The sequence below is a fragment of the Lagenorhynchus albirostris genome, chromosome 1, assembly GCF_949774975.1.
Source record: "Lagenorhynchus albirostris chromosome 1, mLagAlb1.1, whole genome shotgun sequence".
NCBI classification, from domain to species: domain Eukaryota; kingdom Metazoa; phylum Chordata; class Mammalia; order Artiodactyla; family Delphinidae; genus Lagenorhynchus; species Lagenorhynchus albirostris.
The window spans coordinates 39,653,807-39,797,985 of record NC_083095.1 but is presented as its reverse complement, the minus strand read 5'-3'; the positions used below and the strand labels follow the sequence as shown (position 1 = coordinate 39,797,985).

Below are 144,179 nucleotides of genomic sequence, written 5' to 3'. Positions count from 1 at the left end.
AAGATGGACTTAATTGATATTTATAGGACATTCCATCCAAAAACAACAGAATACACATTTTTCTCAAGTGCTCATGGAACATTCTCCAGGATAGATAATATCTTGGGTCACAAATCAAGCCTTGGTAAATTTAATAAAATTAAAATTGTATCAAGTATCTTTTCCAACCACAATGTTATGAGACTAGATATCAATTACAGGAAAAGACCTGTAAAAAATACAAACACGTGGAGGCTAAACAATACACTACTTAATAACGAAGTGATCACTGAAGAAATCAAAAAGGAAGTAAAAAAATACCTAGAAACAAAGGACAATGGAGACACGATGACCCAAAATTTATGGGATGCAGCAAAAGCAGTTCTAAGAGGGAAGTTTATAGCAATACAATCCTACATTAAGAAACAGGAAACATCTCGAATAAACACCCTAACCTTGCACCTAAAGCAATTAGAGAAAGAAGAAAAAAAAACCCAAAGTTAGCAGAAGAAAAGAAATCATAAAAATCAGATCAGAAAGAAATGAAAAAGAAATGAAGGAAAGGATAGCAAAGATCAATAAAACTAAAAGCTGGTTCTTTGAGAAGATAAACAAAATTGATAAACCATTAGCCAGACTCATCAAGAAAAAAAGGGAGAAGACTCAAATCAATAGAATTAGAAATGAAAAAGGAGAAGTAGCAACTGACACTGCAGAAATACAAAAGATCATGAGACATTACTACAAGCAACTATATGCCAATAAAATGGACAACCTGGAAGAAATGGACAAATTCTTAGAAATGCACAACCTGCCAAGACTGAATCAGGAAGAAATAGAAAATATGAACAGACCAATCACAAGCACTGACATTGAAACTGATTAAAAATCTTCCAACAAACAAAAGCCCAGATGGCTTCACAGGTGAATTCTATCAAACATTTAGAGAATAGCTAACACCTATCCTTCTCAAACTCTTCCAAAATATAGCAGAGGGAGGAACACTCCCAAACTCATTCTAGGAGGCTACCATCACCCTGATACCAAAACCAGACAAGGATGTCACAAAGAAAGAAAACTACATACAGACCAATATCACTGATGAACATAGATGCAAAACTCCTCAACAAAATACTAGTAAACAGAATCCAACAGCACATTAAATGGATCATACATCATGACCAAGTGGGGTTTATTCCAGGAATGCAAGGATTCTTCAGTATATGCAAATCAATCAACGTGATACACCATATTAACAAATTGAAGGAGAAAAACCATATGATCATCTCAATAGATGCAGAGAAAGCTTTCGACAAAATTCAACACCCATTTATGATAAAAACCCTGCAGAAAGTAGGCATAGAGGGAACTTTCCTCAACATAATAAAGGCCATATATGACAGACCCACAGCCAACATCGTCCTCAATGGTGAAAAACTGAAAGCATTTCCACTAAGATCAGGAACAAGACAAGGTTGCCCACTCTCACCACTCTTATTAAACATAGTTTTGGAAGTTTTAGCCACAGCAATCAGAGAAGAAAAGGAAATAAAAGGAATCCAAATCGGAAAAGAAGAAGTAAAGCTGTCACTGTTCACAGATGACATGATACTATACATAGAGAATCCTAAAGATGCTACCAGAAAACAACTAGAGCTAATCAATGAATTTGTTAAAGTAGCAGGATAAAAAATTAATGCACAGAAATCTCTGCCATTCCTATATACTAATGATGAAAAATCTGAAAGTGAAATCAAGAAAACACTCCCATTTACCATTGCAACAAAAAGAATAAAATATCTAGGAATAAACCTACCTAAGGAGACAAAAGACCTGTATGCAGAAAATTATAAGACACTGATGAAAGACATTAAAGATGATACAAATAGTTGGAGAGATATACCATGTTATTGGATTGGAAGAATCAACATTGTGAAAATGACTCTACTACCCAAAGCAATCTACAGATTCAATGCAATCCCTATCAAACTACCACTGGCATTTTTCACAGAACTAGAACAAAAAATTTCACAATTTGTATGGAAACACAAAAGAGCCCGAATAGCCAAAGCAGTCTTGAGAATGAAAAATGGAGCTGGAGGAATCAGGCTCCCTGACTTCAGACTGTACTACAAAGCTACAGTAATCAAGACAGTATGGTACTGGCACAAAAACAGAAAGATCAATGGAACAGGATAGAAAGCCCAGAGATACACCCACGCACATATGGTCACCTTATCTTTGATAAAGGAAGCAGGAATGTACAATGGAGAAAGGACAGCCTCTTCAATAAGTGGTGCTGGGAAAACTGGACAGGTACATTTAAAAGTGTGAGATTAGATCACTCCCTAACACCATACACAAAAATAAGCTCAAAATGGATTAAAGACCTAAATGTAAGGCCAGAAACTATCAAACTCTTAGAGGAAAACATAGGCAGAACACTCTATGACATAAATCACAGCAAGATCCTTTGTGACCCACCTCCTAGAGAAATGGAAATAAAAACAAAAATAAACAAATGGGACCTAATGAAACTTCAAAGCTTTTGCACAGCAAAGGAAACCATAAACAAGACCAAAAGACAACCCTCAGAATGGGAGAAAATATTTGCAAATGAAGCAACTGACAAAGAATTAATCTCCAAAATTTACAAGCAACTCATGCAGCTCAATAACAAAAAAACAAAAACCCCAATCCAAAAATGGACAGAAGACCTAAATAGACATTTCTCCAAAGAAGATATGTAGACTGCCAACAAACACATGAAAGAATGCTCAACATCATTAATCATTAGAGAAATGCAAATCAAAACTACAATGAGATATCATCTCACACCAGTCAGAATGACCATCATCAAAAAATCTAGAAACAATAAATGCTGGAGAGGGTGTGGAGAAAAGGGAACCCTCTTGCACTGTTGGTGGGAATGTAAATTGATACAGCCGCTGTGGAGAACAGTATGGAGGTTCCTTAAAAAACTACAAGTAGAACTGCCATATGACCCAGCAATCCCACTAGTGGGCATATACCCTGAGAAATCCATAATTCAAAAAGAGTCATGTACCAAAATGTTCATTCCAGCTCTAGTTACAATAGCCCGGAGATGGAAGCAACCTAAGTGTCCATCAACAGATGAATGCATAAAGAAGATGTGGCACATATATACAATGGAATATTACTCAGTCATAAAAAGAAACGAAATTGAGCTATTTGTAATGAGGTGGATAGACCTAGAGTCTGTCATACAGAGTGAAGTAAGTCAGAAAGAGAAAGACAAATACCATATGCTAACACATATATATGGAATTTAAGAAAAAAAATGTTATTAAGAACCTAGGGGTAAGACAGGAATAAAGACACAGACCTACTAGAGAATGGACTTGAGGATATGGGGAGGAAGAAGGGTGAGCTGTGACAAAGCGAGAGAGCGGCATGGACATATATACACTACCAAACGTAAAATAGATAGCTAGTGGGAAGCAGCTGCATAGCACAGGGAGATCAGCTCCGTGCTTTTTGACCGCCTGGAGGGGTGGGATAGGGAGGGTGGGAGGGAGGGAGACGCAAGAGGGAAGAGATATGGGAACATATGTATATGTATAACTGATTCACTTTGTTATAAAGCAGAAACTAACACACCATTGTAAAACAATTATACTCCAATTAAAAAAAAACTGTAGCTCTGTAGACTAGAATTTATCTCACTAAATTTACTCACCTAAACAAGGCTTGATTTGGCACCCTCACTGTTACTGGCTCCCTACTTTAACGTGCTGAGGGTTTATGTTAAACACCACTCATTTTTCCACATGGAACTAGCACTATTGTTTTGTGTGATTACAAAAACAGAGTTTTGTAATCACTGACTGGATTTACTGGAAATAAAATCAGTCAGCAAATTAAAGTATAACAAAGGAATTGAAAATCACCATGACTTCCATAATCTGCATGTTAACTTTTTAATATGTTCTGCAGATTCTGTATTTTTTGCATCTGCACATCTCTTTTTTTACAAAAATCCATCCTACCATGCACACCAAACAATATTATTTAGCAAATAACATGAGAATAAATTACATTTTCGGGGTTGGTTGTATATCAAAGAGAACCCAGCCATTCAGAGAGGAATAGAGTCAGATAAGGAAGGAAGCAAGATAGTTAGACTGCAGTGGACGTTAACCCAGACCAACTGAATGACTGATTGACGGAATGAATGGATGGATGGATGGATGGAAGGGGAGCTACAAGCATGCCTCGGAGATATTGCAGGTTCAGTTCCAGACCACTGCAATAAAGTGAATATCTTAATTAAGAAAGTCACAAGAATTTTTTGGTTTCCCAGTGTATATAAAAGTTATGTTTATACTGTACTGTAGTCTATTAAGTTTGCAATAACATTATAGCTAAAAATAAATGTATATGCCTTAACTAAAAAATACTTTGTTGCTAAAAAAATTACTAACCATCATCTGAGCCTTCTGCAAGTCCTAATCTTTCTGCTGGTGGAGGATCTTACCTCCATGTTGACAGATGCTGACTGATCAGGGTGGTGGTTGCTGAAGGCTGGAGTGGCCGTGACAACTTCTTAAAATAAGACAGACTGCAATGAGTTTGCCCCGTCAATTGACTCTTCCCTTCACAAATGATTGCTCTGTAGCGTGCAGTGCTATTTGAGAGCATTTTACCCACAGTAGAACTTCTATTAAAATTGGAATCAATCCTCTCAAACCCTGCCTCTGCTTTATCAACTAAGTTTATGTAATATTCTAAATCCTTTGTTGTCATTTCAACAATTAAGTTCACCATCTTGTATGGGCACAGTTTATGGTGCCCCAAAACAATTACAATAGTGACATCAAAGATTATTGGTCACAGATCACCATAACAAATATAATAATAATGAAAAAGTTTGGAATATTTTGAGAATTAACAAAATGTGACACAGAGACACTAAGTGAGCAAATGCTGTTAGAAAAATGGTGCCGAGAGACTTCTTGATGCAGGGCTGCCACAAACCTTCAGTTTGTAAGAAAATTAAAAAGGCAAGGGACTTCCCTCATGGCGCAGTGGTTAAGAATCCACCTGCCAGTGCAGGGAACATGGGTTTGAGCCCTGGTCCGGGAAGATCCCACAGGCCATGGAGCAACTAAGCCCATGCACCACAACTACTGAGCCTGCACTCTAGAGCCCACGAGCCACAACTACTGAGCTCACGTGCTGCAACTACTGAAGCCCGCACACCTAGAGCCCGTGCTCCACAGCAAGAGAAGCCACCACAATGGGAAGCCCGCGCACTGCAATGAAGAGTAGCCCCCGCTCACTGCAACCAGAGAAAGCCCGCACACAGCAACGGAAACCCAACTCAGCAAAAAATAAAATTAATTAACTTTTAGAAAAGAAAATTAAAAAGGCAATATCTATGATGCCCAATAAAGCAAAGTGCAATAAAATGAGATATGCCTGTATTTTACTGACTGGAGTCAGTCAAGGGAGACCTCTCTGATAAAGCGGATTTGAGTAGAAACCAGTGAAAGAGAAAGAGAGAGAGAGCTCTGTAAGATTCTGGGGGGAAATCCACCCAGCGGAAGGGACTAGCAAGTGTGAAGGTGCTGAAGCAGATGTGGACTCTGTGCATTGGCAGAACAGCTCAGAGGCCCCCAGAATCACAGCGTGGGTTAATCTTGGGGGAGATGATGTTGCAGAAGCAGGTTTTTCCCTTTCCCAAGTTTCTTTCAATCTTTCTGATTACTGCAAGGAAAAGGTCTCAGTTTGATGCAAGTTCGTACTCAACACTACTCTCATGCAAAATTTGTTACTCTAACTTTTAACAAAAAGATGACAGATTAAGGGATCACAGCCTTCTGCTGTGACAATATTTAACTAAAATAGAATAGTAGTGTTGGTTTGTATTTTATTTACTTTTACATTTATTATCTATTATGGCAAGTGCCCTGGTTCCCCGTTTATAAGAGTGATAAAATTGTCTTTTTAAATAAACATATTTAAGTTTTCAATTAACTCAACTTCAAGAAAATATATGACATAAGATATGGATAAGGGGTATGTAGTCAGAAATGGCAAAAATCGTAAATGTGACTGGCAAATGACTAAAGTTTGGGAATCACGGTTCTAGTCCATCCCACCTGCACCTGAACTCCCTAAAGATGGATCCAAATCCATTGAACTCTGCTTCTGCTAAGACGATTACGATGTAGTGAATGTAGGTATAAATTAATCCAGATGCTCTAGTCAGTGATACTCTCACCCCTGAGTAAAAATAGCGCTTTTTGAGAACTTTAATTCAAATATTCTCTTTGGAAGAAATATCAAGGTATCATGGCTAGTCCAAAAATTGGGCAGAGAGTTCTGAAAGTGATTTCCCATATATATTACCTAGATGATTTTATTGACTGTTCTCCCTAGTTGTTTCTGGATTTATGTGCTAGTTTATTTTTAGATTGATACTAATTTTTAAATATTTATTTATTTATTCATTATTTATTTTTGGCTGTGTTGGGTCTTTGTTGCGGCACACGGGCTTTCTCTAGTTGCGGCGAGCGGGGGGCTACTGTTCGTTGTGGTGGGCGGGCTCTAGGCATGCAGGCTTCAGTAGTTGTGGCATGCAGGCTCAGTAGTTGTGGCTCGCGGGCTCCAGAGTGAAGGCTCAGTAATTTGGCGCAAGGGCTTAGTTGTTCCACGGCATGTGGGATCTTCCCGGACCAGGGCTCAAACCAGTGTCCCCTGCATTGACAGGCGGATTCTTAACCACTGTGTCATCAGGGAAGTCCTGATACTAATTTAGATGGAAGTTTTTCTTAAATGAAGTACTTTCACGAACAAAAAGATACTTTGGGGGAACTATGGTTTAGAAGGCTGTGTTCTACCTACTTAATGATGCAGTTTGAATGCCTCAGTACTGTATATTTGAATGTTTTTTTCTGAATTTCTTTCCAGTGAGATTTAAGCAAGGAGATGGGTGGGGGTCGCTTTGTATTCTTGGCACTCTCTGGAAGGAGAAAATAAAACGTGATCTGACCTGTTCCACGTAGAGGTCCAGGCTGATCACCAGTGAGTTAAATGGTACAACACCATATCCATCTAAGTGTAAATATTTTGCTACATTTTTTAGTGACTCTGGAAGACAAGAGTTGGGAAATGATGTACCCACTTTCACAGAGAAGAAAGCCCCACTTGCACCACATTTTAAATCATTAAAGAACTATTGATATAATCTAAATAATCAGAGGAGAAACTCGTCACTCATTTAAATTATCTGTAGGATTTTTGAAATCCCTGTGACAAAACAAATATAGTGATAAAAAAGACTCCTCCCCTCACCCTGAAAAAAGTCCTGGGCTAGAAAACAGAAGGCTCTACGTGCTAGTCTCAGCTCAGTCAACTATCCCAGTGTCTATTGACCTTGAAGAGCTCACTTGGTTTCTCTGGGCTCAGTTTTTTAACCCTGAAATGAGAGAAATAGATTAGATATATTCCCCTTAGGGTAAAAATGCAGTGCTTTTTATGATAATAACAATAAATATTACCAGAGTGAATAAATTGTATATCCTAAATAAGATAACTGGCTAAAAGAGTTTCTGAATGACCAAGCAATGAAATTACAGAAAATAACAAGTACAAAAGATATGCTTTTTACAAAAGTATAATTGTTGGGAAGTACTAAATTACATTTGGACATTGAAAAGCCATGAAAGAACTCAGGCAGACAAAAAAAAAACTATACAAGATAAGAAGCACACAGAGTTGTGTTGTAGCCATAATACTGCCCAACTCATTGGACCAGAGAAGGAACAAATTTTTGCTATATATTTCCATTTCTAAAACACACACACCAGCTGGGTCATTGTGACATGGATCGAAGGTCAGTTTACTCCTCAACTGGAATCAATGCATAGCTGTCAGAAGGGAGTTGTAAAAGCCCCATTCTGAGCAAGTGGAAAGGGAGCAACAGCCAGGCTGGAGCCATTAGAAAGTATTTTTAGGGCCACACATATCATTTCATAATAATGTGCATGTCATTGTCTACTTGTATACTGTGTGGTCTGAGAACAACTTCCAAATTAAAATATAGTGATTGCTCCCATTAAGTTTTTCCTGGCAAATTTTTCTCTTTTCTACTCCTTTAGATGGGACCAGACATTGACTCAATACTCTGAAGCAGGTATATTCAACTGAGAGAGAAAAAAAACAAGCCACATATAAAGCAAAACTGTTAAGGGCTACAAGGAGCCTTGGCCACATTTGTGAAAGACTAAGATAATGCTAGCTAGTCTGTCCAGATGTCTGGGAATGGATTAGATTACTTTCTGGGGCTCCTTTTAGGATCAAGATGCCATAGAAAATTTCAGTAATTGACACATTTAGAGGGTGAAAAGACTGTGTTTACTTATTTTTAAATACTATATACCTTTGTACTTTGGTAAATATTTGTGAGTATATTTTACATTGGATTCCTTATAACTATTTTCAGAGACACAATTTACTTAGAAATCAACTGGGTAATATAGCAAGCTGCCGTGGGTGGAGATAAAATGTCATACCTTACAGGAAGTCATTTATCTGCCTGGTGGGTTATCAGGATATGGTGATGATTAGACTTGTTACTCAAATTATTTCCTAACAATTTCAAAGGAAATGATGTTGAATTTGAAACCATCTAGCATTTGAAAGCCTGTGTGAGTTTCAACTCAGCTTCTCAAGGACCACATTTTCCAAGGGGTCAGAAATGGAGTTTCAGATATTATCTACCATAGTGGCTATACTCTGAGGCCTAAACATGTCACAGGATGAGCTGCTAGTAGAAAGAAGCAAATCTCTCTGCTACATGGTAGTGTGAATTTTTGCAGAGGACATTCCAAAACATCCATCAAGTTAACTGGAAAAAAAAGGACAGAAATATAAATGTAGAGTCTGATGGGTACCTAAAGCCCAAGGGAGCAGATATTTGTCATTTGTGAGCAGAATTCAAAAATTCCAAGAAGCAAAAGCAAAAAACAAATTTACCAAGTGGCCTCTTCCTAAATCCAAAACTAGACGCTGCGTGAGTTGATATCATGCTGATTTTAAAGCTCTTACACAAAACCAGCAAACAAAATTATACACCAGAATTGCTGGATCAGTTGCAGATATGTTTGTTTGTTTTTAATTGGAGTCCCTAACATCTCTGAAACACACAGCTGAGCCACAAAAAGTACAGTTGACCACATATGTTAGTTTTCTTCACTTTTAGAACTGGCCAATTTTAAAACTCCAGAGTGAAGAAACTGCATCGTTGACATTAAAAATGTCTTTCTAACTTGTACTGTAGCAGTTAAACAATACACCATATTTTAAAAAAAACATATAAAAATAAAACCAAAAAGTAAACAGAATTGTGGAATTCCCTGACATTTTGTTAAAGTATTTCAGCAGCAGCCTCTGTGTTAGACTGGAACACCAGAACTCCTTAAACGTGTATTGTATTTAACTTTTTTTCCAGGAGAATAAAGAAGTAGATTTTTTTGCTGTAACTAAGTTGGCATTGCATTAATCAAACAAAAAAGCAAATAGGATGTCTGAATCACATGCATTAAAGATTTCAGAATGACACGGCAAGCAAATTATACATGCAGTGTTTATGCTTCCAGAAAACGAGGGTGCTCAGAAAGAACTAAATCACATGTGGGTACTATGAAAAAATGATGAGGTGGGATGTAGCTGGTTGAGGGTGAGATTTGGAGCTTTTTTTCACTTAAAATACTTTGGGCTCATTCATGTGTGCAATGCCTCAACCCCTAATGGAACAAAGAAAAGCCACAAATATGAACAGAACAAAAGTTCTCTCCAAATGGAAGCTGCAGATCAGAATCTTTGAGGAGGTTTGCCTCCACCCCCTCTGTAGGGATGGTTGGCACACACTTAGCTAGACACAAAGTAACTTGTTAGAGAAATGTTGTGCTGAGGATTCACAGTGGTCTGTGCTGTCCTTGCTCCGCCCTACTCCGTGGTCGCTCAGTAGCAGGACTGACTTGAGTGAGCAGTTCTGCTAAATCAGTCTGGTTCGGTGCCCCCTGTGCTCCAAGGTCACGTGACTAGACATGTTCCGATACTCCAGGGGTGGGATGGTGTGACTAACCTTGCTGAGTCATGCTATACTTGTGGGGCAAGTAGCATCAATGTTTTAATTAAAGTGCCCTTACGAGCATTGGGAAACAATGACCACCCTTTCCCTTTGCTTAGGGTGTGTCAGTGACACAGGACAGAGTTCCACACACGATATAATTAATATGAGCCAGTCATGAGTAGATTTTTTTTTCCAGTTAAAAGAATATAAACCTGACCACTCCTTACAGATGTGACAAAGGAAAAAGCATTTTCTTAATTTTTCTGTCCATGCAGATGATCATACTGGGGAAAATGAAGAGCAACGCTATTTGTGGATCTATTCCCTCATTCCAACCCCTGTGTGTGGGAAAGGAGCAGAAATTTCTGTCTTTGAGAAGATTCTGCAGATGGCAGAATATAATAAAGCTCCAATAATTTAGAATATTTTGTACTTGCATAGACTTTTAGAGTTTGCAGAACACTTTCACGTAAATAATTTCATTTGTGTCTCACAGCTTCCCATGAGATGTCAGGATTGTTCTCTTTATATAAGTTGATTTTTTAAAACTTTGAATGCACTGTAATATGTATACAAGTGATGTTCATTATACAGGTGCTTTTTCAATTTTCCCTACAAACGTATGTAGAAAGTTTTACAATAGAGGCCATCCTCCAGCCTCCACAAATACACACCCCACCCTACCCTAAAACATACTGTAGAATGATTTTCAAGAGAAAGTGTTCACATCTTATTTTATTTTTTCTAAAACAGGAAGTAGGCACCACAGTAGGAGAAAAGGGAAGCTAACCTTCCTCTTTCACTCTTTCTGGGGCTGTGAGGCAAAGCAGTGATGCAAAATATTTTAACCCCAGTTAATCAACATAAGAGAAAACATAATTAAAAGTATCACAGTTGAAATAAACAAGAGTCAAAGAAAGCTTTTTTTTTTAATGACAATCTTCAACTTGTCATGTGCATGTGGGTTAGTGAATTAAGTGAAATAGAATGAGAATATTTAATTATTATTTATCTTTGTTTCAGAGTTTTAAAATTTTTTTATTGAAGTATAGTTGATTTACAACGTTGTGTTAATTTCTGTTGCACAGCAAAGTGATTCAGTTATACATATATATACATTCTTCTTTGTATTCTTTTCCATTACGGTTTATTACAGGATATTCAAAATAGTTTCTTGTGCTATACAGTAGGACCTTGTTGGTTATCCATTCTATATATAATAGTTTGCATCTCCTACTATTTTTAGTTTTTAAAAGGTTACTGCGTATCTACTCTAATAACCACATAAAGTTCCCCACAATTTTTTAGCAATTTGGCCCCTTTTTCATTCATTCAATAATACATGATTTTAGAGAAATGAAAATCAAAACTACAATGAGGTGTCACCTCACACCGGTCAGAATGGCCATCATCAAAAAATCTACAAACAGTAAATGCTGGAGAGGGTGTGGAGAAAAGGGAACCCTTTTGCACTGTTGGTGGGAACGTAAATTGATACAGCCGCTATGGAGAACAGTATGGAGGTTCCTTAAAAAACTAAAATTAGAACTACCATACGATCCAGCAATCCCACTAGTGGGCATATACCCTGAGAAAACCATAATTCAAAAAGAGTCATGTTGGCTTCCCTGGTGGCGCAGTGGTTGAGAATCTGCCTGCCAATGCAGGGGACACAGGTTCGAGCCCTGGTTCGGGAAGATCCCACATGCCGCGGAGCAACTAGGCCTGTGAGCCACAACTACTGAGCCTGCGCGTCTGGAGCCTGTGCTCCGCAACAAGAGAGGCCGCGATAGTGAGAGGCCTGCGCACCGCGATGAAGAGTGGCCCCTGCTCGCCGCAACTAGAGAAAGCCCTCGCACAGAAGCAAAGACCCAACACAGCCATAAATAAATAAATTTTTAAAAAACCAAAAAGAGTCATGTACCGCAGGGTTCATTGCAGCTCTATTTACAATAGCCAGGACATGGAAGCAACCTAAGTGTCCATCAACAGATGAATGTATAAAGATGTGGCACATATATACAATGGAATATTACTCAGCCATAAAAAGAAACGAAATTGAGTTATTTGTAGTGAGGTGGATGGACCTAGAGTCTGTCATACAGAGTGAATTAAGTCAGAAAGGGAAAAACAAATACTGTATGCTAACACATATGTATGGAATCTAAAAAAATAAATGGTTCTGAAGAACCTAGGGGCAGGACAGAAATAAAGACGCAGACGTAGAGAATGGACTTGAGGACATGGGACGGGGGGGAAGGGTAAGCTGGGACGAAGTGAGAGAGTGGCATGGACATATATACACTACCAAATGTAAAATAGATAGCTAGTGGGAAGAAGTCACATAGCACAGGGAGATCAGCTCAGTGCTTTGTGACCACCTACAGGGGTGGGATAGGGAGGGTGGGAGGGAGACGCAAGAGGGAGGAGATATGGGGATATATGTATATGTATATCTGACTCACTTTGTTATAAAGCAGAAACTAACACACCATTGTAGAGCAATTATACTCCAATAAAGATGTTAAAAAATAATAATACATGATTACGTGAATGGTGTAAATGCCACTGTCCTTTTCTTAATCATCACAAAACTTTTTTAGCAGCCTTGATAATTATTTGATCCTTTCTACTTGTTCTAGTGGCATTCTTTCTTTCCCTTTTTCCATCTATCTATCTCTCAATCTGTTTTCTGACTCTGTGTTTCTCTCTCTCTCTCTCTCTCCATACCTGTCATTTCACTCTCTTTTACTTTCTTGCCCCCACACACTATCCTCCTCTACCCCACGCCTGTTAACTGATGTCTCTTACATATCAAGAACAATATCAATTCATAAACACCTCCCTGCCCCCTCCCATGAGCCCCTTCTTCTTCCTACTCCATCTTTCTCACAATCTACCCAAAAATATCTTATTACAGGTGCTTGAAGATTCACCTTAAAAATCTGTTGCTGATGGCTCATCTTAGGTATGCAATAGTGAAAAACTGGAGGTTAGCCGACTATCTCTCAGGGGGCTATTGGTTAAATAAATTATGGTGAATTTATGAAATGGAATACCATACAACCATCAAAAGTGCAACCAGATACTGGCATGGAACATTGTTCACATATTTTTGCATGGAAAAAGTGGACTGCAGAGCAGTATGTATAATATGAAGACACTTAAATATACATAATCATGTCTTACTCTGTTCAGGCTGCCATAACAGAATACAACAGACTGGGTGGCTTATAAACAACATTTATTTCTCACAAATCTGAAAGCTGGGAAATCCAAGATCAAGGTGCCGGCAGATTCGGTGTCTGGTGAGAGATGGCCTCCTGGTTCATAAATGGCTGTCTTCCTGCTGTGCCCTTACAAGGGAGAAAGAGCAAGGGAGCAATCTGGAGTCTCTTTTATAACAGCATAATTATCCTTAAGGACTCCACCTTCATGACCCAAAGGCCCCACTTCCAAATACCATCACATTGGGGATTAGGTTTCAACAAATGAATTCTGAAGGAAACAAACAGTCTGTAGCAATTTGCCTGGCAATGGATTTAGAAGAATTTATTCTGAATTGTAAGGAGAGATAGCCCCTACGTAGTGAATTATGCATGACTTAATATCTTTTTTTTTCTTATTTTTATTTTTTGTGATAAACCCATGTTGTTGTTTTTCTACAAAATTAAAATGATTCTAAAATACAAGTTTCATACTGAAAGTATGAGATAAGGACTCACTTTCTCTAGCTTCTCACTGCTGCTTCTGGTTTTGCTATAGAAAGCAGGGGGAAATATTTCTGATTGGTTCTCCACCCCAGAAGACAGGGGACAAACTGAAGCTGTCACTGGCCTCATTCCTTTCCTCCCAACCACAGATCGCGCAGCATGCAAAGCCCCTGGAGCCCAGCGTGGTCCCTCCCACTGGTGACAGAAGCAAAGCCCACGAACCATAGCTCTCAAAGACAGACTTGACTCTCCTCTGAATAAGAGAATCCTTGCTCTTAAAAGAAATTATCATATATAGGCATCAATAACTTTAAATGGGAGCGTTCCTACTATGAAAACCATCTGTCTTTTTGAATTATGTACTGCTGCCAAAATTCCCTTTCTTTACTTGAAAATTTTACTAAACTCTGAGCATTAGTGTTCCTTGATTTGACTAGTCTTGCCATTCAAGTGGCTGCTCTGATACCCTTATTCGCATGTTCTAAAATAATGAAATAAAAACTCTCAAAGGCCTCAAACAACTGATTTCCCCTTTGTGTGTGTGTGTGTGTGTGTGTGTGTGTGTGTGTGTGTGTGTGTGTGTGTGTGTGTGTGTATAAGAAGATATAGTCGTAGAACTGGTAAATTGAACAATATGTGATTTAAATCAATGTAGCTGGCTCTTATTTTACTGAATTATGAAATGTCCTATCTTAATAGCATTTCTTTGCTCTTACTGTCAAAACCACTAATGCCATATCAACATTTACACTTTGTAATGCCCTGTTTGTAACTTCCGATATATTCAGCTACAGCTCAGAGTTGGTAATATGAACCCTGGCTGAGGTTACCTCTGCAGATCATTTTCTGGGAAACCAATTGTGTATCCAAGGTTTGAGGATTCAGAGAAATGTTTAATGCATTTAAACAAACCTACTATCTTCAGTTTATTTAGCAATACGCTTTATACACACAGTTGTATGCACAACTGCAGTGATTTCTAACTATTCTTATCTACTCAATAAATGACTTTAACAACTGGGGCAACTTATTGCCGTTCATTCATTTGTATCGTGACAATCCTGAGGGCAATAAAACTGCCTATGCTAACAATATTCAATGATTCAGATTTCTTATTAATTCAGATTGGGACACTCCTCAGGTTGATTGGTTCAGTTTTACTGTAAAAATGGATCCACCAGTTAATATCACTCAACAATAGTGTGTAGGCATTATGCATTCATTTCTTCATTCAATAAACCTACATTACTGAGTGCCTATTCTTTACCAGGCATTTAGCTGGCCCTGGGAATATGGAGAAAAAAAGCTGGGCTTTCTACACTTAAGGGTCTCTCAGGCTGGTGGAGGACACAGGCAGGTAAGGAGACAATTGCCCTCCAGGGAAGTAAGTGCTATGATAAAAACTCCAGTTTTCTGTGTGTTGGTGACTCTGGGCCCATATCTTTCTTCTACGTACTCAGCTGTTTTTTGTATATCTCCACTTGGATCTTCCTCAAAAAAACAGAACAGTGGCATGGACGTATATACACTACCAAACATAAAATAGATAGCTAGTGGGAAGCAGCCGCATAGCACAGGGAGATCAGCTAGGTGCTTTGTGACCACCTAGAGGGGTGGGATAGGGAGGGTGGGAGGCAGGGAGACGCAAGAGGGAAGAGATATGGGAACATGTATTTGTATAACTGATTCACTTTGTTATAAAGCAGAAACTAACACACCATTGTAAAGCAATTATACTCCAATAAAGATGTAAACAAACAAACAAACAGACAAACAGACAAACAGAACCCATTCTGAGTATCTCCAGAGCAGACGCAGCCACAGCTAGAGACACGCCGGAGGTTGGAAGGGAAGAGAAACAATATCTATCTTGGCTTTTCCCCTCCTCTTGTTCTCTAATCCCTTGCCAGTGCCTCCCATGCCCAAACCAAAACAGAAACCAGCTAACATGAGAGCCCAGGGATCATAGCCAGCAAGTCAGCTCCTGGTGACACACCACAGAGCAGGGAAAGAGCAAGGAAAATGATCTGTGGGTAAACAGGCCCAGGATCAACGCATGCCTCCAACTCCCTCAAACCTTCAAAATGAAAGTTTTCATTTCTCTCACAGCCCAACCCTATCCCCAGAACCTCTTCATCCTCCTCTGTTTTCCTGCCTTCATGGCTGCCAATTATTGCCCAAGCCAACAATTTGGATATCATCCTTGATTGATTTCTCATCCTCATTCTGACAATCAATCGCCAAGTCTGTTGATCTCTGTCTGCTTCATCTCTCAAAAGAGTCATTCTTGTCCATCCCAACTGCACATCCTTCTTTCAGGTCACCACCATCTAACATCAATGACCACAACAGCCTCCTAACTGACCTCCTGCTGCTAGACTTGCCTTTTGCTCTCCTTCCATTTCATTTCACCCAAACTAATCTTTACAGTATAAATCTGATTATGTCAACCTCTTGCTTAAACCCTTTCTTCTGTGGAGTCCCAATGGGGTGTCCTCAGAATAAAATCTAAATTCCTTTTCATATGAGGTCCTTCTAATCTGGCCCCTTCTGTTTTCAGCACCATGTGTTCATTCATTCATTCATTCATGCCTGCATGCATTCACTCAAGCAATAAATGTTCATTGAGCTGCCTACTCTCTGTCAGGCACTGGGCCAAGCCCTAGGGACACTCCCTACAGTGAATGATCCAGGCTCTCACTAACCAGCACCCTGAAATCACGTTCCCTCTCTCCTTCCTCTTCCTCAGCCACTCCCTCCTTCACCCATTCCCTTTCCCTCATTCGTATTCTTCCTTCATATCTTAGATGAATCTTCCTCTAAGCAGCCACCCCTCATTCTCCAAGTCCAACTGTGTCCCTTCTAAGTATCCGCAGAGTGCCTTGTGCATACTTCTTTCATTAGCTAATCACACTTTATCATGATTGTCCCTTTACTGATCTAAATTCTCAAATTGTGCTAAATTCTTTGAGCACAGGAGCTCTATTTTATTCACTGTTTTACTCCTATTGCCTAACACAGTGAACACTACATTGTAGGCCTTCGAATCTTTATTGAAAGAATCATCTAATTAACTAATAAATACACAAGGTGCTCTGGGAAGGTGCCCTGTAAGGGGGTGCCCCATAAGGGGGTGATAGAATGGTAGGAAAGGAAGGTTGGGGAAGTTTTCCCAAAGAAGGTATTATCTTAACTGAATTTTGAAGGACAACTTGGAAAACTGTTGGAAGTTGGAAGGAAAACAAGTAGGTGAAAAGGTAAGGGAAAGTGTGAGAAAAGTTAACATGATATGAACACAGGCACACTCCAGAACTTCAGGTAGCTTTATATAGCCCAGTTCATAAAGTTTGAGAGGAAAGATAGTGAAAGATGAGGCTAACGAGGATAATGAAAGACTTGCTAAAGCATTAAAAGCTTAAACTGAAATTTCTGCAAGATGTTAAACAAGAAATGAGATGATCACACTTGCATTTAGAATGCACTGGCAGCTATGTGGAGAGTAAATTGGAGACAGCAAGCCTGGCTGCAGGAAGAGCAGTTGAGACAAGAAATGGCTAGAGCTGGAACTTGGACAGAGTGAAGAGATATTAAAGAAATAGAATTAACAGGACTTGGCTTGATTGATAAGGAAAAAGGAAAAATAAAGGGTGAATCTAGAATGACGAGTTGAATTTCACCATGTTGGGGTTGAGATGCCTCTGGGCCATTGAGGTAGAAATGTCTATTTGGACCAGACAGGTCTGAACTCAGAAATGGTCTAAAGTGGACATATGAGACAGGAATGGCTGTGAGTGTGAGAAGGTAAGTGAGAAAGGGATAGGTATATGGGTGTTCACTGAACAATTCTTCCAACTTTTTCCAATTTGATATTTTTCATTAAAAAGCATTGAGAAAAAATGAGAAGAGGCTGAAGGAAACAAAGAAAAATAGAATAGAACAGAATAAAAATGAAATAAATTAATTAAATAAAGAAGCTGCAACTCAAGAGGCAGATGGCAAACCAGCAAAGGGTGGTATTCTAGAAATCAAGGGAAGTGTTTCAAGGAGGAAGTAACTAACAGTCAAATTCTGCAGATCAGTAAAGTGAGATAAGAATTCTAAATCATTTATTGAACTAAGTAGTTTGAAACCTAGGGAAAGGCAGTTTCTTAGAGTGATGGGAGTAGAAGACAATGGAATAAGCAGTGATCAGGAAGTAAAAAGGGGAGACAATGACTGTAAACTACTTTTTTTAGAAAATTTCGCTGTGAAGGGAAAGCATTGTCAGGTGCCAGGTAGAGGGGGCAATGGCAAGAGTCTTTTTTTGAGATGGGAGGCATTTGACCTTGTTTGTACCATGAGGGGAAAGAGTCAGTACTCTGAGGAGAAAGAATCAGGGTGGAGGGTGAAGATATTGGGTCGCCCAAGAAGTTCATTCGGGTTTTTCTGTAACATTCTATGGAAAAACCTGAACGAAGTTTTTGGCCAACCCAATACAAGTGAGAGAGGAGATAAAGGTGTTCCAGATCCCTGAAGAAAGGACAAGTGATGAAATCCAAACACAAGAGCAGAAATTAGCTGCTCACAGCAGGAGAGGTACCCCTTCCCAAAGACAAAGAGATAAGGATGGGAATAGATGCAGGTAATTTTGTCAAGGGGATGCAGGAAGTTGAGTGAGTTCTTGTTCAACCACCTCTAGTTTCTCTGAACCCAACAATTTTGACCACCTGGTTGCAGTTGGGTATAACTGCTAAGGTTAATATGTTGGGAAACTTTTGGTTGCATGCCCAGATAGTTGTATGAGATTGGGTTTCCTGGAAACAAACTTTGAAACCAAAAGTTGCATGCAGGAGGTTTACTGGGGAGACCTCTTAAGGAAATATACCTACAAAGAAGAGAGGAAAATAGAACTGGGGAGAGGGAGAAGCCAGTCCACAATGCATGTGCAACTGAGACTTTAGTTAATCCAATAGTGAGCCCTGGAGCTGAGATAGCCTTTCAGAGTTGTCTTAAACTAAGGCAGTTGGGATGTGCCTTTGTGCCTATACATCAACCAAGCTTTGGCTACAGACCACTCCATAGGAAAGGATACAGCACATGGCAAGGCTGTTCTCTGTGGCTGAGCGCAACGCCCTGGGAGAGACACAGCTGCAAGCTGTCAGTTGATGTTCGCAGCAGTGTGGGTTGGATGAGCCAGCCCTGAAGAGGCGATCTGGGTGGAGCCATGGAAGCCATTAGAGCCCACCATCACACAGAGCAGTCTGTTTGTTTCTTACAAGTTTGTTCCATCTCGGAGTAGCTTCTTCAGGAGTTTGGTTGGAAAACCTCATGTTTTCTGAGCAACTTAGAGAGGTTAGTGGGATGAAATACAGCTCCCGAAGCTGCATTTGATCTTAGGGCCATAACTGATACTCATGATCCTTCTCCACTATCCACCCTCATTTAGCACCTCTGTGACCCAGGCAGCCTGAGAAATCTGAGCCTGTAGTTACCATTGCTCTCCTCAGGTGGTGGCAGCTGATGGTGTCCATTTACTCTTAGCAAGAGGGCATGAGAAAACCAAGAGAGGCTCCAGTGGATCACCTGCGTGCCAAACATCGTCTTTCCTGCCCCTACTGTGGAGCAGTAACCCTGCCTCCTCCTGATGATTAGGGTCAATTACTCTTGCCAGGTTGGTGATTCCTTTACTTGCCTGGATGGTGATTCCTTTTCTTGCCTGCTAGTCTTTTGGCACATGGAGCCCGAAGTGACCAGCTGAGTTCTGAAGCTTAAAATGCAATGGGACTCATTATGTCCTCTAATAACAGGGCCTCCAGGCCCACGGTGCCCAACGCAGGGATGAGACGTACAGATTTCTCAAATGGGTCTCTGAGATGATGCTATAAAGGGACAGTTCCATTCCATTCCTTGGTTTCCAAACTTGCAGCTTACCTATTAGGAATACAGGAGTACCATATAATCTTTGTTATTTAGGATGTACACAACATCCTGGGAGATGGTGGCAACCTCACAGGGTAACATCTCCAAGATGGAGCCTCAGATGCATCTTTAAGAGGCTGTTTTACCGCTCTATCTGGCTGATGGCCTCTGCGGGATACAGCAAGAAAGGACAAATGGACCCCATGGCCATGTTCCACTGCTACACTCCTTTGCTGTAAAGTGGGTCCCTAGGTAAGTCATACTGGGCAGCACTAGCTTAATGGCTACTTGATGTCTCATGGTCATAAGCTCTGTCTCTTTTGTGACCAAATAGCCCACCAAGTAGTTTTTGAACGGTCTATAGCTCTTTGTAGCAGAAGGCATGGCCTTGAGCCAGAACACCAGAGGTATACATTATGACTTTCCTTTTGAGACTTCCCATGAACTACAAATGATCTCATTTCCCACCACAAATACCTCTATTACATGCAGTTTGAGGGTAAAAACTGATTATTGGATGGCAAAAAACTCTTAGACAATTGCAATGGTTGGTAGTTCTCCAAAGCTCAGCTCTACCTGACCAAAATCATTATTCTTTTTGTTTTTATTATTCTTTAATGTTTCATTTCTCATATTGAATTTTCATGAGCATGACATGATCAGCATTGACATTGACTTCATGGAAATACACAAAAGGAATATAAGGTGAGTGCTACAAAACTATGGTGAGCAATGGCTGTGATTGGCAGGTTTTCTCTTGATGGATTCTCTATCTTAAAGTCATATAGCGAGACTAGACTGCATGTTCCTATGGGTTGCATTGACTACCTTGTGGATGTTGTCTATGTTTGATCCTCAGTGTTTATGTGTGTGACTTGGACTTTGAGAATTAAGTAAAAATAGTTTACATTTTATTATTTAATTCTTTTTTTTTTTTTTTTTTTTTTGTGGTACGCGGGCCTCTCACTGTTGTGGCCTCTCCCGTTGCGGAGGACAGGCTCCAGACGCGCAGGCTCAGCAGCCATGGCTCACGGGCCCAGCCACTCTGCGGCATGTGGGATCTTCCCAGACCGGGGCACGAACCCGTGTCCCCTGCATCGGCAGGCGGACTCTCAACCACTGCGCCACCAGGGAAGCCCAAGTCCTTCAACACATCATTAATTATGTCAAGTGCTAAAAAGAAAAGATGGTCAGCAATGTCTTACTGAATATCGGCCTATGGTTCTATTGAAAGCCAATTCAACTCAAGACAGTCTCTATGTCATATATTGTGATAGTTCTTTTGCAACTGAGGCTATGAAACCAATAAGACTTTTGGATCACTTGAAAAGAAAACATCTTAATAAAGCAGGTAAGAGTTTAGAATATTTCAAAATTTTGAAAGAGAATTTTGAGTTATGTAACAGGTAATTTCTAGTTAAGAAGAACACACATTTGGTAATGATCATTTTGTAATGAGCACAGATGTGGCATCATAATGTTGTATAACTGAAACTTATATAATGCTATATACCAATTCCACCTCAATAAAAAAAAATTAATATGTGAACTTCTGGTTAAACATGATACATTGAAAATATAAGTTTTTCTGTGCTACCCTTCAAAGCTCAATTTTAAAATGTAAAGAAAAAAAGAACACACAAATAACAATGGAATCATTGAGTCTTATAAAGTTGCAGAAATCACTGAAAAATCTGGTAGTTCTCATACACTTGTTGAGAGTATATGGATGTAGAGTCTGCAATTTCAATTGTGATACAGCAAAATACAGTATTTAAAAAGAACTGCCATTGAGTAATGATTCAATTCAAAGATGTATCTACGAATTGTCTGTTAACATTGAAAAACAATTAATTTGTACATTAAAAACAATAAAAATTTTTATTTAGGTTGATGAAACACAGTTACTGAAAATAAGACCCTTCTATTTGTTGTATCTATGATTATGTTAAATTGTAAAAAGTGATGTTTGTAAATTTTTTAGGAACTGACTATACTAGGGTATGTATTTTTGCTGCTCTAAAATTTTGGTTTGATGAAACACCAATACCATAGAAGAATTAGGTGCCCAGTGCTTCTGATGGAGCAAATTGCAGGTTTGGAAGACACAAAGGTTTAGAGCCCAACTAAAGGAAATACATCCTGAAGTTCTTGCAATAAACTGCATTGTGCATTGACATCAACTAGTTGGAACAAATGTTAGTGCAGCTCTTTTTCTCACTATTATAATTCGAACCACCCATAATATCATAGCAAATATGATTACCTTTTCAGAAAATGTAATGTTGATAAGGAACAGTATGTGAGCCTTCTAGATGGCTTTCTGAAATAAACTAACAAGATTTGTACACCTTTTCTTTTTTTTTTTTTTTTTGTGGTACGCGGGCCCCTCACTGTTGTGGCCTCTCCCGCTGCGGAGCACAGGCTCCGGACGCGCAGGCTCAGCGGCCATGGCTCACGGGCCCAGCCGCTCCGCGGCATGTGGGATCTTCCCCGACCGGGACACGAACCCGTGTGCTCTGCATCGGCAGGCGGACTCTCAACCACTGCGCCACCAGGGAAGCCCCCTGTACACCTTTTCTTATATAATTCATTTTTCAGAAAGCAAAGGAGACAAATTTAGCAAAGAAGATCAGCAAACACAAAAAACAGCTTATGTACTATGGTTTGAATTTTCCAGTAACTTTATGAAGCCTCATTTCAACTTCAAGTGAAATTGTGATAAATATGCAAATTTAGCGACCTTTACTGAAAAACTGGAAATAGTTTATTTTATTTCATTTTTATTTTTTAAAATTTTTGGCTGCACCATGTGGCTTCCGTGATCTTAGTTCTCCCACCAGGGATGGAACCTGTGCCCCCTGCAGTGGAAGCACAGAGCCCTAACCACTGGACCTCCAGGGAATTCCCAAAACTGGAAGTACTTTTAGTTGGTTGAATGAGGAAATGGTTCCAAGGTATGCAAGAGTTGATTGAAATAGATGGATTACTCACTGAGAATAAGCTTAGTGTTTTTCAGATAGTTTAAGAAGTCAAACTTCTTACCAGAAAGCAAGCTAAAGCAGCATGACTCAAGGGCCAAAATCCAGGAAAAAAAAAATCCATTGTTTTATAATCCCACATGACATTTTGTTAGTAAAATTCTCCACTTGTTTAGGCAGGAACTCCAATTCTCCAAAGTATTTCTGAGAATCCCAGAGGAATATCTCACATGCATTAACTAATTAGTTCAGGTTGTTCACTTTCCATACTATGGCTATCCTCTGCCATGCTGGAGCTCTGCTGTGGTTAAATGCCAGCTGGAGATCTGCTTAAATGCTGTTGATTAAATCTGCTACGTTGATGTTCTATACCAGATCCTTGCCAACACTCCAGCTACCAGTGCCCTCAACCCTTGCTGAGTGTGATAGTACAGCAGCAGTGAGCTGCAAAGTGAGAAGGAAAACAATTTTCTCTCTGTATTATGCTGTTTGAGGGTCTCAAAGCAACATTCTTAAACTCTAATGTGTTTTCTAAAAATCTAGAAAAGCTCTCTTCAATCTCTTAGCTTATATTGCTAAATCCAACCCACACCAGACCTTTCTCCCTATAGGGTAATTTGTATTTGAGATTCAGGTGTCCCTTGATTGTAATTTGCTCCCGTTGCTTCATAATCTATAGGTGCACATATATGCCTGAAATCCAATATTAACACTCATCCAAATTATTTTTCCAAAAGGTTTATCAGCATCTGTTTAAATCAAATCAAACAAAATAGGCACAAATAAGTGCAGGTAGAAAGGAAGTTGCCTATCTCTGCCCATAGCTATATCCGAATTTCAGTTTTGGCCCAGCTAGGATGCCCTAGTACCTTCTCAAAGGAAATGTAAAAGTTTTTCTGGACAACGTTTTACATATATATGTGGAAAAAACTAAAACTAGGATTCAGGATATCTGGATTATAATCTTATCTCTGTAACTAATTTTCTTTGTGATCTCATGCCATGAACCTATTTCTTAGTGAATTAAGTTAGTTTCGTAAGATGGCTTTGACTATCAAATAGGATGATGGATGTGAAAGTGCTTTGAAAATATTAAATGTACTAGTGAAAGATGAAGGATTCTTATTAATTAAAATTTTGGTCTCTGACTTTAATTGTCCACCTACTAAGTTATGACATTCACCCTGTGTTTCTCAGTTTTATTCCTTTGAAGATGTGAGATAAATTATTTTAGATGAGCTTTGTCATAAAATGTTAGAACTGGAAGGAGGGACTTTGGAGATTCTATAGCTCAAATCCCTCATTTTTCAGATGAGGAAATTGAGTCCAAAGAAGGGCAGATTATCTAGATAACAGATGGGGTAAAATGTCAGGCACCCAAGATACTGATGCATGTAGTACTGATTTCATCACATCAAACAAGAGTGCTCTCGAGACATTATGTCTTCTTTTTCAGAAATTATTCAATGAACAGTTGTCCACCATGCTTATTGCCCAGACCTCCAAGTAAGATATATGATATTTATTCACACCACTCCTTATTCCCAGAGCTTTTACAGACTAGTGCTCACGGAGCCCAGTTTTTAGGAGGCCAACAAATTGGTATTTATTGACTTCCTTTTCTGTTCTGAGCACTAGTCAAGGCACTGAAGATTTAGCATTTAACAAGACAGTAAACCACTTCCAGAGATTATATTCCACTGAAATACTAAGCATAAAAATGATACATGTGTTAAAAGTAACCTGTTCTCTCAAGCTTGTAGGAGACACAGCTAATACTCTTTTTGGCAGTGTATTCCTTTAGTTGGAAGACTCTGTTGAATCACTGCTTCTCCATATTGGATTAATACTCAAGTTTCAATCTTCCTAGAGGTAGTTTCCAAGTCCTTAAGACTGTTAAGAATATGTCTATGCCCATTTATGATAAAAACCCTCCAGAAAGTAGGCATAGAGGGAACTTACCTCAGCATAATAAAGGCCATATATAACAAACCCACAGCCAACATCGTTCTCAATGGTGAAAAACTGAAAGCATTTCCACTAAGATCAGGAAGAAGACAAGGTTTTCCACTCTCACCACTATTATTTGGCATAGTTTTGGAAGTTTTAGTCACAGCAATCAGAGAAGAAAAAGAAATAAAAGGAATCCAAATTGGAAAAGAAGAAGTAAAGCTGTCACTGTTTGCAGATGACATGATACTATGCATAGAGAATCCTAAAAATGCTACCAGAAAACTACTAGAGCTAATCAATGAATTTGTTAAAGTAGCAGGATACAAAATTAATGCACAGAAATCGCTTGCATTCCTATACACTAATGATGAAAAATCTGAAAGAGAAATTAAGGAAACACTTCCATTTACCATTGCAACAAAAAGAATAAAATACCTAGGAATAAACCTACCTAAGGAGACAAAAGACCTGTATGCAGAAAACTATAAGACACTGATGAAAGACATTAAAGATGATACAAATAGATGGAGAGATATACCATGTTCTTGGATTGGAGGAATCAACATTGTGAAAATGACTGTACTACCCAAAGCAATCTACAGATCAATGCAATCCCTATCAAACTACCAATGGCATTTTTCACAGAACTAGAACAAAAAATTTCACAATTTGTATGGAAACACAAAAGACCCCGAATAGGCAAAGCAATCTTTTTTTTTTTTTTTAAAGGAAGGTTGTTGGGTTTTTTTTCCTATAAATTTATTTATTTATTTTTGGCTGTGTTGGGTCTTCGTTTCTGTGTGAGGGCTTTCTCTAGTTGCGGCAAGCAGGGGCCCCTCTTCATCGCGGTGCGCGGGCCTTTCACTGTCGTGGCCTCTCTTGTTGCGGGGCACAGGCTCCAGACACGCAGGCTCAGTAGTTGTGGCTCACGGACCTAGTTGCTCTGTGGCATGTGGGATCTTCCCAGACCAAGGCTCGAATCCGTGTCCCCTGCATTGGCAGGCGGATTCTCAACTACTGCGCCACCAGGGAAGCCCTGACAGTATAAATTTTAATCAACTTTACTGAGATATAATTTACAAGCAGTAATATAAATCCATTTTATGTGAGTTTGATGTGTTTTGACATATGGATCTACTTGTGTATCCACCACGACACCAATATAATAGTTTTCAGTATGGACTCCTGTTTTCCCACCACATAATCTTCTCAGCTACGTCCTCCTGCAGGTCCTAGGATAGCCAAGCTCTGGGATTGTCTTTGCTCCAACAGAAAGTATCAAGGAAGTACCAGGTCAACAAGACCTTGAGATAAACTCTTGTCCCTGAAGCTAGTTGCCACAGATATTGCTAACAGGATTGAGAAAGGGCTTGGAGAACATCCATGAAGCAAGTATCATAGATGTTCTGCTGCTTGGTCACATGGGGAGTGTGGAGGGAACAGTCAGGTCATGGATCCAGATGCTTATCTGTCCAAATACAAACACTTTTAACAACTAATTGGATTGTTTTCCTGTTGTCCCTCACAATCCTGGAAGAGTGGACAGGAAACGAGAATGGAAGTGAGGGTCGGGACTAGAAGGTGTTGGTTGAAATAATGAGAGACAATGTCTGTAATTCTCAAGATCCACCCCAAACCTTGGCACATAGTACATGTTCAGTATCCTGAGCCCTGATAATAAGACAATGCTGTGAAGCTTTGTCTTCCTTGGTCTTGCCCTGTAATTCACGCTCACACAGGAGAGTAGCTAACCTGTCTTTGCAAGTCCATGCATTATATAAAAACCAATTTCTTGCGACTGCCTCTGCTTTTTCACAGGCAAGTTCTGACACACTTAACCAAAGAACCTTTATAAGTTTTCCAATATGAGAGCCAAACAGCTAATGTTTCTGCATTACCCACAAAAAAATCAAAGGGAAAACATCATCCACCCAAAGTTTGGAAAATATGAGTTGCCAGTGTCTTAGCACACATGGAAAGAAAACCAAGCTAGAATAAATAGTCAGTGTAAGATCCTTCTTCTCTTTCTGCTTTAATTTTTCTGTCACAGTTTTTCAATTAAAAATGCCTATTCTATCTTTAAAAAAAAAGGTTCTGAAGAACCTAGGGGCAGGACAGGAATAAAGACGCAGACGTAGAGAATGGACTTGAGGACACGGGGAGGGGGAAAGGTAAGCTGGGACGAAGTGAGAGAGTGGCATGGACATATATACACTACCAAATGTAAAATAGATAGCTAGTGGGGAGCAGCCTCATAGCTCAGGGAGGTCAGCTAGGTGCTTTGTGACCACCTACAAGGGTGGGATAGGGAAGGTGGGAGGGAGATGCAAGAGGGAGGAGATATGGGGATATTTATATATGTATAGCTGATTCACTTTGTTATACAGGAGAAACTAACACACCACTGTAAAGTAATTATACTCCAATAAAGATGTTAAAAAAAAATGCCTATTCTAAAATAAATAAATAAATAAAAATGCCTATTTTTTAAAATCCCTGTATAAAAAAAAGATACAACTTGTAGTGGAAATTATTATCTAGAATAAAAATACCTTTTAAATGGCGTGTTCACTGGCATCTTTAATGTTCTGGTAGTGTTTTCCTCCTGATAGAAAGCACAGTTGTTTTGGAGAGGATGACTATATTGCACAGTTTATAAAAGTAAGCACTTCTGTCATAAGACTTATTTTGGGATTCTCTCACCTACCTTCAGTCATCTGACTGCCTGAATTACTATATTAAAAAAAAAGTTTTCCTTGTAGCATTGAAACAGAGTTGGATGGAGTTGCACAGAAATTCTGGAACGTTACAGTCTAGCAGGAGCTATCATTTAGCAGGGTTTGGGCAGAACTGCAGCAGACTGTATATAGAACTTGAAGATTTTCTCCTCTAGAGATGTGTGAGCAAATCTGAATTTTGGCCCCAAATAAGGAATAATTATATAATATTAATTCATATCACAACTATAAATGCTCAAAATCTAGTAATTGAATTCTTAAAACTCCTACTTTAGAATGCTTAGATTCATAGAGTACTTTTCACCCTTCATTTTCATAAAAATCAGAATGAGCTAAGCTGGTTTGAACCAGATTTTGAAATTGTTAGTTATTTACAACGAAGAGGTTTCATATCCTTGCAGCTGAAAAATAGAATGTATGATATGCAAAATCAGAGTAGTTGCTGTAGAGATAGTAAGGACAAAGGAAAGAAAAAATAATCTTTTAACTGGTTAGAATAGTGAGTATAGGTAGAAAGCGATTTTCTCTATTTGTAATTCATTTAAGGTTGATAGCTTTCACAAACAGAAATTGACATGGTAGCATTTTCCCAAAGCAAACTATAATATAAAAGTTTGTCTTTCTAGCTGTTGAATGTCTCTGCTAACCTAGAGAAACCCAATTTTATTTGTAATCAAATATAAAAGATGTTTTTCATAGATATTAACGTTACATTAGTTTTACTTTAAAATTCTTGTGATTTTGCATTATGCTTCGTTGTACATCTATTTATTATAAATATTGAAATTATTAGATCTATACAAACGGATAAAAAATAACCTACAAACAATTTTGTCACATGGAGTAAATTCAATGGGTGGACAAAATCTATACTATTCCATCATTTGTACAAAAAGGAAAGGACACAAGACAGAATATTTGGTATATTAATTGAATATCTCTGGGTAGAAACAAATAATTGGTAACAGCAGTTCCCTCTACAGAGAAAGAAGAGGGAAGAGAAGTCAGAAGAACTTTTTTATATTTGCTCATTTGCTGTATTTGATTTTTTTCTAGCCAAATGCATAACATATCCACAAACACACACGTAGTTATATTACTCAACTTTTCCTCATTCTAAAATTGATACTATGCTTTTGTCCTCCCCACCCCTGACTTCCACAGCTTTGAGCATTCTTTGCCACACGGGTATCACAGTTTGAATAGCATAAAGGAGTGGCATGGTTCCACTGATTCTTAGCTTTGTGACTTTGTATTTTTAGCTCTTTGACCATAAGCTTACTGAGCCATAATAGGACCACCAGAATATCTATCTCATAGGGCTGTCCTAGTGCTTAAATGAAAATCCTAAGCACAGTGCTTAGAATAGGGCTGCTGTTCAAGAGATGATTGTTCTTGTGTACTGGTTAGCATCCTACATTCTGGGGCTGCCAAGATGAAAGTTCCTGTCCATCAAAACCTCTCTACACTCTATAATGGCACACACACCTGCATATTAAGCAAAAAGTATATGTCTGGCCCATAATAGAATGGCTACAATATATATTGAATCAGTGAATGAAACAATGCTATATTTTAACTATGCTAACATGTTGGTGTGGTCTGGGATGGGGGCTAGGAAGTGGGCAAGACAGATTCTTAATAAACATCTTTCTTCGGTTTATTAAGGTACCAACTTATATACAGATGAAAAAAAGTTGAAATCCTATAAGTTGTTATTTGGATCAGGAGGTAGTAGTACCATTAATTTTCAAAGACAAGACTATTCTTTTTTCTCTTATGTCTTTCCTTTCTAGAAATGAAAAACCTTATGAAGCTATGGCTTTTCAGAATCTTTCAACTAACTTTGATGTTGGAAAAATATCCAAATATCACGTTCCTTTCTATTCAAAGGGATGCTTCATCAAGGTTCATTGCTACAAATTAAAGCCTTTTGCTTTGTTGAGGAATATATGAAAACTTGACTTTGGAAGAGTATTCCCTTTTTCTCTTATAATTAATAGACTATTTCTTATAGTAGTTTTAGGTTTACAGAAAAATTAAACAGAAAGTTCCCATATACTCCCTCTTCCTCCACCTACAAACCCAGTTTCCTCTATTATTGACATCTTGTATGGGTGTGGTACATTTGTTATAATTGATGAACCAATATTGATATATTATTAACTAAAGTCCACAGTTTACATTAGGGTTCACACTTTGCGCTGTAGATTTCTATGGGTTTTGCCTAATGCATAATGTCATGTATCCACCATTAGGGTATCATACAAAATAGTTTCACTGCCCTAAAAATCCTCTGTGCTGCACCTATGCATCCCTCCTCTCCTCCCCCTAATACCTGGAAGCCACTGATATTTTTTCTGTCTCCATAGTTTTGCCTTTTCCAGAATGTCATATATCAATAGCTAGAATCATACAGAATGAAGCTGTCCCAGATTGGCTTCTTTCACTTAGCAATATGCATTTAAGGTCTTCCTTAAACATGCATTTAATGTCTTTCGGTGGCTTGATAGCTCATTTCTTTTTAGCACTGAATACTGTTCCATTGTCTGGATGTGGCCTAGTTTGTTTATCCATTCACTCATTGGGAACTTTTAGTTGCTTCCAATTCTTGGCAATTTTGAATAAAGTTGCTATAAATATTCATGTGCAGGTTTTAGTGTGAACATAAGTTTTCAACTCATTTGGGTAAATATCTAGGAGCATGATTGCTGGATTGTATGGTAAGACTATGTGTGCTTTGTAATAAACAAACAAACTGTATTCCAGCATGGCTCTACCATTGTGCATTCCTAGCTGCAATGAATGAGAGTTCCTAGTTCTCCATGCGCTCAACAGCATTTGGTGTTGTCAGTATTCTGGATTTTGGCCATTTTAAGTGTGTAGTGGTATGTCATTGCTATTTAATGTGAAATTCCCTAATGATATATGATGTTGAGCACCTTTTTATAAGTTTGTTTGCCATTTATATATATTCTTCGGTGAAGTATCTGTTCAGAAATTTTATGCAGTTTTTAATTGAGTCATCTATTTTCTTATTGTTGATTTTTAAGAGTTCTTTGTATATTTTGGATAGAAGTACTCTATGAGATAGGTGTTTTGCAAATATTTTCTCCTGGTATGTGGCTTGACTTTTCATACTCCTAGCAGTGTCTTTTGAAGAGTAGAAGATTTTAACTTAATCGAGTCCAATTTAGTTATTTTTCTTTCATGGATCACACTTTTGGTACTGAAGCAAAGGTCACCTAGATTTTCTCCTATGTTATCATCAAGAAATTTTATAGTTTTGATATTACATCCAGGTCTAGGATCCATCTTTTTAAAAAATATTTATTTGGCTGCGGCAGGTCTTAGTTGCAGCATGTGGGATCTTCATGGAGGCACGCGGGTTCTTTTGTTGAGGCGTGCCAGTTTCTCTCTAGCTGTGGCGTGAGGGTTTTTCTCTCTCTAGTTGTGGCACACGGGCTCCAGAGCATGTGGGCTCTGTAGTTTGCGGCAGTCGGGCTTTCTCATTGAGGCGCGTGAGCTCAGTAGTTGTGGCACGTGGGCGTAGTTGCCCTGCAGCATGTGGGATCTTAGTTCACCGACCAGGGATCAAATCTGCGACCCCTGCATTGTAAGGCGGTTTCTTTACCACTGGACCACCAGAGAAGTCTCTCTAGGATCCATCTTGAGTTAATTTTTATGAAAGGTGTAATAAGGTTGGAGTCTAGATTCATTTTTTTGAAAGTGGATGTCCAGTTATTCCAGCACTATTTATTGAAATGGCTATTCTTTCTCCATTGGATCGCCTTTGCTCCTTTGTGAAAGATCATTTGGTTATTTTTGTGTGGGTTTATTTCTGAGGTCTCTATTCTATTTCATTGTTCTATTTTTCTACTCTTTTGACAATACCACTGTCTTGATTACTGTAGCTCTATAGTAAATCTTGAATTTTGGTAGTGTCAGTCCTCCTACTTTGTTCTTCTTCAATATTGCATTTGCTGTTCTGATCTTTTGCCTTCCCGTATAAACTTTAGAATCAGCCTGTTGATGTTGTAAAGTAACTTGCTGGGTATTTGGATTGCATTGGGTCTATAGATCAATTACGGGAAGAACTGACATCTTAACAGTATTGAGTTTTCCTATCCATGAACGTGAAATCTCTATTTATTTAGACCTTTGATCTCTTTCCTTAGAGTTTTATAGTTTTCCTCACATAGGTCTTGTACATATTAAGTTAGATTTGTACCTAAGTATTTCTTTTTTTTTTTTTTTTGGAGCTAATGTAAACAGTCTTTTGTCCCCACAGCCCCCCTGCCCCATTTTACTGAGATATAATTGACTTACAATATTATGTAAGTTTAAGGTGTGCAATGTAATGATTTGATACATGTATATACTGCAAAATTCTTACAACAGTAAGGTTGGTTAACACATCCTTTACCTCCCATAATTACCATTTTGTTGTTGTTGTTATTCTTATGGTGAGAACATTACAGCTCTACTCTCATAGCAACGTTCAAGTATACAATACAGTATTATTAACTATAGTTCATAATGTTGTGTGTTTTTAATTCAAATTCCAATTGCTCATTTCTTTATTTAGGAAAGCAATTGACTTTTATATATTAAACTTATATCCCACAATCTTGCTATCATTACTTATTCATTCCAGGAGTTTTTCTGTTTGTGTTGTTGTTGTTGATTCTGTGGAATTCTATTTATTGCCCTTGTTCTTTGTTTCTTTTTTGTCTTCCACTCTCTTTCTGCCTTCTTTGGTTTTAAAAAGAGGCTTTCCAGATGATTCATTCTATATGATTACATTTTCTCTCCTCTCTTGGCATATCGATTATACTTTAAAAAAATCTTAGTCGTTGCTCTAGAGTTTGCAGTATACTTTTATGACTAATCCAAGTCCACTTTCAAATAACATTATACTGCTTCACCAGTAGTGCAAATGTCTTTTAATAGGGTTTTCCCAATTCTTCCCCCCATCCCTTTTAATAGTGCTGTCACTCATTTCACTTATCTATAAAGTATAATCATCAACTATACTTTTACTATTATCTTTCTGAACAAACTGTTACTTGTTATCTGTTAAACCAAAAATAAGAAAAATTTTTAAAAATTTATTTTACCTGCATTTATTTGTTCCATAACACTCTTCTGGTTTTTATGCAAATTTGAGTTTCTAACCTATATTACTTTCCTTCTTTCTGTAAAACTTCTTTCAACATTTCTCATAAGGCAGATCTACTGGCAACAAATTTTCTCAATTTTATTTCTCTTTCATTTTTGAAGGATAATTTCACTGGGTACAGAATTCTAGGTTGGTGGTTCTTTTCTTTCAACAGTTTAAATATTTCACCCATCTTTTCTTGCTTGCATGGTCTCTGAAGAGAAATCCAATGTAATTCTTACCCTTCCTCCTCTATAGGTAAGGTATTTCCACTACAGCCCTCTGCCCCATGACTTCTTTCAAGATTTTCTCTTTTATTTTCTGCAGTTTGAATACTTTTTGATATTTTTCCTACTTGGTATTCTCTAAGCTTCCTGGATCTGTGGTTTAGTGTCTGTCATTAATTTTGGGTAACTATCAGCCATTATTTCTTCAAATATTTCTTTGTTCCTCTCTCTCTCTTCCCTCTCCAGTATTCCCATTACAGTTAGATTACATCTTTTGTAATTGTCCCACAGATCTTATTCTTTTCCATCTTTTTCATTAATTTGTTTTCTTTGCATTTCAGTTTTAGAAATTTGTATTGACATATCTTCAAGCTCATTCATTCTTTCCTCAGCTATGTCCAGTCTATTGATGAGCCCATTAAAGCATTCTTTATTTCTGTTACATTGTTTTCAGTTTCTAGTATTTACTTTTGATTCTTCCTTAGAGTTTCCATATCTCTGTTTACTTTACTCATCTGTTCTTTCATGTTGTTCTTTTTCCATTAGCACCCATAGCATATTAATCACAGTTATTTTAAACTCCTGGTCTGATAATTACAAAATCTCTGCTATATCTGAGTCTGGTTCTAATGTTTGGTTTATCTCTTCAGATTATGTTTTTTGTCTCTTAGCATGTCTTCTAATTTTGTTGTTGAAAACCAGACATGGTATATTAGGTAAAAGGAACTTAGGTAGATAGGCTTTTACAATAAAGCTTTATGTTTGGCTGGTGAGGAGATAGGCTATGCTACTTTTTGCTGTAGTTGTGGTGTCTGAAGCTAAAATTTTCTCTAGTGTCCTTGTTTTTGTTTCTCTTATTGTTTTCGGATATCCCTAGTGATTCTTTAAATAGGGTCTGAGTCTTGCAGTTCTTTTAGCTCTAATCCCCTGTTATTACCCAGGAGCCTTACTGATGTGGTGGTATGGTATGGTAAGGTGTGGACGGAGGGAATGCGTTCTATAATCCTATGATTAGGGCTCAGCCTTTTTGTGAGCCTGTGTTGAGTATTTCCCTTCTCTCATGTTGAAAGCTAGAAGGGGCTGGAGTTGAGTGTTCCCTTTCCCTAAGGTAGGTTAGGCTCTGGTAAAATAGCTTCCCTTGAGGACAGATCTTGTTAAGAACAGAATGCTCTGAAAGTATTTCAAAAAGGTAATTTCTTCTCTAGCTGTGCAAAAAGCAAGAGATTTTCCTCAGACCTTCACAGTGATTATCTGTTAGGCTCCTGGAGTTGAAACTCAAGAAAGTTGTGGGGCCCCTCTAAGGCTGAACCCCCTTTGTAGTTTTTAACTCTCAAGCTGGTCCACACAGAGCCTCCAGCAGTTCCTCACTTGCAGTTTAAAGTGTTCCTACTGATATTGGCTCCAACTGTGATGTTGACTTCAGCTTCTGGCTTCCGCTCCTGGTAAACTGTGATCCTCTGGTGAGCTTTGATTCTCTATATCTGTCTATCTGTCCCTCCAGGTTTCAGGGCAGCAGTTTGCCCTGTGACCTCATTTCCCTGGTGGATCTAAGAAGAGTTGTTGGTTTTCAGTTTGTTAAGCTGTTTTTTTCTTATTGCAAGGATGGATTCTTCCAAGCTCTTTTTCAGAAACTGAAAATCCTTTGTAAATTTATGCTTAAAATGTCTATCATAACTGAAAAGTGCTAGTGGCAAAATTTCAGTCTATTCTTATTCTCCAGAAATTCAGACAAATATACATATTTATTTTCTGTTTTGATCCTTGAAAGAAAAAATAAAAGACTTTTAATGTCTATTATCTGCTAAGCACTTCCTTCCAAATGATATGCTTTTTTGTTGCTCTTATAATAGAATAGATCAAGATGGAGGAGAGGAGCACTAAGGATAGTAATGAATCAGGAATTACTTATTGGGCTTCACTGGTGGTGCAGTGGTTGAGAGTCTGCCTGCTGATGCAGGGGACATGGGGTCGTGCCCCGGTCTGGGAAGATGCCACATGCTGTGGAGCGGCTGGGCCCGTGAGCCATGGCCGCTGAGCCTGCACGTCCGGAGCCTGTGCTCCGCAACGGGAGAGGCCGCAGCAGTGAGAGGCCCGCGCACCGCAAAGACAAGAATCACTTATTGACCACTAGGTCTTCTTATATAGTTTGATACATTCTAAATTATCTGAATCTGATGTGTTTCACTCTTTAAAAGGCTCAACGCTCTATGTTATTTAGTACTAATCTAGATTTCAAGTTTTACCCTGCCTCTTCCTGAGTCACTGCCTAACTTACTACTATAAATATGGGTTAAGGGTCAACTGAGTCATTCGCAAGTAATCTTTCAGCCTACTTAGAAAGTTCTGCAAAGTGGCTTGGAATGAAATTTGGACACTTACAAAGATTAGAAAATAATTAAGTAAGGTTGTTCGTTAAGGTTTATTCACATTATAATAACTTAAATGCATTTATTAATGGGTGTTTATAAAGAGGATAATTTAAAATTTTACCCCATAGAAAGTTTTGCTTTTTAGAATTCTGTTATTTAACAGGATTGATTGAATTAGGGAACACTATTTAGCTACTTTGTAATTATGTGAAAACAAGTTGAATATTACCGCTTTCCATGTTCATATGTGTGAGTATACACATATATATGTCTACATACACACATAAAATACCATATTTTATACATTCTTCTGAAAGCAAAATTGAACTTTGAGGCAAATGTAATGACTATTCAAAAATATCTTTTGCTGATCGGATTATCATTCCGCTTTAAACTTTTTTAAATGACTTAGATTTGGTATTACAAAAGGCTCACTTTTTGTTGTTGTTGTAATAAACACTATACACATTAGCTATAATCACTGGCCAGAGAGAATTTCTCACCAGCATAATGAGAGGAAATGATTGAAGATCTCTGCAATCATGCTCATACACAAGGGTGGGAACATTATGGGCAGTTCCACAGTTGAAAACAGAGAATAGATGTGAATTTATATTAACATAATTGGCATTCTTAGGAAGTTAAAACTGGCTGAACTGCGGTAGAAGCCCAAGTAATTATCACTAGCAGAGGCACGAATTTGGGGGTAATAATAATGATAAGAATAATGAAAACAAGACCACCAACAATACTAATGGCTAACATTTATTGATAGCTTACTATGTGCCAGGTATTGTTCTAAGTACTTTACATGTATTATCTCATTTAATCATGCCCAGATTCTATGGCATAGATATAAATTAGTAAACTGAAGCACAGAGAGGTTAAATGACTTGTTAGAAAGTGTCAGAGCCTGTACTCAAGCTCACTCTTGACTCTGGCATCAGTGTTCTTAACACTGAGTTTTCAGAATTTTAAATTAAAATGTTTTTAACTTACAGAATTATTCTTTCCACAATTAAAAAAAGAAAAACATGAATAATTATTTTTGGTCCTTTCCTTTTTTCAGGCATTTCCCATGTTACTTTTCAAGAAGACTTATCATTCAGTGTTGTAGATCTGGAAAAAAAAAAGTAGCATTAAGATCAATCTTTAACCATATCTCTGGATCTGCTGACCAGTTAAGAGGTGCTATGTGAATTGATTTTTGTCTTACCAGAGTTTAATGCTTATGCTACATGGACCATTGTTTTTACATGACAATATAATTGAAATCTACTACAGATATCCACATTAGTTTATAACCCAAAGCTAGATTGTAACAATATAACTAATAAGGCAAAGGTGAGAAGTAAAATAATCTAGTGCCAGCTAGAGATATGTGTGCAGTGCTTCTTTGTTTGGCTCAAAACACGTTTCATTTTCATTTAAAAGACTGACAGGCTTGAAATGTACGCTTCAAAAGCCAAAAAGTGATTAAGTCTTATCCAGGAGCTTGCAAAGTCATGCTAGCAAACAGGCAATAGTGGCTGCCACCATATCGAGTTGAGGTCTCCTGCTCAGGTCTCGGTGCGGGTTTTGGAGTCTCCTTCCTCTTTCCTGTCTACACAGTGAACTCACTTCAAGGTGGTAAGTCTCAATTCAAGGTGGTAAGTCGTCTTCCCCTTTTTCTAAATCCATCTAAGATTATTTTCCACTCTTTGAAAAGTACCAAGAAAATAAATGTCAACCTAAAACCATTTTTCCTACTCTTTTTTTCTTTTTTTCTGAAATTCGGGCTTATACTCTTTTATTAAAGTCACATATCTATTTGTAATGCTTAAAATAATTTCAGATTTTAAGAGTTCCTGCTACCTTAACTACTTCCCTTGAGAGGTTTACAGCAAGAAGAGTTTATTTTATATTTTTATTCGTATTTACGCAGTAATCAAACTTCATCACTGAGAAACTTAGGGGACAAAGAGAGTACCCTAGTGTTCTATGGCAAAGGCTGCGGTCGGTGACATGGCCCATGGTTGGGTAACCTGGCAAGAAAGACCCCACCGTAACACAGCTGAGCAAAGGGACCAAGGGTTTGCTGCCACGAAGCGAAAAGTCTGCTTTTTTAAACTGAGACTTGGCAGAGCGCGCGGCAACCCTGCACAGCACAGCTGCCGGAGAAAAAGACAGCGGGAGACTTGCTGCTCCGAAATCAGGAAGTGTGATGCAGGCTTGGGACCCAAAAACCGAAATCCCTTCTCAGCAGCGCCTCCCAAAGCCAGCCAGTGCTTTCCCTAGGAGAAGGCGCAGAGTCCCCAGACCCAGGCTGGCCGCACCCCCATCTCCTTTCTCTTTCCTCCGCAGCGGCACACAGGCGAGCACGTGAGCTCGGCAGCTCGTCCCAGCTGTGCCTCAGCTGACCGCCTCCTGATTGGCTGAGACAGACGTGGGCTGGGGTGGGGACTGGCCGCCTGCGTCGCTTGCCATTGGCTCTCAGGGAACCCACCTCCCCCTCAGGTGAGGCGGGCTTGCGTGTGCGCGCCCTGTGCTCCGCGGGCGGGCGCGCCCCCGACACTCCCTCCCACCCCCCCGCGCGATCGCGCGCCCCCTCCGCGCGCGCCTCCGCCTTTGCCCGCCCCCTGCCGCTGCCTCAGCTCCTCAGTGCACAGAACCGCCTCGTCTGAGGGGACGCGAGGATCGCCCTCGCTGCTGCTTTCGCCAGTGCGTTGGGCCGGGCCCTGACAAACTGCCCCAGGGGAGGCTCTTCGGAGCCGGACCTGGACCCCTGCGATAGCCGTCTGCTCTCCCGCCTCTGGTCTCACGAAGGGTTTCCCGCCTCGCACCCCCCACCTCTGGACGTGCCTTTCCTCCGCTCCTCGCGTGTGGAGGGAGCCAGCGCTTAGGCCGGAGCGAGCCTGGGGGCCGCGGGCAGTGAAGGCATCGCGGTGACCGATTCGCCATGGAGGGCGCCGGCGGCGCGAACGACAAGAAAAAGTAAGCCCACTCCCCCAGCCGGCCGCGTTCTCCGCCGGCCCTCCCGCCTGCCCGCCCGCCGCCGGGGGCTCGCTGGCCGGCCTCCGCGTTCCGGGGGGCCGCCTTTTTGTTCCTGCCTCTCTCCCCTCCCCTCTCTCTCCCCCAGCCTCGCCGGCCGGCCTCCCCCACTGTCCACGTCGCCATCTTGTCGTGGGGGGTGGGAGACGCGTCGAAAGTGCTTTCAGGGGCCGGGGGCCGGGGGCTGGGCCCTGCTCGCCACCCCTCCCGGCCGCCCGGGCCTCGCACCGCCCTCCTTACCCGCCTCAAACCCTCAGCCTGCCCCGTGCCCCACTCCGGGTGGACTTCCCCGAGCCTGAAAACCCCGGGAAGAGAAATGAGCCGCAGCTCAGTCGCCGCCGCTTGCACCCGAGCTTCCGCTCCTTCCCGCCCCCATCCTCTCAGGTTCCATTGAAAACTCGGCCCCGGGGCGGCCCCTGCACGCAGGTCCTGGCTTCCCTGTGGGCTCGGGGCCCTGGGTTTCCGACCCAGGGACTCGCGTGGTTGGATGAGCTTGCCTCGCGGTTGTCCGGCTAGGCGTGTGTCTTTGCCTTTGTGCATTAGGGATTTGCCGTGATGGCCTGGGATGCTAACTTTTTAGTTTGCACGTGCAGGTTTGGTTTGGTGTGGTTTTAATCGCCTTGAAAAACTTCCCTAAAGCGAGAGTCGGAGTAACGGGAATTTAGGGGAATGGCAACATTTTAATGAGAACATAAGAATTGGATACTTTCTGTCACCTGTCAAGAGAGCCCAGACTTTATAAGTGAATTATATGCTTCATTTATTCTTGGAAATATTTTAGTGAAAACGTAGCGGCTGGCTAAATTCAGGCAGACACTTTTAATGAGATTGAAAGAAAAGTATATGATCAGAGCAATTGAAATGCTGCAGTAAAATGTTGCAAAGTTTTTGGACAGACCTGCCTCATTTTCCTGAAATTGAAGTATATTAAGATATACCCGAAGTAAATAATCATCCTGTTAGAACTTAATGCAAGTTTTAAAAACACCTTGAATTTTGAGTCTTAAGTGGTATATTATAGGATTAAGAATTGTGAGTCCAACCAGTGGAATTAAGTGACCCACCTCCACTCCCACCTTTTGGTCCACTCTGGTATTTTAACCTTTGAGGAAATTATTTTAAGGAATTGAAGATTTATGGTAAGAGTTCTGGTTAGTAGGCTGGCTTTACTGTTAAGTCCTCCCACTCGTCTGGGAGAGATTAACTGCCCTAATCAGCATCAGCAGAAGATAAACTTGTTTATGTTCTTGCTATTTTGTGGATTTCTTTTTGGTCTTTATCTAATGGAATGATAAGTTTGCAGTTTGTATACACCAGAGGAAGCACGTATTAAATTCAAAAAGTGAGAAAACAGGTCTAGATTTCCATTCCAAGGGTCGCCAGGAATTAATTGCAATTAATTTTGTAGAAGTGATTACAAGGTTTTTGATGAAATGATGAGGCTGCTATATTGTAAACCTAAGGCATATCATCTCTATGTATTGCCAATATTCTGTCCTTATATGCTGAATCATATTTAATATTGTGCATGAAGTTATGCACCAGTCACTCCCTTTTTGTATGCAGTGTTCTACTTATTTCTCCTTTGCAGTTCATCAGTTGAGAGGAGCATAAGCAGCTTTAATATAAATGAGTTAATTAGCTACTGTGCTTCACTCCCAAGTCTAAACTAGTTCTTAGATTTTCCTCAGTCACATTTGTTATTTTCAAAATATTCTCATTTGAAAATTTAGCAAACTTGGATCAGATTTAATGTTTCTTAATACAGAGGTTCTTAAAACTGAAAAATTAAGTTAAACAATAAATGGTAGCTACTCAACAACTTTTAGATGTTGTTTGTTAAAGATGTCTGTTTTTTTATCCTTTTCTAACTAATAATTTTAAAACTTTTTGAAAAGATAACTGAAAGATTGAGGGGCAGAGATTTTTCTCCTTAGAATTTTTCCATTTCAAGTGAGCCTGTAGAGTGCAGGTGGGGAGACAAATTTGTCATTTTTAAAGGAGGGTTAGGAAATTCAAAAGCTGAAGGATTGGAAAAAATCAGAACAGAGGTTGGGTATAGTTATAATAGATTTAACATAGGGAATTTCATGTTGATTCCTTAATAGTAGGGATTGGACTTAATTAATAGCACATTAATGTTGATTTTTAGATTTCAGTGGAATGTCAAGAGGTTCATTGTTCGCTTTCAAGTTTCAGGCCAGACTCCTTCAGTGTTTTCCGAAACGTAGTTATTGGATCATTAAAATCTCAGAGAATGGACTTTCCTTAACTTCCTTCTTTAACTTTGGTCATTAAAAATCAAGAAGCTCTCATTTACTAGTAAACTTTTTTCTTGTTACAATTTTACTTTGATTTCCTCTTGAAACTCTTGAAGAGGTTGCCTGGTGGTTAAGAGCATAGGATTTGAACCTGACACCTCTGAGTCTAGCCTTTTCACTTGTTAGCTTTGTGAGCTTGGGCAAGTTACTGAATGCTTGTGAGCCTATTTCCTCCTTTTGAAATGATGATAATAATAGCAACCATCTTAGTGGTTATTATGAAGATTAAATGTGATAATGCCTAGTGCTTGGTTTAGGAGTCTTGGTAACATTATATACTTGAAAATAGGTGTTACCTGTTAAAGTTTTAGTTTAAACTTCCACAACACTTTAAAACTCTTTTTTGCAAGTCCTTCCAAATGTTGCTTTGTGTTAGTTCTCCTTCTCCCCACTTTCTTTTCTATATCTCCTAAAAATGAAAAGACTGTCATTGGATCCATAACTTTAAAGGGGATTCTTTTCAGTTAAAACAGTATATCCCTGGATTATGTTGGCATCTAGCATCAATTATTCTTGAGCATCTGATCTACTGTCTACCTTAGGCCCCCTTTTTTACATTTCCTTACTCCCTTGTTTCCTCCCCAAACAGGCTACTAAAAATTTCCTCTGGACTTTAGAGACTAGAGTCATAAACACATATACTAGTCAGACAGTTCATTTCAGCAGGGTATGTGCAAGGCACTGCAGTCTTAGGAATGGCAATAACTTAAAACATTTTTATTTTGTCTTGATGCCACAGTTTGGAGTAGAAATTTTTATAAATATTAATCTTTGCTAAATATGATGACTTGATAAAATACTTGTGGTAAAACATATGAGCCTACATAGTAGAAAAACTGTACTTTACTTATGAATTTCTCCAGAGGTAAGATCTTAGGCTTTTATCTCAAGGCAAGGCTTCAAGCCTGTACGGTTTGTCTGATTTTTGTAGCTTGATTTGTATAAAATTTATATTAGTGTACTCTTCCATGTGTATGTGTTTACTGAATTATCATGTTGTTTTAGATTATGTGTGGTAGTTTATTCCTGCGGTCCACTGCAAAGCATTTTGTGCAGTTTAGATAACATCCAGTCTTTCTACCTATTGACTTCCATTGTCTTTGCAGCTCTAATGGTGTTTGGGCTCAAGGTAAAGATTTTGTGGTTACATTCTATTGTTTTATGTTAGGAATGGTGTATAGGAGGCTAAGGAGGATTAGTCTCGACTGATTTTTTTTCAGAAGAACTCATAATAGTTTACTGTGTTTGGTGGTGAAATAAAAAACTTACCATGCATGGATGTTAAAGATTTGGGTTAGATTACTGTGCTTATTTATAGACATGTTCTCTTAAAATATAATTTTAAAAAATTTACATATTTAAAATACTATATTCTTTTCTTGTCTGAGATGGTTAACATAGGTCTGTTTTTCAAGTAGGAGAAAATAATCTGACTTAAATGTGTTGTTGGATTAGTTTTCTATTAAGATATTGATTTTAATTCATAAGAAGAATGCTCTTTTTTCTTGTTTCTTTCTCTTTTTTTTTTCAACATTGGGACTAATTATCCAGTTGGTGGATTTTACCCAGCCTTCTGCTATTTGTGATGTATGTATGTATGTATGATATATGTGTTGTGTATGTTTCTGCTTAACTAGAGGGTTCGAAAAAGAATTTGAAACTAAGACGAGCCAATCTTCTTGTTGCTCAGTATTTTCGGTGAAAGTATAGTGATAATTTTTAAATCTACTATAGGCCTTGGAATTTTAAAGATAATTGTATCCGTGTGTCTTGGCGCATCAAAAATTAACTATTTTGTATGTGCATTGAGTTTTATATTAAAACTTGTATTTTCTGCAGTAAAAAGTAATAAACCCATATCTGTTTGCCAGACATGACCCTTTTAGGAAAATATAATGTATAAAATCTAAATCTATAAAAACAAACTTTAATGATTACCTCATGACTTTTTTTTCCTCCATAGCTTTTGAAGTGATTGTAGGGTTTTTTAAGTTGTGGTTTTAAAAAACAACATAATATTTCCCATCTTAACTATTAATAACTGTACAGCTCAGTAGTGTTAATTCACATTGTTGTGTAATCAATCTCCAGAGCTTTTTCACCTTGTAAATTTGAAACTCTGTAACTATTAAACAACTACCTCCAATTTACCCCTCTCCCTACGCCGCCCCCCCCCCCCCCCCGGCAACTGTCATTCTACTTTGTTTCTATGAGTTTGACTACTAAATACCTCATATAATTAGAATCATACAATTTTTGTCTTTCTGTGACTGGTTTATTTCACTTAGTATAATGTCCTCAAGATTCACCCATGTTGTAGCATATGTGAAAATTTTCTTCCTTTTTAAGGCTGAATAATGTGTATTAGATTTTATTTATCCATTCATCTTTCGATGGACACTTAGGTTGTGTTGACAAAAATAATCAATAGACAATCTATAATAGAAATAGGAAAGGGTTTTCTTTGAACCGAACTGAGGACTATAGCCCAGAAGACAGCCTCCCAGATTACTCTGAGAAACTGCTCTGGAGAAGCATGGTTTTAGCATAGTTTTATGACTTGTCAGAACAAAAAACATCAAAAACAAGTCAGAGATACATTCCTTCAAGGTTTCAAAAAAAAGCAGATCAGCAAGTACACAGCGAGTATGGCCTTGGCACCTGGGATGGGAGTCTTATCATCGAAGGAGTACCAGCTTTGGCGTCCCAGAAAGGGAGGCATTTAATCTTTATTTTTAACATGGACATTCTTTACTTCTGGTCAGTGTGCCCTTTTCTGTAATAATTAAAGCAGATGTACAGTGTATATTTGGTAGGCCACAGTCTGTTCTAGTTAGCATAAAATTCAAGTTAACTTATGTATAAGCCAGAATGATTTCCCCACACCTCAACATGTGAACATTTCTTTTGTCAGTTGCTTCCATTTGTTGACTATTGTGAATAGTGATTCTATGAACATGGGTATGCAAATATCTCGTTGAGATCTTGCTTTCACTTATTTTGGATGTATACCCAGAAGTGGATTGCTGAATCATATGGTAACTTAATTTTTTAAGGAACTGCCCATACTGTTTTCCATAGTGGCTGCACCATTTTACATTTCCACCAACGGTGCACACGGGTTCCTATTTCTCCACATCCTTCCCAACACTTGTTATTTTCTGTTTTTATGGTAGTAGGTATCATAATAGATTTGTTGAAGTGGTTGTGTTTTTAAGGGTTAGTTTGTGAATAATTAAACTTAAAACTAACAGCAGAGAACAGTTGCCACTGGAAGCTTTATCAGAAGTGAGATTAAGCAACTCTAAAATGAGAATTAAGTTTTTCTAGTGACTTAGAAAGATTTGATGTGCCAGTACTTCTTCAGAAAAATACTTACTGTTTAAAATGGTCTCTACCTGTTCTATTGTTGGTAAAGTCCCATTTCATTAGTAACTTTGTTTTAAAGAACTTAAAACTATAATTGAAATGACTTATTTTTATAAAATAACTGTTCCCAAGATGTTATCTTTTAGTTGTTCTGGTGATCTCACCTGTTATTTATGCGTGTCCTCATTTAAAAATTTCACTTGGTTATAATATTAAACATAAAGATTATTTCCAAGTACGATTTTCAAAATTTATTGTTTTGTAAATGGGACAAAAATTAGTGATGGAACATAACCTACCGTAGTTCTTGTAGTTCTACCAGTTGTTTTGAAAGTCACAATATATTTAAAGTGTCTCCTAGCTTATATTGCAGTTTTCACTCATTAGTGACAGTTCCCTGTGCTTCTCCACTTTTCCTAATAGTTTGTGAGAATTTCTTTTTCCAACTGAATAATAGTATGGTAAAAATAAACAAGGTTTAAAGGCAGAACATTTAAGTCTTTGAGTTGGAATATATTTCTATTCTTATATATAGATCTTTTCTCATGATTTCAGATGCTAAGCAAATTTATTTAAAGTGACCCCTTCCCCTTTTTTCAGTTATAAAATTGAAACATGTTTCAATGAGCAAGATCACAAATAGACTGAATTTGAAACTTGTGATGGAGAAGAGATTACTGGCATACAGTGACCTCCTAAGTATTTGAATGAATAAATGAACAAAATGAAAGGATAACTGAATGAACAAAGAAAGCAGAGGACGATTTTAAGATTTTTTAAAGGATTTTTTGGAAGTCGTTATTGCTCTTCTATGTTGCACTTTTGATAGGAATTTTTCTTATGCTGGGGCATCTCTTGTGCTACTTTAGAACTTTCTTGAATCTCGAATTGTAATTTTTCATCACTTAAAAACATTTATAGTGTCTATTAAAACCAGGTCAGAAAACACTTTTGTTAATAAATATAGCTAGGTAACATGTACTGGCCTTGAAAAGATCTCAATACCCTATTTTAAGGTATATTAAAGGTTAGTGCCTGCCAATTCTATGTACTTAGAACACTGAGTAAAAAGTTTACTAAGAGGCGTGTATGGCTGGGGAAAATCAGCTAGGCAAATGTGGAAAATATCTTTACCCTTGTTTCATCTTTAGCAAACATTTCTTAAATTTACTCTAAACTTCCAGAAAGTTTAGACCAGTTTACATTCTCTAGCAGTATTTGAGAGTGCCCTTTTCTTATACTTTATCATCATTAAAGTTTGTTTTTAATATGAAACACTGGCAGTTTGTAAGTGTATTAGGATTCTTTTTATTGCAAGTGATGAAACACAGCTCAAACTAGTTTGGGGGGTGTGGGCTGGGAGGCTGTTACTAGCTCACACAATCTAGCTTTGGTTTAAGGGACAGTTAGATCCAGAGTCTTAAGTGATGTCCTTAAAGTGTAATCTCAGGCTTTCTCTTGAATATTACTTGGTTTATATTTTGCTTGATTTGCATGTTGGCCTCATTCTGCCATTGACAAGCTATTAATATGGTATGAATTATGGCCACTAAGCATTCCCATGTCTGCATGCATACAGTTTGTGATGATAAAAAAAAAAAAAGAACCTCCCTCTGTCTTCTAGTATCCACATATCAGTCTCTTGGATGAATGCCCGTTTCCCTGCTTGGACTATTCATTTTTAAATGTCAATGGGGTTCCCTTATTACATGAGTCAAATGTCTTTTTGTAGATTATTTGATTGTCTTGATGTAGATTATTATCTCCTTATACAGGACTCTTGATCAATGCTGGGCTATAGGTTTTTGTTGCAAATCACCAGAATTCATATTCTGCAGAGTTCTCTATCAAATCTAGTTGGTCTACAATTGTTCTTGCTTTGGGAAAGCTTAAAATCTCTTCTCTGGACTAAGGCTTTCATTTCTTTAAGAAAGATGTAGTAATGAATGACTGATGGCTAAGAGGTTTGGCTCTAGAGGCTGGCTGCTTACTTTTCCACTTTAGCTGTGTAATCTTGCACAAGTTGCTTTACCTCTTTAGGTCTCACTTTGTTCATCCGTAAATTAGGGTAAGGGTAATTGCCTTATAGTATTGTTGTGAGGACAAAAGAGATATTAACCCATGTGGAACACTCATAACAATTCTTGGCACAAAGTAAGGGCTTAATAAACTAGAAACCAATTATATCCATATTATTATTATATTTATTAAGTTGTTTTCAGAAGAGTTTCACTCCCTTGAAGTCTCATGGTATTATTTAGAATCCTTCAAACCTTCTTTAGGACAGTCTGACAAAGGCTGATGTCCTTTTGAGCCAAACCATCAGTGAACTTATAATAGTAGTAGAATAGTTGGTGGTGCTTTTCCTCTACATTGCTATTTTTCCATGAATGTCTGGCCTTTGAAAATTAAGTGAAGATACTTGTTTTTTTGTGTAGACAGGTTATTCTAAAATAATCATTTTCTACAGTGATAATAGTAAAGGAAGAAGAATATTCTCAAGGGTATTTGTGTGGCTGTTACAGGATGGGAAATTAAGAAAGCCTACTTTTCCATGCTCTTTTGATGTCAGAACTTCATTAAATGTCTATTTAGTCTGTTTGCAGAGGAGAGTTGGAAATTGCCTACCTTTGCAGGTAACATAGCTAAAATGTTTAAATGAGTTATGTGTCAAATCAATAGAACCTTCATTGTTAGTGGAGGAAGGGATATTTTCTTGGATAATATGAAGAAGTTGATTTATCTCAATGATTCAAAAATTTTTTTCAACCCTAGACCACTACTCTAGCACCTAACCACCATGGCCTGTAACATATTATTGCACATTCATTTATTCAGCAGATATTTGTGCATCTAATTTGTCAGGCAGAGCAGTGAATTGTTGATGGCTCAGGCCATAGTTGAACATTCAGTTTTTGGTGTTAATTGATTCATCCATTATGTGTTCCATGTTTTATTTTTTAGTACAGTGTGATTTAAGTTTGAGGTTATTGCAAAATAATTGACTTTAGGATTGAATTTTTTTTATTTGTTTTATTATTTATTTTAATATCAGCCATCACAGGAGTATCTTCTATAATTGTGTTTACAAATTTGCCAGTCTGCTGTGAGAATTTTCTTAGACACACACAAAAAGCACTCTCACATTTTTGCAGCTTTAAATGTTAGAAAGTTCTTTATCCCAGCATTTCTCAACCCTGACTACTGTTTAGATCTCTTCTGGAGCAAAGTAATCCTTGTGAACCTTTGAGATGTGCCCAGTGACCTCAATCTGTGTGTACCATGTTGAAAAATGTAACCCTGTTCCTTTTAGTGATCATTTGGTACCAATTTGATCATAAACAAATGCAACTTCAAACACAGAACGTTTCTAACAATGATAGAGATCTATATAGAGATCTTCTAGATGATCCATAACATGCTTTTTTCCTTTTCTTTTTCTTACATTGCCACCAAAATGAGAATAAGATTTAAAAATTCTTATAGCTTACCTTCAGCACTGCTTAACTCTATTGAGCAAACCCTGCCATGTTGTAACTCCCACTTATTACTCTCTGGAATTGCATAAATTATGAAATCTGCCTTCTGTGTGACATCCTTTTCAAATATCTGAAGGTAGTTATCATGTCTCTTCCTTCTATTCCTAAGTAAAAACATCCTAAATTTCTTTAATCTTTTAATTTAAATTTAAAAATTATATGTTAAGCATCTGATGTGTGGAAAGGCATCGGCCGTATTAAATACAGAGGCATCATTCCTAGGTGGAATCTGAGAGCTGCCACTTAATAATAGTATTACTTATCCTCTTTTTATAGACAAAGAAACGGGATCAGAGGGTTAGTTGAAATTTTAGTTGGTAACATTGGATAGGATGGATTGGTGTAGGTGGAAAATCAAGACATTTGCTTCAGAAGAGCTTCTCTTTTGTCATCGTTTCCAGAAACTTCATCATGGTCACGGCTTAGAACTAAACAGGAAAAATCTTCAGGGTGTGATTTCTGTGTGTATACCTTCATTCCATGTGATTTTTTTCCTACTATATAAGAAAGAACTTGATTATTATAACTTACGTATCGTTATATTTAAGCAAATAATTAAGGATACATTTTTCTGAATATACACATGCATAAAGTTTAATGTCACTGACCTTGATTTCCAGTCTCAGTTCTACTACTATCGGAAAGCATATGATAAGGGAAACAGAAAGGCATTTACAAGTTGAGAGGGAGGTAAATGCTAAGGGAGAAGGGTAGTAGCGTAGGTGACGTGATTTCGGGAAAGCCATTAACACACAGCTGTTACTCACGGACAGTGAGTCTCAATCCTTTGATGTTTGTGGCATTCATAAAGAGTTTAAAAGGTGATTTATAAAAAATTATTACAGAGAATTGAAAAAACGTCGCACCATTATCACATTTTTCATTTGGTCATCTTTAAAGCCTAATTATGCTCTGATCTTTTTGAGGAAAATTATGGTTTTTACTAAGCACATACTTTATTACTGGCTTGTCATTGAGTGGTACCTCTAGCTTCTTATTCCCAGCAATTGTACTTCGTTCTACATAGTATTGCCCAATCCACTCAGTTCAGTGTTCTGCCTGACAAACACAGTTATCATGGTATGTGTAGGTAGCTGCAGCTACAAATAAATTTTTCTGTTTTCAGATTTGCTGGCTAACCTGTTAAACTTCTGCTATAAGATCTGCTGATGGTTCTCAAATTTCTGTGGCTTAAGAATCACCTGGGTGTTTAATTAATATAAGGGTTCCCAGGTACCCATCCGCAGAGGTTCTGATTCGGTAAATTTAGGATGGGACTCAGGAATGTGTAAACTTTACAAGCACCTATAAATGAAACACAAACCTTGAACAGCTAGGATAGCTCATCAGAATCACCTGGAAGATTCTTTTTTATTTTTACTTTTTAATTGGACTTCGTCTATTTTTTTCTTCCAGTTTTCTTGAGATATAATTCACGTAAAGCACTGTATAAGTTTAAGGTGGACAGCATAATGATTTGACTTATATACATCATGTAATGATTACCACAATAAGTTTATGGAACATCCATCATTTCACATACAAAATTTTTTAAAAAGTTTTTTCTTCTGATGAGAATGCTTAGGATTTACTCTCTTACAAACTTTCATATATAACATACAGCAGTGCCAATTTATTAATCATGTTGTACACAGAAGACTGTATTTTAAACTGGCATGCCAAGCCTACAAGTTGAATTTCCAGGATTGGGATCTAGGTACAAACATCTGGGGGGAAAAGTTCTATTGGTGATTGTGATGCAGACCACAGGTCAACCATTGATTAATTTTGTGTAAGTCCATATTGTATTTTATAGTTACTGAGTTCTAAGTATGTGGCTATGTTAATGTCTTAGAGTCTGGATATGTTTTCCCTGTTTGTAAAGCATTTGGGCAGATTTTTAAAGAGAAGGTATTTAGTAGACAATTTTTGAGTGTTGATGAACAATCTTTTACTTCTCTGGGCATTTTTGAAGGACACATAATGAAGTATTTTCTTAGAGCAGAGGGGCTCAAGGTATTCTCCAGACCAGCATCTTTGGTATTATCTGCTAATTTATTAGCATTGCAGATTCTCAGGCCCCATCCAGCCCTTCAAATTGGAAACTCTGATTGTGAGGGAAGCTAAAGTTTGAGAACCTCCATCTTAGAGTAATAGCTTCACATTTTTAAAATTTATCTAGTACTTTATATATTGTAGGGGATCAAAGATTTTTTGAGAGGCTCAATACCAATTCTGAACTGAGAGAGTTGATTTTTAAATCACTAGTTAAGAATAATCTAAAAACAAAAGCATATTCTTTTTCCAAACAGAACTTCAATACACAATCATTAAACAGATGTAAATGTATTAGCTAATTAATTTAATTAGTGCATAGATAAAACATTTACATATTAATGCTATCTCAGATGTGATACAGATTTCATTTTCAGAATGTACCCTCTAATTTAAAAGTGATTCTTTTTCCCCCTATTTATTTTACTGCAACATTAGAAAATCGAGTGTTAAAACTAAGCATTTTTGTGAGGTTATTGGAAAGTGAATAATCCATCTTTCTCTAATTGTGGACATTTAAGAGATCTTAAGTTAGTAAGTTAGTAAGATAATTATCATCTAAACCAAGAAATTTTAAAGCTGCTTTCAAAAATAATACAAGTATATGTATTCTTAATATTTTTTGTTATAAACCATTTCACCTGCCTTTTGGAATTTCAAATTAATTACAAAATGATGAATTTTCAAAATCTGAAAATTAGATTAGAATGAGAAACTGAAAATACTGAATTATATTGCTTACTCAGTTTTACTTTCCATTCCCTGGAAAAAATATGATTGTTCTTGCGTTATTCCAAAATGAAGAAAAAATTTAACTTGTTTTCAGTTAGTCTTTTTAGAAGACAAGTTTAAAAGATGACTACTTTCAGATTTTTCTGACAAGTGCAGGTGTCAGTGTTAGTGTTAGTTCAGTGGTGGATATTCTTAAAGAACAAAATAATCTGTGATCCTGCCATCTTGAAACTGCTATTGTTAACATGTGTAAACTTTGCTAACACTTTATATATTGTATCTTTCTGGTTTTATCTGTGCATTTATAAGTTATACATTTATTTATATACATAAATATGCATTATATAGACACAGAGAGAAATGGATTCATACTCAAATTTTGTTGTAGAGCCTGCTGTTTTTGCATACTACTGTATTGTAACATCTTATATAACTACAGATTTATTTTTGTAGACTTTGCCTTGTCTCCTAAAATTTTATATTACTTGGTTTTGTGGGAAGATTATTTCTGTGGCTAATGTTCTGTCAGTTAGGGATTGACCCTGGTAACGACTATTGAATAAAGACAAGAAACGAAGACATATTTGTCCTAGAATATAAGCTCCATGGGAGTAGGAACTTGGTCTGTTTTGTTTATTGTACTATGTCCCATGCTGAGAACAGCATCGGTCTCATAGGAGATGACCAAGAAACATTTGTGGAATAAATGAATATATTCTCTAACATGAGTATCCTAAAGGTTCATTTTTAAATTTATTGATTAGAATTCAGAGACATTTTTCTGGAGAAATTAATTATAAATAATAGCTAGCTAACCGTCCTGAAAATTTAATTTGAAATGTCAAATTTTTGTTGATTTGTCCATTAAGAGGGATTTAAAAAAATTAAACATTATCTGAAGTATTCTGGTTTTACAGCAATTACTAGATGGAAAATATAACAACAAATCCTATTTATGATGAGAATACTCCTAATAATAAATCTAAAATACTTGTCTAAGGCTAACCCCCCGTTGGAAAAAAAGCCAATAAGATTAGAAATCAACTTACTGAAAACTTTTGTGTCTTATGATAATAATTACAACAGTTTCTAGGAAAAGATTATAGAAAATAAAAGGAATCAACTCTCATGTTTCCAGCTGGACTAGGAAGACATAAATGTGATAAAGGTATTGATTTAATTGGTTAACAACATTAACTATAACTCATGCATTTTCCTGACATAGATTGCAGTGAAAAGGGAAGTAATCTTAAACTTCAAGCTTCTTTTTAGCAGATAGGTATTCTAGTTTCTCAGCTCTCTTCCTATGCTGTAAATCTCTTCTCTGTCAAGATCACTTACTCTCCTTGGTGATGGTATCCGTGCTATTCACTGTTATACCGCTTGGTGAATTTTTTTTATTTTTAGCTTTTTTTTTTTTCCATTCTAACATCTAGTATGGTTACTTATATTTGAAAGTGCATATCCAGATAATTGCAGTAAATCCAAATAGTATGCCTTGTTCCCAGTACTGACATCATTATGCTGTTTAACTATGATTGTAATCTATAGGATCACAGGAATGCTGGTGAATCACAAATTCAGTGATACCAAAAAAGAATGTTGAAGGGGCAGTTAACCTTCCATGGACTGAAGTTAAAGTCAAATAGCAGATTTGGGCCAAATACTTAAAGCCACTTACACACATGCCTACTAAGAACACAAAACTGAACGAGGCAGTCTCCTGCCTCCAGGAAGATTTAAGGACTGTAGAGGAACATAAATATAGCAAAATAACCAGAGTGGTCAGATCTAGGGGAGAGGAGCAGTTTTTGGAAGACAAAACAGAGACAAAGTGATGATGGAATTGAATCTTGAAAGTTTCTCACATAAATTTACCAAGTTACATATTGAGAAGGATACCCCAGCAGAGAGAGTGGAGTGAGTGAGCCATAAATGAATAACATACTATGCTTTTGAGTAACTACAATGTGGCCGAAGAAATGTGGGAAATGATGAGGATGAAGAGATGGGCAGGAAACTAGCTAAAGGAGGGTTTCATCTGAAAATAATTAGACTTTGTCCTGTGTACCTTTGATGGGATTTTAGGCAGGACATAATATCAGAGTTCTTCGTTTGGAAGTATCATTGTGGTAGTGATTTGAGGGCGAAATTGAATGAAAATGACAGTGCAGATTAGTTCAGTCAGTGGTTCCTAAATCTCACTGTGTATCATATACATGTTGGGAGTTTTAAAAAACCCAGATTTGGGGGCCCTACTTCAGATCTACTGAATCAGATTTACAAAGGTAAGGCCCAGAAGTCTGAAATATTGACTGTCCCCAAGTAATTACAATGCAGCTAGATCAGCATTTGGGAATATCGCATTAGGTAACTATTTCAGTAGACTAAGTGGGAGGCTGGCTATGCTCCATGAGGGCTGTTCTGCTTATCACTATATTCCTAGTACTTACACAGTGCATGGTACTTGATAAATGCTCAATAAATACTTATTGAATGAATAGTTCTTGAATGAAGATGGTTATTCTGAGGTTCAGGAAGGCCACTTCCCATCTAGTGTTTTGGTTCTCTAAAGAGTTATGATAATTAAATGAGCTAATATATGAAAGCATTATATTTAAGTGAAAGCAATACACAGCGCCTAGCACATAGTAAGTGCTCGATAAATGTTAGAAGGGGGGAAAATTCTCTTCATCTTTTCTCTCATGGTACTTTGTGTAAATAGGTATCTTGGCAATTGGTTTATGCCTGACCAGAGCTCCTGAAGTAAGTATGCAGATTGGTTTTACTTTGGGGATCTGGATGCTAAGCAAATAAAAAAACACCAACAATAGTGAGCTTAAGATGTTCAAATTAAGTACAGAGATGCTCCTCTGCACAAATTAAAAATAAAGTCTAGTGGGAATGTATGAGTTGATTGGATTATTGATTCTCTCCCCTTAGTGGCTGGCAGTACCCATTAAAGGGTGCTTTGCCTTGAACAGGTAGTCGGTGGGGCAGAAAGGATTGTCATTGTTAGATGCCTTTCAGTTAGAATTTTGGATTTATAAGCAGACTCCAGGAAAGAGCCTGGCCATGAGTTCCTCTGAATAGCTTAGGGTCAGGTCCTAAGTTCCAAAGCCAACCCCTATACCTCTCTTTTATGTCTTTGGAGATGTAAAGTAGACCAATTTTGAACTTTATAATAATGCCCTGGACTTATAAATACTTATCTTGGTTATTAAAATGAGTTTCTGAGAGGCAGCATAGTCTAGTGTTAATAGCATGGTTTCTAGAGCCAGACTGCTTAAGTTTGAATATAGGCTTACCATTTATTAACTGTGTAAACTTGGGTAAACTATTTATCCAGGTTCCATTATCTGTAACATGGTGATGATATAATGGTTTAAATAAGTTAATAGGTGAAAAAAGTTTAGAATACCACTGTGTACATAGTACGCACCATGTATAGATGTTTAGATTTAAAGCTGCAGGCCAAAATGCCAAATAAAGAATGAAAATTTCCTTGGAATTTCCTCTGACCTGAGACATTAATAAATACAGGGCAGCTAAAACAATGAGATATACAAATTTCATATCCCTGCTTGGGAAAAATTAAAACAATAAAAAAGACCCATAATATATATTACCACAGAACACATGGGCAAATAAATACACATTCATGGGTTGGCAGAGACAAAAATGGAAACAGATCTTTTTGGTAAAGGATAACTTAAATGCCATATCCTTTAGATCATGGAATTTCACTTCAGAATGTCTATCTTATAGAAATACACAAGAAGTGCAAAACAACAACAACTTGTACCTTCAAGGCCAGAAAGAATTTTTAAAGCCGCAAATAATAGAGCTGAGAGATTTTTTTTTAATTTATACCTTAACTTTATTAGAAATGTCTGTTCATCTGTTAACATTTCGAATGATTATGATCTAACTTCAGTTCTTAAAGTCACCAATATTTACAATTAGGAGTGCCAACAGGCTTTTCTTGTGCAATTAGTAGACAACACAGATGAATTAACATATATGCAATTATTCTGTGTTCTTATTAATCTGAAGAATAATAGGCTTTCTCTGTAAAATGGCTATTGCTTATTCATGAACTCTGTACACAAGAAGCTTAATAAGACAGCAGCTCTAAATGTATTTCCTATACAAAATCATATGAGGATATAACTACTAGCTTCTTGTCCAGTACTGTATGCTAAATAATAATGAAATAGTAAGTATGTGAAAACTATAGTACCACAAAGATTAAGCTGTACTGCTAGTTTACTCAAACATTGATTCTAAAATGGTCATGGAAATGGGTAAGCAAACTATTCAAAAGACAGAATTTTTACTGTACTCTTGACTGATTTCTAGTGTGACTATCTTTACTTGATCTGTACTTAATAAAAACAACATAGATGGAATTGATAATTTAGAGAATAACGGTGCCCTTATTTGCATGCTAAAAATCTGCCTGTTCTGGTCTACAAAACTTTTATTGTGCCATCTAAATAGTAAGTAAATAAATAGTACAGGATTCATCTTTGTGGGACCTAGATTCCATGCTCTACCAGAAATAATTTGTGGTCAATAGTACTGTAATTCTGTGGGGTATGAACTGATAAAAAGAGCCTTCCTGTGAGTAGACAAGAAGCTGGGCAGTTCAGATGCTAAAACTATTAAGAATTTTGGAAGTTTTAGCTTTAAGCTGAGAAATGTTTTAAGAGCTCCTGTAGTCACATGTGAAGAACATCAGATAAATTTCTTCATTAAATCTTTATTACAGGTCTCCTGATTGCTTTATGTCTAGATTGATTATGAATAGAAGACATACTGATTTTCATCACCTTCTTCATCTAATTTAGGTTTGTCAACTCTTGAGATATCATATTACTTGTTTTATTGAGGCTTACTTTTTTTCCAAAATCCTGGCTCATGCTCAAATTCTTATTCTCACAGTCTTCACTAGCTTAAATATATTATCCTTTAAATGTTCTATCCAAGCTCACATTTCTAATGGATTTGTCTTATAAAACTTGGTTGCCATATCTTGGACATTCATTATCTTCAAAGTTCTGAACAATACAACTATTTCTAAAGATATAGAGATAATCCATCAGCATGGTTAGCTTGATCAGATGCCCTTTAAAAGCATATAGCATGTAATATAAGGATTTAAGTTTTTCACCAGGTGTTTCAGTTGGGTAGTAATTTGTTGGTAGCTTAGATTTGGTTGAGTAATTTAAAAGAAAGGGCTTAGTAAATCTGATGAAAGTTGCTGATTAAATTCTGATCACCTGGACTAATTGTGGCATTTGAACCAATATTCAGGTTTATCATGAGATCATTGATCATCACTGTTTTTTTGGTGATTTTACTTGAACCAGATAGAAATCTGTTTCCCGCTCCGCTGCTGCCTCTTACCTGCCAATTCAAAAGGGAAAAGAAGTGAGAGAAACAGTATCTGAGATGCTAGGGCCAATGGGGACACACTAGATGTCTCTCCCACCCCCAGGAACTTCAGTACATGTATAAGATAGGTTTTTTAAACTTTTATTATTGTACATTTTAAAGTTCAAATTTAATACATTTACTTAAAATCAATGAGAACAATGAAGTTCTAATGCAAATAAAAAATGAAGTTGTAGACTGAGGACACTTGGATTTTCATGTTAGACTTATAGCATCGAATATATTTTTGTGTTTTTAAAAAATTCTACAGCATTGAGAAAATCCTGATTCATATAGGTCAGTAGTTATAAGTAGTAATAATTTTTAATAGCTCACCTTCAATCTCAAGATACTCAAGTTAAATTGATCTAGTTGCTTGAATTGAAATTTTTGTATCAAAGTTAACTAATAATAGCAAATGTTCACATTCCTTATTAAAGTATAAAAGTCAGATGAGCACACAAACGTGAGCAAGTGCTAAAATTATATCATCACTATTGTCACAACACCGCTGCTGGAATTTCACTTTGTAATTATACAGCATAACAGGAGCATACTCTTGAGAATGAAGAGCCTTGCTTGTTTTTGAGAATGTTACTTCTATGATTGAACCTCATAACTTTGTAGATCAGTGGAGGGAGGAGAGATTTAAGGTGGAGACAATCATGTACTTAATTCACAGAATATAAGGAAGATTAAGTGAAATAATGCTGGCAGGGTTCTTAGCACAGTGCTAAGTGCTCAATAAATGGTAATGGCTATTTTCAACATTTAATAAATAATTGATTTAATTGGATTAGGTTGAGGGTCATAGGAGAGCAGCTGAGTATTTGAGGTAGAAGCAGCATTCTCCATTAAGAAGATAAAGCCTTGTGGAAGAGCAGAGACTTAAGTAAAAATTTAAAAAAACCACCTGTGTTGAAATCCTGTCTCCTACAGCATGGCTATTTTTAACCTACTGAATCCCAGTTTCCTCATCCATAAAATAGGGATAATATTTAACCTGTGTACAGGTTGTTATGAGAGAACTAGTACAGGATAGTGTTTGACACATAGTAGGTTTTAATAAACAATAGCTATTAAAGAAGAAGCTAAGGATAGAACCAGGTTAGCCTTGTTTACCTTCAGCTGGGTCAGGAGGAATAGGTAGTGCTACACAGTGAAGCAAAGGAAGATGGCTCTGCTTGGATGACTTATGAAAATCTTTCTGACTGATTTTATTCTTGGAAGAGTTCCCTAAAGATGTATGATTATATTGACACCCTTATTAGTTTTTCTTAAACTGTTCTCTTAAATTCTTAGTATTATGCCACATCATTTTTTTCTTCCATACGCCTGCATTTATTTGGTACCTTTTGTGCCAGTAATACTGAATAGATAAGGGGTTGCTAAAGGAGTAAGCAAGCTGAAAACAGTAGCTGATTATAGATGCTGATATAAATTCCTGTAGCTCACAGTCAGTATTGCTCATGTGGTAGCATAGAGGGAAAAAAGTCTCTAAGTTGAGACTACTTTTGAATGGCTATGAAAGTGCAGCCTTAGATATACAGGCTACTTTTAAGATTTTGGCCAAATCAAAAACATCCTCTCCAATTTGATGTGCCAGGGAGGAAACACTTGCTTTGGACAGGTGTGAAGCTTCACCTTGGACTTCTTGTGAGAGTTCCTTTTGTCTGCAGTAATCCAACAATTTGTGTAGCTGTCTTTAAAAAAATACATTTATGTAGTAGGATAAATCTCTATATATAAATTTAACTACATGGCATCTTCTTATCCTTTCATGGTAAGCAGAAAAATGTAAAATGAGTTTTATTCAAGCAGACGCAAACTAACGTATTGTCTTTTTTCTCTCCTCCTCCTCTCTTTTGTTAAATAGGATAAGTTCTGAACGTCGAAAAGAGAAGTCTAGAGATGCAGCCAGATCTCGACGAAGTAAAGAGTCTGAAGTTTTTTATGAGCTTGCTCATCAGTTGCCACTTCCCCATAATGTGAGCTCACATCTTGATAAGGCTTCTGTTATGAGGCTTACCATCAGCTATTTGCGTGTGAGGAAACTTCTGGATGCTGGTGAGTTGGTTTACAAGGACATGATAGGTCTAAAAATTAGAAATCAGAAGTAATTGGAAATTACTTTTAGAAGGTGGTCATACTCTCACTTCTTTTGTAACATGATATCCTTTTTATTACCTGCCTTTAAAGCTTCATTCAGGAATTTTAAGGTATTGGCCTCCCTCCCCCTCTTTTTCTCTTGCTGCACTTACCTACTTACCTACCTGTATCTAATGACATGAACCGTCTCTTTTCAGTGGTTTGCCTTGCTTCATTAGTTTAAATAATCATTAAAAGCCCTTGGAAAATCTAATTTTAGTCTTCCTGTCCTCTGGCCTTAACTGTGTTTTGTGTTAAAAGAATGACAGGAGAAAAAAATTAAATATATAGAAAAAATATATGCTGCATGTATTAAATAAAGTATCTGGGGAAAACTTTATAAAAACATCTGAATATTACTATCATTTAAGTATAACTTTTTAACTAATTTTTTTCTTCTTGTGCTTTTTTTAGGTGATTTGGATATTGAAGATGAAATGAAAGCACAGATGAATTGCTTTTATTTGAAAGCCTTGGACGGTTTTGTTATGGTTCTCACAGATGATGGTGACATGATTTACATTTCGGATAATGTGAACAAATACATGGGATTAACTCAGGTAAAATACCCACATATTAAGAGCCCTTCTGTATGTGTTTATGATTTTATGTTATAGGTCTAATTTTTTTTTTAATGTTTTTACAGTTTGAACTAACCGGACACAGTGTGTTTGATTTTACCCATCCGTGTGACCATGAGGAAATGAGAGAAATGCTTACACACAGAAATGGTGAGAAGAAAAGTTTATTGTTTGATTTATTGTGACAGGTGGTTTTACCTAATTGGATACTGTCACTAATTTAAAAATTTTGCTGTTGTAACCTAAGGCCAAACCTCATTTCATGCTTAATAAAATGTTACTCTATTCTTTGTTAAGCCCATGTTATTCTATTTTTTAGGAATTTCATAAAAATACCTAAATTTTTTAAAAAGCCCACCTAATCCATAAATAATTATACAAATATAAGAATTGATAAAATGGAAAAATAAATGAAAATCAGGACCAAGGAAGTTAATTTAGAATGTAACTTTAAGGCAAGGGGAAGTCATAATACAAATAATAGGATTTTAGACAGTTATTAAAGTTGAGGTGCCAGTTTGGGCTCAAGCTTCTAAATGCCCAAGAAAAAGAAAAAGTTTCCCCAATTTTAAAGAGCATAACTGCTGTCTGACCCCTCAGGTTGTTCACAATAATTTGAGACTATGCAGTTCAGTTAGAAAGTATTACATTATGGATGCCTCCACATTAGCAGTAACAAAAAAAAGACCTGCTCGGACCTTTAACTCAGGAATGAATTGTTAAAAATAATCAAATCTTCCAAGATTTGGGAGAAAAGTACCTTGTGAATTACAAAAACTGAATTAAAGTCTTTTCACAGCTGTGCCTTCTTAAATAGAGTATATAGATCATAATTTGATCTTTCTTTCATGACTCAAAAGTTACCACACTGAAAATTTGTCATTTTGCTCTGTGGTTGTTCTTTGCAGCTCTCCCACTTAAGTGTAAGTTTGTTTGCTTCTACATTAAACAACCTCATTTATATTTCTTTGTTAATAATTTTTTATGGTTTTCTGTTTAATCTCACCTCATTTATACTAATAGTTAACCTTTATTGAGAGATTACTCTGTGCCAGGACACTGTTTTCTGAATTTTATGTGCTTTAACTCCTTTAAAAACCCTGTGAGGTTAACTATTTCTGTTTTACTGAGGAAACTGAGTTACAGAGTTATTGAATAACTGGCTGAAGATTACTTGGTTAGTAAACAGCAGAATAAGGGTTAAACTAAGGTAGACTGGCTCAAGTCCACACTCCTTAGTACTTTAGAGCTCTTTTCATGTTCACCAACTCTCATTACATTCTACTGCCATTTCTCACCTTGGAGCCCTCTTCTGTTATTTAATTTCATGCCATGTTCTTACTGTGAACTTGGAAAGCAAATGAATACTTTTTAGAATTCTGTGTAAAGGAGGAGTAAATATACTCTAAGCAAGGACCTAAGTGGGCCGTTGATGAGTTTAATATAGTGTTTACACTTTGAGGTTTGTATTGGCAGCTCAGTGCTTCCCTTGGGCTAGACTATAAATGCATGGATATATGGAAGTCTTGTTTTGATTTGGTAATGATGCTAATGCATTATTCTAAATCAGATATAGTCTACTTATTATAGCTTAAATGTATGTTTTTAACCAAATGATTTTTTAAAGCACATGAACGTTCAAAGCACATATGCTCTCTTATAATAAATTTGTGATTTAATTATGAACATTTAAAAAAATCATTCCTAATGTTAATGAATTTTTGATATCTTGTTGGGAAAGAAAAATGCAGATTTTCACTTTTAGCAAAGTGCGGCTGCTGCAATGCATCACATTTTGATGATACACTAAGAGCCTGTGGTATTGTTTATACAGCATAGTCCTATTTCATTTAAATTCTAAAAATAAGATTTAGAGTTCATTAAATTATTATAAAATATTTATTTTTATAGGGCTAAAAACTTAGTTGTTTAAAAACTTTTTTTCATTAGGAAAATGCTAGTACTTTTCACTTACCATAGTTTTTAAATTTATTAATATCTTCATGTCCCAGTTCAAAGGCTTTGGGTTCCCAAAGGTCAGTCCAATTCAAGTTTAGATTTTGAAGGACTGAAAATACCCCAAAGAATTTACATGTGGATCTCTGCTGCTACCACAACGCCCACCCCCCCACACACACATCCCTAATACCATCACCAAGACCACTGTGGTTCTTGTGTCTTTTTAAAATCCACTTTCAAATGCTTCTAGGGAGGGCAAATGCAGTCCTATTTAAGTAAACCCAAATAACTTGTATCAGCACCAAGACTGCCCCAACTTGCCTATATTCTGTAATTGTGAGTATGAACTAGAACTCTTCTTTCTCAAGAGTCCAGTATTTCTAGCTAAGCAGCCTAAATTTAAACGTATTATCTTGTTTCTTTTCCACATGTTACTTTTCTTTCAATATACTAGGCTCAAAATCTCCAGGTCTTTTTTAAAAAGTTCTCTTCTTCCTTATTTCCATTAATCTTTGAGTTTTTATAGATTCTACCTCTTCACTTGTCTTTTGTTGCCCTTCTTTTCACTTCTACTGCCTGCTGCTCAGCCCCTCATTACCATCATTGTATTCTAACACATCATATATATTGCTGCTAGATTAATGTTCCTTAAGTTCCTATTGTGCTTCCCAACTCAAATTTTTTAGAAGCTGTATTTTGTATATGTAAGGCTGAACTCCTCATTGTGGCATCCATAGCCCTCTATAGTTATAGGCCTAACCATCCCTTCTAAGTTTGTCTCATTACTCCTCTGCATGTACTTTATATTATAGTCAAACTGGACTATGCACTGTTCCCCAAATATGTGCTGTTTTTTCTCACCTCTCTGTTTTTCGTTCTGTTCTTCTGCCTGGAATACTCTTCTTATTCATCTCTACTTACTGAAATTCTAATGTCTATTTTTCTAAGAAGGACTTTTTGGTTTCCCCTTGACTAGATTTCCCCTTGACTAGAAGTTATCTTCTAATCTCTCTCTGTACTCCTTTAAAGAGTTCTTGTAAGCCTTGGGCGCTTACTCTACATCATATTGTTGTCATTGGCCTCACTACGTATACTCAATTTTTAACTTCTTCAGGAGAGGCATTGTGTCTTGTTCATCTTTATATTGCCTGAAGTATCTAGTCCAGATCCTGCATAATGAATATTTTTGTATTTGTTGTGAATCAGACTGATCAAGGAAGAGGAGAAATCAAGTTGCTGTTTGTTTAGTCACCTGAGTCTAATCTCATTTTTTTTAGTTATCTGAGGCTTGGAATGGGAGTAAATAGACTTGAGTTTATTTAAATCTAACTTTGCTTTGAAAAGTCATTCAACATGTTTTTTTTTTTCCTAGTAACAAAGTAGAGATAATTTCCTGCTTGCTTTACAGGAAGATTTAAGAAAAATCAGATATATAAAAATGTTACTTGCTATTGAAGAGAAATTTTCTGTTTTAAAAGTTCTGTAAATATACAGAATATTTATTATAAATTGAGCTAGCACATCTAGTAAAAGTTTGGAGGAGTTTGCTGAAGTTCTTTTTTTGGGTGTGCTTTGTACACTGATAACACAGTTATAGGGCAAATTCATACAGTGTTTATATTTCTTTGTAATTTGACCAACCTTACTGGCTTGAATGTGAAATGATTAGGTGCTATCCCAAATATGGATTCTCATCCCACCAACTCAGGGAATCACTACTACTGTGAACCCATTACTTACTAGAAGTGTGTTAAATCCCTTGGGTATGTTAAAATGCGCAAAGCAGTTGTGCTCATGTTGACACTTTTCATTGAATAGCACCTAGGTGCTGAGGACTATGCTATTCTTACTGTAATAAATTTGTGTGTTTAATTATGTTTTTTAAGTTTATTTAATGTTTTCATTAGGCCTTGTGAAAAAGGGTAAAGAGCAAAATACACAGCGGAGCTTTTTTCTCAGAATGAAGTGTACCCTAACTAGCCGGGGAAGAACTATGAACATAAAGTCTGCAACATGGAAAGTAAGTAAAAATGATCTGTGAATGCACTTGATTTATAGATAAATTAATACATCTTGACATTTCTAATATTAAGACAGCATTAGAGGAGTTCCCTGATGGCGCTGTGGTTAAGAATCCGCCTGCCAATGCAGGGGGCACGGGTTCGAGCCCTGGTCCGGGAAGATCCCACGTGCCGCGGAGTAACTAAGCCCGTGTGCCACAACTACTGAGCCTGTGCTCTAGAGCCTGCGAGCTGCAACTGCTGAGCCCATGTGCCACAACTGCTGAAGCCCGCATGCCTAGAGCCCGTGCTCCACAACAAGAGAAGCCACCACAACGAGAAGCCCGCGCACCGCAACAAAGAGTAGCCCCCACTCGCCACAACTAGAGAAAGCCCGTGCACAGCAACAAAGACCCAGTGCAGCCAAAAATAAATAAATAAATAAAATTAAGATAGCATTAGAACTATGAGGGAAAAACTTACTGTTCCTTGGCATTTATAGATTTAACATCCAAACAGTGTAGTAATTCACCAATTTGAGGCATGAACTTATGTGCATTGTGATGCTACTGGCTTTGCCAACCACCCAGTGTTTGAATCTTGATAGAGATTAATTTTCTATTCGTTGTTGTATCATTTCTTTGCTCAGTGTTGAAACACAGTCATCAGATCAAAAAAAAACCATCAAACAGTGACCAGATGAGTGAAAAATCAGCTCAGATTTGTATGAAGGCAAATTTTTTTAAAGAGTAATCTTATGGTGCCTGAGGGGTCATGGGTGGTGTTGTAGGGAAAACATTTATTGATTTTCAAAAATGTAGTAATCTACTAATGACAGTAAATTTTATCAAAGCTTACTTGCCATGTCAGACTCAACTGTCTCTGCATTTTGTTTTTTACTAGCATAAATTTTTTTAAAAACTGCTTTGTTTTTCTTTATACATAGGTACTTCACTGCACAGGCCATATTCATGTATATGATACCAATAGTAACCAATCTCAATGTGGGTATAAGAAACCACCTATGACATGCTTGGTGCTGATTTGTGAACCCATTCCTCATCCGTCAAATATTGAAATTCCTTTAGACAGCAAGACTTTTCTCAGTCGTCACAGTCTGGATATGAAGTTTTCTTATTGTGATGAAAGGTAAATGAAATATAAAATATAACTTGAAATTTTTAATTAGTCCACAGAACTTTTTTTAACTATTAACTGTAATAAAGACTATGTATGCTTTCTTCCACTTAAGTTGAATACAACCATACATCCTAGAATTTAGTAAAATTAACTTTATAGATTAATTCAGCCACATTTATTGCACATTTACTATGTACCATACATACTTACTCTAGCAGGTGCTATCCAGAGATTATTAGGATGAGGTCTTTTTCCTTTAGGGGTTCTAATTTATTTAAAGAAAAGATAAATATATTTTAGAGATATACAGTGCATAATTTGAGGAAGGATTACTTCTGTTTGGATTAGAAAGGAAAGTCTTTGGTCATCTCCTCATCCTACATATTTTTCCTGAGCAGCTCCATCCTTGCCCATGGTTTCTGTTGCTGTTTCTCAAATTTCTACTCATAACTATTTCCATTTAATTGCCAATTTGATATTTTTATCTGGATATTCTTCTGTATTATAGACTAAATATTTCTGTACTTGACTGAAACACTCCTACCCCTAAACAACACTTCAGAAACAGCTTTTCCTCTTTTAATGCCTATCACGATTAATATACCACTGTAGACACATGACTCCAGCAAACATTGGGAAGTCGTCCTTAACTTTTCTTTTGCTTTCATTATCTACACTCAGTTGGTTCCTAAATCTTAATAGATTTACTATGTACATATACCTCCTGATCCATTCCTTCCTTCCACTCTTGCTTTCCTGCCATTGAGTTCTTCAGCTTATTATTACCTTTGGCTTGAACTGTTGCCATAGTCTCCTAACTGCATCTCTGCCAACAGATTTGTGCCCTTTTAATCTCATCCAGGTTTCCAAGAAGTGGAATTCCTCATGTGAAAATCATATCATGTCATGTGAAAATGCCTCAGTTGCTTCCCTTCATCTTCACACACAAAAAAACTTTTGTTTATAAAAAATATTATAAGAGCAGGAGATTTTTATCAAAGGAAGACATACATTTTGAAAAGCTGAAAGAAAAACAGACCTATGCAATATATCTAAACTTCTTAGCATGGCAAGCAAAGATATTTATGATCTGGCCCCTGCTGACTTCTCCAAATTAATCAGGAGAAGGGGAAGACCCCTTCTGATGCGGCCCCCAACACCCTACAGCCAGAGAACTCCACATGCACTATTGTCTTAGTGCAATGATGGTTTTCTCAACTCCAAACACGTACTTAGCTTCCAAGAGCCACCTACTGCATCTACTTGTAGAGCTTTCCTTGTTTCTTTAAAAAACTACCATTCCTTATACATACTCTGTCATAACCTTTTTTCAGCTTTTGTAATTAGTTGCTTGGTTGTCCCATTTTTTACTGTAAGACTGTGTAACACAGTGGCTGAAGGCATAGGTTCTGTACCCAGACTACTAACTTCTGACTTTGCTGCCTATATCCAGATGATCTTAGACACATTACTACTTTTCTTTGAGCATCAGTTTGTTTAGAGTATAATACATGTATCTGTATTATCTTCAACTTGAACATTATGTGAGAAAACCGATTTGAAGCCCTTAGCTCTAACATGAAGTGGATAAGAAGCCCCAGCCCTACTGGACAAGAAAATGTGACAGAGCACTGGCTTTGGAATCACATAATTCTTGATTCAGTCCTGGCTTGCAGTCCTGGTACTTATAGTGTGGCCTGGGTGTTACAACTTAACTGTTCTAAATCTCATGTTCCTTATCTGTTAAATAAGGGTCACGCTTCAAAAGGCCGTTGTAAGGAGTTTGTTGAGTGCCTAGTACGCATAGTGACTGCTTCACCACTGGGGTTAGCTTTAAGAAGAATGAAGACAGAAGAGCTAAGAAGTATTTTATGGTGTTTACTGCCTGCATTTATGTCAATGTATGATAGAACAGAGATGGCCCATCATTTTTTTAGGAATTATTTTTTATTTTTTGAACTCAGTATGAAGTATAGGGGTGGGCTGGGGAGAAAGAAAAGTGATGGAGCTACAATGAGAAAACAAGAAAGGGAGTGACATTCCCCTTCTGGTTATCTTAGAAAATAAGCAAAATGGTCGTGGCAGAGGGGTAAAGGCAGCCTGCTTAGAGACCAACCAAGTAAGGTTTTGAGTCTGACCAGGAGATTGTTGTTTTCTGGTTAGAGCTCTTTTTAGGAACTTCTCACAGCTATAACCCCTAAGAACCAAGATATAGAAAAAATTTTTCTCAATTTTGAGAAAATCTAACATATCAAACTTCTTATATCCAAAATGTCCCACAAATGGCTATTATTTATTATACTAATTTCCACTTATAATCATTCAAACATTTGAGCATCTACTATGTTTGTGGCACGACAACTGGCACTAAAGTAGAAATGAAGTTTAATTCCCACCCCATGATACTTAGAATGAATGAATCCTGTACTGCACAGTTGCTTTAGATTACAGGTTTCCTAGTCCATTAAAAACACTTTTTGATTAAACTTTCTGGATCACTCCTCCCCTTTTTGGTATAAAAAGCTATGTAATTCTCTAATGTTAAATTATCTTGACCTTTCTCCCTCAAATATGAATACAATTGACCTAGGAAAATAATGCTGTATTTTGATGTTTATATTTTAGTGATAGACATACCTCAGCTCAGATTGAGAAGCACTGATTGACATCTGATTAAATCAGAGCTCTTTAATGTGATACACAAAAGCTCTCATTAATCTCATCCTCCTGCCTACTTCTCCAGCCTCACCTCCCCACTTCCCCCTGCTAACCACGTCAGAGTATTTGTTGCCTGTACAGTGTTGACCATTTTCTCATCTCTGGCTTTGCTTGTAGTGTACCTTCTTTCCGAAATGGTTTTGCTCTCTCTTTGACTCTCTTTTATACTCAACTCATAAGTCTCCTATAAGAAGCTGTCCCTCACCGCCACCATTCCTTATCATGGATAGGGCTGGTTCCTCTGATTCCTGCACGATTCCCATCACTGCACTTGCCACATAATTTCATAAGTACTGTGGTAAGTGCACCAGAAAATTCACCATACTTTGCCTTTGCATTTTCACATCTAGAACAACGCCAGGCACATACGGGAATATAAAGGTTTAAATAATGAAAAAAATTTAATTCCATGAGAGTTTTATTCAAACATATAACCTATATGAGACCAATTAAAATCATTTTTAAAGCATAATTTAAAGAAATAGGATTTTTGGGTTTTTGTAACAGTAGTTTCCTTTGTAATGCTGCCACCTAGTGTAGATGTGTTTAGAGATATCCCTTAGTAAAGAATTCTGGATTTTGGCTTAGTTTTGTTTAGTTTCTGTTTTTTTCAGCTATTTATCTGTTTATTTATTTTGGAATACACTATGGCAGATCTTGCCTTAAGGTATGACAACACAAACAGTATTAGTTTTATACATTTTTTAGGAGAAGGATATCTCCCCTGTGTGTTTTCTGGAGTTAGCTGGTTTTTTGGATACAGTGCATTATATAACTTTTGCTTGTGCCTCAGTTAGAAAGTCCTTTGAATCCTAAAGTCTGAGAAATCAAAGAACTTAACTCATGTTTTGCTCCCTGAAAAGGAGAGAATATTTATGTTTAGCATAGTGCTAAGAAGACAGCTTTCTTTTTCTCATGAAATGGGCTCCATTTCAGACTGTGGTTAGAGGAAGTCATAAGATCTAGTCTCTGTTCTAAAGGAACTCCCAGGGAACCAGAATGGGTAAATGGATTATTTTCCAGTTCGTTTTCACTTTGATATCACAGTTTCATCTGAAATGAATTCCTATAATTTTATGTAATTTCAAAAACTAAGTACAAGAGTATCTACCCAAACCAACAAAATATGAATTTATTTAGTTCCTATATTAAAATTTTGTAGTAGATATTGATCCCCCAAAGTGTAAAGCCTTGCCTAGAGGAACTGTTATATAAAGAATCTGATTTAGTATATACACACACAAAAGGAATCTGGTTGTATGGTAGAATAATGTTATGGGTTTAGTCTATAATTTAAATTAAATGTCATTAACTACTTTTAAAGCTTTTATCATTTAATTTAGCAGACCTTCATATCTATCTATTACATTAATTAACTGTCTTATTAGCAAAAGTGTGTACAATAAAACATGATAAAAATAGGTAACAGATAAAAGGGTTAAATAGCAGGATGAACCCTTAGGGCTTAAAGAAATGCATGGTGCTGCATTTAGTAACTGTAGAGTTACTATAGGTGAGATATAAGTTTATCTAAACAAAGAAGAATGCTCTTTATTTTTGAAAATTCAATTGTCCATAAGATTAAGGCATATCAGTTACTCTGGAGAAGCAAAATGTCCTTCATTAGTTAGTTTCTGTCATTTTTATTCTTACTTACATTTTTTATTTAACAGAATTACAGAATTGATGGGATACGAGCCAGAAGAACTTTTGGGCCGCTCAATTTATGAATATTATCATGCTTTGGACTCTGATCATCTGACCAAAACTCATCATGATAGTAAGTATAGATATTCTAATTATTTAACTCTTGCAATTTCTACTGTTTGGTTATATATCTAACTTTTTGGTTAAAATTAACCAGTCTTCCTAGACCACACATTTTAATAAACAACTTCATAAGTGATCTGGGTCATTAAATCTTTGTTTTGTATTTATTGTAACCAATACCAGTTAAAGCAGAATCATTTAATGATATATAAAACTACCCTGGCATTTTACAAAATCTAAAAAATATGTATCATAGAATATAGCATCATTTTCAGAATTCTTACCTAAGTATTCAGAACGGTTAACACAAAGAACGCACTGAGAAAATAACTGTTCAGTGAATCAATGAATGCAAATATGATCAACATCATGCACTAGTTAGTGGAAACAGGTACACTTGACGTAAGACATAATGCTCAGTTTTACTCATATGAATGTTATTTGAGGATCCCATGATAAGTAAAACTTTGGAATTTCTCAATTGCCTGTTTAATCTGTACCTAAACATGACTTCCCAGTGTGATTGGGAATGCCTGAATGTCACTGAGTTAGCATGATTAGCCTTGAACTGCAAAACGGGCCTAAGTCCAGAGTCAGGGTCCCAATACTCATGATGATATCATTGTTACTATTTATCTAGTACTTTCTCCCAAATCAATAATTAAGATTGCCTAAATTGCCAGAAGACTTCAGCATGATATCAACTGAGATTCAAATATGCTAGCACATCTATTTGAAGCATCTTTGGTTCTCTGGAAACTACAGCAGGAATTTAAGGAAATGATAGCAGTGCCACTTTGTTGAATGTTCTCTGTGGAATCAGGGTTATTCATTCTCTAATATTTCTGATACTTTCAACCTGTAAGTAGTTAAAGGAATTTTAGTTGCTGCTGTCCCTCATCCCTGGCTTTCATCTTATTTAAAGTGAAGGTTGGCAGGAAAGGAGTTTATTGGGGGGATTAGAAGAATGAAATAGGTACATTTTCAGCTATCCTGGGGTGTTTTCTCTGTCTCTCAATTTAAACAGTTAAAACTGATTCTATTAAACATTTCTCCTTTTTTCTAAAACAATGATCAACATTCAGCATCTATTCATTCGATTAAAAATTCAAAGTTATTTTCTCTACATAACTCTTTTCCTTTTCACTCCTAGTGTTTACTAAAGGACAAGTCACCACAGGACAGTACAGGATGCTTGCCAAAAGAGGTGGCTATGTCTGGGTTGAAACTCAAGCAACTGTCATATATAACACTAAGAACTCTCAACCACAGTGCATTGTATGTGTAAATTATGTTGTGAGGTAAGCTTGGAAAATAAATATTTGGGGGGAACAAGTAGTAAGTCTTTGAATACTCTCTTTTCTTTTATAGAAAGATTATAAATGTTCACTGAATTTTATTTTATTTTCACATTTCTACCTAATTATGGTTTTCAGTATTCTGACCTGAGTTTCTAGGCCAGCTATTTTAGTGATTCCACTAATTACCATCAGTAGCTATTCATCCCCATCCTTTTTTATTCCCATTTTTTAAAAGACTTTGAAAAAAATACCAGATCTCCTATGGATTAATTTGTTCTAGTCATACAGCTATCAGCATAAACTATCTCAAGGCAGCTATGTTATTTTTATAAGAAGAATTCTGGCCCTGGAATAGTTAGGTTTGTATCATACCTCTGTCCCTCATTAGCTCCATGACTTGGGGAAGTCTCCTTACTTCTCTGAATTTCATCCATTTAGGAATCCTTGCCTCAAAAGGTTAAAATGAGGATTAACTGAAATTCTACGTGAAATTACTGTAAAAGGCTGTATGTGTGACACATGGCTCGTGTGTATTCATGAACTCTTCTCTTAGATGATTGGCTTGTGAATATTATGGATATCATAAACTAATCTTTCATTTGATCTATTTCAGTAAGCAATTGCCCACTTCTAGTCCATCTTCTACATTACCACCAGGCTGAGTTTTCTTGCATGGATATCTGATCATCTCATTTTCCTTAGAGTTGTTTTAAAGATCCCTTTATCACCCCCAAAATAAACCCTTGCCTACTTGCATAGCATCATTTGTCATTATTTTCTGTACTCCCATGCTTTTGTAGATTTAGCCTTCTTTCTAAAATCTGTGGCCACCCCTCTCTTAGGAAGACTTTCATCATTTGGTTTTTATTTTTGCCACTTCTGACACCATCCTTAGGCAAAAGAGTTCTTTTGTGACCTTCCCATTATATAAGAATCACCCACTTGGAATGTCCTTCTTTTCCCCTATCCCAGTCTGTCTAACAGATCCTACTTGAGTCCAAGTTTCAGCTTACTGGCCTCTGTGACACAAACCTTCTCCATTTTAGCAACTATCACTTTGTATTTCAGTTGTTTGCACACATACTTTCACAATGGGTTTTAAACTTCCTGAGGGCAAGGGTTAGATATTTTAAACTTTGTATCCTCGGTTCATTTCACATAGTAAACACTTAATGTTTGTTGATTAAAGGAGCAATAAAATTAAGCCAAACATGAAGATGGAGCTGTTGTTCATCATCTCTGTTCAACTCTATCCTGTAGGTGGTATCACCAGATCATTTTCTTACCACCAAGGAAAAAACAGTGCCCCTCATAGAAGGACCTTTGTCATTTATATATCTTTATATTCTAGGGCCATCCTTAGGTCATGCTTCATATATGAATGTCAAAGAGTTCTTCTGTGCCAATATCCTTACATGTGGGCACAAAAGATCTGCTTATCGTCCTACATGTACTTGACTGTTACATTTCTTTGTCACCACCAATCTTCTCAAAGGAATAGCTGAAGTTTCTTAATTGAAATTAGTCAAATACCTGAATTATCTTGTATTGTGAATTTTAATAGGTCTTTATTTCATATTGGTATTTTAAACCCTGAATGTGACCAGGTAGGCATGAGAGATGTTTTAAGGCATCTTAATATGTTCCTTTCTATAAAACAGAATTTTGTATTTTTTTGAGAGACAAGGCCATTTCAGAGTCCTTCTCCCCCCCACATTGTGTCAAGTGCTCATTTAAGAATTACTAATCTCTCTTTTTTGACAGTGGTATTATTCAGCACGACTTGATTTTCTCCCTTCAACAAACAGAATGTGTCCTCAAACCAGTTGAATCTTCAGACATGAAAATGACTCAGCTATTCACCAAAGTTGAATCAGAAGATACAAGTAGTCTCTTTGATAAACTTAAGAAGGAACCTGATGCTTTAACTTTGCTGGCCCCAGCTGCTGGAGACACAATCATATCTTTAGATTTTGGCAGCAATGGTGGGTCTTTAGTTATTTTGTTAATTGCCTAAACTATGTTAATTGCCTAAACTTTAACATTTTTTGTTGGTAATCATTTGGACATTGTGGTCTTTGCCCCTGTAATTTCTCAGCATTCCTGCTTTTGCACATTGTTGGAAATTGTGCTTCAAAGTGTTTTTAAGGTATTTCTTTTTCCCACTTTTAATTGTTCACTTTTAATAAGCTCTGCTATTTCTATAGCCTACTGTCATATTTTTTCACAAGTTAGCAGGTATACTGCAGTAGGCATAAGTTGCATTAAAGGATAAATAAGCAGTCATACCAGAAATCAAACATTGAAAAAGAAAACTGTAATTTCAAACTATGTTAAATTTTAATGAATAAAAGGTATGAAAAGGTTGGAATTGAAGGAGTTTTTATGCTATATAGATTATAGAAGTTGTCAGTAGTGGATTGGAAAGAACTTAGACTTATGGTTATACCATAATATCTGCAGACTTTCGGATTAAGTAAAATTTGGTAACATTTTTGTTACTTGAGTGAACTAGATAAACCTTTTGTAAAAGGGGGCATACATTTCTGTATATGTTGAAATCTAGATAGTCTTTAAATTGACTAATTTTTTCCCCTACAGACACAGAAACTGATGAACAACAACTTGAGGAAGTTCCATTGTATAATGATGTAATGCTCCCCTCATCCAATGAGAAATTACAGAATATAAATTTGGCAATGTCTCCATTACCTGCCTCTGAAACTCCAAAGCCACTTAGAAGTAGTGCTGACCCTGCACTCAATCAGGAAGTTGCATTAAAGTTAGAACCAAATCCAGAGTCACTGGAACTTTCTTTCACCATGCCCCAGATTCAAGATCAGCCAGCTAGTCCTTCTGATGGAAGCACCAGACAAAGTTCACCTGAGGTAGGTGTCATGATAGAACAAGAAAAGGATAACTTACAGATTTTAATGTTTAGGGACATATATATAAATTTGAACCACATGTCATAGTTTTGTTTCTATGAATTTTAGCACTTTTAAAATTACTACAAAAGCTATGCCTGACTTAGACCTCAGTCCATGTTTTAGGCTCAAAGACAGTCAGGAACATGGGAATGAGCTGCCTTAACATAAGGCAAAATGTAAAACATATGTTGCTCCTGTGTGTATTTATATCAGTAGGACAAAAAAAGTCTTGAACTTAGATATCCACAGAGAACAATACTGTGTGCCTATGAATGATCTAAGCCCATTCATATTACCCTTTGAGTTGGAGAATTATCCAGTGGCAAAGGGCTTATTATTAGCAAGGCTTAAAAGGGAAAGGACTCTAAGCTCTTTGCCCAATTTAGCACAATTTCCGTCACTATTTTGACATTCTGGATAAGAGTAACATGAAAGTCTCACCAAGTCTTACTCAGAAAAATTACTTAGTAACTTTTTAATTCAAGTTCTGTCTTGATACTAGTTTTTCTATAAACAATAAAAATAGTCTTTAAGGGCTAGGCTAGGCCAAGACTGAAGGTATCATATAGGGCTCTATTTCTCAATCTAGAATGATTTCATTTCAGAGCTTCCTATGTCTAAAAACATGCTCATGAGTACGGCAGCTCAGATTTGAATATTATGACTTGACAAATGAGGCTCAAATAAGCCTAAAAAAAGTGGTATATTATTTTACATTAAATATTTACTGACTCAAACTGGCAAGCTAAAAGTAGGAGATTTGACATCTCATAGCCTTCTAGAAAATATATCCTACTCTCTGGTTGCTCAGTTTGCCTAGCACAAAAATGTTCGAGTCATTTTGTTTTTAATCCATAAAAAGTAAATCTAACAAAAATGTTAAGATGAGGGAAGCAAAAGTTTATGCTTGGAATACATAGCTATAGTTTTTTGGTTAGAATTCTTGCTGAAAACTAAACTAGTACTGCATTCATTAAGGTGAATACAAGTAAAGAACTTAAGTCTCCAGCCCTATCCTCGCCTGCCCCCCAGAGTAGCTGTGAGATTTTTAGGTAGATCACCACAGCAGTATGGCCTCTCATTACGCAGATTCCAGTGAGTATATCATCTGGTTATTGGCCAGTTAGGTACCATTTGGGAGTTGAATTATTAGGTGAGTTTTATTCTTTAGAATAAGCAGATAAATGCATCTTTTAATCTTATAAATGCTGTTATATTACATACAGTTAGAAATGGATGTATTGACAGAATTATAAGTTGAAGCTCAAAAAATCTCATTTCTCACTAGTTAGATAAAATTTGATAGAAGAGACAGACTTTGTTGTGTATTCTCTGAGATTAGGTTTTCACATTCTACCAACCAGCAAAACATTTATGTAAGCTTCTTCAGGGAAAAGTAAATATATTAATTCTTTTTACAGCCTAACAGTCCCAGTGAATATTGTTTTGATGTGGATAGTGATATGGTCAATGAATTCAAGTTGGAATTGGTAGAGAAACTTTTTGCTGAAGACACGGAAGCAAAGAATCCATTTTCCACTCAGGTATATGAACTTGTTTATTATATATATTATTCAAAACTGGCTTTGGGTTTAACTTGTTTTTCTTTTATATGGTGTGGCCATTGTAAAAACTCATGTATTTGTTGTTTTAAAGGACACTGATTTAGACTTGGAGATGTTAGCTCCTTATATCCCAATGGATGATGACTTCCAGTTACGTTCCTTCGACCAGTTGTCACCATTGGAAAGCAGTTCTACTACTCCTCAAAGTGCGAGCACAATTACAGTATTCCAGCCGACTCAAATGCAGGAACCTCCTATAACCACCAACACTACCACAGCCACCACTGATGAATTAAAAACAGTGACAAAAGATGGTATGGAAGACATTAAAATATTGATTGCATTTCCATCTCCTCCCCACGTACCTAAAGAAACTACTTGTGCCACAACATCACCATATAGTGACACTGGAAGTCGGACAGCCTCACCAAACAGAGCAGGAAAAGGAGTCATAGAACAGACAGAAAAATCTCATCCAAGAAGCCCTAATGTGTTATCTGTCGCTTTGAGTCAAAGGTATTTATATGTAACATTAAAGTTATAGTTTGTTATTTTTGAGGAAACATGTATGATGGTAAATTATTTCTAAATGTAGCAAACTTTCTGATTTATATGCTTTAAGGAACATAAAATTGACGTACAAATTCTGAACTTAAAACAAGCACTCAAAAAACCATTTCTAAATTAGCTTGTGTATTACTTTATAGTCATATCACTTATCTAAATGTAGGAGTAGAAGGGTCTTCTAATACCTCTAAAAATAAAATCCAGCCAGTAAGTTCTGTAAATGTACAAAAATTGGCCCAGTTTCTTGTAATTGCTTAAATCAGACTCATTAACTATCCTTACTTGCCTCCATAGCTTGGAGCTCTTTTTAAGCTTACCTGAAAAAAAACCTTTCCAACTTAAGGGTATTTCCAGTTCTCCAATCCAAATTGAACTTGATGGTCTTCAGTCCTCAGTATTCAATATAGATATTTATAAGCATTTAAAAAAAATTGATGTATAGTTATAAATTGCTTTTATTTTTCCTTTTTATTTATAGAACCCTAGCTATATCATAGGTTAAATATTTTTTAAAAGCTATAACAAGAATCTAAGCATGTGTCATGGCATTGCTTCTATGGAGCTAGTTTGAGCAAACATATGGACACTATCCAAATTTTAAGTTATAATTTTTGTGTATAATTTGTAATAGGATTTGACACATTTAAAATTTAGGCTGTAGTCAGAGGAAACAAGTTAGTGGAGCAGTGTGTGGAGGAGAGGAATGATTCCTCTACAGTGCCTAGACTGAGTCAGATATCAATAGCAATAGGAAAAAGCACTGCCATAGCCAGAGCTTATGGCTTTATTCTCCTGCCCTGCATCACTGCTTTGACCTAGAATGCTAGGAGAGGCCTTTTCCCAGAGCTAGGAAAAGATCTTAGGGCTTTAAATTATCAAAGAAGTATTTAACATTATTGTTTTACTATTATCACCAACCGACTTTAGAGCTCCTCTGGGAGGTGACAGTGCCTCGGGCATTTCTGTGTTACTAATACTTAACTCAGTACCTAACATGTAGCACTTGCTTCAATAAATGGTTATTAGATGGAGAGAAGAATGAACATAGCAGTAGAATTGGCAGTGATCTGTAATTTTCAGTTACAGCTACAGAGAACCATGGGCTGTTTGGTTTTCTGAATAACTACGTACTTGTCAAAACCAAAGTCCAACAAACATCTAGTCATTTTAGCAATTTTTTTTACATTAGTTCCAATATAGTATGTACTAAACACTTTATGAACTTAACCATTCAGAACTATATGGAGGCTTTTTCTTTACTACCTCTGTAGGTAATTTGCAAAATCAAAGTGCTACGGTAAACCAGACAATTTGCAGCTTTTAGAGCAAAGATTAAAAATAAACCATTAAAAGTACTACTACTAAGATGATATTTACATGATAGACTGAGTTACGCTTAATAGAGGTAACATTTGTATAAAAATTTAAAAATCTGCCTGTCTATATATTGACGGTTTCATAGAATTTTTTAAAAATATAAAACAAGACTGCATGTAGGAGAGCTGTTAGAGTAGTACATCCCTTACCCATATGCCATTCTCAACTAGATGGGACAGCAAGGAGCTATTGTGATTATGTTGGGGGTGGGCGGGCGGTTCTTGAAAAGGCGAAACAGATATAACAAAATCGATGTACTTGACACATAAAACAGTTCTTCACTATTTAGTATTAATTTTAGATGCAGATCAAGTTTGATAACCAGATCAATACTGAGGGCAAAATGGCTTAGTGGGAGGATCACTGGGAAGGAGACTGGGTATCAGGAGACCTGCAGTGTACTTCCATATCTGCAGCTAATTAGCAACAGAGCAAGTTACCTAACAAGCCTCAGGTTTCTCATTTATAGAATGTGTATTATACTACCTGTATTATCTTGGGGATTGGAGTGAAGCTACAGTGAACTAATGAACATGCAATGTTTTATAAACTGAAAGCGTAACACAAATGTGAAATTAATCTTTTATTACAGTAGTCCCAAGAATATCTGTGTATTAGGTGGGATGAAAGGCCAATATTTAACTCTTTGACATCAATTTAGTTCTGTTCAGTTCTATTTTCTAAATAGGGAAATGCATATTTTAGGAAATTTTGTTTTAAAAAATGAACTTGGGCTTTCAAGGTAATAAACTTTAGTAATCAGGACGGTTCTCTTATGTATAACATTATATTCCTTAATGTTGGAAAATAGGCATTATATATTTCATTTTAGAAAAGTAACTGGATATTTTTTAAATAAATAAAACAACCATATTTTTATTAAAAAATATTTTTCAGAACTACTGTTCCTGAGGAAGAACTAAGTCCAAAGATACTAGCTTTGCAGAATGCTCAGAGAAAGCGAAAAATGGAACATGATGGCTCACTTTTTCAAGCAGTAGGAATTGTAAGTGTGACAGTATGTTTGCTTTTCTATTCTAGCTAATGTGCTATTTCTAAGTTAGATATATAGGTAACTCCTTGTATCTTCCAAATACTAATGTTACATTTTCAGAAGTTATACATTGTTTTTTTTCACTTGTACACACTCTTTCTTAAAAATACAAACATTTAATGAATCCAGTCTTGGTGTAAAAATTCCAAACACTAGAGATGTATTTTGAGTAAGTACAGTTCTCCCCTCATTCCACACCCAGTGTCACCACCAAGTCTCTTTCTCTTCCCTTTAGGTTACTTTCCCTTCTTACCCACAGAACAGTCAGTGCTGGTGTAATCCATACTGATATTTTCAGACCAAATTAACAGGAAAGCATTTACACACGTAGCTGTCATAATGACCGGCAAATGAATTCACCAGTAGTATGAAGTAGTATGAAGAAAAAGAATTTAAAATAACTTAGGGCAGTATTTAAGAATCTTGCCCACATATTGTTAGCAAACTTACACTGATTTCAAAGTTTTGACTTAAAAAAAATTCAACATAGTAAAATTGAAATAACTTTACTGTTTTTAGGGAACATTATTACAGCAACCAGATGATCGTGCAACTACTACATCACTTTCTTGGAAACGCGTAAAAGGATGCAAATCTAGTGAACAGAATGGAATGGAGCAAAAGACAATTATTTTAATACCCTCTGGTTAGTTTATTCTTTCTGCCCTTGAACATCACAAAGAGAATTAAAATATATGAAACTTTTATTTAGGAGCTTTACTCCAATTGAGAGTGATTTTCACTCCTTAGCAGGATTAAAAAGTAAGGTTGCATTTTATTTGATCAGTAATAGCTATTTCAAGATGGAACTATGAATTTTTAGTAATTATCTTTGATCTGAGTCTGTGTGCTATCAATATTGAATAGAAGCTGAAGCTTGCACATTTTAATGCCTTTTTCTAAATTGGTTTATCACGCCTTTGTGCCTTCAAGGTACCTTTAAACATTTGTGACATAGCACCAGTAACAATTTTTTGCACTTTCTTGTTTACACGATTGTGGTTTTGCCTAATAGACTAAAACCCTTCTAGCGCTTATTTGCCTTATTTTCCCCAATACCTAGTGCATAGTGGCTGTTTAATAATATTCATGGATTAGATGAATAAATACTTAAGTATCTTTGTTTTTCAGATTTAGCATGTAGACTGCTGGGGCAATCAATGGATGAGAGTGGATTACCACAGCTGACCAGTTATGATTGTGAAGTTAATGCTCCTATACAAGGCAGCAGAAACCTACTGCAGGGTGAAGAATTACTCAGAGCTTTGGATCAAGTTAACTGAGCTTTTTCATAATCTCATTCCTTTTTTTGGACACTGGTGGCTCATTACCTAAAGCAGTCTATTTATATTTTCTATATCTAATTTTAGAAGCCTGGCTACAAATACTGCACAAACTTGGTTAGTTCAATTTTGATCCCCTTTCTACTTAATTTACATTAATGCTCTTTTTTAGTATGTTCCTTAATGCCAGATCACACACAGCACATTTTCACAGTTCTTTGGTATTTAAACCATTGCATTGCAGTAGCATCATTTTTAAAATGCACCTTTTTATTTATTTATTTTGGGCTAGGGAGTTTGTCCCTTATCGAATTATTTTTAATAAGATGCCAATGTAATTTTTTTTTAAGAAGGCAAGTAACCTTTCATCATGATGAGTTTGAAAAATTTTTACTCAGTTTTTTCACATTTTACATAAACAGTAATGATTTGCCAGCAGTACATGGTAGCCACAATTGCACAATATATTTTCTTAAAAAAATACCAGCAGTTACTCATGCAATATATTCTGCATTTATAAAACTAGTTTTTAAGAAGAAATTTTTTTTGGCCTATGAAATTATTAAACCTGGAACATGACATTGTTAATCATATAATAATGATTCTTAAATGCTTGTATGGTTTATTATTTAAATGGGTAAAGCCATTTACATGATATAGAAAGATATGCATATATCTGGAAGGTATGTGGCATTTATTTGGATAAAATTCTCAATTCAGAGAAATGATCTGATGTTTCTGTAGTCACTTTGCCAGCTCAAAAGAAAACAATACCCTATCTGTAGTTGTGGAAGTTTATGCTAATATTGTGTAATTGATATTAAACCTAAATGTTCTGCCCACCATGTTGGTATAAAGGTATTTTGAGCAGATTGTGAACAAGAAAAAAATCATGCTTTGTTAGCAAAATTGCCTAGTATGTTAATTTGCTCGAAATTTGATGTTTGGTTTTATGCACTTTGTCGCTATTAACATCATTCTGTTTTCATATAGATTTCAATAATTGAGTAATTTTAGAAAAGCATTATTTTAGAAATATATAGTTGTCACAGTAAACATCTTGTTTTTCTATGTGCATTGTACAAATTTTTCATTCCTTTTGCTCTTTGTGGTTGGATCTAACACTAACTGTATTGTTTTGTTACATCAAATAAACATCTTCTGTGGACCAGGCCCCCTTTGATCAGCTTTTATGTTAAAATAATATTTGCTTTAACACCTCCAACTCATAATATTGTTTACCAACAGTTTAAGTATTTTATGAATATTACATTACTCTTGTTTATTTCTACATTTATCGTATTGCCATCACCTTAAGTTATACTGTGTCCCTAAATGTAATGTTAAATAATAACAAACCGTAATGTTCCACTGTGAAAAGTACGCTTTTAGAAAAGAAACTTGTCATTTATGAACCTTTAATTTATTAAAGTAAAACAAAATTTTAATGTTCTAATATGAATGGGATGAATGAAGCAAATCCTGAACATTATAGTTACATAATGTTGTATGGGCTAGAAAGTTCCTCTGAAGCAGCGGTCCCCAGCCTTTTTGGCACCAGGGAACGGTTTCGTGGAAGACAGTTATTCCACGGTTGGGGGGTGGGGGATGGTTTTGGATGATTCAAGCGCATTACATTTATTGTGCCCTTTATTTCTATTATTATTACATTGTAATATATAATGAAATAATTATGCAACTCACCATAATGCTGACAGGAGGAGGAGCTCGGGTGGTAATGCTAGCGATGGGGCGCGGCTATAAATACAGATGAAGCTTCGCTCGCTCACCTGCCGCTTACCTCCTGTTGTGGGCCCGGTTCCAAACAGGCCACAGACTGGTACCAGTTTGTGGCCCAGGGGTTGGGGACCCCTGCTCTAAAGATCTCCGATCTATTGTCACTCACAGATAAAGAAATTTAGACCTCAAATGATAAAGGATTTGTCCAAGCCTTAAAGGTAATAGTGGCAGACCGAAGATTTAAACTTAGGTCTTCTGACCCTAATATGAAACTAGAAAAACGTTGCTTTGTTTTTGTCTTAATGATACTGTATATTTAAAATTTTTTAAATAGCTTTTTTCCCTATATTTTTAAAATGAAATAGCGTTATTTCTTTTATGATTGTAAAAGTAATACATTCCTACTTAAAATTTAAAAAATCAGACAGCACAAAAAGATATAATAAGAGATAGTGAATCCCTGCTCCTAGAAGTAACAGCAAATTATTTTTATGGACAAATTACATAGGCAGTGCCAGAGCCTTAGGCCCTGTATCCTGAGGTTAGAGGAACAAAATATCCTGGACAAAATTAAGCCACAGATCTTAGGAGGCTGTTTTTATCTTAGAATGAAGAAAATCTGATTACAGTTACATGAAAATATGGGAACAAAAGTTTACAATATTAAGACTCAACCTAAGTTTTTAGGGGCATATTTCACTGCAAATACTATGATCCAAAGTGCTTCTGCATTTAATTACAGATAGTACTAGAGGTGGTATTTTAGAATAAAGTAGTTGCTTAATATTCCCGGGTTGAAATTTAAAATTCTGCTCATTTTGTTAGCAAATTAACTTAAGCTGAAATCTAGAAGTTGATCGTTTTCAATTATTAGTTAATGGTCAGATCTGTAATGACCACGAGTAGGAAAATGACTTGTGGAGCAATGATTTAGATGAGAAAGCCACTTTAAAGGATGGTAAAGCTGGGAGAAAACAAGTATCCACCCCTTGGTCATTCAGAAAATAAGTCCCCTGGAGTGCTTGAAGCTGTTTTAAATAGCAGAACCAGCCTTTCCTCCCAGCATTGTGCCAGCCTCTTTGAGACCGTAACAAATGTCTTTATAATGCCTTGAGCCAAGTATAGCTCTACCCCAGCAGCTACAGTCCTGTATTGTCTCCCTTCCTGATGAATGCCTATACTTCTTCCTCTGGCGGTGCTGTGAGTGAATGACCACAGTATTATTTTCACATCTGAAAAAAGTATGGCAAAGGAGCTTAGTGTATTTTGTTCATTTGTTCTAAGCCTCACTATTAACTCTGGAACTGAAAAAGATTTCCCCAGGGAGCCTACCATTGGTAGGTACAACTTCTTTTAGATTAGGAGTTAAAATGAATCTAATGTCTTTAAGTGCTATATGCTAGACTTCGTGCTAAGCATTTTGCATGTTATCTCACAATCTTCAAAAAAACACTATGAAATAGTACCTGTATCTCATTTTGTAGATGAGAAAACAGTCTTGGAGAGATGGCCTATGATTCAGAGTGTCTGAGCTGGTGAAGTGCTAGCCAGTCCAGTAGAACCTTACCCCTTTTCCCATTAACTGTTTAAATAGCAAATAGAAAGCAATGAGGGTGTAGGGAACTGAGAGTGGTTGTCCCTTGATGGTAATGAAATCATAGAGGACACTGAGGGGATGTTCTATGAGAGGAATGGCAAGGCAAATGGAAATGAATAAAAGAGGTGTTCTGGTGCTATTTAGTGGGTTTTGAGTTTGAGCTAGAGATTTTGGTGTGTGGTTACGGAGACATTAACTCAGGTAAATGAGGTGGTATATGAAATGCATGTTGATAAACTATAAAAGGCCAGATGAATATATGGTATGGTTCTGTCAGCGCTGTTTGATTTAATAGCATGCTAGACACGTTTATTTTCTTTTAAGTTTGTATTAACCTCACAGCTACCATTCTAAGGTTTGATTTCCCCCTACAACCTCTAAAATGCAAAAATGATGAACTTAAAAGTTACTGGCTTTGCAGAAACGTCAACATTCCAAAAGTTCAAATTTCCAATGTAGCAACGTCAAAAACAAGTTGCAAATAATACAAAACCTTTTTTTTTTTTAACGGTGTTTGGTTAAATAAAACCTTTGCAAACATGTTGCTATGTGGAACCAACAAAAATGTAAAAAAAATTTTACTGGGGTGTTTTTTAAGTCTGCCACTAACCACTTCGCTCATATTTCCTCCCTTTAAATAGCGCTGAGCCTGTTGTCCCAGATCATTTTACAGAGAATTAGTTCAATCTGTAGGATGTGAAATGAAAGTCTCCCTGTAAAACAAAAACTACACCTTACCTCTACCCTCCTATGAACACCTTCGGAGCTTTGTTGTGTTCACATCTTTAAGAGGTTTGGACATAATTTTTATTCTTACCTGTAGTGGACGGCATTATCCAAGACGCTGCTCAGACACCCGATCTCCTTGTACTATTTAATTTCTTTTATTCCTTTGTCTTGGCTCCATTCCGGCACGGAGAGGAAAGACAGGTGCCTGAGAGCGGCAGTGATCAGACCCTCAGCGGGGAGAACAGCAAGGATGCGGAAGGGACCGGCACCACTTCTGGCCCTGGCGCCCTGGTGCCTACATGATGACGATGTGAAACGTGAGCCGCCCGGAGAAACTTCTCCAAACCCCGCCCGCCGCGCTTCAGGCCACGCCCCAGTACGTGCTGGGGCTCAGCACCGCAGCCCCGGCCCCGCCCGCGGCCGGGGACTGGGGGCCGGCGCGAGGCGGCAATAGTGGCGCGCGTGGCTGCTGCTCCGGGCTCCCGCCTACGTGTGGGAGCGCATGTGGAGGCACCGCCCCGCCCGGCTTTAGAATGCGCGCGCGCGCGGACGGAAGGGCCGGCGGGGGCTCGTGGGCCCCGCGCTGCCCTTTGTCTTCCGTGATCTGCTCGATTCGCCTGCCAGCCCTTACTGAAACTTGGCCGCTTTGGATGTTGGAGTTTGGGGGGCGGGGGGAGATTTGAGGGAAGGAGAAGTGAAGTGTTGCTGTAGGTAGAGCTGTCTTCCGAACTCCCAAGCAGATGCTTTGGAGTGTTAAGCTGTGCTCTGTAGAACAGAGAAATGTCGAGGGGTCGCCTAACAGATTGCGTAACTACGCAACAGTTTAAAAAGATTAGTCCTATCTACTAATCTTATCAAAAACAGAGACGTTGTGTGTACATTTCAACATATTACCCCTAAGGCACTCAAAGGCTTCGTTTATTTTAAATAAAGCACTTTGAGATATGCTTGATTAAGTAATTAAATGGAAACTAGCTGCCCCGGGTGGGTTTTTATTGTTGTTGTTTTGTTTTGTTTTGTTTTGTTCTGCTTGTCGTGTTTTTTGAATTTATTGTGTGTCTGCACCCTGAGAATCCTTTGGGAGAAGATAATCTTTTTGGAAAGAAGGGAGGTGAGTTTGGAAAATAGAAAAGCTTGGGGCATTAAATTTAGTCTCCTGTAATTAGGTTATGATTGCGCAGTTTGTTGTAAAGTACGGAGCCAGGTATTGTTTAGAATAAATAACCTCGCTTTTGTATATACACAGCTGACTACATCTTATATTTTATTTTAAATTGTTTTTTTCAGGAAAATCCATTGTTCATGTTTTCTCAAATAGAATTTCCTAAAAAGTAGGACATTAAAAATTCTCTTTTAATTTTAACATTTAAAACAAGTGGCCGAGGTGTTCTAAATATTTTTTTCCTAATAAAAACTGAACTGTAGCCTCAGTCACCGTGTTTGTACTTAATTAGATAGGTGTTATTTAGGGAGAATACTACAACTCTTTTGGTCTTATGGATGCTTAATAAATCATTGTAAACTGGTGATTCTTCACGGAGGAGAGCAAGCCAGGGGATTGGAGGAGTAGGGTTCTTTAATGTTAATCACAAAAGCATTTTTTAAAATTGAGAAACATCATATATAGCCTGACAAGTAGTCTAGGACGCTGTTAAGTCATATTTTTTAGAGATCTTTGAAATATTAAAACATGAAACATTTTTATGTAGAGATCCTTTCCATATATTTCTGGATAATATTACTGGCTCTTTAAAATGGCTTTTTTTTTTTTTTAATGGTTCCACACACAACTGCTTATGACCTACTCTAATAGGAGTACTGGACAAGCTTTGGGGTAAGCCATTATAAGCTGTTGCCTAATTCTCCAGCCTACTGGTAGAGTATTTAAAGCAAAAACCTAACTGAAGTAAGCTACGAACATCGCAAATTAGAGAGCAGCCAGCACAGCCTGGGTAGATGCTTTTCCTCTTTGTAGGCAAATTCAACTGCAGGTATTTGCCATCCCTGTGAACTTCACCTTTAGTCCTTCTGCTTTCTTACTTCTCTTTCTTTTTTTCAATGTTCTGTGCTCATTTATGCATGTCTTATCTCCCCTACCAAACTCTTAGTTCCTTCAGAGTGAGGTTCCTATCTGATTCATCTTTGATTTTTCCTAAAACCTTGCACTCTGCTTGCACAAGGACAACTCACATGATTGAAGGTAGGAGAGGATCTTGTGTGACAGAGACCAGAGAAGAAATGATCAGAGGAATGGAATGGGGAAAACAGGACCATTTTCTAGCTTTTCCAATGAAATCCATTTATTCAAAGAACAATTACCGAGGGTTGACTGAGTCTAAGATGTTTGTGGTCCCTCAGAATTCATATGTAGAAACCTTACCTCCAAGATGGTAACAGTATTCGGAGGTGGGGACTTTGGGAGGTGATTAGGTCATGAGGGTGGAGCCTTCATGAATGGGATTTGTGCCCTTGTTGATGAGGCTCCAGAGAGCTCCATTGCCCCTTTGGCCAAGTGAGTATACAATGAGAAGTTAGGAATCTGCAACCAGGAATAGGGCTCTCACCAGCTAGCACTAACCGTGATAGTATTCTGGTCTTGGACTTCCAGACTCTAGAACCATGAGGAGTAAACTACCCAGTTTATGGTGCTTTGTTTTAGCAGCTTGAACAGACTAAGACAGGGTTATTCTGAGACCTGTAGGTGATAGAAATATTCTAGAATATGGTGCCTGCTATCAATGGGTTAATTCCCATTCTATGAGGTTCTAACACGTTCAGATATAATTGGGTGAACACAAGTGAAGTTTGTATTGGTCATTAAAGATGTTCTAAGTCATCATTACCTTACCTAGAGTTATTACCAAGGTAATATAACTCATTATCATCATCATTACCTAGAGTTACCTCTAGCTTGATAGTCCATGTCCAGGCCAGACTGCTCCCCCACAGGCACGTCAAGTTTGGCCTCTCAAAAACTAACTCCCCATATCACTCAGCCATAAAAAGAAATGAAATTGAGTTATTTGTAGTGAGGTGGATGGACCTAGAGTCTGTCATATGGAGTGAAGTAAGTCATAAAGAGAAAAACAAATACCATATGCTAACACATATATATGGAATCTAAAAAAAAAAATGATTATGAAGAACCTAGGGACAGGACAAGAATAAAGACGCAGATGTAGAGAATGGACTTGAGGACACAGGGTGGGGAAAAGGGTAAGCTGGGACGAAGTGAGAGAGTAGCATGGACATATATACACTACCAATTGTAAAATAGATAGCTAGTGGGAAGCAGCCGCATAGCACAGGGAGATCAGCTCCGTGCTTTGTGACCACCTAGAGGGGTGGGATAGGGGAGGTGGGAGGGAGATGCAAGAGGGAGGAGATGTGCAGATATATGTATATGTATAGCTGATTCACTTTGTTATACAGCAGAAACTAACACACCACTGTAAAGCAATTATACTCCAATAAAGATGTTAAAAAATAAATAAAAATGATGAAAAAAAGTAAAATCCTAAAAAAAGCAACTCCTCATATGCCCTCCAAATGGTTCTTCCTCCTGCATCACCTGCTCAGTGAATGGCGCCACCCAGTCTCCAAAATCAGAGCCCTAGACAAAACTTGTCACTTTTACCCTTATCCACCACAACCAGTCTGATGCTGTCCTTTTCTTAAATGTTCATTATGGAAACTTTTGAACATGTACAAAAGTAAAGAGAATTGTATAATGATGTCAAAGTGTCTCTGCAGTTTGGATTCTTGGGGAAGTAGACTCCAAGATGGAGATTGCAGGACATTTATCAGGGAGTGTTTTAAGGAAAAACACATGGACAGGAAAAAGCAGAAGTGGGCAGAGGGAGAAACTGAGCTGAGATGCAGTCCCAGCAGAGGCTTTCAGCAGCCACATGGGAGGTGTGGACCTGGGATAGCCCTTGAGAAGGGTACCAAGTTACAGAGATGGCTGAGGCCCCTACAGTGATCAGTCATTGAATGTGGGCTGCCCTGAGAAGAAATGACCTTTAATGAGGGCGCTTTTCTTCCGCTGAGACAACCCCCAAGCAGGACTGACAGCTGAGGACCACCTGCTGCTGCACTCCCAGCAGCCAGAAGAGTAAGTCATTCCTGAGACATCTGGGTGCCTTATCCAGCATCAGCCGCAGTACCAGCTTCAAAAATCTCAACTCGTGGCTTTTTTCATCAGTACCTTTACGCATCCCTCCCTTCCCCACCCATTATTTTGAAGCAAATTCTAGACATCATATAATTTCATTTGTAAATAATTCAGTATGTATCTCTAAAAATTATATTCTTTTTTTTGACATACCGCAATACTATTATTACACCTAAAACTTTAACAGTAATGCTTTAGTGTTATCAAATCGTCAAAATAAGTGACACAGTCTTTTTTTTTTTTTCTAGGTATTTAATTTACACCATTCTCTACATGTCCACTAATACAGCCTCATCCTTTCTTGCCTGGGTTTCCTATACCTCCCCTGTTATCTGCCCCATCCCTGCTGCACTGCACTGTTGCTAAACCAATCTTCCTAAAACAAAACTATGGTTATGTTATTTCCATACTTAAAAATTCTGAATGTAAAATAGTAATTGTCCTTGAGGGGTGGAGTATCAGAAGACTTTTACTACTAATAAATTCTGTATCTTTATAATATTGTATAGGAAATATGATTACTTCTGTTAACAGAAAACAGATTTTTAAAAATATTCATAGCTATTGATTGTCTTTAGCTGATAGTTCAAATGCTTTTATATTTTGTATTAAGTCCAAAAGTGAGGGTCTGATACACACACACAGGAACACCAGACCTCTAGACCAGAGAACAGACCATTTATTATTCATAGAGCTTGTTAATTCTGGTTCCCTGGTGCCCTAAATCCCCACAGGCTACACAGTGAGGGCCAGATATTCACCTGTATGTGCAGCAGGCTTTGTACTACAAGAGAGGAACCCTCAAATTATGAGACTTGGAGCTTACATGCAGCAGCTGGAACATCTGCCCATCTAAGGAATGTAAACAAATTTCTCTGTGGGGAGGGGAGAAAGGAGGGTCTCTGTCTTTCCTTTACAGCCTTGAAATGCAAGCAAATGGCTCCAGGGGAGATAAGTCTCTAAACCTCTTCAGAGTTTTCTGTCTTTAGGACTTATATTCAAGCATCTTCACTCAGAAGTCTCAGAATGTACAAGAACACTAAGAATTTCGGGGCGGGGGGGCAGGAATCTACCAGCACAAAGCATTCCAGACCTTGGGATCTCCTGCCTATTTTTCCAAATACTACAACTTCTTTCTTTTGCATCCAGTGCTGCAGTGATAAAACTTCTTAACATTCTCTCTTCCTCTTTGCGCATTTGCACTTGCTTTTTTTCTGCATCAGCAGCACTCTTCCTATTTTCATCTTCATCTTCTTAATTCTTTCCCTGATTTTTCACAATTCAGTTCTACTTTAGAAAGCTTATCCTCTCAGGGACTGGTTAGGAGTTTCTCCTAGGTGTTCCCATGTTGTGCTGTGCTCACCTCATTCATGTTTTTCACACTAAAATTTTAATTATCTTCTTGAGGTGAGTTGTTCTACATTAGATGGTTGAAAACCTGAGTAGCCTTTAAATGCATCCCCAGGAAAATGGCAGTATGAGGAGCCCTATGGACTTACTACCCCGTGAAACAACGATAACTGGTGAAAATTTTAGACAACAACAATTTAAAGTTTCTTGAAATCGTTTGAAGGGAATACAGCAGATGAAGAAACATTTATTCAAGAAAACCTACTAAATCTTGGTAGGAACAGCAAGAGTCAGTGGCACCTGAGCCATGACCTGCTGCCTCCCCCACCCTGCTCAGTATGACAAAAGCTCCACTCTGGGCGGGCATGGCCAAGAAGGTGGAGCTCACTCTTCCCCCAGATCTTAGTAAAAATGCTATGGATCTCCCTGGGAGAGCCAAGCTGCCAGCATTTCTCATCCTCCTTAGCTTCATGTTGCAAACGTTAAATTAGAGATAAGTACGTCCTGCAGATTGGAGAGATTAGGAACTCCTTTCTTCCTTTCAGACACTGTTCATAGGACAGAGGCCCTATCCCAGATCCAGGAGGTTATGAGTGCTGAGACCACAGTCACCCTCGCCCCAGCTCACACAGCTCACATGGGGGTTCCATGCCAGGAGAGGCAGTTTGAGAGGCAGAAGCTAATGCCCCCTTCCAGAACCCTGCTTATAAAGCAGGGGTATCACTCTGAAAGACATGGCACACAGTCCCCATTCCCAGCTTGAGCATTGGCTCAGAGATTTTGCCCAGGAGGAGAGAAAAGTCCACTAAAACAGAACTCTGAAGTTCTCCCCAGAGGAACTGATTTTATTTGGAAGAGTGTGAGAAAATTCAAACTTCAAGGTGCTCTTGAAAACAATGCATATTTTGGTGGCAAGTAATTAAGAGGAGGCTGGTAGCTCCATGCAGCAAGAAGCTAAACCACAGACCAGCTAGTTTACCAGAGAGAGCCCGAGAAAGAGACAACTAAGAAGAGCCCTCTGGGATCAGAACAAACCTCAAGACTGCATTCAATGGCCATCTCTGCAAAGGAACCTAAATATAATTGAACTCTGAAGCAGTTCATGCCCCAGGACATTGTCAAAAGCAGTAGAACATTGTCAAAAGCAGTAGAACAATCAGCTGGCATTTAGTGGAGTCTACTAGCTGGGTGTGATACCAAAAGAGGCAGACAGCTTAACAGAAAGACCAGGGCAAGAGACAGTCAAAGAGAGCCCTGCTAAAACCACTATCATCACACTGTGGCTGTGTGCATAGGCTCAGGGAATTGATCCACATGCAGGAAACATTATAAAACTTTATTGATGATGCTAAAGATTCCTTAAATACTTATAGGATAGGGAGACTCAGTATGATAAAAATGTTATCCTTCTCAAAGTGACATGGATTTAATGCAATTCAATCAAAATCCCAATGGTACTATTAGAGAAATTCGACAAGTTCAATTTAAAATTTATATGAAAAAGCAAAGGTCCAAGAACAGTCAACATACTCTGGAAGAAATATAGCAGAGGGAGGAACACTCCCAAACTCATTCTACAAGGCTACCATCACCCTGATACCAAAACCAGATAAAGATGTCACAAAGAAAGGAAACTACACGCCAATACCACTGCTGAACATATATGCAAAAATCCTCAACAAAATACTAGCAAACAGAATCCAACAGCACATTAAAAGGATCATACACTATGATCAGGTGGGGTTTATCCCAGGAATGCAAGGATTCTTCAATATACACAAATCAATCAGTGTGATAAACCATATTAACAAATTGAAGGAGAAAAACCATATGATCATCTCAATAGATGCAGAGAAAGCTTTTGACAAAATTCAACACCCATTTATGATAAAAACCCTCCAGAAAGTAGGCATAGAGGGAACTTACCTCAACATAATAAAGGCCATATATGACAAACCCACAGCCAACATCGTCCTCAATGGTGAAAAACTGAAACCATTTCCTCTAAGATCAGGAACAAGACAAGGCTTTCCACTCTCACCACTATTATTCAACATAGTTTTGGAAGTTTTAGCCACAGCAATCAGAGAAGAAAAAGAAATAAAAGGAATCCAAATTGGAAAAGAAGAAGTAAAGCTGTCACTGTTTGCAGATGACATGATACTATACATAGAGAATCCTAAAGATGCTACCAGAAAAATTCTAGAGCTAATCAATGAATTTGGTAAAGTAGCAGGTTACAAAATAATGCACAGAAATCTCTTGCATTCCTATACACTAATGATGAAAAATCTGAAAGAGAAATTAAGGAAACACTCCCATTTACCACTGCAACAAAAAGAATAAAATACGTAGGAATAAACCTACCTAAGAAGACAAAAGACGTGTATGCAGAAAACTATAAGACACTGAGGAAAGAAATTAAAGATGATGCCAACAGATGGAGAGATATACCATGTTCTTGGATTGGAAGAATCAACATCATGAAAATGAATATACTACCCAAAGCAATCTACAGATTCAATGCAATCCCTATCAAACTACCAATGGCATTTTTCACAGAACTAGAACAAAAAATTTCACCAATTGTATGGAGACACAAAAGACCCCAAATAAGCAAAGCAATCTTGAGAAAGAAAAACGGAGCTGGAGGAATCAGGCTCCGGGACTTCAGACTATACTACAAAGCTGCAGTAATCAAGATGGTATGGTACTGGCACAAAAACAGAAACATAGATCAATGGAACAGGATAGAAAGCCCATCAATAAACCCACACACATATGGTCACCTTATTTTTGATAAAGGAGGCAAGAATATACAATGGAGAAAAGACAACCTCTTGAATAAGTGGTGCTGGGAAAACTGGACAGCTACATGTAAAAGAATGAAATTAGAACACTCCCTAACACCATACACAAAAATAAACTCAAAATGGATTAAAGACCTAAATGTAAGGCCAGACACAATAAAACTCTTAGACGAAAACATAGGCAGAACACTCTAGGACATAAATCACAGCAAGATCCTTTTTGACCCACCTCCTGGAGAAATGGAAATAAAAATAAACAAATGGGACCTAATGAAACTTCAAAGCTTTTGCACAGCAAAGGAAACCATAAACAAGACGAAAAGACAACCCTCAGAATGGGAGAAAATATTTGCAAATGAAGCAACGGACAAAGGATTAATCTCCAAAATTTACAAGCAGTTCATGCAGCTCAATATCAAAAAAACAAACAACCCAATCCAAAAATGGGCTGGAGACCTAAACAGGCATTTCTCCAAAGAAGATATACAGATTGCCAACAAACACATGAAAGGATGCTCAACATCACTAATCATTAGAGAAATGCAAATCAAAACTACAATGAGGGGGCTTCCCTGGTGGTGCAGTGGTTGAGAGTCCGCCTGCCAATGTAGGGGACACGGGTTTGTGCCCCAGTCCGGGAAGATCCCACATGCCGCGGAGCGGCTGGGCCCGTGAGCCATGGGCGTTCGGAGCCTGTGCTCCGCAACGGGAGAGGCCACAACAGTGAGAGGCCCTCGTACTGCAAAAAAAAAAAAAAAAAAAAAGAAGAAAAGAAATTTCAATACCATTTTAATTAAGTTCAAAATCAACCACAACTAAACAATATATTGTTTAGAGATCCGTACACGTGTGATAAAATATTTACAAGAGAATGAGAAACAAAATAAGGTGGTCATTACCAAACTAATGGCAGAGGCAGGAGAATAGGTTAGAGGAGGAATTTAGAGATTGATGTGATCGGTGTTGGTCATGTTCTGGTTCCTATACAGGTAGAAGGTACATACGTGTTTGTATTCCTGCTATGCTTTTTACTCAGACATGTTACGTAAGTTTTCCTGTAATGCATATTACATAAAATTTTTTTTTTACAAAAGATCAATATCAGGAAAGTTAAGTGAGTTGAACCGCATCTACAGACAGAAAGCCCTTGTGTTTTTTGGATATCTCTCCTTAAAGAATAAGAATAGCATGACATGCAATCAGAGAAATAGTGAAAGGTACAAAATACTACTTGATAGCTAGCTCCTGAGAGAAGCTAGGAGATGGTGTGTACACACAAGACCAAGTCAACCAAATAATCAATTAAGTATACATAAAGCCGATACAGTACTTTCTGCTAAGTACTGTGCTAGATTGTGGTGGTGCTGGGGAGATGTTTAGAGCTTCTCAAGAGTGGCTGCAGAAGACTGTCAGCGATACAACGAGAGCCACACATTAAGCACCGTATTATGTGGGTACAGACTGTAAGAGAATTAGTCCAGTCTGCTTCTCAGTAAACCCTCTTTAGATCCTCTTTCCCCGTGAGGGTGGTTTGAGGTTAGGAATTTTTCCTCCTTAGCTGTAAAACTTGACTTCTGTCACTCTAGGATTACTTTAAAGGAGAGGGACAGTAAGGGTAATATCGATTTGTATAAGCTAGCCTCACGTTGACCTAAAATCCTTCTTGGGCTCACAGGCCACTTGAGATGTAAACTTCTCTACTGAAATTAAACACGTCCATCTTACTCCTCTAAGACAGCTGAGCTGCTAAGAGCAAATGCGGCAACGCAGGGGCAGTTAACATCGCGCGGTATTGGGCGGACCCGGCTGGAGGTGGAGCTGCCGGGGCCGGATATAACGTCACGGGGCCGGATATCACGGAGGGTGTGTGCGTCCTGTCGTAGGGGGCGGGGCTCAGAGCCAGGTTTCCTCGGCTACTCTCGGCTCCTGGACCGCGCGTGGCGTCCTAGCTTTGCAGCTATGGGGGCTACTGCAGGCTTGAAGGCAGACTGCGAGGCGCTGCTCAGCCGCTTCCAGGAGATGGACAGCGTGCGCTTCGAGGACTTCACCGACCTCTGGAGGAGTATGAAGTTCGGGACCATCTTCTGGTGGGTGTTTCTTGTCCACTACCCGCCTGCCTCCCCGCTCAGAGGCGGCGTGACAGGTTTCTTCCTTCCCCTTCGCTTCGCCGCACCTGGGAAGGGCTGAGAAAAGCGGCAGTCTCTGAACACTGCCTCCATCTCCCCTGAGCTCTCACTTGTACTTGGCCGCGCGCTTCCCCTGGGCGATTTCGTTGGCTTGGGTTCCTTCCATTTGCGGCCTCCTCCCGAATACGTATACCTCTACTTGGCCGCCCTTCTAAACTCTTCCACTGCTTCTAAGCACCTCCACTGCTTCACCCGGACCTAGGTCACCATCTTTTGCCCTCCTCTAGTCTCGTTTTCTTAGAACTCCATGTTTAAAAACAAAAACAAACACACAAGCAAAGACAAAACCCTGCATGATAGATTTCGTTTTTCACACAACCGCCGAAGTTCTAAAGTGCAAATTTGCTCACGTCACATGCTTGCTTCCCACTCTTCAGTGGTTTCCATTGCCCTTGGGGTGCAGCTCAAATTCCCTAACATGGCTGGCAAGACCTTTCGTGACTGGCCTCTGCCCATCGCTGCAGCTTCATCTACAGTCCACTCCATGCACTCGCTTTCTTGCTGCAGCGTCTGCACGCGGCCCTCTACAGGCGTTTCCTCAGCCTAGAGCTTTACCTCCAGCTCCCTTTGCCTGGGTACCTTATTCTTCACTCAGGTTTAAGCCCACATGACAGTTCCTCAGGGAGGGCTTCCTTTGCCCTTCTAGACTAAATAAGGTGTTCATGCTCTCTTTCTCTTGTAGCACTTTGTGCTTATTTTATCGCTTGATTTTTTGTTGTTGTTGTTGCGGTACGCGGGCCTCTCACTGTTGTGGCCTCTCCCGTCGTGGAGCACAGGCTCCGGACGCGCAGGCTCAGCGGCCATGGCTCACGGGCCCAGCCGCTCCACAGCATGTGGGATCTTTCCAGACCGGGGCATGAACCCGTGTCCCCTGCATCGTCAGGCGGACTCTCAACCACTGCGCTACCAGGGAAGACCTATCTCTTGACTTAACCACATTTTATTATAAGTGTGTAGTTCAGAAGGCAGTATAGTGTAGTGGTTAAGAGCATAGATAATGGAGTCCAACTGCCTGAATTTGATCAGAGTCCACTAACTGTGATTATATGGTAAGTGCACTCTAAGTGCTCAATAAATATTCACTGTTATTATTATTATTTTTAAATTTACCTTCCACTAGATTGAGCTCTGTGAGGACAGTGACTGGATGAATCTGGTATTTCATTAGCATAATACTTACAATATTGAAAAGGCTAAATAATTGACTGAATGAATGAGTCCTTGTGATTAAAACTCTGTGTTTTGCTGAATAAGATGTAAACGTTCTCTCTTTTCTCTTAGTTGATGTAAAATAACTACCTGTGTAGTTTGTACATTGTAGGGGATGGAGAATGGAGAACTGTTTGTTGTACAGTTAATGAAAGGAGAGGAACTAATTTTTTTAATGGTAGTAAATGTAATGCATTTATAGCTGTATTTAATCCATAGAACAACTCTGAGATCAGTAATTATCCTTGTTTTATAGATGAGGAAATTGAGGTTTAAGAAGGTTAAGTAATTTCTCCATGATCATGCAACTAGGTGGTAGAGTAGATGTTGAAACCAGTGTGTCTTACTGTTTCTGAAACCCATGATCTTTCACTGTATCCCCCTTGGGAAAAGTGGTAGTTTAGAATCAATTTTCTGGGGTTACCCCAATTCTTTCTTTCTTTCTTTTTTTTTAAAAAATATATATATTTATTTATTTTTGGCTGCTTTGGGTCTTCATTACTATGTGCAGGCTTTAGTTGCGGTGAGCGGGGGCTAATCTTCATTGTGGTGTGCGGGCTTCTCATTGTGTTGGCAACTCTTGTGGAGCACGGGCTCTAGGCGCACGGGCTTCAGTAGTTGTGGCACGTGGACTCAGTAGTTGTGGCTCGTGGGCTCTAGAGCGCAGGCTCAGTAGTTGTGGTGCATGGGCTTAGTTGCTCCACGGCATATGGGATCTTCTTGGACCAGGGATCGAACCCGTGTCCCCTGCATTGGCAGACGCATTCTTAACCAGTACGCCACCAGAGAAGCCCCCTACCATGGTTATTTTATATATTAAATATTTTAAATTATTAACTAGTGATAATTTATAACCCCACTCCTTTTGCTCCCAGTTCAGCAATAAATTTGATGCTTTAGGAAGATGCATCATGTTTACCTAGTGTCTCAGTGTAAGAAGCACAGCAGAAAATTAGGTCTTCGTGCTTAAATCATGAAAGGATCAGATGTGGAATGCCCATCCACTTTCTAGCAGCTGCTATTTAAACAAGTATATACCTCTTCTGTTATTTTTTTTCACAGCCATAATATATTTTCTCTTTGTTTTCTAGTGGTAGAATGAGAAATTTAGAAAAGAACGCGTTTACAAAGGAAGCTTTGGCTTTGGCTTGGAGATATTTTTTACCTCCATACACCTTCCAAATCAGAGTTTGTGCTTTGTATCTGCTGTATGGATTATATAACACCCAACTGTGTCAACCAAAACAAAAGGTAATATTCGGTGAGTTGTTTTCTTCCAGCAGAAATATGAAACAGGTACAATATTTTCACAACCAACTGATTTAAATAGAAATGCCAGTGCTTCAAAATTATAATACATTTGTCAAAAAAGATTTACTAACAACTTTTTTATTCCTCTTGTTTGCAGATTAGAGTTGCCGTGAAGGATTGGGATGAAATTTTAAAATTTCAGCAAGATTTGATAAATGCACAACATTTTGATGCAGCTTATATTTTTAGGAAGCTACGACTAGACAGAGCATTTCACTTTACAGCAATGCCTACATTGGTATGTTATCTAAAATAGATTGTTTCTCAAAATGAGAAATTATGCTTTATTGTCCATAAAGTATCTAAGTCTCCAGAAAGTGGAAAGACTATTATATAGTTTCCAATACTCGAAGAAAGGCTTCTTAAAATAGGAAACAGTGTTGGGGATTCCTGGCAGTCCATTGGTTAGGACCCCGCGCTCTCACTGCCGAGGGCTTGGGTTCAATCCCTGGTCGGTGAACTAAAATCCCACAAGTTGCGTTATTTCAAAAGTCTAACAGTCTTTGAAACATGGATTATTTAATAAATATATACTTAGAGCTGCTTTTTTTTTCATCCATGTTTACTGATAGACAGTTTTTGCTGCTGGCTTACTTATTTCAGTACTTAAAATATATCTTATAAAAGACATCTATTTTAAAGATATTCATTATTATTTAGCTGTCATACAGAATGAAGAAAAAAATTCAACGACCTGAAGTTACTGAAGACTTTAAGGACCCAAGTGATCATGTGATGAAACTTATCACTTCTGATGTACTAGAGGTAAATTTGTTCTTATGTTCCTGAATTTTTTAAAAAAATTGTTTTATTAACTACATATTGAGGTTATACCTTCATCTACTGGATACTGAAAACTTTTCTAATGCTTTTAACCAATCATAGAATGCTGTTACTTTCTCTAAAGTGTCAGGAATGTTACATCCTAAATATATCAAAATTTCTGGAATAAATCTTGAAACACAGTGAGAAACAGAAAGATGTAGAAGACTTGTCTTGGACTAAGGATATTTAGATTCAAATACTGAAACCACCATTTGTATTTGACTTTAGATAGGTCATAAAACAAGAATTTAGTGACATTTTTTTTAATAATATGTGTTCATTTCCTAAGTTCCTTTTTACAATGCTTGTGTAAAAACCCACCGCTGAAAACGGTGAAGCTATTTCGGTGAAACGAAAATTTGAAGTCAAGAATAATGGATAACATGCCGCGGAGCAACTAAGCCTGTGCACCACAACTAGTGAGCCTGCGCTCTAGAGCCCACAAGCCACAACTACGGAGCCCAAGTGCCACAAATGCTGAAGCCTGCGCGCCTATAGCCTGTGCTCCGCAACAAGAGAAGCAACGACAATGAGAAAACTGCGCACAGCGATGAAAAGTAGCCCCCGCTCATCACAACTAGAGAAAGCCTGCACACAGTAACGAAGACCTAACAGAGCCATAAATAAATAAATACATTTAAAAAAAAAAAAAAGAATAATGGATAAGGGGTACGGTCTTAAAACAGCTTTTCCATCTAATATATTTTGGTATTTTATTTGAGTTGTGCGGTGTTGAGAAAAATCTTCTTTTGCATTGATAAGTAGTGATACAGAGTTTTACCTGAGAGGAAATGTTGCCCTGAGGTTAAAACAAAACCTCACTAAAGGGCTGCAGCCTTCTGATCAGTGATCCATTCTCTTTTCAAAAGAATGGATTCATACGTACACAGAGAGTGCGCAGAGCGAGCACGAGCAGGTGGGGGCCTTAGTCATGTGTTTTTCATTTCTTTGAGCCTTAGTTTCCCCCTCTTTAATATTAGGATTGCAACCCTTATTTCATCCAGTTGTAAGAATTGAGACCAACTTGTACCTGAAGAGTGCTGAGTGTGGCCTATAGCACATAGTAGACTCTTCTTAGTAAATGTTACTGCTTTTCCCCTGAGCCCTGTTCAGTCTTTTCCTATATCAGGAATGAAAGAGGGATCAGATGTTTGATTTGCTCAAATGTTTCTCTGTGTTCTGGGTGCTGCCGTGTTTTAATAACTTCAGCCGTTAGGTTGCATCTGTGATTTTCTAATTCAGATAGCAAATTGATTTTTGAAAGTGCTCTGGGTCTGCTCTGTATACTGACTTTATTTTTGAGCAAGAATTGCTAATCTGGGGTCCATGGATGGCCTTGAAAGGTTCATGGATCCCTTTCCCCCCTAAATTGTATTGAAAATTATTATACGTATGGACGCTTGGTTAGGGTGAGGTACTCTATCCTCAGATTTGCAAAGGTATTCATGTCCCCCAAAATGGTAAGAATTACTCAGTTAGAGGGAGATTGTTTGCTAAATATCTAAAGACATGGTATAGTGCAGGAGCTCTACAAGATGTTTTGTGTATATTATTTTACTCCTTAACATCTCTGCAAATTAGGTGTTTTAAACAATTAAAACTTTTTTGTTAATTTTTTTTTAAAGTAGGTGTTTTTATCCCTGATTTAAAGTTGAGGAAACTGAGGCATAGAGACATTAAGTTAGGAAGTGATGGAGCTAAGGTTCTGTATGGCTGCAGTGCCTATTTGTTGGATAGCAAAGGCCTTGTCTGAGCTGGGACTGGGGTTGGAAATATATCATTTGCAGACATCTCGTGAAGTATAACAAGAATTAGGATCTTTGCCCTCTAGCAGCTGAGCAAGAAAGAGGTGGGAGAAGATTATGTAGAAAAATAAATGTGAGAAAAGAACTTTGTGTAATAGAGGGAATTTGTATTTTGTCTTTTTGGCAGAGGGGAATCATTTAGAAGTTTTAGAGATTGGACAGACTTAGAGTGTATATTTAGGTTTGGGGTAAGGAGCCAGTTAGAAGGAGGGTTTGTGTAGAAGAGAAGCAGCACAGTCCCTGCTGTGAGGTGGTGGGTCTGTGACCAAGAGCCTGGTGGAGAGATTAGCCTTGAGCAGGAGAAGGCACTTCCTCCTTTGAAACCTTAGGGAAGGAGGTGAAAATGGATTCCTATAATTGGTTGTGAAGAAGAGAAGTAGAAGGCAAACAGACCCGATAGCCTGAACTTTAAGAGGCCTCCTGCCAGAACCAAGAACTGAGAAAGTTTGGAATAGCCATCGCGGAGAGTGAAAGATGCTGAGATACCAGAAAGGATTTGCCAAGAAGTGCTGATGTAAATTATAAAGAGAGAGGCAGAGAATGTTCTATAACAGTAAGATGTTGTTCTTATCAGTATTCTCCCAATGAAAAGAAGATGATTTGAACCCAGTTGGTTGTAATTTTTGATTGTTGACTAATTTAGTGGTAGAATGTTATTTTTTTCAACATACATTGCTAAACTTTTTTTTTTCTTCATTTTAAGCTCTTTTACTACAATGTGTTGAGGTAAAGATTCCTCTGTTAAATAAATTGTATATGTTGGCAAGCAGGTATGGGAGATTTTAGAGAACAGAGCTGGGGTGATGCACAAAGCCATATCTTTTAGGGTGATTTGAGAGGAGGGTCAGAAGGGCAAGGCTATGAAATGCCTATTCCTAGAAGCTTCTGAGAATGGAGTAGTCTGTGTGAAGTCATCCTGACTTTATCTGGCATCTTTATCTTTGGTAGCCTTTTCCTTCAATACCTGTGTTGGCTTTATTTGTCCTGTCCTAGCATAGCCCATGACCCATTTTCACTGATAATCCCTAAATTTAATACTTTTCTGTTTTCCTTCTACTGCCTACAAATGCTATTAAGTCTTCATGTCAGCATACGTGAATTCTGGTCATGATTCTGCCGCTCATTAGTTCTCTTTTGTGGTTAAGGAGGTATAATAAAACAAGAGAATAGGATATTGAATCAAATTATCTGATTTTTTTAAAAAATTGAGGTATAATTGATATAACATTATATTAGTTTCAGGTGTATAACATAAGGATTTGATATTTGTATATATTGCCAAATGATGACCACAGTAAATCTAGTCAACATCCATCACCATACATAATTACAAATTTTTTAAGGCATCTGCCTTCTAATTCCAAGTCTGCTACTTAAATATGCTACTTAAATATGACGTTTAGCAAATCATTTCACTTTTGAATCTGTTTCTTCATTTATATTTACAATTATATTAATGGCATTACATGTTCAGTATTCACCATGTGCCAGGAACTATGCTGAATGTTTTTTGTATGTTATCTCACCAATCATCATAATAACCTTGCAGAAGAGATAGTATTTTCCCAGTTTTAAAAACAAGGAAACTGAGGGACTTCGTTGGCAGTCCAGTGGTTAAGACTCCGCACTTCCACTGCAGGGGGCGCGAATTCGATCCCTGGTCGGGGAACTAGGATCCCACTTGCTGTGTGGCATGGCCATAAGAATAAATAAATAAATAAAAATTAAAACAAGGAAACTGAGGATCAAGAAGTTGAGTAATTTGCATAAAGTAAGACACAGACACTGGATTTGAATGTCCAGGTGTGTAAAGCTCCAAAGCCCATACACTGTCTTTTATTTCTTAATCCTTTGATTTTGTATAGTGGTTTACATCATACAGAATACTTCCACTTGTATACGCTCACTTAATACTTTCATAGTTCATTAGGCGTCGTTACTTCATTTTGTACAAATGTGGAACGTGATTCTTAGACTGAGGGATTTGCTCAAGGCCACAATCTAGCAGGTGCCGGAATTCAGGCTCAAAACCAGGTCCAGCTAGTGGTCTTTGCCCTGTATTGTAGTGCATGTAAAATAATGGGAATATAGCACATTGTACCGTGTAAAAAGTTAGGGGCTTCCCATGTCTGGACACTCTTCCCCCTTGAAGATCTTGCATATGTGAGCACTCGCCACTCCTGAGCAGTTTTGAATTGCTTGAACAGATATCGATGGAGTCCGTCAAAATCTCCTAGAAAGGCATTGAGTAGCCTATCTTGGGGATGACTCAGAGGTTGTTGACCATCTGTGATGGATAGTTCTCTGCTGGTCTGTGAGCCAAGTCCCAGTGCTGGTTTTATGTGATTCTTAAGTCCGCCTGCCGTATTTATGCTACCTTTCTCTTTACCCTGTATACCTGCCCATTTGTCTGGAGTTTTCTGGGGGAGGAAGGTCTAATAAATGATGCCTCAAATGGTGTCATAAATCACTATTTCATTTAATCTTGAATCTTATCACTGAGGTAATGAGGAAGCTTATGGGGACAGGCACAGAGCTTTGAGATTCGTGAACGTCAGCCCATCTCTGTGGAGGATTGGGAGAGAGTCATTAGGTAGGAATTTCCAGCTGAGCATAAAGAACTGTGTAAATACCCTTCATGTGACAATATGAAATAAAAATGTGATCTTAGTTATCAGGAGAAATACTTAAAGGTATGCTATACTATAAATCATTTTTGTTACATCTAGGAATGCAATCTTATATTAACTAGTCTCTCGCCATCGTTTCTGCATACAGTGTGTATTGCCTAATGTTTGTTGAGTTGAACTCAATGATTCCATACTTCTGGAAAGCAGACTCTTCATTAATAATGTTATACTAGTTTGCATAATTATATCATTTTCTATATACTGTAGTATGTTATTCCTTCTCAACTCTGTCACTTTGGAAGGTGATTTTATTTTGTTATGGTTTTGCCTTTAAGTTTCTCCTTGAAAATTGAATTAAAGGACTCATCGTTTCACTTTTAGGAAATGCTGAATGTTCATGACCATTATCAGAGAATGAAACATATAATTTCAGCTGATAGATCCAATCCAGACAAAGCCCTCAGCTTGATAAAGGATGATTTTTTTGACAATATCAAGAACATAGTTTTGGAGCATCAGCAATGGCACAAAGACAGAAAGGTTTGTAACTGTTTGATATGTCACCTTTGCATTTGCATCATACGTGACTGGCTATACGTGACTGAGGACGTTGAGAGGCAGCCTTGCTTAGTGGCTACCTCCTGTGAAGCTAAGATCTCGAGTGCTTTACTTTTTTAGTATCAGCTTTGCCAGTTATTAGCCATGTGATCTTATTTAATCTTACAAATGGATTTTATATGTAATTATGTAGCATATTATTAAATAATTATAATTAATAATTGTAATTATATAATATATAGCTAAATAATATCCATTATACACTCACACGTACACTATGTAGTATACATAATTATAGAGGAATAAATAGTCTTGGTGTACCATGGATTTATTACAATCTTTATAATTTAGCATTCTCCAGAGGTTACACATTGGCAGTCTTTGGGCCAAAGCCTGCACATACTTTTTTTTTTCTTTGCATAACATTGTTCCTAATATTTAAAAAATTTGAATTAATTACCAACATTTAAATATTTGTGGACTTAACTTAAAATTCCAGACATCCAACTTCTGTTAAAAGTGAGAGGTTTGGTAACACTGGTCCTACTTTGCTGCATGGCAGTGGACAGCTAGACTTGAGTGATGGCTTCTCCCATTGTGACAGAGCATGTGCTTTCTGTTTCTCACGTGCTCTACCTGCCTTCCTTTATCCATTTACAAATCGCATCAACACAAGTCTTCCATTTAGTTTTCTGATCCAAATACTCATGCTAGAACTGCCCATATTCCATATTAGCCTTTTCAGCTAGAGAAACTTTTTTACTCCAGAAACCTGAAGACCGGCCTTGCTAAATTTACTTTTGAAACCACTACTCCATCTAATTTTACTAAATACTTCTAGGAAAAAATAAGTAATTTCTGATTACTTACTATGTGTTTGATAATGTGTTAGTGTTTTCACAAATGCTAGATAGGCATTATTATCTTATATAGCATTATTCAGAGAGATTCGTTGCTACTTTTTGGATTATATAAAGGGAGATGGCTCAAAACTCAATTTTAGAAAAGATAAATAAGGAAAGTGGTGAGATAACGGCCTTGGGAAGAAGGAAATAATTTGCTTCCTCTCTGGACATTTATTTTAATGAGAGCACATTTTAGGATGTTTGAATATTTTAAGTGCTACAAATGGGTTGCACAAATGACCTAGGCACTTAACATAAACATCTATTGTAGTGCTGTCTTTTAACAACTCTCTTTAATGAGCATTACTAAGACCTTTGAAAACCTGAAGGAAAGGAGAATAAACCAGCTTTCTCACTACCAAATAAAGTGCATGTCATCTTTCATTAGTGAGGAGGATTTAGGTATTTTCTTGATGAATTTTGTAACTCTTCTTTAACCTAACCACGATCTTAATGTCAGGTGGTGAACCATGTTTTGATACTGTGAAATATTCTTTTAGTTTTTTAGTAATTAAAGTAAATGATTTTCATTGGTCTGAAATTGATTTTCAGTTAATTTTTAGCTGGTTTGAATTGTAAATGTGTAAATATAACTTTTTTGATCTTTCAGAATCTATCCTCAAAATTGAAAGCTAAAGATGGAGAAGAAAAGAGTGAAGGAAATTCACAACAGTCAGAGGTCAGAAAAATTCACTATATGATTGCTTATGGGGCAATAGTTTGGTTAGCTTCTTTTCATTTTATGTGTGGCTGTGATTCTGTATATTAACCATAATGTCCCATGGTCAGTATTCTAATACATATCTCAGAAAATTCTGTAACATGGGTTCTATGAAGGGCTAACCTGTTCTCTGCTGGAAACCTTGTGAAAGACCACATCAGTTATAGATTGGGAGTGGGATGTTCACAGTTTTCAGCAGGGAGAGGGAAGGATGGTGGTGGAAGGTGTCCTCAGTCCTGACAGGGGCAGAGTAAGGCTTTTGTAATACTATGTCTTTTCGGCCTTTCAGCCAGTGTGGAGCACAAGCTACTATTTACTGCCTTCTGTCTCCAGAGTTTTCATCCATCTTAGTGCATGAGGCAAGGAGCCATCTTTGGGCATAGGAAGATGAGGAGGGAATGGCCTGGTCACCAGGAATTTCATTCATATCCTCCTTAAATCCTGAATGAAAGCAATCCACAGCCATGGGGATGTTATCATGGCACCTGTTAGAAAGTAGTGCATGTTTATATGCCTTTACTTAATATATGTCCAATAAATGTTAGTTCCTTTTACCCTACCTTCTGTCTCAAATCTTATTTCTGATAAAAAAAATACTTGGGAATTCATAATTTCACTCAGTGTTTGTGTGTTTTAACTTTTTCCCTTTCCTGTTTATTTTTACTTCCAGAGAAGTGAAAGGGCAGAATCATTAGCGAAAATAAAATCAAGGGCCTTTTCAGTTTTTGTTGAGGTAAGTTATTTCTTTAATAAGGTAATTTAGAAATTTATGTGATGCTTTTTTAGTCACGTTTTAAGTTTTTCATCAAAGTAACACTTGTGCATAGTTTTAACTAATAGTACTGTAAAGTTTATATAATCCAGCAGTCTCCTGCTCTACCACTTCCTGCCCCTGTACTTCTGATCTCAAGAGGCAACCATCTTCACCTTTTTCTCTTTTTTTTTTTTTGTGGTACGCGGGCCTCTCACTGTTGTGGCCTCTCCCGTTGCCGAGCACAGGCTCCGGATGCGCAGGCTCAGTGGCCATGGCTCACGGGCCCAGCTGCTCCACGGCATGTGGGATCTTCCCGGACTGGGGCACGAACCCATGTCCCCTGCATCGGCAGGCAGAGTCTCAACCACTGCACCACCAGGGAAGCCCCAGAGAGATTTCTTAAACTTTATCTTCTGAATCATTATATTGAATTTTTATTATTTCTGCTGATTATTTTTGATTACTAAGATTTTTTTTCTTGTTCTCTGAATCTTTTCTTACTTAAAAAATGTATTTATCTTTTTGTTTTTCTGGATGCAATATGCTTATCTGCTTGAGGATGTTATTTAGTTTTTTGAAGTTTCCTCCTTTTTCCCCAGAGTTTTTATTTTTGTTTATTCCATTCTCTGTCATTCATTTTGTTGGCTTTTTTCAAACATTTGAAGATCCTCAGATCATTAAGAGTGGTCATGTGGAGATATAGCTTTTTAGCCTCCATGCTTTTCTTGGATCTAGTCATTTTTACCAGAGAGCAGGCTTCCATTCCCTTGCCTGGGGGAGGAAAGTGGTAAATAAGCCCAGCTGCCAATGTTTTGGGTGCCTACAGAGAATCTGCCAACAGGCTCACAGTTCCTTCTGGAGGCTTCACTCAACCCACCTATTTCTAGTAAGAGGCTTTACCCCCTTCTTAGCTATACTGGTCTCCTCAAGCCTCAGCTTCTCTGGTTTAGCCTCTCCAGAGAGCAAGCCTCCTGTTTTCTACAGGAAGAGGTCAGTTGTTCAGCTTTGAGGCTGCTAAATGGGATACTATTCCCTATGTAGATTTTCCATATATCTACCCATTTTTTTAGTCCCACTTCTGATGACCCCAATTCCTGATCCACTTGGACCAGCTTTCCTTGTAGACTTCCTCAATACAGGCAATTAGATTTCAGCTTTCTGCATTCTAAGTCAGCCATCACTTTTACACTTCCAAAATTTTGTTGATTTGTTTACAGCTGCATTGTCTCCTATTATCTCCGTTTTGTGAGTTTATTCATTTTTATTCCTTTCCTCTCATTTTAGTGGGGTTTCAGGAAGGAGCACCAATAAGCTTGTATTTTTTTCTGTTGTTTTTTTTTTATGAATCTAAAAATGACTTTATTCTGTGGGAAACTACTATCATTCTCTGGTTGTAGAAATAAAAAGGAATAAATGAAAAAATTAAAAGTGACTATAGATTAGTTAAGTGTTATATATTTGCTGTACTACAGTAAATTGAGTACAAAATATTGTTGAATGAAAGCATCAAGGACAATAAATTAATCATTCCAAATTCATTTAAACCAGAACTGTTTCCATATTATATAAGCTAATTGTTGTTTAATGTATTTCTTAAGACATTATGAAATACTTAAAAAAATTATTAAACAATTAAATTATAATCCCCATAAATTGTTATGAGTGTGTTATTGCATAGTTGTAGTTTTTTAAATTATTGAGGTATAATTAACATACAGTGCATGGTAGCTTTTAAACTGTTGTTAATACCTGCACCACATATATGACATTCATTGAAAACTCCTGTAGTCAGGGCTCTGCTTAAGCAAATAAGGGAATTTATTGACTGATGTAACTAAAAAGTCCTTGGACTGTCCCTCCGTTTCTCACCTCTTATGTTGCTTTCATTGCCTTCAGGTGCGATTCGTGATAACTCCAGCCTTGCATGTTCCCAGCTTTCGGTTCAGTGGAAAGGGAGAATTTTCCTTTCTAATAGTTAAACAGAATTCTAAAATTGAGTTATATCAGCTATGACACACATCACACACCCACCTCTGAACAAATCATGGTGGCCCTGGGAATGTGAAACCCATTTTGACTAGATCGGGGCCACATGGCCATACGTAGAGCCAGGCATAAAGTAGTTCCATTTGAAGTACATGGTGCTAACTAAGGAAAATAAAATGTTGTTAGAAGAAAAGAATAGGTTATCAGGTGGTAAAAATGGCGGTACTTGTCCTTTACACCTCCATTTCCCAGCCATGCAACTACAACCGTTTAACCCAGCAAGGATATTTTAACTCCGTTTGGGCAGATGAGGATGACAGCTGCAGGGAACTCTTCCTGTTGTAAAGCTAAAAGAGTATATACATGTAACAGGTATTAACCAAGCTAGTATCATGGTAAAGTACTTTATGACAAGTATTTCTGTGAATCTTTCGTCATCTTTGTTTGTCTGTTTTGTTGTTCCCTAAATCACCTGTCAGTTGGGTTCATTTTGCGATTCATTGTAATTAATCGGATTTGCAACTATTTAGGCATCCAAGTCAAGAAGGCATCGTCAGGTCAAACTTGATTCTTCTGACTCTGATTCTGCATCTAGTCAAGGACAAACCAAAGCAACTAGGAAAAGAATAAACAAAGAGACATTGAAACCAGCAGGAGGGAAGATGTCTTCCAGAAACAGAGGTAACTTTTTTGAGACTTAAAAAAGGGAAAACAGGTCTTATTTACAACCTCCTCTCACCATGTTTTCTTTATTAAAAAGGATTACTTATTTAAAAACCTTGTGAGATTTAATATTAAAAATACATTATCTTAGATTCTTGGAATCTTACTACTGAAAGTGACTCTAGGAGTCATCAAATTCATTTCATAGATGATGAAATTTAGGCCCATACAGGTTAAATAACTTGTCCAAAGTGATATAGTTAGATAGTTATAGAATCAATCCAGAATTATACGGACCATACTTTATTAGTAATTTTTGTGTGTGAATCAAACTTATGTGTAGAATAAGGTATGATAAGTAATACATTCTATAAACTGTATTTTCCATTCGCTTCACTAGCTAAGCTGTACCTGCTTTTCTCTTGAAATAGTTTATCTATAAAATTACTTTTGGTATTTGATTTTTTAAAAAAATGACTATATACTCAAAAAGTTTAATTTTTAAGCATTGCACAAATAGTATATGTTCACCATACATAAAGTTGGAATCTGATTAACAGGCTCAGGGGGAAAAAAAAGAGCATTAGAAACATAGTAAATATTTAGTGCCCAATATAAGAAACAGAGCCACTGTAGCAGTATATGAAGATATGTTATAGCCTTGTAACATATTTTTTTCCTATATTGAGGCAGCGGAGGGAGAACTGAAGTTAAATACCTTTAATACAGTCCAGATATGATCAGTTCCGTAACTTAATGCTTGAAGTGCATTGAGAATTCAGAGGAGGAGATACCACATTTGTTAAGGATAATCAAGAAATACTTCAGAAGGAGAATGTTTTTAGTTTTCTTTACACAGCTAGCAGATATTGTGAAGAGAACTGTTAGACTAATCTCACTTATAAGTATTAGTGAAAAAATTCTAAGTTTTATGTATCAAAAGAATCTCAGATATAAAACAACTTGACTGTGTACATTCATTCTGAGATGCAGGGATGTTGCAGTTAGGAATCTATCAGTATAATTTGCCATATAAATAGGTTAAAGGGGAAAATGTGAATTCATTTTAATAGTTACCCAGGAACACATTTGATAAAATCCAGCATCCATTCTTGATTTAAAAAAATATCCTCCAGATGTAGGGAATCAGCACACTTTCTGTACAGGGCCAGATAGTAAATGTTTTAGGTCCAAGTGGAACCTTCATATATTTCTGGTGGGAATACAGAAAGGTATAGTCACTCTGGAAAACTGGCAGTTTCTAATAAAGTTAAACATACTTACCAAATAACACAGCAGTCCTACTCCTTGGTATTTACCCAAGAGAGATGAAAACTTACATTCACACAAAAATTTCTATGCAAAAGTTTATAGCAGTTTTATTCATAATTGCGAAAAATTGCAGTCAGCCTAAATATCTTCAACTGGTCATTGTATAACCGTGGTATAACCATACAGTGCAGTACTACTCGGGAATAAAGGCACTACTGATACATGTAATAACATGGATGAATCTCAGTGCACTCTGCTAAGTGACAGAAATGAGACACAGAAAAGACTGTATACGATATGATTCCATTTATAAGACATTCTGGAAAAGGTGAATTTACAGAGACATAAAAAGGATCATTGGTTGCTAGGAACTGGGGGTGGAGGGAGGTGTTGACTGCAAAAGGGCACAAGGGAAATTTTTGGTGTGATGGAATTGTTCTATATTCAATATTTTGCACAACTATGCATTTATATAAACTCCTAGCTCTGTACCGCATTAAAAATGGTAGTTATATATTAATTCAACCAAATCCAAACCAAAACAGAGGACATGAGGAAAGGATTGATTAGTTTGATCATATTTAAAAAAGTAACTTCTGGTAGATTTTTTTTCTAAGGTATCAAAGATACTTAGGTTTAGAAACCTGCACAAGCATTTTTTATTAATTATCCACCTTATTTCTTACAAGTGCAGCCGAGAGAGGTAAGTTGGTCAAGCTGCTTTCTTAAACGTCTGGAAAAGAGAGTTTTTTATGCAGTTGAAACGGAGGAGCCGAGTGCAAGCTAGGAAAGAACTTAAATGAAAGTTCCTTTTCATCTGAAATGGTGGCCACACGTAACTTATGAAATATCACTTCTTTCACTAGCCATAATTTTTTACTTAATGTAGTTAGCGAAAACATTTTCATAAACTCTGAAATTAACTTTTAAGGATGCCTGAGGTTTGTTATTGAATTTACCTCAGGTGTATTAGGGAGGGTTTAACCCATGAGAAAGAAAGTACACTAAAATGTGATCTGAATTAGATCCTTAATTGTAACTCAACTATTCCAGGTAACCAGCTTTGTTGCTCCTCTGAAGCAGAGGTAATTTGTTATTCTGCATCTTAATAAAGATTCAAGTGCTGGGCTTCCCTGGTGACGCAGTAGTTGAGAGTCCGCCTGCCGATGCAGGGGACACGGGTTCGTGCCCCGGTCTGGGAAGATCCCACATGCTGCGGAGTGGCTGAGCCCGTGAGCCATGGCCGCTGAGCCTGCGCGTCCGGAGCCTGTGCTCCGCAACGGGAGAGGCCACAGCAGTGAGAGGCCCGCGTACCGCAAAAAAAAAAAAAAAAAAAAAAAAAAAAAGATTCAAGTGCTTACTAAAACGTTTCTCTTCAATTAAAAGTTCATTTCCTCAAAGTAGAAAAGTATTTTTGATTTTTCAAGAAGTTTTCAAAAAGTTTTTTCAAAAAGAGGTGTCTTATATTCCATAAAATGCAAAAGATCTTGTAAAACCATTTGCAGCACATAAGACTAATGCTAAACTTTTTAATTTTAGGAGAGCTGTTATAAATTAGCAAGAAAAGGACCACCACCCTTTAGAAAAATGGGCTGAGTTGAACAAAATGTGGTTACCATGCATATGAAGAGATATTTAATTTCATTAATAATGAAAGAAATGTAATTTAAAACATGATTTTCATGTAATTTGTTATGTTGGCAAAGATTAAAGGTAACTGAATACCCATTGATAGTGAAAGTGTGAGGAGGTGAAATCTGAATTTGAGTGGGAGAATGAATTAGCACATCCTTTTTAGAGAGCAATTGGAAATCATCTGTCAGCTGATTTTAATCAATTTTAAATGGACATGCCTTCTAACTTAGCAATTCAGTTTCTAGGAATTTATCCTTTACAAGTGACAAAAACACACAGGACATTCATTGCAGGATTATTGACAAAGACTGTTAACAACTCAAATGTTTAACATTGAAAAAATGTTTAACGTTGAAAAATCCATATAAAGGAATATTTTACAGTTATTAAAAAGCTGGAGAAAGTTCTATATATACTGACATGAAAATATGTCCAAAATATATTGATACATTGCTTAGTGAAAATGTTTTTTTAAAGAAGGGTATGATTCATTTGTTAATAAATATATATGTAGACGCAAAACTATAATATAAAATAGATAAACCACAAGGTCCTGCTGTATAGCACAGGGAATTATATTCAGTATATTGTCGTAAACTATAACGGAAAAGAATCTGAAAAAGAACAATATGTGTGTATATATATGTATATGTACATATGTGTGAGTGTGTGTTTGTGTGTATATATATATATATAAATAAATTGAATCACTTTGCTGTACACCATAACATTGTAAATCAACTATACTTCAATTAAAAAAATGTAGACAGAAGTACAATATATATCATTGAAGAAATCTAGAAGCATATAACAATGATTAATTCTCAGGGATGGGAAATTTCTAAGTCCATAAATTTCTGTTTGACTTTTATGTGATAACCATATGTTTTGTAATCAGGAAAAATCCAAAGATTAAAAAACAAACAAATGTAACAATAATTCCTTAGACTAAGGCAAGTAGAGGGATTGGCATGAAAAGAGGCAAGGTAGTTGGAAGTATAGCGTATGAGGGGCCTATTTTTTTGTTTTGTTTTGCGATACCCGGGCCTCTCCCTGCTGCGGCCTCTCCCGTTGCGGAGCACAGGCTCCGGACGCGCAGGCTCAGCGGCCATGGCTCACGGGTCCAGCCGCTCCGCGGCATGTGGGATCTTCCCGGACCGGGGCACGAACCCGTGTATCCTGCATCGGCAGGCGAAATCTCAACCACTGCACCACCAGGGAAGCCCTGAGGGGCCCATTTTGCCTGGAGCATAAAGGATGTGTTGAAGAGTTACTGTTAACGTGGAAAGATATGTTGAGGATTATATTGTGGCCAGGCCTTAAATGTGGAACCAAGAAGTTTGGACTTCATTCAGTAGGCAGAGGGGAGTCATGCGAGACTTCTGAGCAGGCAAGTGGTATGACCAGTTTTCTTTGAAGAAAATCAATCTGGGAGTAGTATGGAAGGTAGGTGGGAACAAACTGAGAATAGGAACACTAAATAAAAGGCTGTTAAGGAGTAATGAGGATCTGGCCGGGTGGCTGTAGGAATTAGACAAGCAGATTAACAGGAAAGCCAATGGATATCTACAGGTAACCAAATATTTAGGCTGGTGGAGAGGGATGAGACAAAGATGCTTAATGCCTCAGCAACTGGGGGATGTTGTGACTTTAACAGAATAAGGATCACAGAATGAAGATTTCATTTGGGGGAAGAATTTGCTCCGATCTGCCTTTTTAGGCTCAATTTCTGTAACAGCTGTCTAGCACGTAAATAGGTGCTCAAGTATATTGATAGGATTTACCCAAGTTTGTGTTATTTAAGCTTCAGCTATACCTGTTCACCATTCCTAGAACACAACACGCATGCTTCTGGAAGAACATCAGTAATAGTAATGGTGATACATGATGGTGAAGATGATAACAACTATTATTTATGTAACGCTTATTATCTGCCGAACTTTTTTCACACGTCCAAGGTCACCTAACTAATAAATAGAGCTGAGACTTGAATGGCAGTCTGTTTGAATCCAAGTCTGAATCTTTAACTGCCTTATTTGCTGTCTCTCGGGTAATTGGAAATGTGGATCTGGAGCTCCAGTTAGACACGCACTTAAGTAATTGTTGTAGTCTAGCTGCATGTCCTATAGTTGTATGTATTGAGGTTGAGCAATTGTCTATTACTTATCATTGCATTCCACATGATTAGCTTCGAGCAGAGTAAAACTATCGACCTGACAGCCTCTGAGGAATTAGTTGTGTGAATAACTGAGGTTAATTATTTAAATGTCAAAATTTACTTTTTAAACGGTTAATTATTCTGGTTGATATCTTTCTAAAACATACTACATTCTTCTCTGTATGTTTCTTGTTTTCTACAATGTGCATTAATTATTTTTTACATGTATTTTATGCTCTCCTATTTTCTAGAACAATGTATCCTGAACATAATTTAGTTTTCTCTTTATGATTCAAGGTTATCATCATTAGCATGTTATTTTACTGGGTTTTGTAATATAATGATCCTATCAAATAGCTTAAGTGTGTGGGGCAGTTGACCTTTATACTTACGGCTTTGTGCTGCAGGACTTCGTCAGTTCTTATGTTTTTCTGTCACATTTGTTGTGGTAGGTGTCTTCATTCTGTTCTCAGTGTGCAGGCTTGTAGCAATTTTTTTCCCTTTTTGCTGCTTCTTAACTGTACTGGTTTTAAGAAATGGGTTTGCCATTATTCATACATAAATAAATGTAATTAGGTTCTGGATAAAGGCCTGAGGAACATATCTGTGACTGAAGTTCATGAGCTTTTATTTAATATGTGGACTTTGAGATAAACATCCTGAAGTTCTGTGTTCACTTCTTGGTTCCTGGCTATGTGATAAGTGGGTGAAGCATTGTATTTTGTTTTTCAGAGCTTTTAGAGAACAATTGATTTTCTTTTTTTTTTTTTTAAAGAAGATGTTGGGGGTAGGAGTTTATTAATTCATTAATTTATTTTTACTGTGTTGGGTCTTCGTTTCTGTGCGAGGGCTTTCTCTAGTTGTGGCAAGCGGGGGCCACTCTTCATCATGGTGCGCGTGCCTCTCACTATCGCGGCCTCTCCTGTTGCGGAGCACAGGCTCCAGACGCGCAGGCTCAGTAGTTGTGGCTCATGGGCCTAGTTGCTCTGCGGCATGTGGGATCCTCCCAGACCAGGGCTCGAACCCGTGTCCCCTGCATTGGCAGGCAGACTCTCAACCACTGTGCCACCAGGGAAGCCCTGATTTTCTTTTTTAAACTTACTCATTTAATGTAGAAATAGATCTCAAAATGTAGTTAATCATCATGTGACTAGATGAAGGTTTTTTTTTCTCAGTGACAGTTTTTAACTCAAATCCTTCCCTTGACATTGTTGGATAGATTCTGTTAGGTTGTAAATGTGGATTTAAAAAAATCATTAATAGTTGATATGGATGCCCATGGTACAAGATTATAAAGAACAATGTTAGTAATTTGAGGTAGATTGTACTGATTATAATCTTGTGAACAACTGAAAAATTTTATAGGTTCAAAATCCACCCCCCTCCACTGCCAAAAATGTGATTAGATATGGAAATAGATTTCCTAAAATATTATCTGTCATCTTAAAAATCATGTAAAAAAATTATTGTATCTAATACTTAGGACTTCCAAGTAAAGGTAAAATTCTATTTTAATAACTTAATGGGAAATTGGTATTATTTTATTAAGTTTGAATTGCGTTTAAAATGGAAGCTTATTGCTACAGTTTACTCAACTGCATCTGGAGCAATCTATTCATTCCATAAAATCTGCATCCCATTAAGATCCCAGAATACATGTGTTCAGAGCAGAAAGCTTAAACTCATCTTCATTTAATTTCTTGTCTCCTGTGCTGGCAGGTACTTATTAACATATATACTCTGTGAAATACTGTGTTATAAGATAGTTGAATCCATATTTATAGTTTATTGAGGCTCTAGTATATGGCAGGCACTTTTCTAAGTACTGGGGATACATCAACCTAAACAAACCAGAGTCTATCCTTGTGAAGCTTACATTTACTATGTATTATATATTAAGATATGAGGTGGTGTAAGTGTTGTGGAGAAATATAAGGATCAAAGAGTGACTGTGGGGGGCGGTTGCTACTGGGACAAGGAAGTTATGTGCTCAGTGAGACCTGATAGGACAACTGTGTTTGATAATTTGATTAGGATATTTCTTCAAGCAACAGAAAGTTGATGTAGAAAACCTCCAATGTTTTGGAAAATGGAAAGTTACTGGCAAATTTTGACTAAGAGAAATATATCTTGTAGAACATATGTGGTGATACAGGGAAGTGTGTCTGCATTCAAAAACAAGGCTATCACGTGGCCTCTTCAAGATCAGGAGGCTGTACATATGTGAAAAAGTACAAATTAAGAACCTGTGTTCATAGACAATCTGAACTGTGTTTCTGAAGTTTGTGCACGTTTTCCTTCACTGTAATGTGATTTCACAGCTGTTTGTTAAAATAGTGAATAATTTAATGATCCTAAAAGTAACAGGTTTTGTGTGTGTGTGTGTGTGTGTGTGTGTGTGTGCGCGCACTTGTGTATGTGAGAATTGCCTTATTTTCAGGTTGTTTTATTTAATGATGGTTCCTTGGACAGCATTCTGGTGTTCAGCAACCAATACGGAATATTTGTCATTAAATCCATATCAGTCTTTAAAAAAAAAAAACAAGGCTATTAACTTTAGAATTACATTGGTGATTAATTAATAAAATTGAAGTAATACACATGATTATTCCCTGATGTCTGCAGATATAACCTATGCTGTGTGTGATAAAGATTGAATAATATATCTATGTTTGGCTAATTTTGTTTCTTCCCTTTTCCTCTGTTTACTTTAATGGAAGGATTAGAGACTGTTTTCAAAACATAAGTATAAATATATTATAAATTTATTAACACTTTTAAAAAAGATAGGTAGTTTTGTATGCATATTTCTGTTTACCATTACAATTTTAGCTTTTAGTTTAAATATCTAATTTTTGTTATTATAATAATGTCATTATTTATATAAAATGTTTTTCAAAGATTAACATTCTTTGTTTTCATATAAAATCATTTTTTCAACTATTTCCAGGTGACATGCAAAATGTACATACGGAAGATAAATCTTTAAGTCTGAGTATGCCTGTAATTACAGAAGAGGAAGAGGAGAATGAAAGTTTTAGTAAAACAGGTACAGATGAAATTTTATCGAACTACTTGCAGAGCATTGTTTAGAACCCTTGAAGAGCATGACAGTTGGCTGTGTGTTCCTGTGATGCTTTAACTTTGGTACATTGGAGAATTTTAGCATTAATCAGACTGTTAATCATGACACTTAAAAGTAAGTGATAATACAGTAAATGAATGGATATGGAGAGGCAGGGGTCAGTCCAGGTGAGAGGTGAAGGATAGGGAAAATATTATTAGTAAATGAATATCCATAATTGTGATGGTGTCTGAAGTGTATTTCTAACAAAGGGCAAAGGTCACAAAATGTGAATTACTGTATATAACTTTTTAAAATATTTTATTGTTAAAAAATACTTAATTTCAAATTCTAGTAATTGTAAAATTTTCACCCATGAGATGATTGTAACTAAGTGGTAAATTGCACAACATGAATTAAAATAGCTACATCTTTTTGCATTGCTGTGATCTTAATTTGTTTGTAGTATTTGTTAAACAATAGTTTAAATAATTATTATCTCTAGTAATAATTACAGTAATGTACAGAATAAGTTATACATAGCAGGCTAGGCTTGATAATTGGTAATCCATCAATGATAATGAACATAATGTATGTTAAGAATCTGCCTAATGACCTTTTTTCATTTTGGCGCTGTATTCATTCAGCAAGCATTTATTGAGTGCCTATTTTGTTTCAAGTGCTTAGGTAGGTATGGGAATATAAAGATATATAGTAGAAGAGTTTAAGAACCATTTTATTTTGATCACAGTGAGTGTAGATCTGAGCACAGGGAGTGGCTCATAGTGGACCTAAGTAACTACTGTTTAATGAATCAGATCAGTCTGTGCCCCAGAGGACCTTACAGTTTAGTGTGCAGAAAAACAACACAGTACCTTGTAGTAAAGAAACAGGGTGCTATGGAAACATATAGAAGACAAAGACAATTAAAAGAGAGTATTTGTTCCTTCAGAAATCTGAGTTGCTTCTGTGATTTGCTTATGTCAGCATAAAACGGTCCTTTATAATCTTGTGAGTTTCAGACTGTAGTTGCTTTCTAGTTTTGTCTGGTAGCTTTTATTGTGAGTAAACAATCAAACACATGTATACCTTTATGGCTGCCTGGCCAGTCCCATTCTAAAATCTATCAGCTTGTGAGTTTTAAAAATTTGGTTTTTATTAAATCATAATTACATAAGCACAGAATTTAACAATGAACAGTTTTATAATACTCATTACCACAGACTTCTGACTCTGACTCCCATTTTTTATTCCTTAGAGACAACTCTTTTATAATTATTTTGGTGTTGATCTCCACGTTTCTAAATAACATCATTATATTGTCACTTATTCATGTTTCAGTTCTATGAATTATCTATTGAGGGAGGCAAGGATTTAGTTCTCCTTAATATATTCTTTTTTTTCTTATTTGAAGTATAGTTCACCTACATCACTATGTTAGTTCCAGGTGCACAACTTAGTGATACGATATTTCTATACATTACAAAAAGATCACCATGACAGGTCTAGTTATATCTGTCACCATACAAAGATGTTAAAATATAATAATTTTATGTATTCTTTACCTCCCAATCCAAACACATGATACTTCCTATCACCCACCCTCTCAGTATGGTTATTATTTTAGTTATATCAGTATTCAGCATTTTACAAAACATTATTAGCAGCAGGGCCATGTGATATATACTATGATTCTCCCTTAATCGGAACACTTATTGTTTGCCTTAAAGAGTTAATAATTTTTTTGCCTTATTAATTTGTTTCTTTATATATTTATCACTAATTTACCCCCCAAACTCTTCCTCAGTGTATAAATCTCCCCTTGAAACACTAGAGCACATTAGGCATTTTATCGGTGTCATCTTCTTAAAAGAAGTCTCCTCCAGGCCTCTGACTTGCTTTACTCTGGACATTATTCTCTTGGCCTGCTGCCGCTTCTTTCCAGGAATCTATTTTCTTTTTCTTCTTAATTTTTTCTTTGTCTTTTCTCATTCCTTTTCCTGTCACTCTCCTTTCAGTTTTCATTGGAGGGGAATATTCCTTTCTTTTACGTCTTCCATAATTTTCATGTTTTTGTGTCTTCTGTTATTTGCTTTGTTTTTAATGATCAGTAACTTCTAGGTTCACAGCTGTTTCTAGATGGACACTTACTTGAGTGTTGGTCATGGCATCTGCCATGGTAGCCAAAAAGATGTATGGTACTGCTGTTTTGGGTTATTTTCAGGTTTAATCGGAAAGCAATTGAAATCTTAGTCACTTTCTTTTAGCACTGGCCCAGATACCTTTCAGCTCTGGCATACTGGGCCCATGCTAAGTATAGAGAGGGCATACCCCTATGAAACAACCTCAGAGTAGCTTATTATCAAGTAGCATTTAGGGTGATTAGGATCTCCAGTAGTAAGTTTACAACTGCAGTATCATTTTGAAGGATAAAAGTCATGTATATGTCAGGTTTAAGATTTCTTGTATCTTTGCTGTGAAGGTGTTCTTACTATTATGCCAACCTATATAGTTTAATTGTGTATTATCAATTAAGTATTATATTTTTTAGACCTGACAGGCTTCTTAATTTTTTGTCTTTAGAGTTCACTGCACCCAAGAGGAGAAGAAAACACAGAACAAAGAGCCTGGTGTAGAGTACTTAATTTTGAGCTTTCTGACAGAAGAAAAGATGTATATTTTGTGTATTGAACAGGAAGACTGCGAGTATTAAAAATAGTTCTTCTGGGAAGCTGTAGGTATTTCTTTGAAATGTCAATACTTTAATATAGTTCTAGAATAAAAGTACAAAAAATTAGTATTACTCTAAAATTTAATTTTAACATCTTTTGTGAAATATGCATAAATGATAAAATTTGGATTTAGAATGTAATAGAAATAATTCTGTTATTTGCAGATTATTGCTATTTCCTACAACTTTTTTGTGCTATTATACTATCTTAGTACAGTTCTGGAAGTGTTAGCTATTCTATTTAAAATCTTTTTTCTTGAAATATTAATGTTTATTATATGTAAATGGCTAATTATTTTATATCTAGTTTGGTAATGTTTGTTTATGATGTATATTAACTATTTTATATATTACGTTGTTAAGTGCAATAAAGTTTTTGCCTTGTTTGCTTTATTTTTTTAATGTTTGAAACTTATATGGTCAGTAACTTATGTGATTGATAACTTAGGAAGCTCAGTTTCTACTTCTGTAATCAATTAAGTATTCTTTTGTGCTTGTTTTAAAGCTCTCTTTGGCCTAACATGTCTATATGTATACATGTATGTTTGTGTAGGTATAGATATATGTATGTATTTGTCCAGTTATACATATAATATGATTACTCAATACATTGTTTAGGTACAACATTTAAATACTGATTATTTCTAATAAAACCTTTAAGAGTGGTAATGTACATTTCAGAATGTGTCTGGTACAGAAAGTTGGTACTTAAAGAAAAAAATTCAATAGCTTCATGACTGTGCCTCTCTGTTAATTTATCATTTGAGAGATTTAAACGGAGATTGCTTTAGCCATGGTGTTTGAATTGCTGCTGATAGCAGACCATCTCACATCATGTGGCTGGCTCAGCCTGTCTTAAAATTGATTAAACTCCATGTTGTTTTCCAGTGTGGTATATTCAGGAATTCTACAAATGCCCCGTGAGTGAAAACGTGTGTAATCTTTTAAAATCAAAATACTAACACTAGCCCAGACAAAACTTCGCTTATTAGAATCTGTGCCGTCACATTAGCCGTGAAACAAAATTGTTTCCCTTGACTGTTTCCCTTGTTTTCCTTGACTTCAGATGTTTCTGGTAACAGATAGGGCAGTTTTCATGATGTGGATATTGGGCAGAGCTTCTGGGGTTTAAATATTCTAACATTGGGGTTTAAATATTCTAACGTTGGGATGCATTATTGGCCACTTGTATACCAGGTTATTTGCTAGGATTTGTATAAACATTAAAGTTTACAGACATTGTACAGCTAACACAGTGAGTTGCCCTCTTATTTTTTTCACAACAGTACTTTTAAAAGGTATCATTTCACTTGTACAGTGAAGGAACTGTACCTCCAGCTGGTAAGTGCCTTGTCCACATTCACAGAGTTAGTAATCCATCTGGGGTACAGATACAGGGCTCTGGCCTATAATTTCAGAGTCATTTTTTGTAAGCCAACAGAGATGGAAATCCAGACTGACTGCAAGAAGTAAAACCCTGCTTCAGAATGGCTTAAAGAGTAAGGAAAGTTTATCTGAAACCAGTTGAGCCTCAGGTGCGGGGCAGTCTGGGTTATGTAGTACATCAGTTCCATGATGCCTTCATTTACCCAGGTGTGGGTCTTTAGGGAAGGGTTTATATCAGTGTGGAGAACTGTTTACCTGCCAAGTTAGCAGACTCTTGCCTAGGACCAACCTTGCAAAGAAAGCCTTTTTAGGACGGCAGTCTCAGGCCTGCTCTGTTAACTTCTGCACAGTTTCGTTTCATTTTTCACTATTTCAAACAATGCTGCATTGATCTTTGTGTGTGTATCTTGTCTCACTCAGGTTGGTATTTCTGTTGGATAAACCTAATCTACACATAAATTTGTTAAACGCTGTGTATATATAAAATGTTGTTAATTACTGCCAAATTGAACTCCAAAAAGCCTGCCAATTTACATTCCTACTAACAGTATTTGCAAGGGACCCTCCATTACACTGGTTATCAGTCTTTGTAACTGTTGACAGTTGAATACAGTCAGGATCTTAAGAGCAGAAAATGTAGAAAGATTGACAAAGAGTAACAAAATTGGATTAAGCTGATGTGACTTGCTATATGGTTACATATGACAATGTAGTGCTTTAGCTGATAGCAAATTTTTCATGAATATATTTTGAAGATAGGGTGTGAAGCACTTGATAGATTTGCTTTAGATGTGAAATTGAAGCTTACTGGGCAGAGTTCCAATAGAACATATTTGTGTTTAACAGTGGGTTTTCAGAATTAAAATATGGTGTCCAAATACTGGCTACCTATTAAAGTAAGCTATTTGTATTGTCAGCTGATTATAATAAAATGGCACCAAGTTGTAAATACATGATTTTAATATGAAATATTTATGAAATTAATGTTTTGTGGGAGAAGAGGAGTTGTGGCAGTGTTCATAAACACAAGCTACATTTTAAAACCATACCACTTTACTTTCAGAAATCTTAATATATGAAAGTATTGTTCAGAGTAGAAAACTCATTATAGTTTTAGTGTTAGATACCAGGTTTACTTGGGGTATCTATAAAAAAACAGACAATGAATAAAAAATGAATAAAAGAAGTGTAGCCATAAAGAAAATGGAGCTTGTATGGATGCTTATTCGGGGAATATTTTTCACTTGGAAAATAAAATAATTTATTATAGTTTATTTCTTCAGAAGAAAACTACCCTGGAAATGTGCACTTCTCTATAAGAAATCATAGCGTGTTGTCTTTGTTTTCTGGTACTGTTATGCGTTTACGTGGTTGTAAGCTCATCTAAGATCCCATCTGGGTTTATAACCCCTTTCTCTTAATGCCTCAAAGGTTTCCTAACTGTGAGTGGATGTATTTAATGTGAGGAAACATTCCCAGTCTCCTTAACAGCCTGTTAAAATGCTTGTTCCCTGAAACAGATACAGTTGTACCGTCTGCAAATTATTTTGTACTGCCAGAGGAGATGCTGAACCAACTTTTAGGCAAACATTTTTGTCTTCTACAGGGATTTCCAGAACAGTGATATGACAGGGAAATGCATTAAAAAACTTTATCCAAATGGTTTGAATACTTGTAACTTTCTGACCTAGAAGCTAGAAAGTAAAAAATTTCTATCCTAGTTCTGTCAGTGATTCATTGTGTGTCCTTGAGAAATTCATCTCTTTTTGTCTAAATCCTTTTGTCAGCTGTAAATTCAAGATAATACAGAACCATTTACTGACTATTCAAAAATATTAAGAACTGCATATTGCTTTAAAAATGCAAAGATATGAATGCTAAACTTCAAAATAATTAGAGCTGGAAAGTGTAAGCTTTTAAAAAGTACTTGGATGTCAAGGAAACGAAAGTGATTATTAGTGGTTAATGTGGTTTTTGAGGTGATTTTCTTAAGGAGTAATGATTGAAAGCTTGTGTTTACACAGATCCTCAGATTGATGGGAGACAAAGCTCTCACGGTTCAATTGACAAGGAGGGTCTGTTTTTATCAAGTTGAATTAGGTACACTATATAGCCTCTTCTAATAACCTATTTCAGTTATGACAAGAAGATTCACACATGTATATATATAGAAAATATATTTAATTGAGGTATCTTTAAAAATGAACTCTATGGGCTGAAAATTACTCTTGCTTTGAGATAGAGAACCTAGGAAAATAAGCAGTTATTAATGCCTTCCCAACCTACACTTGATTCTTGAATTAAATTACAGTTTGAAGAATGCTTGCTTTTTAAAATGGCATTGAGAAGACTCTGGGGGTGCTTAACCTCACATTTTCATTTATCTTTTGAACAACTATGTAGTAATTTTCATTGCACATTGTATAACCCCCTTTTATGTGGTGGTTTTTTTTTTAAATCTATTTATTTATTTATTTATTGGCTGTGTTGGGTCTTCCTTGCTGCGTGTGGGCTTTTCTGTAGTTGCAGCGAGCAGGGGCTACTCTTTGTTGCGGTGTGTGGGCTTCTCACCGCGGTGGCTTCTCTTGTTGCAGAGCACGGACTCTAGGCTCACAGGCTTCAGTAGTTGCAGCACGTGGGCTCAGTAGTTGTGGCTCACGGGCTTTGTTGCTCCGCGGCATGTGGGATCTTCCCGGACCAGGGCTCGAACCCGTGTCCCCTGCGTTGGCAGGTGGACTCCCAACCACTGCGCCACCAAGGAAGCCCCTATGTGGTGTTTCTTTTGCTTGAATTATTTGGTTTAATATGCTGTATACGGCGGGTCTGGATTTTTTAAGAACAGTCTGGACAGGATCCTATTTAGCTGCAAGGAACAAAGGCACATTCACGTTATCTTAACTGCTGGAGGCTTATTTTAAGATTACAGAGGACAGGAAGGCGACCGCCTCATCAGAGCCATGGCTGGTAAAATGGTGCCTTGTCTTGTAGTGGGCGCAGCAGCTCTGATAGCTGTGGATGTCCCCTGCTCTGTAGTCGTCATGTGCTTACTTTTAATGTTTCCCAGCTTCTCCCTTCACATAAAAAAGTGCTTTTCTTACAAGCACTTCAATATGAGGCTTTAAAAAGTCTTATTTAAGATAAATGACAAAAAAGCTTTCATATAATTATCTACAGGTTGATTTCGGATACCTTATCACCATAATACTTAACTAATTGGGCTATGTTAGCTTCAGTTAACTATTTTCAGTTAACCCACATAATTTGTTGAACTTCATATAGTGTAAATGATTTAACTGAAATGAATTTTGCTATAGTGTCAAATTTGTTAACTCTTCTGCCTTTGTTAAATGTTTTAAATAGTTGATTTATCTCATAGTTTCCTAGTCTCTTGCAGCATAATTGATACATTGTCTATATTATTATACTTGGTTAACTGAAGGTATTATCTCTGTAAACTTCAACTAGTTGCCTATAAAATTTTCTCAGCAGAAACTAATGGTATTACATTTAAAAATGAAATACCTTGTCCTTTATTTAGAGACCATATGTCTAGAAAGTCATTCTGTGTATAAAGATTAATCAACCAATCAAAAGACATAGCTTATTTTCTTTAGTGTTACCATTGACACCCGACAAAATATTGAATTACCGAGTTTTAGGCTCCGGGAAGTAGTGCCCTGGAAGGCGGGGAACGCGGAAGAGGCCGAGGCCGGCGCGGAGGAGTCTGGCCCGGAAGAGTCCCACCCGGAGGAGCCCTGCTCCGGGCGGGAGATGGAGGCAGGGCGGTCGCGGCCGATGCTGTGCTCAGTGAACACGCGCGAGCCGTCCCAGGTCATCTTCTACAACCGCAGCCCGCGCGTGGTGCTGCCCGTGTGGCTCAACTTCGACGGCGAGGTGCAGCCCTACCCGACGCTGCCCCCCAGCACGGGCCGCCGAATCCATAGCTACCGGGGTCATCTTTGGGTCTTCTAGATGCTGGGACATCTGATGGGCTTCTAGTTAACCAAACCGAGCTGTTTGTGCCGTCTCTCAATGTTGATGGACAGCCTATTTTTGCAAACATCACACTACCAGTGTACAGCCTGTAACAGTGGTGCCTCCAGGTTGTGCGAAGCCTAGTCAAGCCTGAGGATTACAGGAGACTGGACATCGCGAGATCCCTCTACGAAGATCTGGAGGACCACCCAAATGTGTGGAAGGACCTGGAGCGTTTGCCCCAGGAGCATATTGAAAATCAGTGGACGGCAGAGGAGACTGAAGATTTTAATTGAAATTTACACTCCTGGATCTCGGCTTTTGACAGTCCTGACAAGTCTCGATCTAGATCTAGGGCTGGTCACTTTTTCTCGGCTTCAAAGTGTCTCATTCTTGGAGTAAAAATGCTCCATTGCTTAAAAGAAAGTTAACTGACCTCACTACTGGGCACTGTGATGTTTAAGGGCAAATATCACAAAATGTAATTTAATGCCTGTCCCTTCTAGAAGTATTTATCAAGGGAAAGTAGTTGCATTTTTGCCTCCTAGTGAGTCCGGAAAGTTGCTGTGTAAGGACTTTTGTGTAAGTAATTGAGTGAGAATTGTAGCTTACTCTTGAGTTGTAGGAAAGCAGTGGCATCTGCTTTTCATTCCTGTATCGTGGTTGGTGATGTGCCCGCGTCCTTCTCTGAGAGACCAAGATGTCCTTGGGGCAGGGGCATATCCGTCTGCCCTTTGACGCTCCAGTACCTCGCACGTTATGAGCCTTCCCTCAGTGTTTGCTGAATGAACATACCAGTGGCTACTTTGGTAGAAAGTGTTAGAGGTTTTCACCCTGTTTTTTGAGGGCGGGTGGTAGTGGGGACCTTAAAGTATATACGGTAAACGAATGTTTTCAAGGGCATCAATTTTATAGAAAGCAATTTTTATAATTTTTTAAATCGTGGCTTTTCTCTGTCCACTGTTGTTGCAGGGCTGTTTTATTTCTGTTTCTAAGCCAGGATTGGCTTTCCACAGTTCTTATTGATGATAGCTTTTTTGAAACTTGCTATCTGCACAGAAGATAGGAGAAAATAGCCGTCCCCTTGTTTAATCATAGTATTAAAGAGCTACTCCTGTACTATAAATAGGTTTTTGCCAAATGTGGGTACTTCTGTTCCTTTTTGTAAATCCATGACATTTTTGTTCGATTCAGCAGGTTTTCATCAGGCAGGATCTGGTGACACTTTGCACCTTGGCTGGAGGAGAGGACAAAGCCCTCCAGCCTCTTGGAAGTTACTGCTAACACACTGTGGATTCAGAGGGTAGCCTGGAATGTTTTCTAATTTTATACATGTACAGATCCTTTCCTATAGGCTGGACTTAAATTCATTAACTCAAATTCAGTACTTCTATCAGGCATCCTTTTTTGGTAGCTAATCATTAAAAAAAACAAACAAAAAACAAAACTCCCCAGTAGAGAAAGTGTTGGAAGAGACAAAAATAAAGAAGAGAAAAGATCCAATTAGGTACACTACTTAAATACAACCACTAACTTAACATTTTGAACTTTTAGCCTTTTTTTTGCTTGGTTTTACCTAGTTGAGATCATACTGAGTATAAGTTTTGTATTCCACTTTCTCATTTAACTTTATAACTTAAATATTTTTCCATGGTATTATAAGCTCTTCATAGACATGAGTGCAGCCTTCCTTTTATAAATAATGTTGGGATATTTCTTTGAGCACCTTTGAGCACAGTTCCTGTGCTCTGATATCAGAGTGAAGTGAATGGATCAAACGCCTTACAGTTTTCCCACCTAATCTTATTCTCTTCTTTCAACATTCAACGAATAAGTGGGCTTTTTTTTTTCTTTAGCCTGTTGTGGTACTCATTCAGTGACACATCTATAATTTTTTTTATCTAATTTTTTTGTCGAATTGTTGGGTAGGGAAGAAGAAATGCTGGTATAGAAGGCAGCCATATGATTTCAAAAGTGGGATAGGATGGAAGATTTAAGGAAGCCTGCTGGTGCTCGATTAGTTCAGTGTTGGTTTTATTATTTTTTAAACCTGTCTTTGTGTCAAAATGAGATTTCATGTTCCTGTCAAAACTTGCAATATGAGTACTGTGTTTTTCGTGTTGTCCAAGGAAGATTGAAAACCTACAGCATGTATGCACTCATTTGAAATCTTATGAATGTATTAAATGTACTGCTTTTAAGAGACTGTGATCTTACCTATTTTGAGTTTAAAAAAAAAGCTTTTTTGGATACATTAAATGGTCCTAAGTAAAGGAAAAAAAAATTGAATTACCAACAAAATTACCCATATACCTAGTGTACCAGTAAATAACTCTATTAGCTTTCTTTCTGAAAATCCCTTATATTTACAAGTATAATTCATTCACAAAACTGCACTCCACATAATTGGGACTTAATGCTTCAGCGAAGAAAATGAAAAATGTAGCCTGTCTCTTCAGGGCTGTATAGTCAGATATCTCTTTGTCCTTTGGTGGATTTACACACTTTGTGACATCAAGTTTTGATCGAATGAAGAGAGTATCTCCAGCGATTTGTACAGTCTGGGTGACTACATGAAATAAAACTGGTGAGGCGTGGCCTTCCAGGCAGGCCTCTTTAGGCTGGAATTCTTGGTGCCAAGGGGAGCTAAGTCCTAGCCAGGCCATGGCTCCATCCACTGAGTTTTAAATTTTCACTTTGTTTTTTCATTTCTGAGAGTTTTATTTATATCTGCCTAGATATTTTTGATATTTTCTCATTCTTTGATCAGTTTTTTAAGTTCATCATTTATTTCATGAGATATTTCAAACATAATTATTTTACATTCTGTACTTGATAATTTCAATATCTGAAATTGAACAAATCAGTCTATTATTTGTTGTTTCTGCTAACTCTCTCTCTCATGGTTGGTTCTATCCTTGCTGTATTTGGTAATTTTCATTTGGAGCTCATATATTTCTTGAATTTAACACGTGTGAGCTGGTGGGCCTAATTTGGGATGCTTCCCTTTAAAGGGGACTTACGTTTGCTGTTTTTTGCTGGCTTTTAGGTTTGTGCTTTGGGAGAAACAACAGCTACAATGAAGGAGCATAAATAGTACCAGAGATGCAGTTTCAAAGAATGACAGTAAAGGTTAGCTGGGAGTAGGTATTTGACAGTTCTTATTTAATATCGTTTATCAGAGTTGCAAACTAGAATGTACCAGCCATTAGCATCAAAAGCTTTAAAGTTGTTGTGACCCTCTTATACATGATTCTTGTAGCTTCAGTTTCCTTTCTCCTGCAAGAGGTGACAAAACATGGGACTCTAGAATGTGTGAGGAAGTGCAGACATTAGGTATAAGGAAAAACATTTGCATGCTGTCTGTCCAGGCTTCTTCCTATTCTGCAAGGGCTGGTGAGTCTTGGGTATGTTTACCTTTATTCTCACGTTTGTGTTTTTTAGAAAAGTGAATGATCAATAAATGATTTAAGTTTTATAGTTTTAAAAAACATCAGGAACACTACCGTGAGCCAGGAATAGTCATATTCTTGTACCTCTAAAATCCCTGGAGTCTCAAGTTTGGGCTCAAAGTTTGGGTTCTTGATTGCAAGAGTTAGCAGTTCAACTCTGCTTCACTGGTCTCCATCCCACTTGCTTATGACTTACTGCCATTGCTCTAATTTTAGCCCATTGTTTTCATCTTCCCCTTGGAAATTTTCCTTACTTTTTAGTGAGCACAGGAATGCATGAATAATTATTTTTATAGTAATTTATTCGGGAAGAGTTAGAATAGCCTTTGAAAGTAGCTGATCTGTCATACTGCCAGAAGTGGGAGTCCCAGGAGTTATTAATTTATCATCACTTTAGAGAAGAGGAAACAAAGGTACAAAGATGTTAAGTAACTTGCCCAAGATCACAGAGCTGCTGAGTGATAAAGCCATTGTTGGAACCCATGTGGTCTGGCTCCAGGACCTACGCTTTAACCACCACATATGAGTCTGAATCTCAGGGGAGGTTGCACACATATCACAAAGAACTGGTTGTTGAGACCATGAGAGATGACAGGATACCAAGGGAGTGTGGAGGATAGAGCAATGAACTGAGGGTGGAGCACCAATATAAGGAAAATTTGAGGGGAAGAGGACCTTGGAGAAGAACTATTGATAACGATATGAAATGCAGGAGGAAGTGTAAGAAAACAAAGTGTCACACAAGTTGAGGGAATAGAATTTCAAGGAGAGAGTGGTAAGTTAGTCATCATATGCAGCAGTATGATACGATAAAGACCAAAAATTATCCTTTTGAGTTCGCCAATTAGAAAGTCACTGCCTTCATTGAGGGTGCTATAGACTGAATGTTGAATGTTTCTGTCCCCACAAAATTCATGTTAAAACTTAATCCCCAACGTGATGGTATTTGGAGGTGGGTGGGGCCTTCGGGAGGTGATTAGGTCATGAGAGTGGAGCTCTCATGAATGAGATTAGTGCCCTTATAAAAGAGGCCCCAGTGAGTTCTTATTCCCTCTCCTCTCTGTGAGGACACATGTGAGAAGATGGCCCTCTGTGAACCAGGAAGCAAGTTCGCATCAGACACTGAATGTGCCATTGCCTTGATCTTGGAACCACCAGCCTCCAGAACTGTGAGAAATAAATGCTTGTATTTTCAGGCACCAAGTTTATGGCCGTCTGAATGCGTTAAGACAGAGGGTGAATTTTTTTTTTTCCAGAGGGTGAATTTTAGTAGCGTGTTGAGGATTAAATTGGAAGTGATGCACTGTGGATGGATCATTCTTTTCAGAAGTTTGCTTGAGGAGAGAAACTGGATGGTTTGGTGAGAGGGAAGCACAAGATCAAGAGGTCAAGACGTTTAAAGGGTTAGAAAATAGAACTAAGGAGAATGACATAAAAATGAGTTACTAAAACCATAAATTTTATTCTACCTTGAAATATATTATTATTGCAGATCAATGTTTTAAAACTTAGTTACATTTCCCCTTACACTTATCCAGCTCTGTTTTCTTATATCAAATGGAAAAAATATTAAATACTCAGAGGTAAAGTGAAGTGGGTATTTTATTTCCTGACAGCCATACTTCCCTCCTTGTCCAAGAGTTATTCCTTAAATAAAACACAGATCTGAAAAATTATATCTTGTTATTTTAGCTAAAACAAACAAGTATTTTGACAGAGAATCGGAGTTACTTAGCTTGGAGGCAAGAAAGCAACTATGTGGCCCCATAACTCTTGGAGCTTTTTCTTATGATATGAAGAATTAATTATTGAGAATTGTGACCAGTTCTTATCTTTATGAAGGATAAAAAGAAGGCATGGACTTCATTTTTAAACAGAGGTCTTTAGATCTAAATAAGAGCCATTTATTAAACAAGTTTTTTTGTTTTTGTTTTTGTTTTTTTGCGGTACGCGGGCCTCCCACTGTTGTGGCCTCTCCCGTTGCGGAGCAACAGGCTCCGGACGCGCAGGCTCAGCGGCCACGGCTCACAGGCCCAGCCGCTCCGTGGCATGTGGGATTTTCCCGGACCGGGCCACGAACCCGTGTCGCCACCAGGGAAGCCCTATTGAACAAGTTTGTTAGCACTGCCTTTGTTTCTTAGTGGCTGATCTCTCAGCATTTAGTAGCTTATCAAGGCCTCCACTCTCCATTGTCAGAGAAGACCAAAGCGGAAACTCCCGGGTCTGAAGTTCCAGGTCTCCAGGCAGTTTTATTACCCTGTGAGGAAACGCTTACTTGGGTCAAATGTTCTCCAGTTTTAGGTTGTGTTGGAAACACCTGGGGAGCTCATTTAATATGCATGTTCCAGGGTCCCACTGCTACAGCTTCTGATCCAGTAAGTGCTGGTTGGAGTCTGAGAATATGCATTTTTAGCAAGTTCTTGGGGGGTGATTCTAGACCCGTTGCGCTGAGGCCCATACTTGGTGAACGTTGGCCGACTCCCGCCTTTGGCAAAAATCGAGAACTCTTAGGATGCATTCTCTGGCCCCTGCACGCCCCTCCTCCAGGCACACATAATCCCAGGGTTCGTATACGATGCTTGAGCTTTTTAGTATTATTTCTATAACTATGTATTTTTTACTTTAAAAAAAAAAGTGCTAAAATGTACTTTAAACAAATAAGCTGCCCTTCATCACTATTAAGAAAAAGAGGGCTTCCCTGGTGGCGCAGTGGTTGAGAGTCCGCCTGCCAATGCAGGAGACACGGGTTCGTGCCCCGGTCCGGGAAGATCCCACATGCGGCAGAGCGGCTGGGCCCGTGAGCCATGGCCGCTGAGCCTGTGAGTCCGGCGCCTGTGCTCTGCAACGGGAGAGGCCACAACAGTGAGAGGCCCGCATACCGCAAAAAAAAAAAGAAAAAGAAATTAATGTTGCATTCATAAAGAGTTTTGAACAGCAAAGCCATCATTTTGACCTATTTTTCTGCCTGGTTCCCCGACTCTCTCTTACTTTTTCCTGAGACTGGCTGTTCTCCCTTACCTCTTCTAAATTCCACCTTAGATTTCTTAAACATTTACCTGGCATCATGTATGGACCAGCTAAGAGGCAACTGCAGTGGGAGACAGGCAACCATAAGCGCTGTGATTTTTTTAATTTTAAGCCCTTGATTCTCTCCAGCAACTGCTGGGAACTTAATCACCAAACTGCAGGGCCAGGACCCAGGCCTTCCCTCCACTTTCTGGACCGGACTTGTACCTGATTAGCCCATCCCCTGTGTGACTTGCAAGGGTTAAATCAGAGCATGATCTACTTATTATCTAATGCCTATTTTGAAAAAGCTGTCTCTGTCTATTACCATCATCCATATCATATCTGAATGTTCTGAGAGTTCAGATGCTTAGGACAGATAGAGAGTCCAAATGAAAATCAAAGGCAAGTTTTACATAAAACAAACAAAAACTCCTCGCTTCTCTTGTCAGATATATTGCTCAGAAGCTCGCAGGCTACATGCACAAATCATAGTTAATTTTTCTATTTTCACCTACTCTAACAAAGAGACAAAGCAATAGCTTTTTCAACCAAAACTAGTCTCTGCCGTGATGCAGACCCACAGAAAGTGGCTGCAGCCCCTCCCCGCTCCCTGCTCTCAGGCTTGTTTATAGCCAGAGTGCTGATAAAGTCAACAGGATGTGGTCACAGGTCAAGGTTCAGAGGGCCTATACGGTGATTTCCATGCCACGTGTACGCCATGTGTATAAGAGGTATTTGTCCTCTCTTATTCTGGAAGTGAACTCAAGCAACATGGATGGTGACATTTGAGTCACAATTATGGCAAAGTCAGAAAAGCCCTGCAGCAGTAATACTTCAGTAATCACCTTAGCTAAAGCATTTTATGAACACATGGTTGGTCCAGTCTTTTCCCTGTCCCGACTCCCCTTATGGATACACAGCCCCAAGAGCAAACGTTCTCCCAGGCCATTCGAGCCTGTCCTCCTACTTAGGTCTTCAGGGGCTCCAGGCCCTGGGCCTCTGCATTCTCCCAGTCCCTCCTCACTCTTGCTGTGGCTTCATTTATCCTTCCAACCCACTGAGCCCTGTGGCTAGTAGCTATGGGGACACGGTGACCTCGAATTCCTCTGTCTTTTAGCCTTCCTTCAAGTCCCATCTCCTTCCATCCCCTGCTTTCCCCAGTGATGCTGGAGAAAGCTTCCACATGGCTGCCTTGCTTCCTGGGCTCCCGAGGCCTAATTCCAGGTGGGTCCTTGCTGTGGACCGGAAGTCCTTTTCTTCTATTCATCCCTTGGATTCCCTTTCACCTTCCTAACAGAGGCAGTTTAAACCGTTCCCACTGTCCTAAGCCCTCAACCTTCTCTCTGCTCCCTTCCTTCCTGGCAACTCAGCATGCGTCCAACGTTACAGGGAACTCTGGGGCCACGGAGCACGCCTGCACTCCCTCAACCTCCCTCTTCCAACCACAAAGAGGACCTTCATCAGCCTGTTTTCCTCAACTTAAGTTTCTGAGACGAAAAATGCATCTTTCTCTCCAAGGTGGAACTCTGTACACTGGTGATGCCAGCCACTCTCATCCAAAACCTATTCCCGCCTTTCTCTGTATTTCAGGTCCTTTCTCTGCGGTCGCTCCTTCTTCTCCCCTTGGAAGTGTGTTGGAATCCTAGCTTGATATGGACTTAGGTTGTTTTCACTCCTAATATGTAACTTTATTTACCATGTCTCTTTTTAAAAAAATTTATTTATTTTATTTATTGTTTATTTTTGGCTGTGTTGGGTCTTTGTGGCTGCACACAGGCTTTCTCTAGTTGCAGCGAGCAGGGGACACTCTTCGTCGTAGTGCGCGGGCTTCTCATTGCAGTGGCTTCTCTTGTTGTGGAGCACGGGCTCTAAGTGTGCGGGCTTCAGTAGTTGTGGCACGTGGGCTCAGTAGTTGTGGCTCGTAGACCTTGGCATCTGTGGCCTTAGTTTGTGTAGAGAACTCATATGGGCCCAAACCTTGGCTTTTGAGTTTCAAAAGCTAAGGTCCACATACAAGACACAGATTTGCAAGAAAACTGGGTGTTTTAACAGTCATTTTTCCAGCCTCTTATTGGGAGACAGATTTCCTGGGCCATGGAGAGAGGAAGGGTCATCAAGGAGAGAACTGAGGAGATTCTTAACAGCCCTTCCCTACTCTCTTCTTCCTGTTGACAGAACCTACCTCATGTCAGAGAAGCTCAAAATAACAGACATTTGCTTTCCCAGCCTCCACTGCAGCTATAGTTGATGGAGGGAGCTTTTCACAAAGATTGTCTTCCCTGACTGCAGAGAGAGATGAGAAGGAATGCCCTCCCCCTCCTTTTGGAAAGTTGTCCTGTGAGGACATGAGGTTTCATTTTACTGTGATCATGAGCGGGGACTGCTGCCAACAGACTCAGAAGGGCTGAGGAGGAAGAGGGAAGGAGTCTGACTTTCCACTGACACTGTTGAGATGCCAAACTAACCAAGGGACCACCCACCTTTGGATTCCTCACAATAGGAGACAATACAACGTTCTTACTGTTTAAGCCACCCTTATGCATTGTATGTAGTTGAAAACATCCCGTACTCATTCCTTTTACTTTCTTAGAGAAAAGTCCTCTTGCTAATGACCGGTGGGGGATGATAGAACTTACAGATAGATTGGGGCAATTGAGACTTAGGGGGATCTTTGTCTAACACCGTATTAAACACGTCCTGTTTGTTGGCAAACCATGCAGAGTTCCTCTTCATCACTACAGTAAAAGAATAACAAAAAAGTGATTGTGTGTGTGGCTTGTTAGAAAAGGCCTGAGACTCCTTCCCAGGTTTACCTGTTTCCCCAGAATGGCATGGGCACGTCATGCTTTTTCCCCTCAAAAGCAATGGGAAGGTCAAGGAGAAAGAGTCAGACCCGGAGAGGCTTTGGGTGTGGGCAAGAGGACAATGGATGCCGCACTGGTGGACAGACAACTGGGGGTCATTCCTGACTGAGGAGGTCTGATGAGCTCTGAAATTCAGACAAGTGGTCCCTCACAGGGAGGACACGGTGCCCGAGGGCCAAATACCTCTTCACATTCCTGATGCTTTATAACCCTTTCCTCCAAATGTTTCCACAACTGCAAGAAAAAGTGGGGAGGGAAGTCTCTGAATTGCCTCTGAATTGATGGAGTTTATCGCGAACTGACTCAAATCAAGGTTCCTAACAATAGGTGGAATTCGGACTTGGGCCAGAAAATTAACTTAGCTGTAGAAAAGCGAATTTCTTTCTTTTACATATTTGAATATAAGGGCAGAAGTATCTTTCCTTCTGAACAATCCTCTATCTTAAAAACAAAACAAAAAACCAATCTCACCTGAAGCCTGTTCTCCTCTGAAGCTCTCCATTCCTCATTCCCTGTACTGCCAAACTTTTGGAGAGAATTATCTACACCAGGGCCTCTACCTCTTTGAGGTCTACTTATTCCTTAACCCTCCTCGTCTGACATCTGGCTCCAGGCTAATAAACTTGCTTTCGAACTGGTCATTCAGAAAACCATTATTGAACTTATACGTTGAGTTATGATTTTTCCTCTTTCTGACTTACACAGGTAGGCTCAATTAATGAATAAAGAACCTCACCAATGTTCTACTGACCCTTCATATGACTTCAACCCAAATCACCATCTTCCCCCTCAAATCAGCTTAACCTCCTGGTTTGTGAGCCTCAAAACTCCAGGGTCATATTTAATCCTCCCCCCCCGCCCCACCCCCCCGTTCTCCATCTAACCCATTTCAAGTCTTTCTGCATTGGGGCCTACCACAGAGGGTTGGTGTGAAAGCCAAATGAGTCAGATCTCTGAGGTTAATTATAAGTGTGCTTCAGAATCACCTGTGTTAAACACAAAACGATCAAAAACAAACAACAAAAAATTGATGCCCTCAGTCCCACTTCAGATGTACTGGCTCTGGATATGGGGCCCAATCAGAATATCCATGTCTCCCTCATCTGTGCTCTGTGGATGGATCAGAAAGGAGTCCTGGCTTGTTCCCTGGTTGCTTTCTGTGTCTGCCCAGCCAAATGGGAGCTGCTTCTGCCCCTGCCTTACTTCAGGGTCTTCTCAGTGTCTAGCCCAGGGCTGGGGTGATCCCTACTGGGATCCCTACTGATTGGGTGGAAGGTGCTTCCCCAAATGCAGCAAACAGATGTGTCTGTAAGAAGTAAACAGCCACCATATACTTCAGGACACATGTTTGAGTCATTTGATTGTTTACATCAGGGACATGGGGGGGTCTCAGGTACCACTCCCCCTGATATACCAAGAGCCCATCGGAAATTGGTTTCTGGACTTCAGGAACATTTATACATCTCTCACAGATGGCTTCAGCTTGGAGCCCTCCTGAATCATGAAGGGCCTGGGAGGCACAAAACTCACTCATTGGCTCCCTCATTCAGTCTGATTCAGGGTACTCGAGGATCCACTCACAGTCAGCTGGTAGGGCTGGGTTGGGCCGGTGGTCATCTGTTAATCAGCTGCTCATCCAGGTGGCGTCCAGTTAGTTGGCCATTTATTCAATCCTTCATTTATTCACGCAGGCCTCCGTCATATAGCCATTCACCCACCCACCCAACAGATATTTACTGAGAGCCTACTATGGGCCAGACACTGATTTCACACTGGAGACAAAACAGATGGTTAACACGAGAAGCACGGGACCCTTGGAACCTACCAGGGTAGTGTTGGGCGGGTTTCCCAGGAGCTCTCCGGCCAGGAGATTAGTGTCCTGCACCTGGCTGAGCGGCGCCTCCCACTCTCAACTCTCTTTTCCTGCTTTGCTCCTTCCAGCGTTTGGAGGTGCCAAGCCGCAGGCAGGAAGGTCGAGGCAAGGATGAGGTGGACATTGGAAAAGGTGAGACGGAAACGAGAACGTAGCGGGGAACGTGGTGGGAAAGGAGCGCGGCCGGGAGCGTTCTTCCAAGGGGCTGCGTTCATTGTGTTAGGGGGAGGGTCGCGGAGGGAGGACAAGCGCTTCGAGGCGGGGAGGGGTGAGTCAGCCGCCCGGCTCCGGGGCTCGGCGGGCTCTGCCCGCGGGCCTGGGCTCTCGGGGCGCGGGGCGGCGCGGCGGGGGCGCGCGACGGGAGGGGCTGTGCGCGGCGCGGCCCCCGAGCGCGCGGGGCCTGGCGAGGAGCGCGCCGGCCCGGCTCGGCGCCGGTACCCCAGGCGCTGGCGGCCGCCCCGCAGCCCCGGGCCGGACCATGGCGACCGACAGTAAGTGCGCTCGGGCGGCGGAGGCCGCGGGTGGGAGGCCGCGGGGCCCGGGCGTGGGAAGTCCTCCTGTTTCCGACGCCCGCCTTTGTGCAGGGCTCGCGGGAGCCTCGGCCGGGTGCCCTCTCGCCCCTCCGCCCGTCACCCTCTGCGGCCGGGCAGGACTGGAGAGGCGCAGGCGGCCCTGGCAGCCCGTCCCGGAGGGATGTGGCAGAAGGGCGTGCGGTGGACGCCCAGGTGGAGGGGACGCTCGATGCCGCGGGGCAGCGGGCCTTGCCAACGCAGCCCTTTGGGGGGTGTCCCCGGGCTAGAGCCGACCTTTGGGGAGCCCTGCCACCCAGGCGCCGCGAGCTCTTGGCGCTGAATTCAAGGTTCGCCCCGAGTTCTGGGCTGGGTTTGCGTGTTCGCCTTCTGGGCATAAGGGTGGCCTGAGCGATCGGCCGCCCAGTGGCCCCAGGCGGGCCATGCTCCCAGCGGCCGGAGACCGTATCTGGTCACCATGGACAGTGAACGAGGTGAGCGCGCGGACGTGTCAGGTTAAAACTACTGAACGGAAGTGTTGGAAGGCTCTGGGTTGGCCTGCTTTCGGCATCTTGGCACCACTGCTTTATTGCTCAGTGCTTTTGGAAATGGAATCACATCTATGAAAGCTGGTTAAGTTAGCTGTGTTGGAAGCTGGGTGCGTGTTGGTGGAACCTCAAAGGGAGGTCCGAGTAAAACCACTGGTCACACCTGCCGCGTACCTAGCACGCAGGAGGTGTTGTGTCTGAGCCCCTAGTACAGACCTGGCACATGTTAGGGGCTTAAATGAATGAATGAATGAATGGTGTACTGGCTGGAGAGGCCCTTTGGTAGGCATCTTTGAAAGGTGAGAAGGGACAAAGATGGGAAGATGGGGGTCAGCATTTCTGCAATAATTTATTATTTTTCTTTTAAACAAACTATTATCCCAGCCAAGAACACAGCTTTGCTATAGTGCAGAGAACATGGGTTTCTGTAGCCAAACAGACCTGTATTTGAAACCTCTGAAATTCACTTCCATGGAACCATGGAAGGTTCCAAATGACCTCAGTTTCTTTATCTTTAAAGTCAGGACAAATCTGTCACATCTCCTGCACGGTGATGAGCACATCGTAGGCTCTTAGTACAGGGTAGTTGCCCTCTTTCTTTGCCATCAGTTTATATGTGTGGAGATACCAGCATGCTCTCCCCCTTTTTAAATGAAAAAATCTAGATCAGGTGTTTATAATAAAATTGGCTAATTTGAGCCAAACCTCTCTTTTTCTCTGCTCATTTATAAAAAGTGTAGTTTAGCTCACTTTTTTTTTGTCTAGGAAAAGAAATTATGGCTTTAGCCTTTTATTAACAAAGTAATACTCAAAAAAGAGGAAGATAATTAGATTTGGCCTTATTCTTGTATTTCTTAAAAACAAAGGCAAAGGGGCCTGAAGTATCTATAGGCAATTTTTTGCATCCCACAAATGCTGTGGGACAGTGTACCATTATTCATTTTCTTATATTTAGGGTAAAGATGATACATTTGGTATCCTAGAAAAAAAATTAGCCGTGCTCTCTCTGCCCAATTTATTTAGAGAAATATTTCTTCGACTTCCTTACAAGCTATATTCAGCTCTACTGAAGAATCAAACTTTAGCCCATTTGTTTTGTTTATGGAAAAAATGGTAATATTCAACCAGCTTAGCTCTTGAGCTGATTTTTAGGTGCAATCTTAATTATGTTCGTTCTCAGCTGGCATGAAGCTGAAACTATGAAAGGTTTCCAGAGGTAGAGGATAATTAGTTTGTCTTTGTTCTCATTCAGAAGTAGAGTGAGAGACTTACTATGTGTCTCTACTAGGGAAATGAAAAGAAGGGAAGTATTCTCAGCCAGTGTCTTGAAAAATTCTCTCCAAATCTTGACCATATCTACAGCTTACAGTGCCACAATTCCCTTACAGTTAGCATAAAGGTGATCTCAGCTTGGTTGCTTATTGGAATTACTCCAAGAGCTTTCAAAAATACTTTGACATCATTATTTTTTTAAGTAATACATCTCAGATTTTAATCTGTATCAGAATCACCTGGAGGGCTTGTTAAACCAGATTGCTGGCCCTCCCAGAGTCTGTGATTCAGTAAGTCTGGGTTGTAGTCGGAGAATTTTACATTTCTATCAAGTTTCAGGCGAAGCAACCATGCTCCCTGCCCTTCTCTCATCTGTAAGTGCGGGAATGACAGGTGAGAGGCAGGTAGGAGCACAGAGTGACAGTCCCTTCTTCAGTCCTGTCACTGTGTGTCGGGTACATGGCCTCATGAACATAAATCAAACCTGGGCACTGTTGCCTTAGGGCTATAGCTGACTGCTTTCTCTATTTTTGTCCCCCAGGAAATTTCCCCTTGAGAGAAAAATTAGTTCTAAAGCTGAGCAAAACCTGAATCCTCTCCAGTCATTTCTGGAAGGAATCCAGAAGGACCTCCTTTATGAATGTGGCATGTAAATGTGTATAAAATAGAGATATTTAAAAAATATTTGCCTGGCAACTTATAACGTTCACCAAAAAGAATGTAACAAATAGAACGAAAATGTCCTTACGTTCGGACAGCATGGTGACCGACGGCAGATTCCAGGGGAAGAATGGAGAATCTGAGAGCCTCACCTTGGTTTTCAGAGAGTTATGGTGAAATGATAAGGATCTTTGAGACCTTCAAACTAAATTCCCCTTGGGCTATGCGTGTTTTTATTTGTATAACTCAGGCTTATAAGATCTTTAAAAGGTTGAAACAGTTGGGAGGAATTGTAATAGAAAGAAGGTGAGACTAGTAGGAAACCCCCCCCCAAACTCTGTTAATGTGAGCAGCCTGGTTATTGTATAAAGTGGTGGCGTATTTGACCTATGTTTCTTGAGTTTCTCAGTAATAAGTATTGAAATGGAGCAGGGCCCAATGGCCCTTGCCCCCCATGTCCTCCGCCTGCCTTTTGTCTGTGGGAAACCTTTAGCCGTAGAATAAGTTTAATCAGAGAAGTGAGAAAATGCAGAAACAAAGGAAAACAGTCCAACAAGAGTAAATAATAACAGTTTAGTCATTAAGCATAATTAAGGACTTTAGTTCCTCCTCAAGGGCTATAGATAATATTCTGAGCCCTATCCTGTGAGCTGTCTTGTGGATACGAAAACCTCCACCAGGTGGAAGAAGTTAACTACATGATGACCAGGCTGTAGCCATGACATAAGCTGCCACAATTCCAAGAACTGGCCTCAAGGAAGTGGGAACAAACTGACCCTGGAACTAAAGATTAATCGTATAAAACAATCATGATGATGCTGGTCAGACCACCACACGACCACTTTCAAGATGACTGGCACAGCTGACTGTACTGTTTCTGCATGTTGCCCCCTCCCTTCACCTATAAAAGCTCTTGCCCACTGATTGTCGGGTGGGGGGCGGGCTTTGGACAGAAATCTGCCTCCCCCCGCCCCTCCCTCCACCCCCCTCCCCAGTTTGTCGGCATCCAAAAATAAAGCAAACTTTCCTTTCCACCAACCTTGCCTCTTTATTGGCTTTTGAGTGGCAAGCTGCCGGATCCCACTTTCGGTTACAGCGTTGCTGATAGTTTTGTGTTTCCAGATCGTAGTGAAGTATTTTTCTCTTTTCTTCCATTTATGTTGTTCGTTCCATTACTAATACTTGCCCTTATGAGTCTTTATTGTTAAAGTCGCTGTAGTCTGTTTATAAGCCTAATTTCTCAGGAACTGCCAGGCATGTTTGGGCAATGTTGGAAATACGTAATTGTATTATGCCCTGGAACTCTCGGGGCATTCTTTGGGTGGATGGGTCTTTGGGGCTGTTGTGGATGAATATTTGGCTTCATCGGGGAAATATCTAGTCCCCATCTGGTTGCTCCTGGTTTACTGGTTGGTAGTGTGTCATTTTGGCCGGGTGCATCCACAAGTTGCTACCCCACAGGCCATTCCTCCCTCCACTTACTGGTCGACAACCTGGAATTTCCTTCTTACCCATCCTACTTATCCCAGCAGCAATTTCCACTCTGCTTAGTCCTGGAGGACAGAAGGAAGAGAAAGCAGGGGAGGGAAAAATCAAATTTAGGCTCTAAGCAGGTAAAGGTTAGGGATCTCTGCTAAACAGTTACACTTGAGATGTTCAGGACTTAGGATGTTGAGGAGTTAAAAGAAAATTGCTTGACTTTGAGTGAAAAAGTACTCAAATTCTTGAGTAAACTTGTTTATAAGTTTTTAATATTTATTATGATTGGAAATGATGCCAACTAAAAAATATAGACAAAAAGAGTTAGAAAATGACTACTTTGCAACCATCATAGTAACACTTGATTCATATAGTAATCATACACGGATGCTAAAGTATTGTGTGAAAACTTGAAGGCCAGAATATTTACAGTTTTGGAGAATTTCCCCACAGATTTCTTATTAATTGCAAAGGGGAAAAGGGTAATGTTACAGTGCAGAAACGTGGGGTTCACTACCTTAACCAAATGGTCAAAGTTAGCATCACTCGTAATGGGGCAAACTGGTATCCTGTGCTTCCTGATCTGAAGCCCCGAGAAGGATACAGCGACACGTATGCCCAAAACACATAACCTGGTTCTAATCAGGAGGAAATATCAGACAAGCCCACATTTGGAGACATTCCACAAAAGTCAGTGTCATGAAAGATGCCTGAGGCACTGTTCCAGATTGAAGAAGACTACAGAGATAAGTAAATGCAATAGATGGTTTTGGATCTGACCCAAATCAGGAAAAAATGCTACAAAGGACAAATTGTAATAATTGGGGAAATTTGAATATGGATTGTATGTTGGATAATAGCCTTGTATCAATGTTAGATTCCCTGAATAGGATGTTTTTACTGCAGTTTGGAAGGGACTGTCTTCCTTAGGGGAAACCGGAGTCCTTAGGGGTAAGGGGACATGATGTCTGCAACTAAATCTCAAATGGTTTAGGAGAAAAATGTTTGTGTATATGTGTGCAGATTTATGTATATGTGTGTTATACAAGAAAGAAGGAGATAAAATATGCCAAATCTTAACATTTGGTGAATCTAGGAGTTCTTTGTACTATTCTTGCAACTCTTCTGTAAATTTGAAAAACAAAACAAAGCGTATGGTTCCATGTAAATTTTAGGATTATTTATTCTAGTTCTGTGAAAAATGTCATGGGTAATTTGATAGGGATCACATTAAATCTGTAGAGTGCTTTGGGTAGTATGGCCATTTTAACAATATTAATTCTTCCAATCCAAGAGCATGGGATATCTTTCCATTTCTTTGAATTATCTTCAGTTTCCTTTATTAGTGTTTTATAGTTCTCAGCATATAAGTCTTTACCTCCTTGGTCAGGTTTATTCCTAAGTATTTTTCTTTTTTTTTAGTGAGATTTTTAAAAGGTATTGTTTTTTTTTTTTACATTTCCCTTTCTGATACATATGTATAACTGAATCACTTCTGTATAGCAGAAATTAACAAAACATCGTAAATCAACTATACTTCAATTAAAAAAACCCCATAAATGACAGCACTGGGATGCTGATCTGTAATTCTAGGCATTGTGCTCTAATACTATTTAGTTTACTTTTTGAAAGAAATAATATCGAAAGACACAATTCTGGACTCCTAATTCTGGTTTGAGATGACGATGTTCACAGAACTTTTTATTACGGAAAATTTCATGTGCATATGAAAGAAGAGAGAATAGTATAATGAACCCCATGTACTCAGGTAACCCAGCTTTAAAAATTATCAGCATTTTGCATTTACATACCCGCTCTCCCCCTCCCCTGTTTTTAGGTGCTATTTTGAAAGCAATTCCAAGACATCATGTTAGTTTAACCACTGATGTTCAGTGTGCTTCTGTGTACATTTTTTTTCTCCCATAACCCTCATGCTGCTATTGCACTTAAGAAAAGTAACAATTCTGTAATACAAGATGATAGCATTTAGAACTTGTTAGTGTTGCAGGATAGTAACCAGAGTTCTGAGAAACGCACTGATTTGACAAATCTGGGTTGTGCACTTGTTCTAAGTTTGAAAAGCTGACAAAGCCTGGGTAATTATAAATAGTGTAGAAGAAAGAGTCTGAGACGCTGCTTGTTTTTGTTTTGTTTCCCAAACTCCTCCTTCTGTTTTTAAACCAAGAATTAAATTCCTGAAGAAAACATAAAGATGGGTAAGGAGACAGTATTCTGGACCAATTTATTCATTTGATGTTATCCTAATGAAACATTCTGAAAGTTAGAATGACTAATTTCATACTATTTGAGTAGAATTCCCTAAGTTTTAATTTCAGCGTGGCACCTTTGATTTAGTAAGTCCAGTGAAGCATTTTTTTTCGATTGAGCGGACTTTCTAATGTTTTGTAATAGAAACGGGCCAGATCTCTTGGGAGGAGTAAACCTCCTGAGTGTGGGTAGATGTGGATGACATTTATTCTTTTAGATCAGTAGGATATCATTTAGTAATTAATTACTATTATTTAGCATTATGGATTGATTTAAAACATGCCCATTATGCCATTTGACAATGATTATCTGTATGTTAAAATGATGGTAAAATGATTGACAGCTCTTTCTAATAAATTAGGGAGGTATCTGAAGCACATATTGCAAACAAAATTCTTACGTGAAGTTATCAACCTTGCATTAAGGGACTATGCACAACTGATTTTAGGCAGTTTAAATTTATGCATAGATACTATCCCTTTACATTAGATTTTCTTATTACCAGAGTATAATATTTTTGAGAGTTCTAATTTTAGGAATGCACTAAGTCACATTTTATAGTTTGACTTACAGTGGAGCAAAGGTTAAGACATATAATGATTTTATCCACCCTATGTGAAAAGTTCCCTGGCTTATATACGAGTATATTTATATACTACTTTAATCATAATCTGTTACCAATCAAAGTTAGATTTTCAATTGAGTTAGCGCAATATAAATTTCAAAAGATTGACGAACTCTCTGTGGGATGGTCGAAGAAAGCACAGGCCTAGTTTCAGAGATGCCCACGTTTTGAACTCTGGTCCTGCCACTTACTGGCTGGGTAACCTCAGGGAGGTTGTTTAACTTCCTGGAGGCTTTGTCTTTTTCCACTCTGAGGAGTTGCAAGAATTAACTGAGATCGTGCACACGGGAGCCATCAGATAATTGTCTGTCTCCTCGTTCCCTACAACATCCTTCCCATAGTATGTGCCTTATGTTACAAGAAAGGTCCGACCTTCAGAAATGGGGTCCCTAGTCATTGATTCCATTTTTCCTTATGAAGAATATAAAATGAAGACCAAATGATCTGTTTAGAAATGTAAGACTGCAGGGAGGAGACTCCAGGAGAAATCACCGGAAGGTGCAGAGCTCAGATTTTACGTAGCAGTATTAATTGTGATGTGTTCTTTTTCAGTGCTCATTGTTTTGTGCAAGTGTGGTGCAGCATGTGAGTACGTGGGCTTGTGGTGCATATGTGTATGTACAGCCTTTAACAACCTGGGAGGTTTCAGTGCTGGGCTCTTAGAGGGGCTCCAACAACTACCTCTTTTACTGAAGATCCGGGAGCATTCTGGGATCCTCTCTGCTGATTGGCTCTTGGGGTTCTCTCTGGGCTTTGTGGCCTGCCTCTTGTGTGGCCATGACTGATGGGTAGCTGTAGCACTGGGTGGAGGTTGCTTTAGGGTGTGTCCTCAGAGCTGGCTCTGAAGTCTTCTAAAAGCTTGTCCAGTGATGATGATAAGCCTGAGGATACTGCTGTGGTCCCATTACTGAGCTCTCAAAAGGCTTAATCTTCTAGTAATGTCCATATATAATGACCTCATCTGCCTGCTATCTCTGCTGGTCCTGACCTTGGCCATCCAGGTTCTGAGGGTAGCCTTTCTCTGTTTCACTCCTGCCCTGGGAGGCCCTCTCACTGCCCATCTTGTTAGTCCCCGTTTCTCTTGCTTCCCAGCTCATTCTGTAATCTCTGTACCTGCCGATCGTTTCTTTTTTGTTTGTTTGTTTTCCTTTGCTTTCACTATTCCTTTGAGTTTTGGCTGAGACACGCTGACTTTGTCGATCTCAGGTTTGTAGAGTCCCCAGAAGCTAGGCTGCCTTTAGCCAGCCCGCCCCTGCTTCTCTACAGGGAGGAGGTGGAAGACAACCCTTCACCCCTCAGCCCCTACCATCCTTTCCTTAGACTTTTTAGAGGTGCATTGCGGTGTTTTCCCTAATGGGTCTATTTGCATAAAATCAATTGTTAGATTTTCGGGGTGATCATTACTGTCATAATTATAGCTATACGTGTTATTTTTCTTTGTGTTCTCCCTGTATTTGTTATCTATTGCTGAATAACAAATTACAACCAGCTTAGTGGATTAAAACAACACACATTTGTCAGCTCTCTAGGTTAGGAGTCCGGGCAGGGCTTCTGGAGATCAGGAGTCTGCCAGGCTGCAATTAAGCTGTCAGCCAGGGCTGGGTTCTCATCCGAAGGCCTGAGGCGTGACTGGGGAAGGATCACCTTCCAAGCTCACATAGTGTTGGCAAGACTCAGGCCCTGAAAAGGCTTGGGCTTGTGGGCTGAGGGCCTCAATCTCTTGCTGGCTCTTGGCTGGAGGTCATCCTTAGACGTGAGCCTTCCCAGTATGGCCACTTACTTCATCAAAGCTAGGAAGGGACAGAGTCTCCTACCAAGACAGGTATTAAAATCTTTGTCATATTCCATTGGTTAGAAGCAAGTTACAGATTCTGACTAAACTCAGAATGAAGGGATTAAACAAGGGCATGACTACTAGGAGATGGGGACATTTGGAGACCATCTTAGTTCTATCTGCCATACTCCCATGAGACTTTTGTATCTACATCTTCAATTGTATTTTTGTTTGGAGTATCACATTTCTCTTTTAAACTTTAGATAACACTGGGATGGTAAAATCTGAAATGATAATTGCCTTTCTCAGAAAAGAAATTGACCTCCTCCCTTCTGCCAGAGAGCTGATGTGCTGTAGGAAGGATGGTAGTGGAAGGGGGGCAGGGAAGGTAATGTTTGGCCTTTAAACTGTCACTGGGAAAGTCACGTCTGAATGAGATGCTGCTGCAGGGAGCTTGAATAAGCAGAAGACTGCATGCCTTGTGGATTCATTTTATGAAAGCTGTTACACAATTATAAAGATGAAAACACTCACATTCTTTTTGGAGAAGTTAAAAAGTAAAGGACGTCAGGACGAAGCTGTGAAATTTGAGCTGAGAGTTGGTGAACAGCACAGTAAGAACAATGAGGGGGGTGAGAATTGTGTCAAAGGGAAGCTCTTCTCTCTCAGGGGCAAATGGATTTTATGAAGACTTGCTAGCATGTGAGGCATCACGTGGGGATAGGAGACTATTTAAATTTTAAGGCTCTATATGCTTGTACTGTATACTCTTACAAGTGGTTTTATCCATTTCAAATCATTTTTTTTTGGACTTAGTAAGAGGGTGACAGATATCTGGAAACTAGACATTTCCTTACTGCCTGATAGTATTGTTCTGTGCAATGACAAACTACCGTTTGAATTCTTCCTTTAAAATTATTGACCCTTAGTTAGAGCTTAGAAAATGAAACTATTTGGAAAAGGTTTGCCTAATGCAAAGTATTGATTTTGATTTCATGTCCCTTTCTTGAAACTCGGAGCAATTTCATTTTTGATTACTACTTATCACCTGAAAGCTATTCTATAGTAAAAGAGCTGTAACCAGAGTCATTAGCTCCTTGTAATCGAGATAAGACTATCTTAGTCTTTAGAAACTGAGTTAGCTCCCTGAGACAAGCGTTTCTGTTTTTATCTGATAAAATCACTGTTTATAAAATGAATAGAAAGGGAGAGTCTGAAATTAATTTCTTAAAAAGGTGCCTCTCCCCCATGGTGGTCCAAGTCACATGCTGTTTTGTCTTTGACGTCTTTATCAACTCTCCCAAACAGAATCCGTCATTCATTTTACCTATACCTCTTCAGTTATATTTTTCTATTTTAACCTCTGTCTATTCTATATGCCCCTTGAGGAAAAGATCTACTTTTAGGTGTATTTCCTCAACTTTGTCATTCTATCGAATAAGCATGGTGACCTGCATAGAGTAACCATTCAAATGTTTGCTAAATTCAGTCTGTTTCTTTACTCTGAGCCTCCTCTTTCCTGGATCCCATCCTTTACACAGTTCTCACAGTGTGGACCTGAGAACCCAGGGTGGTCAAGGTCCCTAAGACTTTTAGAGGGTCATCAAGGTCAAAACTACTTTTATAACATGAACAATGTTTTCATGTTTCAG

The 144,179-nt window shown here is 38.1% G+C and overlaps 3 protein-coding genes and 1 long non-coding RNA gene across 5 annotated transcripts; 3 read left to right on the top strand and 1 right to left on the bottom strand.

Moving 5' to 3' along the window:
* The first annotated feature begins 37,787 nt into the window (after nucleotides 1-37,787).
* Nucleotides 37,788-79,468, top strand: HIF1A (hypoxia inducible factor 1 subunit alpha). 2 transcript variants are annotated; one of them, XM_060141760.1, is made up of 16 exons: nucleotides 37,788-38,115; nucleotides 54,963-55,041; nucleotides 57,504-57,694; nucleotides 58,190-58,335; nucleotides 58,422-58,506; nucleotides 62,223-62,335; nucleotides 63,262-63,464; nucleotides 67,847-67,953; nucleotides 69,097-69,244; nucleotides 71,009-71,229; nucleotides 71,846-72,132; nucleotides 73,596-73,718; nucleotides 73,831-74,255; nucleotides 76,581-76,689; nucleotides 77,257-77,383; nucleotides 77,869-79,468. In XM_060141760.1, the coding sequence occupies exons 3-16, from the start codon at nucleotides 57,646-57,648 to the stop codon at nucleotides 78,018-78,020; spliced, it is 2,295 nt and encodes a 764-aa protein (XP_059997743.1). In that variant the 5' UTR covers nucleotides 37,788-38,115; nucleotides 54,963-55,041; nucleotides 57,504-57,645; the 3' UTR covers nucleotides 78,021-79,468. The 2 variants fall into 2 exon arrangements, with proteins under 2 accessions (XP_059997743.1, XP_059997733.1); XM_060141750.1 differs by lacking the exon at nucleotides 54,963-55,041.
* On the bottom strand, nucleotides 46,876-82,401 carry LOC132515351 (uncharacterized). Its single transcript, XR_009539146.1, has 3 exons — nucleotides 82,175-82,401; nucleotides 63,666-63,720; nucleotides 46,876-47,898 (listed from the first exon to the last, which is right to left on the bottom strand). It is a non-coding gene; the product is annotated as an uncharacterized LOC132515351 (long non-coding RNA).
* Nucleotides 82,402-92,301: 9,900 nt separating this feature from the next.
* On the top strand, nucleotides 92,302-117,975 carry SNAPC1 (small nuclear RNA activating complex polypeptide 1). Its single transcript, XM_060166920.1, has 10 exons — nucleotides 92,302-92,507; nucleotides 94,907-95,066; nucleotides 95,224-95,364; nucleotides 95,787-95,891; nucleotides 100,768-100,926; nucleotides 102,460-102,528; nucleotides 103,241-103,303; nucleotides 105,841-105,991; nucleotides 113,989-114,087; nucleotides 116,686-117,975. The coding sequence occupies exons 1-10, from the start codon at nucleotides 92,380-92,382 to the stop codon at nucleotides 116,736-116,738; spliced, it is 1,128 nt and encodes a 375-aa protein (XP_060022903.1). The 5' UTR covers nucleotides 92,302-92,379; the 3' UTR covers nucleotides 116,739-117,975.
* A 3,922-nt stretch (nucleotides 117,976-121,897) lies between these two features.
* On the top strand, nucleotides 121,898-122,490 carry LOC132529859 (von Hippel-Lindau disease tumor suppressor-like). Its single transcript, XM_060166907.1, is given in 2 exon segments — nucleotides 121,898-122,186; nucleotides 122,189-122,490. Coding segments are annotated over 2 exon segments (498 nt in total). The 5' UTR covers nucleotides 121,898-121,990.
* The last annotated feature ends 21,689 nt before the right edge of the window (nucleotides 122,491-144,179 follow it).

Excerpts from the sequence above, each read along its gene's own strand:
- HIF1A (XM_060141750.1), top strand. The coding sequence starts at position 38,081 with ATGGAGGGCGCCGGCGGCGCGAACGACAAGAAAAA. Across the intron at positions 58,336-58,421 it reads AATACATGGGATTAACTCAG|TTTGAACTAACCGGACACAG; the intron begins GTAAAATACCCA and ends ATGTTTTTACAG. Across the intron at positions 72,133-73,595 it reads CCAGACAAAGTTCACCTGAG|CCTAACAGTCCCAGTGAATA; the intron begins GTAGGTGTCATG and ends TTCTTTTTACAG.
- SNAPC1 (XM_060166920.1), top strand. The coding sequence starts at position 92,380 with ATGGGGGCTACTGCAGGCTTGAAGGCAGACTGCGAGGCGCTGCTCAGC. Across the intron at positions 92,508-94,906 it reads AAGTTCGGGACCATCTTCTG|TGGTAGAATGAGAAATTTAG; the intron begins GTGGGTGTTTCT and ends TTTGTTTTCTAG. Across the intron at positions 103,304-105,840 it reads CCTTTTCAGTTTTTGTTGAG|GCATCCAAGTCAAGAAGGCA; the intron begins GTAAGTTATTTC and ends GCAACTATTTAG.